Source organism: Monodelphis domestica, chromosome 5 (assembly GCF_027887165.1).
Source record: "Monodelphis domestica isolate mMonDom1 chromosome 5, mMonDom1.pri, whole genome shotgun sequence".
In the NCBI taxonomy this organism is placed as follows: Eukaryota; Metazoa; Chordata; class Mammalia; order Didelphimorphia; family Didelphidae; genus Monodelphis; species Monodelphis domestica.
The window spans coordinates 105,490,575-105,634,753 of record NC_077231.1 but is presented as its reverse complement, the minus strand read 5'-3'; the positions used below and the strand labels follow the sequence as shown (position 1 = coordinate 105,634,753).

Sequence of the window (144,179 nt, the reverse complement as noted above, 5' to 3'; positions counted from 1 at the left end):
GAGCCAGGCCTAGAGACGGGAGGTCCTGGGTTCAAATCTGACCTCAGACACTTCCTAGCTGTGTGACCCTGGGCAAGTCACTTGACCCCTATTACCAAGCCCTTACCACTCTTCTGCCTTAGAGCCAATACACAGTATTGACTCAAAGACTGAAGGTAAGGGTTTAAAAAAAAAGCACATGAAAAGATGTTCTAAATCTCTTATAATCAGAGAGATGCAAATCAAAACAACTCTGAGGTATCACCCCACACCTAGCAGATTGACTAACATGACAGCAATGGAAAGTAACAAATGCTGGAGGGGATGTGGCAAAGTAGGGACATTAATGCATTGCTGGTGGAGTTGTGAATTGATCCAACCACTCTGGAAGGCAATTTGGAACTATTCCCAAAGGGCGCTAAAAGATTGACTGCCCTTTGATCCAGCCATAGCACTGCTGGGTCTGAACCCCAAAGAGATAATAAGTAAAAAGACTTGTACAAGAATATTCATAGCTGCGCTCTTTGTGGTGGCCAAAAATTGGAAAATGAGGGGATGCCCTTCAATTGGGGAATGGCTGAACAAACTGTGGTATATGTTGGTGATGGAATACTATTGTGCAAAAAGGAATAATAAACTGGAGGAATTCCATGGGAACTGGAAAGACTTCCAGGAACTGATGCAGAGTGAAAGGAACAGAACCAGGAAAACATTGTACACAGAGACCGATACACTGTGGTACAACAGAATGTAATGGACTTCTCCATTAGTGGCAATGCAGTGATCCTGAAGGACCCAGAGGGATCTATGAGAAAAACCACTATCCACATTCAGAGGAAAAACTGTGAGAGCAGAAAAACCGAAGAAAAACAATTGCTTGATCACATGGATTGATGGGAATATGGCTGGGGATGAAGACTCTTAATGATTATCCTAGTGCAAACATCAACAACATGGAAATAGGTTCTGATCAAGGACACATGTAACACCCAGTAGAATTGTGCCTCGGTTATGGGAAGGGTGGGGGTAGGGAAGGGAGGGAAAGAATATGATTCTTGTAACCAAGGAATAATGTTCTAAATTGACTAAAAAAAATTAATTAATTAAAAAATTGTTTTCCATTTTATCCTGTAGGACTCTATTACTTGTTTAGTAATGAACTCTCATTCCATATATCCAAAATGTAATTTTTTCCCCTCCTCTTATTTGTTTATGATGTGGCCATTTATTTCTAAGTCATGTACCTACTAGGAGCTAATCTTGGTGGATGGTGTAAATTGTGGCTTTAAAAATAACTTCTGCCAAACTGCTGTCAAGTGTACTAGAAATTTTTGTCAAAAAGTGAATTATCCCCCCAGCAACTGAGTTTTTGTGAGTTTTTAAAAAATTTTTTTAGTAAATAGAATAAACCACTGGCTACATTTTGAAAAATATTGTCCTCATTAAAGTGTGTTTCTGAGGTGACAAATTGTATTATCTTAAATTGAAATATAGCTTTTCTATCAGTTTAAAGAAATACAACCATATAGGCCTAAAGTGATTGGTATATAGATCATGTGTTGTACTCAAGGTATATACCCAACAACCTTCTAAAATTTATTCTATATTATTTTCATGCAAGGGTTTCAAAGTCTACCATAGACATCCCATGATCTATAACTCTCCACTGGCTTTTGAATTAAAAAATCTTGCCTCTTTATTTAAAGATATCATTGTTTGTGATTGAAATAGAGCTAGATTGTTCTAACATATTGAATTTTTCTGCAGGGTTTTCAGGAATCTTCCTACCAAGAGTATAATAACGTGAACTGGAATTCTTTACTTGCAGTTGGATCAAAGTAGAATTTGATGGATTGAAATGTCCTGTTTCCTATGTGAAAGATTTAACTGCCTAATTTTGAAAGTTATCCTTTCAAATGAGAAAAATAGGAGTCAAATGGGAGAAAAATGTGTCATGGAGGTTTTTCAAGGGCTATATATCAGATTACTATTGTAATATTGTCTACTCTGGCCACCTCTGCCAAAAGGCCAGGTAGATTAGAATTCACCCTTCCCCCAGGATTCTCTAGTAAACAATGGAAGTAAAATATATAGTTTGCAGACCATTTATTTTACCACATGTAAGAGATTTCAGGTTGTTTATTTCTGCCTCTAAAATTGGTACTGTGCTTTATTTATTGACTTTTCAAAAATCAAGGCAAGAATTAAACAAGGGAAATTATAACTTTCATTCAAAATGAGCTATCCTATCAATTGTCAAGAATATCAATGAAAAAGGAGAAAATGTTGACAAGAGACCATGTATTCTATTCCAAGTATGTACCAGGTTACAGTTCCCATTCCTATGTTCCTTCAGATTAGATTTCATTTCTCTAGCAGAATTTTAAGGATTCTTCCTTTACCCTACAATCTGACATGAATGGAAAATTTGCTTTAACTATTGACTAAACACCCTGGAAGAATATAATTGAAATTAAATAAAACAATGGATAAAGCACTAGGCTGGAGTCCATAGGACCTGCGTTCAAATATGGTCTTAGACATTTTCTGTGTGACCAATCCTGAGCCAATCACTTAACCTTGATTGCCTAGCCCTTGCCCTTCTGTTTTGGAGTTGTTATTGGGACAGAAGGTAAGGGTTAAAATTTTTTGAATTTAAATGGCACATTTTGCTCCTATTTGATTAATATTTTTTTGACCCTCCAGTTAGAGAGGAGAGGTAACTAAGTGAGTTGAGAAGGTGTTGACTCTCAAACCCTGGGGACCACAATTCCCACAATTCCCTTCTCCCTTTTGTGTACTGTGTCATTTCCTTGATTTTGTATTTGGTTTTGGTTCTGCTAGGGCACACCACCTCTGGATCCATGTGGTGAAGAGAGGAGTGCTCTGAGGTTTTGGCTAGCCTTACTTCCTTATACTTTGAGTTAAATATTTAATAAATAGCATTAAATATAATAATTGGTATATTGGATATTAATTTTAATCTTTATATGAGAGTCAAAAATCTGAGGAAATCTGTATGGTCATAAGATTTCAGACAATTAGCTTATCTTTATACTTGAATGAAAGCAGTTTATCCTTGTTTAATCCTTTATTATTGTTCAATCATTTTTACTTTTTGTGTTTCTCTACACTCATGTATTTCAATTTCAAAGTTTCTCCACAGCTCTAAACTTTTCATCAGGAATTCTTGGAAGTCCTCTATTTTCTCAAAGATCCATTTTACCCTCTCTTAGCACTATATTCAGTTTTGCTGGGTGAATTATTCTTGGCCATAAGCCTATATACTTTACCTTCTGGAACATTATATTCAAATTCTTTGCTCCTTTATAGTGGTAGTTTTTTCCATGATTCTTACACACATGTATAAACTTTTCCTGTGGTTTCTTAATACCTGAATTCTTTCTGGAAGTTTGCAATATTTATTCTTTGATCTGAAAGCTCCAGGTTTTAGTTATAATGTTTTGGGAAGATTTCACTTTGGGATTTCTTTTAGGAGGTGAGCTGTATATTCTTTCTATTTCAACTCTGCAGTCTATTTCAAGAGATCTGAGTATAGTAGGACCCCCATATCTTCCAGGAATACATTCCAAGATCTACTGCAGGTGTCTGAAACATGGATATAAGTGAACATTTGCAGACCCTATGTAACATGATTTTCTTATATATGCATATAATAAAGCTTGATTAATAAATTAAACATACAATAAGATATTACCAACATTAAATATAGTAATCATAAAGTACATTATACATTATTAAAAAGTACAGATAGTAGTTTCACCTTATCTGCAAGGAATTTCAAGACCTCTAGTGGATGCCCAAAACAATGGACAGTTCTCACTTTAACATAAATTTTTTTAAACTCTTACTTTCTACTTTAGAATTGATACTGAGTATCATTTCCAAGGCAGAAGAGTCATGAAGGCTAGACAATTGCAATTAAATGACTTGTTTAAGATCACATAGGTAGGAAGTTTGAATTTTTTGAACCCAGGACTTTCTGTATCCAGGTTGGGCTCTCTATCTATTAAGCCACTTATAGTAATTTCACTTTAACTTTTAATGAACATAAATTATAATGTTTATTACTGGTCTCTCTCCTCCTGTTTCTGCCCCTTGGCTTGGCATTCTGTGGTCTTCCTTCCCTCTCCCTGACCAAAAAAAAAAAAAAAGCAAAAGAACCTTCCAAGTGAAAGAAGAAGAATTGAAATGCCACAGACTGCTAGAGAGGATGGACCTACTACACAGAGAGAGATCTTTGCCCCTCTTGTCTACCTGCCTATCCACCCAGTCACCCATGTGATCATCCATATGTCTATTTTCCTTCTGTCCACACTTCTGCCCAGCCTCCAGATGTTCTTGAACTGTGTGCTTGTCCCCTTCCTTCTTCCCTCTTTTCCTTGGAATGACCTTGAAAATGTAAATAAGGGAGAGGAGCTACTGTGGTTTTCTTTAAATATTTCTTGAAATATGATGCATATGCTCCTTTTTTGGTTATGATGTTTACACAGTGCAATGATTCTTAATTTTTTCTCATGGACGTGTTTTCCAGGTCAGTGTTTTTGGTATGAGAAACTTAACATTTTCTTCTATATTCTCAACATTTTTATTTTGTTTAAATATATTCTTTTGGCTCATGTAAATATTGATTTCTATTTAGTCCATTCTAATTTTCAGGGAGTTTGTTTCTTGCACTAGCTTTTGTATCTCGTGTCAAGCTGATGATTCCTTTTCCCTTTCTTCCACAGTTTTCATTTATTTTCCTATTTTTTCTCAGTGCTCTTATTTATAAAGATATTTTCAACTTTTAAACTCTTATTTCATCTCTTCTTGAAAGTCTCATTGAGTTTGGGCTCTAGAAGTGTTTTTCTATGAGGCATTGCTTGTAGATATTTTGACTTCATTTTCTTTTATGATTGTGACTTGACACCACATTATAACTCATTATATTGGGATTTTTTTTGTTTGTTTGACTATTCTTCTGACTTTGTTTTTGTTGTTCAGTCGTTTCTCTAGTGTCTGACGCTCTGAGACCCTGTTTGATGTTTTCTTGGCAAATAAACTGGAATGGTTTGCCCTTTCCTTCTCCAGCTCATTTTACAGCTAGGAAAACTGGGACAAATAGAGTGAAATATCTTACCCAGGGTCATACAGCTTATACATGTCACATTTGAACTCAGGATAATGAGTCTTCCTAATTCCAGGCTGGCATTCTGCCCATTGCACCATGTAGCAGCCCTTTACTTTCTGACTTTAGACTTGATGTTAGGGCTGGGATCTGACACACTCCTAGAGGGGAAGATCTGGGCTGGTCCTTTTGCAGTTTTCTTAGGGGATATTGAGTATTGGGGATCTGTAAAGACTCCCAAAATGACTTAGTCCAGGGCAATATCTGACTGCTACATCCCTAGTTTGAACTCTGGAAGGTTGGAGTTTGAGTTTGAATTTGGATTTGTTTAAGACTAGAGCATTTGGTATAGTTCTAGCTCAACCTTATCCCCAATATCTATTAAATTAATATAAAATAACTTGTTCAGTCATTCCCCCAACTGATGGGCTTCCATTTCTTTGCACTTTAAAAATATCTGCTATAAATATTTTGGGGTATATGGGTCCTTTTTTCTTAAATATTGTTTGGGATATAGTCCTACTAGTGGTATTACTGGGTCAACAGGTATGCACAATTTAATAGCTTTTTTTTTTAAACCCTTACCTTCTGTCTTAGAATCAATACTGTATATTGGTTCCAAGGCAGACAAGTGGTAAGGGCTAGGCAATGGGGGTTAAGTGACTTGCTCAGGGTCACACAGCTGGGAAGTGCCTGAGGTCAGATCTCAACCTACGACCTCCTGTCTCTAGGCCTGGTTCTCAATCCACTGAGCTACCTAGCTGCTCCCAAGAATACTTTCAAATTGTTTTCCAAAATGCTAGACTAGTTCACAACTCCTTTAAAGTAGTTGGTCTCCTACAGCCCTTCAATATTTGTCTTTTCTCTTTTTTTAGTGTCAATCTAACAGTCTTTAAATCCTTTGCTCTTGAGTCCCAGAAGCATATTTACTTACTAGGTTAAAGCTAATGTCTAGGGCTTTACCAATAGTAAAAGTAAAAAAGTATTCAAATGTACAATGTGAACCAAGTATAGAAGTCACATATGCAAAAGAAATGCTAAACATAGAATTTAAAAAAAAAAACACCTCAGAGTACATCATTTAGATATTAAACTTTTAGATATTTAAACTTATAAATACTGTTATAATTTGCTAGAAAACTTGCATGTCAACCTTATCAGAACATAAAGCAGTTTGCAAGATTGCTATTTTATATTTCATTACTCCTGTTTAAACAATTCCTAGGACATGCCTCTTGGTAAAATGGCCAGGTTTGGGCCAATTCAAGGTAAAAGTTAAAATTAAATCTCAATAATAATATTATATTTTAAGAGATTTATTAATGATCATTAGAAATCAAGGAATAAAGAAGATACAAAATAAAGATCACGTGCCCATGGCTGGTGAGCCATTTTTTTTAGTCAACCCCACTCACCACCATCAATGCTGATTCTACATCAAGGAGTGGGAGCCTCCAAAGGCCACACCCTTTATCCTCTTGTCTATAGGAAGTACATAATGACAGGAAGTCAGTGGGCTCTTGGGATATGTAGTTCTTTTTTAGGGTAACAGATTTTCAATCTTATACCACTTATAGGTGGCTATTCTCTCTAAGAGAACTTGAATAGTTGAGTAGTCATTCAGCTATGACCTGATGGGATTTAAGACCTCTCAAACTCAAAGGGCCACATCCAAGCTTTCTTTGCTATCAACGAAAGTCTAACTGCAGGGGTTTCCTATAAATAAATTCCCTAATAAAGTTTGGACTGCTCACATTGGCTTTGTATGCCTCATTCCTCAGAATTCCTATGTTACAAGCAGTGGTTTCCTAGTACATATCTACTGAGTCAGTTATGTATTCTAGCTTGAGTCCATAAGGAGACTCTATCATCTCAAAGGACAGGCCTTTTAGCCCTGAGTCATATTGGAAGGAAATAGACTTTACAGCTCCCATTTGTTTGACTGGAATCGGGAAAGAACAGTTGAGAGCATGCATCAAAGGAAGGCCTCTGTAAGTCAATTGAACCTCACTAACAGGGTTTTCTCCTCTATTCAACTTAAAGATTTAAGATGGTCCAAATTTGAAGGTCTGGTACAGTGGGTGACCAGTGGGTTTCATATTCATTGTATTGGAAGATTCCTAAGATAACAATTGCTAAATAAGAAAGAGCTCTGCACCCTAGTGCAAATATCAATAATATGGAAATAGGTCTTGATCAATGACACATGTAAAATCCAGGGAAATTGCACGTGGGCTACTGGAGGGATGGGGGTGGAGGGGTGGAGAGGACGGGAAGAACATGAATCATGTAACCAGGGGAAAATATTCTACATTAATTAATTAAATAAAATAAAAAAAAGAGCTCTGGTTAAATGCTTTATTTTTTATTGGGGATGCTGCAATCAGGGATGCATTATAAATCACTCACAAGAGAGGATGATAAATTTTCAGTATGATTATTTATAGCTTGGAAAATTGTCAAACTATAAACCAAGGTTTGACTTACTGTTCTATTGATTGTCTAAAATTAAGAAAGTGATGAAGAAAATGTCAATAGAGCAGAATAAACATGTTATGAAAACATTACTTATGATTTTAAAACTCTCCAATTTTTTCTTCTTTAATAATTGTTTTGTTTCCAAGTAGTTTTGTAACTTCCACTCTTGCTATTATTTAATTTTAATTTCATTCATGCGGTCTGAAATACAGCATTTATAACTACTGCCTTTTCTTATTATGTAGGACTTACATGTGATCAATTTTGAAAGTGTTTCATACATGAAAAGAATGTGTATACCTAGGTTCTCTGAATTGGTTCTAGTACTTTATATCTTCTTGTATTATTGCTCCTCTTATTAATTGCTACATTGTTCAAAGGATATAAATGAAAAATTGCCTTGTTATATATCTGTTTTCCCCCTTCATAATTATGATATTGACCCTTTCAATGTGTTCTAATTTTAATTCTCATTTACTATTTACTGACATTTTTGTTTTTCCCTTTATTATTGCTAAATATATATTGCTAAATTAAATATAAAAATAAAATTGCTAAAATATATTGCTAAATTAAATATAAAAATAAAATTGCTAAAATATAGCAATTGCATGCTATATTTTCTAGTGATTACTATTTACTGATATTCTTGTTTTTCCTTTTAACTTGCAATTGCATGATATATTTCAGAACAGCCTCTTCGTGTTAACCAAGCCATATCTATATGGGGAAAAAGGGAGAGGGTGCTGTTGCTGAGAAAACTAATGATATGTTTTCCCTTTGACCACTCTCTTCCCTATGCACTTTTCCTTTTTCTCTAGTCTCTGATGAGGTGGCCCTTCGCTTTTCCAAGGCCATCCCACATAAATGTCCTTTTTACTTCTCCAGCACATTGTTCTTAATAAATGCTTGTTAACTGATAGAGCCAATTCTTGAAAGCTATTGTGTTTCAAGGAAGAAGAAAGAAGTGGGGTGTGTGCTTAAGAAATTCTCCAACTTCACCCCTTCTGCAATGGAAACCTCTCAGTTCTCTCTTTCTATTAAAGAGGGAATGGTGAGAATTGGAAAAGGGTAAACATTCTGGGTTGAAATGGGAAGTGACAATTAAACTGAGGGCTTAGAGCGCAGTGACACCTTGGACTAGTTTGGAACGAGGCATAACTAGCAGCATCTAGAACTAGAGGCTCTGTAGATTTAAACAAACTACCTTTGTTTCCACAGCGCCAAAGGCAGGCGCACTAGCATAGGCCAACGGTGTTTCCAGAGCCGGTTTTATGGCACACTCATTTTTCTCTCCCACCTGGAGGGGTAGCCAATTCTGAGTCTACCCACCCACCAAACTGCTCTTTTCCTCGGGAATATCAGCAGACGTCGCGAACAGTTACCTGGTCCTCCTTTCAAATACTTCCCCCGAACCAGCTTCCGTCGTGTCACTCACTCCCTGCGTTCCGCTCCTTTTTTTCGGTAATCCGGTCTTCACAGGGAAAGGATCAATTTCTCTCTCTCAAAAGGTTCCCACGCACCTCCGCGTGCAGAGCTTCAGTTTCTGATCGGTCCACTTAAGACACGGACTTCCGGTACCGAAAATTGGAATTACCTTGGATGTGTTAGTTGTTTGGTTGAAGATGGAAGAGCTGGAAGGTTACTATTTCTCGGCAGCCCTAAGCTGCACTTTCCTGGTCTCTTGCTTCGTTTTCTCTCTTATAAGCCGGGCGCTGCGGGAGCCCTACATGGACGAAATTTTCCATTTGCCGCAGGCCCAGCGCTACTGCTGGGGCTCCTTCCAGGTGAGGATTCCCAACCCTTGCACAGGTATTAGTGGGCTAGGAGAAGCCTTCAAGGCATGGGGCATAGTCTTCATCTTTCTGCTGTTTTAAAGGAAATACATTTCAAAGGGGAAACATAAAGGAAGGAGGAGCAATAGCCTGTTCAGTCCTTCAGCAAAACCTCATTTTAAGGAACTTAGGTAAAAATGAAGTAGTAACTCTGGCATGAGGTTCTGAGATGACTAGTTACATTTGTATCTCTTAAAGATCTGACCCACTGGCTGAGTGTGTGCTGGCATTTAAGAGGCCATAATTAAGTCCCTTTTGCCTAGCCACTCACTTCTGTTATACATAAGCAATATAAACCAACCACCAAAGCACTGTAACAATTTGTCTCTCCTCCGAATCTTTCCTAAAAATCCTTTGAAAATGATATCTACTGGCTGGATACCAGTAGTTTTTTAAAAAACTATTCACCAAACATTTATAACTTCTCTCCAACATCTTTTTAAAGGAAAACAAACATTTTTTGACCCTTACCTTCTGTCTTTGATTCTAAGGCAGTAGAGCTAGTCAGTGGGGATAAAGTGATTTGTCCCAGGGTCACCCAGCTAGATCCGATATTAGATTTGAACCTAGGATTTCTCATCTCTATAAAGAAGATATCGTGAATCTTCTGGGGGAATCTGTGTAGTCTAAAAGCAAGACATAAATAGATTCATAGGTCTTTGAGTTGGAAGATAAAGTAGATTATTAAGTTCAACTTTTTATTTTGCATTTTAGGCAATAGTTCTGGGAATTTACAAAATCACAATTAGTTAGAGGGTCAGAATTAAAATCCAGTACTCCTGCCTAATCAGCCCTCTTTCTTACACTGACATGATAAAACAATGAAGAAAACCAAATGAAAATTGTTCCTATCTTATATAATTGATATTGTATTTTGTAGCATTATATTTATCACCACCCTTTTTTCATTTTTAAGTGGGATCCCATGATCACTACACTACCTGGTTTATACCTGATATCTGTTGGAATTCTAAAACCTGCCACTTGGATCTTTGGATGGTCTCAACATGTAGTCTGTTCCATAGGAATGCTCAGATTTGTTAATCTGCTCTTCAGTGCTGGCAACTTCTATTTACTCTATTTACTTTTTTGCAAGTTACAACAGAGGAACAAGGTAGGTTCTCTGATTAATTCATTAAAGTAAGTAAATACACAAGCACATTTTGATAAAGTAGTTTGCAATTACATGAAACATTTCTCTAGCATTTAGTATATAACATTTCTTTTAAAAAATAAAGCACGAGTATTCATTATATTATATTATGAAATTTATAGTTGTAGGGTTTAAGGACCCTTATTAATCAAAAGTAAATAAACCATAGTTGATTAGTAAAAGTAACAGATTTAGGTCTGTGTTTTCAAGAAAGTCCTGAAGAAGTTACCCAAAAACCTATATCACTTAAGATTTTATGCACTATTTTCAGCCAGATCTCCTGGCTAAATTCTGATACACTGTTATCTGACAAGTTAATGGCCAAAAATGATTGGCATGTTTGGCACCAGTATTAAAAGATAGAGAAATTTTTGTTTTTGTTAGAGAGGCTAATGACTGTAAAGATAATATTAGTACTTCAGTGCTACACAAATTAACTGGGACAAAGGAAAATATTTCAATTTATTAAGAAAATCATTATCACAAGCATTTTTAGCTTCTTACTGCACTGTGTTAATGGAGATTTTTTTTTTAGATGGCAAAAAACTCCTTGCCCTCAGCTTACATTCAGTTTAAGGAGACAACATGCAAACAAATATATTTGTGCAAGTTATATAAACTAAATTGAAGGTCATTTCAGAGGGGAAACACTAATGGTGATTAGGGATGGCCAAACTTCCCTCCATCTCAAGTTGAACCATAAGAAAAAAGGAATGTTCCTAACAAATAACTATAGTACAGCAAAACAAGTTTTCATATTGGTCACACCCCAAAATGTTTTTCTTACTGAATTTTAAGTCCATCACATCCCAATAGGATTGTTTACATTGGTCTGCTGTAATTCTGGTTTATTGAAAAAAAGTCTTTCAAAATTATTTTAATTCACTCTGTATAGATCTGTCTTGATTTCTATTAAGAGTGGTTATTTTGTTGGATGCATTTTTTCTGTATGTATCTCTGTAGGTAGACTCCCAAATATTCTGTATATCCTGTAGAAATTTTGAAAGGAAATTCTCTTTATATCTGTTGTTCCTGGGTACCATTGGTAATATACATGGTGGTTTATATCATACCATACAACATTGCTCCATCTATTTTTTATAGTTGACTCTAGTTTAATTTTCTAAATAAATCAACATATCTACCAAAAAAGTAATTTTGTTCCTTCCTTGCTTAAGCCTATTCCTTCAGTTTATCTTTTTTGACTTTTTTTTTTTTATCATAGCTAGGATTTTTAGCATTCTATAAATAGGTATAATTGCAATAGGTATCTTTGTTTACTGATGCTCTTATTGGAATGACCTCTAACTGTTCTCTATTTCATATACTCCTATATCCACTTATTCTTGTACTTTCTAGTGTTTTGAAGAGATGTATGTTTCATATTTTTATCAAAAGCCTTTTCAACATCTATTGTGATTTTTACTACTTATGTGATTAATGTGATTTATTATGTTTGTTATTTACCTCATATTTTATCAGTCCACTTTTCAAGGTATAAATTCAAGCCTGATTATAGGGTATAATCTTTTTAATATGTTGTACCCCATTTGCTAATATTTCATTTAATATTTTTGATTTACTGTTCATTAGAAATATTTGTACTTTTATTTCTTTGTTTTTCATCTTGTCTTTTGAGACATCTAGTGGCACAATAGATAGAGTATAGCATCTGGATTCAGGAAGACTTAAGTTTACAATTATCCCCAGACTCTTAATGGCTGTGTTCCTGGGAAAGTGACTTTAATCTCTTTTGCCTCAATTTTTTCATCTGATATGTGGATAGCAATAGTAATTACCACCTAGAGTTGTGAAGATCAAATGAGATAATATTTACAAAAAGTACTTAGCACAGTGCTTGGCTCCTCAATTGGTTGGTGATGTCTTTTGACTCACACATGAATTGGATTTAAGTGGGACAAAATTGCATAATTATCAACTTTACTCTTTCTTCCAGGGTAGCAAAACAAAAGTCAACATGATATCTCTTCATCTCTTCCTTTAAGCTGTCAACTTTCTTAATATACTTTGGGCAAAATAGATTCTTATAATTTCTTTGATTTCTTCTTCAGTTGCTGTAAGATGTTCTTTTTAATTTTTTTATACAAGCAATTTAATTTTATTCCCTCTTTAAAAAATTAGATTAACTTGCTGCATAGTTTATTGCATTTGTTTTTTAAAGCTAGTTTTATTTATCAATTTAATTATACTTTTCTTTCAATTTTGTTGATCAGCTCTTTGATTTTTCAGAATTCTTTTTTTTTTTTAAATAATATGCTTGCCCAGTTAATTGCATCGCTCTTTCTAGATTTTTCCTCTAAGGACTGCTTTACTGCATTCCACAAGTTTTAATAGGTTGTCTTAATGGTGCTATTTTCTTCAATGAAATTTTCTGTTGTTTTGTTTTTCTGTTTTCTTTGACCCACTAATTCTTTAGGATTAAATTATTAGGTTTCTAATTAGTTTTAATTCTTTCTTCTAATTCCTTCATTGAATATAATTTTATTACATTGTGATTAGAAAATCATAGCATTAGTGTTTCTGCTTTTCTTTATTTTTTTCATGATGTCTTTAAACCCTAGTTTACCCAATCAGTTTCTGTAAACATACCATGCTCAAGTAATTTGCTTATTGTAAGTGCTTAAGCATCTCCATACTTAGAGCCCAAGGAAATTTTTAAAAATTTCTCTGTGATTATCATGATGTATGTTATTAATGTTTCATATATAGTTGTTGAATGAGCCTCCTACTAGATACTGTAACTCAACTGCAGAAATATTCAATACAATTTACTTTTATAAATTATTATGGTACTTGGAATAGAATGACAGCATAAACTTCATTCCAAAAAACTGTAATAGCTACAAGAATTCAAAGGAATTTTTAAATAGTTGTGGTAATTTTAAATTCTGACCATACTAGCGTTTTAGAACGAGTCTAATATTTTCAGCATATAAAAGACCCATAATTTAAAATAATATTGTTGCCTTGAAACCTTTTTTTTTTTGTGGCTTCCAAGCAAATGATTATAGAGCTGAAGCTTGTTACATTTTGTTTACATTGAGTTCTAAAATCAATCAGACATAAGTTCTAAGGATACAAGTACAAATATGAGTAAGATATATAAATATTTACAAAATAAAGACAAGTTAATTTGGAGGTTGAGGTGAGAGCAATAATAGCTTGTGAGATCTGGAAAGATGGAATAAGGCATAAGTTCAAGAGGGAGTGCATTCCTTGTAAGGAGATAAAAGCCAATTCAAAGGCTTGAGAAGAAGGAGTGTTTGTATGAGGAACAGCAAGAAAACTAGTTTACCTGTGTTCTAGAGTTCATGAAAGGGAGTGATATAGAAGACTGGAAAAGTAATTTGTTGTCTAGGTTGGGAAGAGTTTTAAATACCAGATATACATTGTGATTTTTTGTGTGTTCAAAAACATCAGATTCCTTTTTTTTTTTTTAAAGAACCATATATAGGTCTTTTCATTACCCTAGAACTGCCACATTTGATTACTCTTTCAGAAATAAACATTTATTAAGTTCCTATTATGTAAAAACATTTTTACTAACTATATGTTTTTTATTCTTTAGGCTGTCTCAGGCATCCAGAGAATTTTGTCAGCTTTAACAATAGCAGTTTTCCCTACACTCTATTTTTTTAACTTCCTCTATTATACAGAAACAGGATCTATATTTTTTGTTCTTTTTGCCTATTTTATGTGCCTTTATGGTAATCATAAAACTTCAGCCCTTCTTGGATTTTGTGGCTTCATGTTTCGCCAGACAAATATTGTTTGGACTGTATTCTGTGCGGGAAATATTATCTCACAAAAGTTAACGGAGGCTTGGAGGACTGAACAACAAAAGAAGGAAGAGAAACTTCCATCCATCAAAGGACCACTTTCAGCGTGTAAGAAGATATTGTGTTTTCTTCTCGATTACGCCACATCCTTTAGGAACTTGAATACACTTATAGTTTTGACATGGCCCTATATCCTTTTAATACTTGTATTTATTGCTTTTGTAGTCTTAAATGGTGGAATAGTTGTTGGTGATAGGAGTAATCATGAGGCCTGTATGAATTTTCCTCAGCTATTTTACTTTTTTTCTTTTACTCTCTTTTTTTCTTTTCCTCACCTGCTGTCCCCAGGAAAAATTAAAACTTTTCTCCAGTCAGTAAGGAGACACTGGGGGCAATATGTTATACTTACAACTGTCTCCTTATTTTTAGTCTGGAAATTCACTTATGTTCATAAGTATTTGCTGGCAGACAACAGACATTATACATTCTATGTTTGGAAAAGAATCTTCCAGAGATATGAATTTGTAAAATACTTGCTAGTTCCATGTTATTTGTTTGCTGGTTGGAGCATTGCTGATTCATTGAAATCTAAATCCATTTTCTGGAACATAATGTTTTTCACATGCTTATTTACAGTCACAGTTCCTCAAAAACTTTTTGAGTTTCGTTACTTTATCTTGCCTTATATCATTTATAGACTTAATCTTCCTATGCCATCTGTGCCCAAGCTCCTTTGTGAACTGAGTTTTTATATACTTATTAATTTTATAACATTTTATATCTTTTTGAACAAGACATTTCAGTGGCCAAATAATGATAATATTCAAAGGTTCATGTGGTGACCAAATTAATATCTTGCTTCATATAACCAAATTTATATCTGGAACTTTTCCACAATATAGGCAGGACTTTGTTTAATAACAAGCCAGTTGGTATTCATGTGGTTAGAAGTGATTGTGAAATCTAATTTGTTCCACATGATGAAATATTGAACCTATCCAAGTGTTAAAAACCTTTTTTATTACATTAATGAAACAGATGTCCAAAAATTATGGAAAATAATGGAAAATGAGAAGTGTTTACATTTACTTTGGCATATCTTTAAAAAAAACTTTCTAAACATTAAAAAGACTTCTAATTAGATTGTAAATAGTTTCAAAGGCTTCAAATATTTCAGCATACAGTCAGTGTTTGTTCCATCAGAAAATTATATTGGTTTAGGGAAGGAAAGGCCTTTGTATTGTTATTTAGAATCAGATTATTACTTTGAGTGTAATATATATGGATGGTGCAGATCTTTCACATACTCTTATTTTGAAATTATAAATGTCTTGACTAAAGCAAAATTGCACTAATGATAATGCTTATTAAAAAGGGTAATGTAATCATAGAGATATATTTCCAAAGATGTTTCAGAATCGATCTCTTTATAATATTTTTAAGAGTACAAGAGTTTCTTTTTTTTTGGATCATTTAATTGCAACTCCTCTAAGTGAAGGAAGATGTAGACAAGATGACTTTTTGAGGTCCTTTCTGATCCTGTGATTGTATATTACAATGGGAACTTTAAAAAGCCCAGTATTAACTAGTAGTTAATTTAGTTTCTTATGGTTTTTTTTTAATTGGGTTTAACAACTTGCTGCTAAATTGGAATGTCAGTCTTCCCTTGAAAGTTCTTTGGTAAGTAATGTACAAATCTTCAGTGGCATTATTCTTTCAAACCATTTTCAAATTTTTCCAACTGATTTGTTGGATTTTGTTGTATGGAGAAATGACTGTACTTTTATATAACTTATATTATCTTGCTCTGAGAGATTCTTTTCATTTTGTCTTTCAGTTAACAAGTGGGATTGGAAAGTATTTTATATTTTTTACTACAGATTTATTATTTTTTTTAAATAAACAAACTCGGGTTATCATTAACTTGAATTATGGAGTTATTTTCATAGGATCTGTCTCATATTCCAAATACATATATACATTTTGAGGTTTTCTCTTGTATAGTGGGAGGTAGTGGTAGAAATCTCTCATTAAAAGATCTTAAAATTTTTTGTTTTTATTATAGTTTACCATGTGAAAATAATTCCTCAAAAGTTGAAACTTAAGAAATATAAAAACTGTGATGAAATTTCTTTTATCTTATTATAAATGGAAATAGGATTCACGAGCTATCATTTTGATCTGGCTTCAAAAGATTATAAAAGATATTCTTTTGTTACTCAATATCTGGATTTGGAAGGTATTCTGCATTTGTTACTGCAAACTTTTATAGGAATTATTCTTTTACACTGGAATTTAGTGGAAAAGACTGAAACAAATCATTTTTATTCTAGGAAAAAAATTGAAATTTCTGCTCTCAAGGGAGATGATAGGGTTTGCTCTAGGGCATTAAAATGGAACAGGTATTTATAATCAGGTGGATTGGGTCAAGGATAGGGTGAGACAGTGGAGGTGAAACTATTTCACATAAGGAGAGCAACAATCTGTGGTTTTTCCCCCATGTAAGTTAGGTTAGTTTCTCCTTTAAAATTATTGAGACCATTTTCTGGATTTGATTTATCCAGGGATCTAAGAGTTAATGGCACTTCCTGGTCACTTGAAAAACTGTCATGAGGGCTTTGTCTTGGCTTTAAGGTTTGGTTGGTTGTCTATCATGGATAACCTAGACAGGGGAGCTTAGCTCAGATGAAGAAGAATCATAACTAATATTTATATAATGCTTTCCATGTGTCAGTGCTGTACAATTGTCTCACTTGGTCCTCACAACAAAACCTCATAACAATAGGTGGGTGCTATTATTATCTCCATTTTATAGATGAGGAAACTGAGACAAACAGAGGTTGTGACTTGCTCGGGGTCACACAGTTAGTAAATGAGATCAGATTTGAACTCAGTTTCTTGATTACAGACCTGGCAGTCTTATCAGCTCTGCCGAATCAACTTGATTCATGTCCTTGATGCATATCCTTCCCCTGCTATAGTTAAGTTTGTAACTCCTTTTCTTAATTGTTGAATGCAAGTTTTACATTTCATTCCAGTATTGAACCAAAACTAATAGAACTGACCGGAGTGAGATCTAATTCAGAATACCAGCTCTAGCGATGCTAGGATGTTATATATATTATACTTCTAACCCAACCATAGAGATGTGGTTGGGCACTCCAAGTCAAGTAAAAGAACAATTCAGTGTCTTTGGGAAAGTGACCACAATCTTAAATTCTTTAGCTCCTTTTGTTTTATTCTTTACTTTAAGGGAAGGAATTGTTTCCTGATGTCTTGCCCAGAAGTTGAAGAGAATAGATCAAAACTCTTAAACAAGGGGAGAAGTGAGAAAACCTGTCTTGACACTGGTTCAGAGATTCTAGAATCAACACTATTCCCATCTCCCATATAACCCATAAAAGACTGATTTTACATTAGGATCTCCTTGTGAAGAACTTGCACACCTTTGCCTTCAATTATCTTGAATTGTGTTTTATCTAGATGTCTTAGAGATGTAGAGTGTTCTGGCAGAAATGAGGCCAGTCAGATCCTGTCAAAGAACTTCTCATTTTGGAAGAAAGTACTTCTAGATCTTTCATAAAGCAGGCGATAAGAGCAATTCACAGTTTGTTTCCCAATGAAAAACTGATGATGGGCAGGAGCAAAGCACGTAACATTAAGACCAGAGAACAGATGACACTTATAAAATGATTACTGATCTTTATCATGTGTCAAAGATACATGTAGTAAGGTAACTGCCTACTCTCTTGGATATTGCCTTTCCTAGTATCAAAGTGAAAACCAAGATTTTCCCTATACTAATATTCCTTCATTGTTTCCCACCCACTAGCCGGGACCTCCCTTTCCTTGTGACTAATAACAACAGAGTGGGAAATTATTTTTTTTACCCCTTTAGAAACCTCTTTTTGGGGGCTACCCCTTTCCATAAGACTAGAAAAAGTCTCCTTCAACTTCATCCACATTACAGGATTGCCACAGAGTCAAGTAGGGGATCCTTTCCCCTCCCACCTTCCCCCAGATAAATAGTCACCCAAGTTATCCTATTTACACAGAGAAAGTTTCAGCCTTCCCCTATGTCAGTAGAGGTCACCTCCTAAAAATACTATTCCTTTTTCATCCAAGCCCTTTCTGAGAAGGAGTTTTCCAACTCCTCTTGGGAAAAAGGAGATCCACCAAGTGAGGAAAAGTAGAGTATAAGGAGCCACCTGAGAGCAGTTTCCTTGAGGTCTGGGACATTTGGAAAAGAGAAAGGCAAGGCCAACTGGGACTGTGTTCAAAAGCTGCCCATCCTTCTTGGTACGTCTTCCTGGAGCTTGGATTTGAGAAACCACTGACCCAATGAACCCTTTTATTTCTTGGGGTGGCATTCATTGGTGAAAGATGGCTTTTTGGAGGAGAGGCACCTTACACTCGTAAGGGCATAATGACAAAGCTGAGCTGGGGGAAGCTTCTTGACCTGAGACTAAAGGAAGGGGAGGGAACCAATTTGCTAGTTTAAGACTAGCAGGATCACCAAGAGGAGATATGTATTTTGAGTGGTATGAAGTGCCTAATTGGGCAGTGGTAACTCCCTTGTCTTTAGAGAATCATTTGATCCTGTGGCCATCTCAGCATGGTGTTAGGACCCCCTACATCCAGATTGAAAACGGACTCACTCTTTAACCTCGGCCATCGTTACAGCATCATCCATCTGCCTGTTTCCTTCTAAAGGGAGCATCAGTAGGTGCCAGGGTGACCCACAAAAAATTTTTATGTGATGAGAGAAATCAGTCGCACCATTTCTGTTGCTTCCCACGCCAAAGGAGAGGCCCTTTGTGCAATCCTGTTCTCTCTGGGTCTCGGATCTCTCAGACCCTCGATACCACACAGGGATCAACGTAAAATCTTGTTCACTCGGCCCCGCAAGCCTCTCCCAGGCTGACTAGGAGGAATTGCTAGAACCCGCCTCACTCAGGATCTCGCTCATTACCAGATCCATGGCCACTAGAGTTCCTCTGAACCCCATAGACCATGTGGCATCCCTTAAGAACCAGCGGCTTGGAAGTCGGAGTGTATCTGGCGAATGGAACAGCCGTCCAGAGCATCCAGCCTTTGACAGAACGACAAGCTTCTGATGAAGGACGTTAACACTCGAGGCAGCCAGAGAAGTGGGATTTCAGATGTACTCTTTCTGTTTTATGAGGACTCTTGAGCCCTATTCAGCTTGTCAGAAGAAACATCTTGCATCTCCTACTGTAGTGAGCTGTAGAGCAAATGGCACGAGCCCGCATCCTATGTTCAGTCGTAATGACTTCAGAAAGTGAGAAGCTCCTGAAACGTGATGGTCATTTGTCACATCCACCTTTACTCAGCCTGACCGTGATGGGCAGAGATCTCTCGAAAACATGAATCACGAGGGCAAAGAGCTTGAAATTGCTGAAGAACATGGTTTAGGTCAACCAGGGCTAAGGACTACCATTTGATATAGTACTTGTGTAGAACTTGGTAAATTGGAGACATCCCCAAAGTCCAGAGTCCAAATAAGCTTTTGGGTTTCCTTTTTCAGGTGAGGTGAGTGAAGGAGAGTGATTTAGTCGGAGTAATCTGCTACATCAATAAAATCACGAATAGCCTCAACATCTGGCATAACCACTTCGTTCAGCTCCCTTTCATTCCCTGGAAGCTGCCAGATGCCAGCCACATTTCTTACCAGGAGCATGGCAAGAGGAGCTAGTGTCGCAAAATAGTCTGACTTCATCTCTGTCATATGGTCACTTTCACGCTTCACGGGACCTCGTATTATTTGGCGATGCTCGGACAACTCCCACAGTTTCCACTGGCTTCACTGACAGTCATTGGCATAGAGATCGATAAGCACCCTTGTGTCTAGGTACTGACCCCCCAAAGCTCATTCCTTCGGGGGTCTCTTCTCCAAAGCCTTGTGGAAGGTGTAGTATATTAGTGAACCCCTCAAAGCTTTGTGGCATCAGAGTAACTTGGCTGCCCATGTCCAGCAGCTCCTTATGTCCAGACTTGGTTGGGGCTGATAAGCCTTACTGCCCCAGTGCCACATATTGTGTCCAGTTTATGAGTATAGGCATAGACTGGCAATAGATTGCCCCTTTATAAATGTCAGGCTTTAAGAAGCGCACCCAAAGTGCCTTATAAGAAAGAGGTTCATCACCCACCACCGACCTAGCAAGATAATATGTAATGCCCCTTCCAAATATTACCAGAGCATCTATTTGCATGCCCTAATTGCACAAATGGCTTAATCTACTTTAATTTCCCCACACTAGTTGGTCATGGGACATTACTAGCTATTGTGAGGGAAGGGTCATATAAGGAGGGAAGGAGCATAGATCCAATTTTCTAATCACATGAAAGTGATTGGCCCTCTCTTTTGAAGAACCCAGCTGGAAAATTAATTGCAACAAACCTTTATGTAGCCAGGTATACAGAATTCCCCACTTTGTGGCCATTTCTAAATCATTTACACACTGACCATCATTCTCATCCCTCTCAAACTGAGTCATGGAACTGTTCCTGACACCCTGGACTCTTGATAGGCAAGTTTTCCCCTTCACTCACCAGGAACCATATCTTCATGTCACTATGTGGCCTTGTCCAAATCATGCCACACTATATACAAATGCTGTGTTTTATAACTTGACTTTATATGGTCTTCCCTCGTTAGAATGTAAACTCTCAGAGGACAGAGACTTTAGTTTGCTTGCATGTGTACCTCCAGAATTTAGTGCCCTAGGACATAGTAAGTGCTAAATAAATATTTTATTATTCATTTATTTTTATGTTTTTTATTTGTTTTAATCAGTAAAAATGTTTTCCCCTCCCCGACAACCCCCAGTCTATTAAGAAGAAAAGAAAAAAAATCCTTTACAAATACATATAATCAATCAAAACAAACTTCCACATTGTCCACGGCCAAATAAATTTGTCTCATTCTGCACTCTTAGTATTTCACCTCTCAGAAGATGGATAGCATGTGTTAGCATTAGTCCTCTGGAACTGTGGCTGGTCATCATGCTGATCAAAGTTCCCAATTCCTTCAAAATTGCTTTTACTATATTGTTATCATGTCCTAGTTCTGTTCACCTTCATTCTATTTCCATTCAAGTCTTCCCTGGTTTCTCTAAAATTCTCTCCATCAGTTCTTGTAGTATAACATACATATTACATATGATACATAATCACTTTTATATGCCATAACTTGTTCATCCATTCCCCAAATTATGGAAAACCCTTCAAATTCCCATCCTTTGTTACCTTAAAAAAAGCTGTAAATGTTTTTTGTATATCCTCAGGGTTTGCTTTGCTTAGGATTAATCCTTCCCCTAAGGTAGTCATTTTTTTCTTTCTCTTCACCCCTTCTCTCTTTGCCTCTTATTTCCCTGTTAAGTAAAATGTATTTCTGTACTAAATTACTTCAGCAATTGATATTTATCGAGTATATGTCTTTTTATTTCTGTGAAAAATGATTTTTCTTGGCACGTAGATTCTAGGATTCTCTAAGTATATCATCATATCATTTGCAGAGTTACAGTTTTGTTTCCCCATTGCCTACTCTAATTCCTTCAATTTCTTTTTCTTTTCTTATTGCTATAGCTAGTATTTCTAGTATAATAGTGTTAATAATAGGCATCTTTGTTTCACCCCTGATTTTATGGGGAAATTTCTAGCTTATCCCTATTAATAGATAATACTTGCTGATATAAATACAACTTATTTTAAGAAAAATTCCATTTATTCCTGTGCTCTCTGGTGTTTTTAATAGGATGTGTATTATATTTTGTCAAAAAGCTTTTTCTACATCTTTTGAGATACTCATATAATTTTTGTTGGTTTTGTTATTGACATGGATAGTTATACAGATAGTTTTCCTACTATTAAACCATCCCTTCTTTCCTAGCATAAATCCTATTTGGTCATAATTTTTTTATTTTTGTCATATATTACTATAATCTCCTTGCTAGTATTTTATAATATATGTATATATGTATGTACATGTGGAAATGATATTTTATTTTTTCCCCAATTACATGTAAAAACAATTTTAAGCATTTGGTTTTTTTGGAGTTTTGAGTTTTACTTTCTCTCACTTATTCCCATTCTCACTATGCTCTCCCTTCCCTGAAACAGCAAGCTATTTAATAAATATTTTACATATGCAATCATATAAATATTTTTCTATAATGGTCCTTTAGTGGAAGAGATCTCAACAACAACACAGAAGAAAGTGAAATACAGTATCTTTAGTTCTACATTCAGACTCCATCAGTTTCTTCTGTTGTGGCAGATAGTATTTTGTTTGCATCACGAGTCCATTGGTGTTTTCTTAGATCTTGTATTGATGATAATAAAATCATTCACATCAATTATTGTACAATATTGCTGTTACTGTGTACAGTGTTGTCCTGGTTCTGCTCACTTCTCTTTACATCAGTTCATATAAACCATTCAAGGCTTTTCTGAAATTGTTCTGTTCATTTCCTTTGGCCCAATAGTGTTTCATTGCAACCATATGTTTCAACTTGTTCAACCATCCCCCAATTGACATCTCCTCAGGTTCCAATTCTTTGCCACCACAAAAAGAGCTGCTGTAAATATTTTTCTACAAATAGCTTCTTTTCTTATTTCTTTAATCTCTGGGATACAGACCTAGTAGTGATATTGCTAGATCAAAGGATATATACAATTTTATAACATTTTATAACCCTGATATAAGATTTAATACAGTTTATGAAAAATACATTTTCACATATGTCCATTGATCTGACAGATACATTTTTTATTTTTGCTCTTTTCACTTATGGTCTCACCCTATATTTCTAAATCATGTATCCATTTTGACTTTATACTTATTTTCTGCCATGCCATTTTCCAGTTTTCTTATCAGTTTGTGTTGAATAGTGAGTTCTTCCAAAAACTTGGATCTTTGGATTTATCAAACACTAGGTTACTGTTGTCATTTATTCCTGTGGGTTGTATACCTAATCTCTTCCATTGATCTATATGCTATTTCTTAGCTAGTACCAGATTATTTTAATTATTACTGATTTATAATACAGTTTAAAATCTGGTCCTGCTAAATCTCATTCCTTTATATTTTCTTCATTAATTCCTTTGATCTTTTGTTCTTCCAAATGAATTTTATTATTTTTTCTAGCTCAGTGATTTTTTTGGGGGGTCATTTTTGGGATGGCATTGAGTAAGTGGGTTATTTTAGGTAGGATTATTATTTTACTCATTTTGGCTCTGCCTACCCATGAACACTTAATATTTCTCCAATTATTTGAATTTATTTTTGTAAAAAGTGTTTCACAATTATATTTCTGTAGTTCCTCAGTTTGTTCTGGTAAGTATACTCCCAGATATTTTATTCTGCCTGTGATTATTTTAAATGGGATATCTCTTTCTATCCCTTCTTGCAGGTCTCCGTTAGTGTTATATAAAAATGTCAATGATTTATGTGGGTTTATTTTATAGCCTGCCACTTTGCTGAAACTATTGATGGTTTCAATGAACTTTTTGGTTGAATCTCTAGAATTTTCCACATATATCATGTTGTCTATAAAAAGATAGTTTTATAATCTCTTCGCCCATTCTGATTCCTTCAATTTTTCCCCTAATTTAATACAATTTTTAATGTTTAATACAATTAAATAATTAAGTGATAATGGGCATCTTTGTTTCATTCCTGATCTTACTGGGAAGGTTTCTAGTTTATTCTTATTACAAATAACTCTTGCTAATGGTTTTAGGTAAATGCTTCTTATCATAAAAAAAAAAAAAACCACTTATACCTCTGCTTTCCAGGTTTTTTCTGTATCTATTCATATAATCACATGATTTTTGTTACTTTTGCTATTGATATAATTATGTTGATAGTTGTCCTTATATTTTCCCTATATTCCTTGTATAAATTCTCTTTGGTCACAATATAATCTTTGTGATATGTTGTTGTGGTCTCCTAGCTATTATTCTATTTCATATTTTTGCATTCATATTCATTAATGAAATTGTTCTATATTTTTCTTTCTCCATTTTTGTTCTTCCTGGTTTAAGTATCAGCACCATTTACTTTTCATAAAAGGAGTTTAGGGAGGACTCCTTTACCAATTGTTTCTATTAAATTTTAAAAATATATTTAATATAATTTATCCACAAGTGTCCCAGACCTTTTTCTTCCTCCCCGCATCACAGTAGGCCTCATCTGGGTGACAGACATGTTCATAAAAGTCATGTCTTTCACTCTCTAGAGGTCACGTTCACAATTTATTCTTCAAGAATTAATTCTTTAGCTGTGTATGATGCTTTCTTAGTTCTACTCATTTGGATGTTCTTTATCTCATGTAGAGAACAAGTTTTCCAAGTTTTATTAGAATTAATCTGCTCATCATTTCATATGCTGCAATGATATTCCATCACACGCATATACCACAATTTGTTTAGTCATTTTTCGATTGATGGGCATCCTCTCAATTTCCAGTTCTTTGCAACCACAAAGAGAGCTGCTATGAATATATTTGAACATTTAGGTTATTTTCCTTTTTTCTTGATCTCTGGGAAACAGATACAGAAGGCTTTACCTATTATTTAAAATTATTTAATATTTGACTTTGTTGTTCTTTAAATGATTCTTATTATTCACTTGTAAATTCATCTGGTCCTGATGATTTTTTTCTCAGAATATTCTTTTATGACCTATTCAATTTCTTTTTCTAAAATATATTTATTTAGATATTCTATTTTCTCCTCTGATGTTGTAGGCAGTTTATATCTTTGTTGGTATTCTCCTATTTCACTTAAATTGCTATATTTGTTGGCATGTAGTTGGGCAAAATAACTCCTGATAATTATTTTGATTTTATCTTCATTAATAATATATTTGCGTTTTTCATTTTTAATGCTAATGGTTTGGTTTTCTTCTTCCTTAAAAATCATATTAACCAATGATTTTTTCTATTTTGCTGATTTTTTCCATACAACTCCTAGTTTTATTTGTTCGATGATTTTTTAATATTCAATTTTATTGATTTCACCTTTGTTTTTAGGATTTTCAGTTTGGTATTTAGTTGGGGAATTTTAATTTGTTCTTTTTCTAGTTTTCTTAATTGCATTCCCAATTTGTTGATCAGTACTTTCTCTTATTTTATTTAAATAAGCAGTTAGAGATATAAATTTTCCTTTAGTTATTACTTTTGTTGTAAAAAAGAGATAAATTGAAACATGAAACAAGACCTACAATCTATTTATTATAAGAAATATTTAATAAACAAAGGCATACACAAAAATACAACTGAGGGGATGGAAAAAGTTTACTATACTTCAGGTTTTAAAAAGCAGAATTTATAATGCTGCTATCTGAAAAAGCAAAAACATGCAAAAAAATAAAAAAGAAGTTACATTATGCTGAGATGAACAATACAATAGGCAACAAACCAATATCAGCAATAAACTTATACGTTCTAAATGCCTTGGCATTCAAATTAATAAAGAAAATATTAACTAATCTATAATAAGTATTGATAGTAAAACAATAGTCACAATTGACCTCAATATCCTTTTTTCAGTCTTAGATAAGTCTAACAGAACAATGAACAAAAGGAAAAATGTAGAACTGATCTTTCATATGGTTTTATATAAGAATATGCATATTTATTATTTCCACATTGAACTCTTGCAAAAATTTACAATGTGCAAGGGCAAAGAGATTATGAAAATATATGTAAAAAGGCAGAAATAGTTAATACATTCTTTATATGCCATAATGCAATAAAATAATAATTATTTCAGTGACCACAAAAGATACAGACCTACATGGAGACTTCAAAATGAAGTCCTAAAAAATGAATAGGTCAAAGAACAAATCATTGAGACAATAATTATTTTTTTAAATTATAGATTAATGAAAAAATAATAGTAAAATGGCATGCCAAAATTACTGTGATTCACCTAACAGTCCATAGGGAAAATTATATTCTTACAAAGATATATAAACAAAATAGGAAAAATTAGAATTCATGAAATGAAGATGCCTTTAAAAAAATCAGAAAATGAACAAATAAATTTAAAATAAACACAGAAGATATTAAAAAGAAAGGAACCTCTTATCTGAGAAACCATCTATAAAATTTCCCCCCAACATTGTTTTCCTTCTAATCTTGTCTACATTAGTTTTATTTGTACAAAACTTTTCAATTTAATGTATTCAAAATTATCTAATTTACTTCTCTCAATGCCTTCTATCTCTTGTTTATTCATAAATTCTTCTAATCATAAATCTGATAGATAATATGTGCCCTGTGAAATAACCTGTTCTTCTAATTTGTTTATGATATCTCTATGTCTAGGTCATGTATACATTTGACCTTATCTTGGTAAATGGTATAAGATATTGGTATATATCTCATTTATGCCAGATTGCTTTCTAGTTTTCCCAACAATTTTTACCAAGAAGTGAATTCTTATTCCAAAAACTTAGATCTTTTCTTTTGCCAAACACAAGATTATTATAATCTTTTACAACTATTTGTTATATGTCTGTTCTGTTTCACAAATTAACTTTTCTATTTCTTAGCCAGTACCAGATAGTTTTGATAATTACTGCTTTATGATATAGTTCAAAATCTGGAGGAAAGGTGAGAAAAATGGAGACACTAATACATTGTTGGTGGAACTGTAAATTGATCCAACTATTTTGGAGAGCAATCTTGGATTTTACTCAAGGAGTTATTTTGGGGGAATTTTATCCAAAAAGTACATACTTTTTAACCTAACAGTACCACTATTAGGCTTATTTCTTAAGGTACTCAGGGGAAAAGGAAAATAACATATAGTTAACATATTTATAGGAACTTTTTTTTTTGTGGTGGCAAAACCCTGGAAATTGAAGGGATAATTAAACCTTCTCAATTAAACACCAAATTAGAAATCCTGAAATTGAAGGGATTCCCATTAATTGAGGAATGGCTAACCAAGTTGTGGTATAGGATTGTGATGCAATACAACTACGCCATGAAAAATGATGAACAGGTCCATTTTGGAAAAACATGGAAAGACCTACAAGAAATTATGAAGAGCTAAGTGTGCAGAACCAAGAGAACATTATATATAGGAAGAGAAATATTATTTGAAGAATGACTTGTGTATGACCACCTCCAGAGAAAGAACTGATAAATTGAAATAAGTAAGGCATAGTTTTATATAAAAAAGATCTTTATCAAATGGTGCCTTCTCTATTGGGGAGAGGGAAGGGAAGGTAGGAGTTAACTAGAACTTTTAATGCAAATTAAATTAATGAAACAAACACATTTTTTAAATAAGGGGGAAATATATAAATTATAAGCAAAAAATAACTATGGAAATGATAAAAGTAAAAAATGGTTCTTTGAAAAGACTAATAATATTGACAAATCATTAGCTTTTCTGATTAAAAAAAAAACAGAAAATCAATGAAATATCAGCTAAGCAAGAAGTTACAGCTGATCCAGATGAAACAGAATAATAATCAAAACAGTTATATGCTAACAAAACAGACAACACAAAAGACACAGAGAAATGCCATAATATCAGAAGATAAGATAGAGATCTTAGATTGCCCAATCTCAGTAAAGGAGAATTCTACAGAGTTGTTATTCAAATTTTTTTTTTTAAAAACCCTTACCTTTCATCTTGGAATCAATATTGTGTATTGGTTCCAAGGCAGAAGAATGGTAAGGCCTAGGCAATGGGGGTCAAGTGACTTGCCCAGGGTCACACAGCTGGGAAGTGTTTGATCCAGATTTGAACCCAGGACCTCCCATTTCTAGGTCTGGTCAATTATTGTGAATGGTTTTCCTGATATTTAACCATCCTTGCATTCCTGGTATAAATCCCACCTGATCATAGTGAATTACCCATGTGATGACTTGCTGGAATCTTTTTGCTAGTATCCTGTTTAAGATTTTTTTTAAACCCTTACCTTCCATCTTGTACTCAATACTGTGTATTGGCTCCAAGGCAGAAGAGTGGTAAGGGCTAGGCAATGGGGGTCAAGTGACTTGCCCAGGGTCACACAGCTAGGAAGTGTCTGAGGTCATATTTGAACCTAGGACTTTCTGTCTCTAGGCCTGACTGAATCCACTGAGCCACCCAGATGCCTCCCTATCAGAGTCTTAAAGACCATTTAATACCTAGAATTCAAAAATTATTCCTAAAAATTTAGGAAGAAACTTACACAATCATTTTATTTATGATACAGCTATATTCCTAATACATAAAGCAAGGAAAAATAAAAAGAGCAAGACAACTATAGGTCTGTATCAACTCAAAAATTTTCAAACAAAACCCTTTCAGATTATAATGATTTATTCAAGAAATCATTCATTATCAACTACTGGGATCAGGGCTGCAAGGACAGTTCAATATTAAGAAAACAATCAACATAATCATTTGAAAAACCAAAAATAACCAAATCCACATGATCATATCAATAGATATATAAAAAACCTTTGACAAAGTATAACCCTCTTCTATGCTAAAACAAAGAAAAACTAAAAAACCTATACTATAAGAATAGGCATAGAGGGGCATTTTTAAAATGTAAAAAAGCATGTCTAGAACTAAAAATCAAGAATCGTATGAGAGTGATACATTAGAATAAAGAAGAGAGTGAAGTAAAGATGCCTGCTCTCCCCCCAAATATTCGATATAGAACTAGAAATGCTAACCACAGTAATTAGACAAGAGAAAAAAAAATAGTCACAAAGACAGGTAAAAAGGAAATAAAACGATCTCCATTTGCTGATAATATAATGATTTTCTTGGGAAAATCTGGGGAACCAGGAATGATACTAAATGAGACAATAGCAAGGTTGCTGAAGAAATTAACGATTCTGTATAATTAATCATAAATCAAAAGAAGCAATCATAGAAAAGGAAATCCTATTCCAATTAACTACAAAATCCATAAAATATCTGGGAATCTTCCCATTGGGTCCCGGGTGTATAAACAACAACCACAACCAAAAAAAAATCGTTTGAGGATTAGAAAGAAAGGTCCAAGGGAACAATGCTTTCCTGGTTGCCCTTCCCACTTTACATTCACTGTCTTGCATGTACCATCTCAGGTCTATTTCATCTCCTGTCATTCCAACCTTCCTGTCCCCTAAATGATATATCCCTTGCAGATCCTCCTTGTTTGTTTCCTGCTTCCCCCAGCAACCACTAAAATCTAGAGAAGTGATGGTGATGACTATCTTGAAACTTGTTTCCATCTAATAAGGCAGAGCATGCTCAGTAGGCAGGTCAGGTTTAGCTCCCAAACGGCTGCCCTCATTCGACCCCTTCCGCGATATTTGGCTCTCCCCTACAGTTTTTTTTTTTTTGAGGAAGCAACATGTTTCCTTTCCTTCTATTTCCCCTCTCCTCCCCTTTTCAAGGCCCAAAGAGAAACTAAGTGGATACAAAGGTCCCACTCTCATTGCAGCCAATAAGTGGGTTGCGAGGGGAGGAGTTTATGGCTGTGGGTTGCTTTGTGAAGCTCAAGTTCTTAGGGAAACCGTCTCTGGTAGTTGTGGTGCGTTCTAACCTTCGCTGCATCTGTCACCACGGGAAATGCTGCAGACTATGGAAGTCGTCTGACTTGGGGAAAGATCAGGTCGGGTTTTCTGAGGATCATGGGCATTTAAAACAAATCAGGAGGCCTTTTGGGAAAGCCGGATTGGGGCGACTAAGAAAATGACCCATATGTTAAACGCAGCCGCAAATAGAGTGAAATGGACCAGATCTAGGACTGCTAAAAGGGCTGCCTGCCTGATGGCTGCGGCATATGCTCTGAAAACCCTCTACCCCATTATAGGCAAACGTTTAAAGCAGCCCGACTGCAAGAAAAATCAGGAGGAAATTTGCCCGACTGCAGAGAACGGGGAGAAACTGCATTGCACCGAGGGCTCTTGGAAGAAAGCTCCGGGAGTGAATGCGGATTTTTTCAAACAGCTTCTGCAGCTTCGGAAAATTCTCTTCCCCAAACTTGTGACCACCGAAACAGGTTGGCTATGCCTCCATTCCGTGGCTTTAATCTCGAGAACTTTTCTTTCTATCTACGTGGCTGGTCTAGATGGAAAAATCGTGAAGAGCATTGTGGAGAAAAAACCGGGCACTTTCATCATTAAATTAATCAAATGGCTCATGATCGCAATTCCTGCAACATTCGTGAACAGTGCAATAAGGTATCTGGAGTGCAAGCTTGCTTTGGCTTTCAGAACTCGACTAGTAGACCATGCCTATGAGACCTATTTCACCAATCAGACTTACTACAAGGTGATCAATATGGACGGGAGACTTGCCAACCCCGACCAGTCTCTTACTGAGGATATTATGATGTTCTCCCAATCTATCGCCCATCTGTATTCTAATCTGACCAAACCCATTTTGGATGTGATGCTGACTTCCTATACTCTCATCCAGACTGCTACATCCAGAGGAGCGAGCCCAATTGGGCCTACGTTGCTGGCAGGGCTTGTAGTGTATGCTACTGCCAAAGTATTGAAAACATGCTCTCCCAAATTTGGTAAATTGGTGGCTGAAGAAGCTCACAGGAAGGGATATTTGCGGTATGTGCACTCTCGAATTATAGCCAATGTGGAAGAAATTGCCTTTTATAGAGGACATAAGGTAAGGCAAAAATTAAGGTGATAGTTGTAATGTGAGATGGCTAGATGCAGGTACTGCAGAAAAAGATAGTCTGTTGTCTTACTTACTTAATGGTTTAGATTCCAATGACATCAAAAATGAAAAGATATGCTCTATTACTTTTTAAAATCTCTAATGAAATTGCAGGCTATATTTGCTAAAGCTTCATTTTTCTTAAATATTTAGAGTAAGAGTAATTTCATTCATTTTAGACAAAAAATGTGCTTAGTTTGACAAATACACTCAATATGTCCCACCATTTATTTTCTTAAAACTAAAGCCCATAGTCAAGTCAAAAAATGTACATGTGGGAAATGCAAATAATGCATTTTCATTGTAAAATGAAAACATACAGATTGCTATTTTGACTATTCTTCTAGGAGAAGTATTTAGAATACTATGAAAGAAAATATGTGCATAATTTTGAAATTATCTAAATATAAAAATAGAATTAGCAATTAGGAATTTTATATGTAACATTGCATCTGCAAAGCTAGACATCTTATGATTCTACCTAACATGACTTTAATCTATATTTATTAGTTGCCAGACCCAAAGATGGCACTGTATCAAATATAACCTTTAAGATAAAAAGTCATAGCACAATATCACACACAGGCTTCTAAGCAAAGTTCTAAGTTGATAGTTATTTATTATGACTATATAGCTTAATAGAATGGGGGGGGGGGAGTAAAAGGAGGTGTTTAGGCATGCAATGTAAATACCTGTCTTTTTTCCCTATAGGTAGAAATGAAACAACTGCAGAAAAGTTACAAGGCTTTAGCAGAGCAAATGAATCTCATTTTATCTAAACGTTTATGGTACATTATGATAGAGCAATTCTTGATGAAGTATGTCTGGAGCAGCAGTGGACTAATTATGGTAGCTGTACCTATTATCACTGCAACTGGCTTTGCAGATAGTGGTAATAACATTTTTACTTTATTTCAAATATTTGTTTTAAATGGAAATAATTTTAAGAGAGCTTTTACTACTTTTCCTGTTAGTAATAATGTGTGTTAGTAGTAATATTTCTAAAACGATTAAGGTTAGGACCTAAACTTGTGTTGGAAGATGTAGATTATTTCTTGCCTCTGCCATTTACTAGCTATTATTACCTTTGGCAAGTCACTTCTTTATAGTCACTTCTCTAAGTCTTCACTTCCTCATCTATAAAATGGGAATCTAACAGAATTTTTGACTAACTTAAATAAAATAACATATATATATATATATATATATAGCTATAATATGCATAAATAATCTATTTAAGCCTAAAGAGGGAATCTCCTATATACCGTACTCCACAAGTGGTCTTGTAATTTTTGACTGAAGATCTCTCATGAATCCACTACCTCCTGAAGCAACTTATTTATAATAGCCATAATTGCTAAGAGTTTTTTCTATCCATCAAGACTGAATTTATACTTTTTGCAACTTTCACCTTTTGGGGTTAATTTAACCCCTCTTCCATGTGACAAGACCTTCAAATAATTGAAAACAGTTATCATTTCCCTTCTGTTTTGTAAGACAAAATAGCCCCAATTTCTCCAGCCAATTAATGGAGCCTGTCCCTTTTAGATTTAAGAAAATTTTGTTCTTCCCATTATTAGAGATGAGTTCACTTGAGAATGAAAAAGCTGCAACTATGAGTTTTCTCCCAGAGCCTTTAACTTTTCTCCAGCCTTTAACTTACATAGACCTACTGAAGACCTATAGAGTTTTTTTTAAAACTGGGTAACTGGGAACCCCAGAAATGTTTGGTGAGTTTTGGTGAATAATTAATCATTGCTTAGTTATGACCTAAGCAGCAGAAATAAAGATTGGGAAAATGTTCTAAGATAGACACTGTAAGTTAGGATAAGGTCTCTTACTAAGGTGACCTGTTCTTTGAACAAGGAACAAGGAAGAGCTGCCAAAGATAAAGGCCAAATCTCTGCTGTCCCATCTCTTGCCTGGGAGATGGTAAGCCTCAGAGTGAAGAGAACCTTAGAGGGAGCAGAAATGGGAAGGCTTCTGCCACTGCAGTTACCATCTAAGGGAGGCAAGCCCAGGGACTCCACCTGTGCAGCAGAGACACTATGCCCTATGGGGAGTCTAGCTTAGCTGCAGAGCAAGCCATCTATTGCTAATGATAATGAACTTTGTGAATACTCTCCTGAGAAAGAAAAGCCCCTGAAGCTCCAGTTGTGAGTTGCCTTCTCCATATCAACTCCCTCTATGTGTGCTTCACTTTTGTGGTACTCTTAAGCTGGTGTCCATTCTTCTCAAGGTTACTATATGTATCTGTGGGAGATTTTGCCTCATGTTTAGGGGGAAAGTTTTGTAACAAGCGTTTTAGCCATCTTAGCAAATATTGTGATAAGAGCCAGTTGAGACTTCTCCCTGTAGCTTGCTAATAGAAGGCGCACCGGTGGTCCCACAGGGTAGATACTCTTGAACCCTAGGGAGCAATCATCTTCTTGAGATCCAATTTGGGAGTGAGTTCAAATTAGAGAAGCTGTCCAGAAAAGGGACAACACTGAACTAATCCTAGTTATCTGCCTTTGATACTCTCCAATACTCCTTAAAATGTGGTGCCTAGAATTGAAATACAGTGCTGCAGAGGTAGTGTTACTAGTATCGAGTCCATCCAATGAGACAGTCACCTTCCTATCCCTGAAAATGATGCAGCTTCATATGGCACTGGCTTTCTTGACTTATTGACTATTGACTCACATTGAGCTTGTTGTCCCCTAAATACCTACATCTTTTTCAGACAAATTGCTGTCTAGGCTTACTTCCTACATCTCATATTTGTGGAGATGATTCTTTAAAAAGAGTATAATAATATCTATTATTATAATTATATTTAGATGCCATAAGTATAATTATAATAAGAATAAAACATCACTCTTAAATTTAATCTTATGATTTAGTCTAATACTTGATTCTGTCAAGATCTTTTTGAATCCTATTTTTTAGTTTTAGTGCTTATTATTTGCAAGGCTCCATTCCTTGACAGGAATACAAAGATGGAAAACAACCTAGGCCCTCTATATTTCTTTCTTTTTTTTTTGAAGGGGACTTTGGGAGGAAGAATTAACAGGCACACAAATAAATATGAAAAATAGTAGAGGGAGAATGAATAATAGGTTGTTTAGGTCTAGGCCTTTTATAATGGGTAATTTGGACACAGAGAGATGGAATAAGGGTAAAAATATTTAAATACATTTAAAACCAATGAGATAAAGTATTTGATGTTTCAGATTGGACCTCCAAAAGACAATTATCTTAATTTTTTTCTAATTAGTGTCTGTTAGAGGAGGACCTAATGACAAGTCTACAGCATAGTTAGCAATAATAAATGTTTAGAAGCACTGGCCTTATTATAGAACCCAGGGGCATGCAACACAGAATGCAATTATTAATAGTGACAAATTAACCCCACTGAGATAAGTAAGAAGTAAACAAGATATGTGAAGAATTTATTCCTGTAGGCAACTTAAGGTTGCTGAAAATGTTTTGTTTTAGCTCTGGGAGATACCAATTGTTGATTCCAAATTCAGGGAATAGAAAAGACATTCAAAAAGAGTTTTATTATGTCAACTTGAGGATGCCAGAATGAGACATTGATTAAACAAAATAAAATTTTATCTTAAAATAATTACATATGAAAAAACCCCTTAATTATGACATTTCCTAGCAATCTGCCTGAGGCTTTTGACAAACAATGAGAAAGTAATATCACAGCACAAGTAAAATGTATTTCTTCAAGCCATTTTCTTAAGATATTGATCCTCAGAGTCTTCCGTTCTCCACAAGGTTATGACATACATGTGATCTGTTGTTCAAGAATAAAATCTGCTTTAGACTCAAGGTGATGAAACTTGTGTTCATTATTATTCAGATTACTTTTTCAATACTTGTACCATTCTTAGAGAATGCTAAGATGTTTAAATCAATCAAGATTTAAAAAAAATAAAGAAGACAATTTAAAGATGGATAGGTGAGGTAGGAAAAGGGAAAAGTAATAAAGAGGGGATTTTTTTTCTTACTTGTTTTCCTGGTTCATGATACAAAAAAATGTAGAAGTAGCATTTTAGATCTGGAATAGATTTTAGAATGCATCTAGTTTAATTCATTTTGCAAGTGAGGAAATGAGGTCTGGAGATGTTTAAGTAGCTTGTCTAAAATCACAGAACTATAGAGCCAATGAATGGAAGAGCCATGATTAGAACTAGTTCTTATGGACACACAATGATGGGCTTATTTTATTATCCAATGTTGCCTCTACATTAGATGTAGGCTTACAATGTTTAGAGCTTCTGGCATATCCTAGCACCTTACCAGGTTGCTTTTTCCTTAAAAGGTATTGAATCTGTCCTTGAGACTTAACTGATGCTGGGGGGACTAAACCTTAAAGCATTGACATGGCTTCTTGATGCCCTAGGCACAAAATACAGTGCTTGAGGAATCACTAATTCCTCCCAAAACAAGAGGCAAAAGTCAACACACAGATTTTAGTTGTTAGAAGCCCTTTTCTTCCATTTGGGAGGTTTTCAAGAAGTTTCCTTTATGAGTTATGAGTTATGAGTTCAAAATCTCCTAAAATCTTTGTAGCCCTAAAAGTACTCTTCCAACCAAAGTAGGTCAAGGAAAAGAGACGAGGTCAAGGTTAATAGTGAGACTTCTTTTCTCTAGGAGATTCCTTCTTTCTAGGAGAAGAGGTTGATGATAGTTGAACTCCATACTTGCACCAATTTCTAAAATGAATATTTCTCAATTCATTTGATAATTTATAATGATCCTTTGGGTATGGCCAAATTTACTCTGCCTATCCAAACACAATTCTTACTGAACATCATTCAAGTTTGAAGGATTATTCAAGCCTACTAAAAATCTATGATCTTAGTTAATGAATCAAGGCTAAAATAGGATGGATTAGTTTAATCCCATCTTGCAATATGTAATATGTTAATCTATAACATATGTAGTACAAAGAAAAATATAGATATAATCTATTAATAAAATTATGGAATCATATTCATATAATATATGTAAGAGTGGGATAAAAATCTTATATCTAATATTTTAACATATGCGATCAAATGTACGCATGTGTTTACATATCCTATATAGGTAAATATAAGTGTGTATTGTCTCCCTTAGGTAGACCTCAATCTTTTTAAAATCAAGCAGTAATTGCTTAATTTTGTCTTTGAATCCCTAGAATCTAGCCTAGCACAGTACTTGGAACATGTTGTTGAGTCATGTTTCATTTGTGTCCAATTCTTCATGGCTCCATTGAGGTTTTCTTGGCAAAGATACTGGAGTGATTTGCCATTTCTTTCTCCAGAATATTTTACTGATGAGGAAACTGAAGCAAACAGGGTTAAGTAACTTGCCCAGGGTCACACAGCTGAAAAGTGTCTGGGACCAGATTTGAACTAAGGAAGATGAGCCTTCCTGACTCCTGGCCCTACATTCAGTTCTCTAAGTCACCTAACTGCCCATTTGGCACAGTAAGCATTTAATAAATTCTTCTCTTTGAATAAATATGTATGATTAATTAAAAATTTAAAAACAAAATGATGTTTAAAATATATCATTCTGTACCTTGAGGAAAATTAAGATACTATATCATTTGATAATATTACTTTGTAACCCATTCTTTTCCTCATTTTGTCAATATTCCATCTTTTAACCTAGTTCAAAAGATATCTCTTTCAGTCCAAACAAAGATGTGGTTGAGAAATGAAATCATTTCTAGCTCCTCTGGGCATCCACTAGTTAAGTATTTAAAAGTGAGATCATGCTTCTGTTTGCCTCTGACTTTCCTGTCCTTGATTTTCCTTTTCAAAATTAAGGGTGACTTGGTTTCCAAGAGAGAGGCCAAAGGAAATGGGGTTGTATGTGTGGGAGTGGCATGGAACCTGATGGGAGATAGTTTTTGTTTTTTGAACCAAGATTTCTAGAGGCATTTGGGTCTCAAAACAACTACCATTAATTAAGTTTCAAGGTGGGGACCTCCCTTCCTCACTACTAATCTTATTACTTGAGGATTGCCCCTGCCTCCCAATTTAACCTACCTCATGCCTACCAATCAGGATCCTTTGCCAGAGGAGGTCTCAAATGTACTGTCTGGCCAGTCAGAAGGGAGATACACCTAAGTTTAAAATGCCCTGTCAGATGTAACTCCAGATCTTTGGTAATTCAAAGAGACCACTGACCCAATTTATTTATTATTGCTAGCCTAACCAATAAATTGATCATGCCTAGGTCCTTGGATTACTGCTGAGGTGCCAGTGTGACCTGTTTTACTAACAGTATATATCATATGTATAAAATAATATGATCATGGTATGAATTAAAATGAAAATGATCTTGCCTTGGAGAAAACTGTGCTTCAGCATATTTTTTACTCATTACAGCCTCCAGTCTAGCACCTCTATCCCAAGAGATGGGTCACCATCAATCCTAAATTCATAATTGGTTGCTGTTTTGATCATAGTTTTATGAATTCACAGCATAATATATAATCCATTGCATACCTGTACCACCATTTGTTTACCCATTTCACAGCTGATGAGTTCCCATTTTGTTTTTTTCCCCGCTATAAAAAAAAACTCCTGAAATAAATGTTTTTTCCATGTCTTTGATCTTGTTTGGTCAGAGTATGCAGTTCAGGGACTTTTGGCATATTGTTCAAAGTTGCTTTCCAGAATAGAGAACATTGCCCTTGCCCAACAATTGAGATTTTCAACTTTGTTAATTTGATGGGTGTGAGGTAGAATTTTAGAGGTATCTTGATTTTCATTTTTTTTAATTAATTATTGGGAACGTTTCCCCCTTCATTTTTGTTAATAGCTTGCATTTATTTCTTAATGTGAAAGTTGTCCTTTAATTTTCTCTGACCACTTTTTTTATTGAGAGGCTTTTTCATAGTTGTATCAGTTCTCTAACTATCTTATGTATCAGACCTTTATGAGAAAATTGCTACTATTTCCCAGTTATATGCTTACCTTCTAATTCTAATTGTATTGATTTTGCTTGTGAAAAATATTTTGATTTTATGTAATCAAAATTGTCCATTTTATCTTCTTCTATGGTTACCTTTTATCTGTGAAGACAACCAACTCTAAATTTTTGAGTTTATGATCTTTTCTTTAATTCACTTTAATATAATCATTTATATGTAGGTCAAGTATCTATTTGGATCTTATTGTGATATTAGTGTAATGGAAGGGATTTATTGATTTCCCTAAACACTTATAAGAAAAGATAATATTAATATAACATATTAATAGAATATTAATTAATAGAATATAATTAATAGAATAGAATATAAGCAATATTCCCTTCCCTCTACAATAGGCTGGTTTTTCCTTAAAAGGTATAGAGACCTTCTTGGTGACTTCATTGGCTTAGAGGAGTAAGGGCTCAGGCTGTTGATGTGTCTTCCTCATCACATGAGTACAGAGCAGCTATGAAGTGCTCCAAAGTGTGAAAATGGGTAACTCAAGCTTGCTTCAGCTTAATCGACTTCAGGTGCCCTCATAACTATTCTTGTGGAATACCCTTCTGTTATAACTAAGCAAATCTCTTTTAAAATTATTGAATGACCCCTTTGAATTTTTATTTTGTTCCATTATTCTACCAGGGGACTAGTCTAACTCAGATCCACTTTGTAACAGAGGAATAATTCTTTGATTGAATTAATCAATCAATCCTGAGTCTAAATAGTGATTATACACCTCCTTGAATCATTCAAGGCTATTTCACAGGAGTCTCTGTCCCATCCTGAGGAATTTGTATGAAAAGGAGGAGATATCTTAGAACCAGATTGAGGTTATGAGGGTCTGGAAGTGGAGGGAAAAGAAAAGAGCTAAGACAAGCAGTGACAGCCTAGAGAAAGGAGAAAGAAAAGGTAGCATTGAGCTAGAGTAGAGAAAGAAATCTTGCAGAGGCCCATAGGTATCTTAGAGCAGAAGACCCATGCTAGGTCTTCTTTTTCCAATTTGCTCTCCTAGCCACAAACACTAACATACACGCAGCTGTTTCATTACCCAAATGTTTCTAATATTCTGATTTCCTCCTTAATTACAATGAGATCAAGAGATAACTAGAAATAGATTTCAATGTAAATTTAAACAATGTCTATGTCTAAATGGGAGGAATATTCCTAACCTCAGTAGGGCCTGGGAATGATTGTTTTTACATTCATAACTTTTTAGGGGCTAGTATATCATCACAAGCTTAAAACAAGCTAGTTTTTATAACAAAGTATCCTATATTGTCTATGGTCTTGTTCTAGTTCTAATTTCTGACATGCAGTTTTACAGTTTTCTCAGCAGTTTTTGTTGTCTAATGAGATCTTACCCCAGTAGATGGTGCCTTTGGATTTATCAAACATTATTCTATTATATCTAATTGCTTCTGGGTTCAAAGGACTTTTTTTGGCCTTTTCTCTTATAGAAACCCTATGCCACAGACAAAGTAGACTACTTCACATTTTCATGTGAAGTCTCTTCCCCACAATACATTTACAAGCGAAAAGTTCTTTCCACTAGGAGTTATCTTCTTTCTCTTCCCTCCTGTTCTCCATACATAGATACCTTTCATTCGGAGCCCAGATAAATTGTCATTTTCCTTTTGAATTCTTCTCTGATCACACCCAAACGGAAGTGATCTTACTTCCCCGATTATTAACACTCTCATATAGTTCATATTCTTGTATGCTGCATAATTAAGTGCTATGGGGATTTTTCTATGACATACTTTTAAAAGAATAAATGATATTACAGGTCATGTGGATCGCAATTGTTTTCTTTCATAAAACATGTCCTCTTCTTATAAATAAAGGGTCTGGAGAGGTGATTTTAGATTCAACTAAACAATTCAATGAGCAATTATTAAGCATCTACTATATGCCAGACATTGTATTACGTGCTGGGGATACAAAGACAAAAATAAAATAGTCCCTTTCCTCAAAGAGCTTAGATTCAGCTAAAGGGAAACAATTATACCCAGAATAGTAAATGAGAAATATTTCTCAGTCATTTTTGAGTAGGAAGAGACAAATAACAGCTGGGGATGGGGTAGGGATAGGAATCGGGAAAATCCTCATGGAAAATCTTGAGCTGAGCTTTGTTTGCAAAGAGGGTAATATATTTTAATAACTGAATCTCAAGGGGAACATCCTAAGAGAGTATCTCTTGTTTTCTAGATAAGATTTTCCAATACCTCTACTTTGGGCCACAAATATTGGATATCATGGTTCTGTATTCAGGATCTTTTGCCTGAATAGAAAAAAATGTCCTATGATTCTGCTTGATTTCTGATATCCTTCTCCCAAAAAGGGGGACATTAAAAATAAACATTTTTCTTTCTAAAATATAGTTACAGTGAAATTTCTTCTAAATTTAATTAAAATAAAAACCCCAATTTAAACTATACAGTAATACTGGTCAGCAAGGACTTTTTATTTAATATTTTTATTTTTCTTAGAGGGAAAAGGACAAGCAATATCAAATAATAAATGTTATTAAGTTTCAAAAATAGATTAACTTCTTTTGAGAGACAACATGGAGCACTGGATAGTACGGCCCCATTGATGTCAGGAAGACCTGGTTCAAATCTTACCTCTGATGCATACTGGCTGTGTAACCTGGGAAAAGTTCCTTTACCAGTCTCTAAGGGTATAAATTACAGACAGGCGTATAATAAAGAAAATTCCTATATCAGATAAAATCACAGGTCCAGATCTCCTCTCTTCTTGTCCAATAAAAATAAAATTTAAAACTTTCCTTAATAATTATAAATTATTAATTAACATATAATTTTTAGCTAGAATTGAATTGATTAAAAATACATTTGTGGAAATGGGGATTAAAGGCTACTTGACAACTACAACAGTTCTTGGTTTTTTTTTAAGATTTAGAGGATGATCAGAAACAAGCTATGGTTAGTGAACGTACAGAAGCCTTTACCACGGCACGAAATTTATTGGCGTCTGGAGCAGATGCCATTGAAAGGATCATGTCTTCATACAAAGAGGTACTGTATACTACTTATTGCCTACACAACACTATTTGAAAATCAAATACAATGTAAATAGTGAATTGGTGAAAGTAATATTCACCTGGGAATCCTACATAGATTACAGGAAAAAATCCAATCACATTAGAATAGTTGACTAGAACCTTTTTGATGTTGATACTCATCATTTGCTGAATTGTTCAACATATACATTATATTCCTCTTTCCTTCTGCTTTTGGTATAATATATGGCATTTGTTTGCTAAATTAAAGAGAATTGTAATCATTTTGTTTTGATGAATTTTTTAGATTTTTATGATGTAGGTATCTTAAAATAATTGAGACGTGGAAATGTTAAGAATCAATTAAAGAAATTATTACATAAAAATTAAATATTATCTTTCTATGGCCTTTTACTCCAACCTGTGCTCCTGTTTTTGTACCTTAATACATCCATGGGCCTGTGATCTCATGGAGATTGGTATTCTGTCCTTTGGTACAGACATAAATCTTTTTTCTTTTATAGGTCCTCTGTGGTGATACTTTAGAGGCCTTCCTATCTTTTGCATATAGAGTAAACCAATATAATTTTTGGACTGCCCATCTGTTAACTCTTATTCATGCAATATGACTGATATATCTCCTTTTCCAATCATACTTTGTACCACTCCATTTCCTTTTCAGTTACTCACTGATCTAAGGTCACAGAATTTGTGGTATTTTAAAATTTTCATCCATGGAGAATCACCAGGAAAAGATCAATATTTAAAAGATGAGTCTTTGCTCTAGAGAGAATCTTGAGATCATTCAAAGCACAATAAAGTTTCTAAAATGCAATATATTCTTCTCTCTCTTTCCTATCCAGTTCTGGATTCATTTTATTTGTAGTTAGTACCTCCCAAATATATGTATTATTACCTCAAGTTCTTTCTACTGCATATAATAATTTGGACTATAGGCATTTAATCTTTCCTGTGTGACTTATTAGACCAATCTCAAATAATCATGGAAAACTTTTAGAGCTTCATATTCTGCCACCATTTATCAATTGGAGAGTGGATTTTATTCTTTTAAAATTTAAATCAGTTTCCTATATATCTTATTTGAAAAGTCTAATTGGACTTTTTCAGAGAAACTTGCTGCAAAAATTGTTTTCCGCCTATCTACTTACAACTTTAGCAAAACTAAAATTTTGTGTCATCAGAATTATTCATTTTATCTTCTGTGATCCTGTCTCAGATTTGACAGATTAATTTCCTCCTTTTTCCTTTGTTGAGGATGTTACTTTTCATGTCTAAATCATATACATCTTTAAAGCTTATCTTGGTAGATAGTGTGAGATGTTAGTTTATACCAAGTTTCTGCCAGACTACTTTCTTGTTTTCCCAGCAGTTTTTGTTAAATAGTTCATTCTTGCTTCAATTATTGTAATCTTTGAATTTATTAAACACTAGGCTACTATGTTTGTTTGCTTCTGTATGTTGTTAACCTATTCCATTCCACTGATCAATCCAATTGTTACCCAGGATCAAATTGTTCTGATGATTACTGCTTTGTGGTAGTTTGGGCTGTAGTGGTACTTGGCCCCCTTCCTTTACACTTTTTTCATTATTTCCCTTTAGAGTCTTAATCTATTTTTTCTCCAGATGAATTTTTTCCCCCTAGCTCTATAGAGCTATCTTTTGGTAATCAAGTTGTCATGGCATAATGAAAATAAACTAATTTAGATAGTATTGCCACTTTTATTCTATTGGCTCAACCTACCCATGACAATTAACATTTTCTTATTTGTTTAAATTTGTTATTATTTGTGCAAAGAGTATTTTATAGCATATACTTCCTGTGTGTGTCTTGACACATAGATCTTTAAGTATCTTGTACATTGTTTTGTATTTTTAAATGAAATATTTCTATTTCTTCTAGATTTTGTTGGTAATACACAGAAATATTGATGATTTATGTGGGTTTATTCTATATGCTATAAATCTACTAAAGGAAAGAAAGAAGGAAATGAGCAAATACTAAGTGTCTACTATGTGCCAGGTATTTTGCTAAGAACTTTGCAAATATTTTCTCATTTTATCCTTGCAGCATCTCTCTGAGATGGATGTAATTCCTTTCCTCATTTCCCTGTGAGGACACTGAGGCAAATAGAGGTTAACTAGCATGCTCAGGGTCACATAGGGAGTGAGTATATATGATGCCAGATTTGAACTCCAGTCTTTCTGACTCCACTATGTCAAGTAACCCATAGTAACCTCAGAAAAAAGTGCTAATTTTCTTTCCTCTTTACATGTTTATTCTAAAAATGTATTGTTTTATTGCTATAGCTAGCATTTCTAGTGCAATATTGAAAAATAACAGTGATAATGGACATGGTAATTTACACATGATCTTATTTGGAAAGACCTTTATTTCATCCACCTAATAGATGATTCTGACTCATTTTTAGAGAATAAACATATTCAGTAAATCTTTATGTTCTAAATCATTTTAGTATTTTTAGTAGAAATGGGTGTTTTATCTTGTCAAAAAAACTTTCTATATCTCTTGATGTAATTGCATGTTGTTTTTTAAAATAGCATTAATTATTGTTATTTTTGCCAATGTTGAAGTTTCTTTACATTCCTCGTCTGAATTCAGCCTTATAATGGTGAATATTCTTGGTGTTGTAGTTTCTTTACCAATATTTTATTTGCAATTTTTGCACTGAAATTCATTAGAGAAACTATAGTCTGGAATTTTAATTCTTGATTTTGACTATCTGTAGTTTAGGTATTAGAACTACATTTACATATATATATATACATATATATATTTTTTAAATTTATATTTATTTTTTTAAAACCCTTACCTTCCATCTTGGAATCAATACTGTGTATTGGTTCCATGGCAGAAGAGTGGTAAGGGCTAGGCAATGGGGGTCAAGTGACTTGCCCAGGGTCACACAATAGGAAGTGTCTGAAGCTAGATTTGAACCCAGGACCTCCCCTCTCTAGGCCTGGCTCTCAATCCACTGATCGACCAAGCTACCCCCACTACATTTATATTATAGAAGGAATTTAGTAGGTTCCTATATTGTTCTTTTTTCCCAAGTATCTGGAATTATGGATGTTCATTTTTTCAATATTTTGACTTTTAATATTTCATGTTGTCTCATGGAATCATTGATGTCTAGTTAGTCCATTTCAATTTTGAGTGAGTTTTTTTTGTCTTTAAAAAATCTTATATTTAATTCAAGCTAATTCCCGTTCTCATCTTTTTTTTTCCTAATTTATTTTCCAATTTGACCCCCTAGTCTTGTTTTACTTTTTATAGAAATATTTTAAACTAAAAACAATTCTTGCTTCATTTCTTCCAGGAATTCTCTTGAACTTGTGCCCCAGCTATTTTGCAATTTGAGGGCTTAATGGTATACGTTTGGGGGTCACTTTCTTCCTCTGAGTTTGTGTCTTGATTTTCCCTGTTATCATAATAGCTGTTTTATGGTGGGTTTCTTTTTTAATTTGATAATTTTTCCAGTCTGTTTCCTGATTTTGAACTGAGCTCTGTATACTTCTGGAGGAAAAGTTCTGAGTTTGTCTTGTTTCTGCTTTCTTGGGGTATTGAATATTGTTATACCAGACTCTCAGGGACAGATTAGGCTGGAGATCTACATGTTTTCAGTACTTCCAAAGCAAAAAGTCTGCAGAGTTTGATTTTTCCCCATTGCTCTGAGCTGCACCAGTGCCTGACCTGACAATAGACTATTGCTGAATGCAGTCACTGTAAACTGGTTGAAAAGCATCCTTGGTTCTGTGACAGGACTGCAAGCTCCTATTTCTTTTGTGATTCCTGCCCTGGTTTTTCCTTTGCAGGCTTCAGATTGGGGTAGAATTTGGCATGGAGATTCTCCTCTGCTCTTAAAGTCTGGGAGCTGCACTGCTGCCTTTTATCCCAATTCTCCTTATTCTGGAAGGCTGTCCCTGGGCACAGGGCTTCTCAGTAGTTTACCCCAGATCTGTGACCTGAAACTGGGTATTGGGTAATGACACTTCCAGATGGCACTTATTCAAGTAGCTCTGCCCTGTTATGAGACTGTGCTCTGGGGCATCTCTCTTGTGCTTGAATGTTCCTTGTGTCCATGTGCTCCTAACCAGACCTCTTCTCCAGTGACCATAGGTCACTCTGTCCATTTCCCTTTGCTCTCCTAAGCTGGAAAAAAATGACTCATTATGGCTTCTTCTTGGTCTTCCCCATCAGAATTCAGTCTGGTGCCTTTTTTAAATAGTTATTTGGAGTAATTGGGGAGAATGAGGGCTTGCTGTATTGCTTTCTTGCTACTACACTGTCTTGGCTCTGCCTCAGCTCAAAAATCTTTGAAATTACTCATTATTATAATATTGATGTTATGATATAAATTGATATGCATCTTACTTTGCTGTGTCATTCTTTTTTTTTTTTTAACCCATGCCTTCTATCTTGGAAGCTACACTAAGTATTGGTTCCAAGGAAAAAGAGTGGAAAAGGATAGGCAATTGGGGTTAAGTGACTTGCCCAAGATCACACAACTAGAAAGTGTCTCCGGTCTAATTTGAATCCAGGATCTTCTGTCTCTAGGCATGGCTCTCTACCAGTGAGTTTCTTAGCAGCCCTGGGTCATTATCTTTATTGAAATTATTGATAATTTCTATGAATTCTTCTCTGATACATCCATTATATAGGATTAATTTCTAAAAATAATTTAAAATTGTTTCTTCAGTAGTCCTTTATTGAATATAACTTTTATTGCATTGTGGTACATAAAAGTTGCAATTAACATTTCTGCTTTTCTGCATTTGCTTGTAAGATCTTTGTGCCCTAATACTCCTTTAGGTCTTGTGAAAATGCCTTATACAGCTACAAAATCTATATCTTTATAACTATCAATATCCATATCTATTTTTGTGCATAATCACTCCTTTCTATTCTCATTCAAAATTCTCTAGACCTCTATCATATCCAACTTTTCTAATATTCTATTCAGGACTTTCATTTTATTATCCTGTTGGTTTTTCCAGAAAAAAAAATGAATGCGAATGAATACCAAAAAAAGAAAAAAGAAACCTCAGAGAAGCAGCCAGCCCAGCATCTCTCTCCCCTAAGCCAGCCTCCCCCCCCCCCAGGCCCTCCCTTCAAGGGCAATCCCCAAAGACTAGTCTCTGACAAAAGACACCAAAGAGGAAGAGGGGAAACAATAGGGGGTAAGGTTTTGGTTAGATTTATATTATCTGAAAAAGAGAAGTTGAAGCCTTCAACGACTAGTTTGCTGTCTTTTTTCTCCCTTTAATTTAACTTTTCCTTTCAGAATTTAGATGCAATGCCACTTGGTACATATATGTTTAGTATTGATATTCATATTTTTTCTGGTGACTTTTAGCAAAATATTGTCTCTCTGTCTATCCCTTTTATTTAAGTTCATTTTTACTGTTTCCTTGTCTGAGATCATGTTTGCTATCACCGTTCTGTTTACTTTAGCTGATACATAATAGATTATCCTCCAGCTCCTTATTTTATCTGTGTGCATCTTTTTACCTAAAATTTGTTTCTTGTAAAGGACATAGCATTGGATTTTGCCTTTTAATCTATTCTACTGTCTTCTTCAAAACTTAGCACAGTGCCTAGAACAAAGCAGGTGAAACAAATGCTTGTTGATTGATGAATTTTATGGGTATGGTATGTTCATCCTATTCAATTTCACAGATTTTATAATTGTATATGTTCCTCCATACTATATTCTATTTTACCTTCTCTTTATTTCCTACTCCTTCTTTATTAATAAGAAGAGGATGGTGAGATCTGTGCCAGTCCTCATCCATAGCCTACACATTCTTTGCTTCCCTTCCTCTCTCCTTAGAAGGTAGATTTTATTCTGCTTATCCATTTCTTAATCTATTCTCCCTCTTATTTCCTCCTCTCTCTTCTACCTTTTACCTCTTGTGTCCCTATGAATTTCCCAATATATTTCTGTTTCTAACACTGTTTGTGTGAGTATATATATATATATATATATATATATATACACATATATATATTCTTTCCTTCTTAGTTTTAATGACAGTGAAGTTCAATGGTTACCTACTCCTTTTACCCATTACTCCTTATTTGTATAGATTTCTTGCACACCCTGTTCATATGAAATAATTTTCTTTCTTTTTCTTCTCCTCACTCCACTCCCAGTACATCCCTCTTCTCCCTTTCCTTTCTTCTTTGATAGTTATCAAAATATAACAGAACCAAGAACACCCCTTTTGTCTAATTAGACTCTTATTATGGCCCCTGATGATAGAATTTTGTGGAGACACATGTCATCTACTTGTATTAGAATGTAAATATAGTGAGGCCATAAGTATTATGTTCCAAGACCTACAGGGAATGGCTGAAACCACTCATATAAGCAAATACCTGCATTTGGGGAAGAAATCACATATTTGTAAATATATAGAAAAAAGTATGTTTCCCATCCAAGTATACATGTTTGGAGGAATAAAAATGTCATATATATGTATATCTATGTTTAGAGATATGATGAATAGATAGATTGATGGATAGATAGATGGTTAGATAGAAGAGACAAATAGATAGACAGACAGAGGAGATGGATGGATGGTGTGATATGGAAATCACTTTTAAAGACTGATATATATTAATTTAAGGTCGCCAAGGAATTCACTTAAGAAATTCCAAAATGAAACACTCAAGTCAGAATGGAGTTTTATGGTAGTTTAATTACAATGGGAGTAAGAAATTATTAGAGGGAGAGAAAGAGGGAGAGAAGGGAAGAGGGAGAGAAGGAAGAGGTTCACTCAACCTCCTGGCAGAGCCAGAGGGAGTTTTAGGCCTTGGAGGGCCAAGGCAAGGAAGGGAGTCAGTCCTTTCACTCACGTGACCAATTTGAAGGAAAGCTGTCTGCCTCCTCCCTGTTCAAGCTCCAGAATCCAACCGCATCTAGCCCTGTCCACAGGAAGTGAGCAAACTCCAGAGGCTGTTCTCTACCTCACTTCCTGTGCCTCACACCTGCCAGTGGTGGTTCAAGCTTGGCTTAGGGCAGCCCAGGGGGGCAGTCAGTTGTTTCTGATTTGTCATTAGCTAGCACATGCCTGTGTAGTAGTGTGGGTGTGCACATTCTTGGGTGCTAGACCAAGCAAGATGGAGGAAATTTAAAAATCACAATGATAGATAGATATTTTCCTATATATAAGAAAGTAATTACAGGAAACACTTTGATACCAAATCAAAATGACTCAATCATGAATTAGTCTAGTAAATAAATAAATAAATAAATGTGTGTGTGTGTGTGTGTGTGTGTGTGTGTGTGTGTGTTCTGTCTCTTCACTCTTGCCTCAGGGTTCTGGGGCCTCCCTCCAAAAAAATCCTTAAAAAATGAAAGCCAAAAAAGGTGAGAGTGAAAGCAGAAGAGCCTGAGGCCAGGGAGTACCACTAATCCAGTGAATGAAACCATGGGCAGGTCTCCAGCACTTTCTTGCCCTGCTCATGGTTGACTGCAGATAAATGAAACTGTATAAAGAAGAACCGGGGATAAGAGACCCTATTATATTTTGTCTTTTGTTTAATTTTCTTATGATTGCTCACTCACTTATGTTTACTTTTTTGTGTTTCTTTTGGTTTCTATGTTTGTATTTCACAAATTTAATTTATCTTTGGTATTTTTATCAGGTGTGCTTGAAATCCTATATATATCATTGAAGGTCCATTTTTCCTCTATAGGATTATGCTTAGTTTTGCTGGATATATTATTATTAACTATAATCCTCTATCCTTTGCCTTCTGGAATGTCATATTCCATGCTATCTGTTTCTTAGAAGGATAGTTGAGAAATCTTTTGTAATTATGACTGATTCCTTAGTTCCTGAATTTTTTTCTGCTTGCACTGTTGTTTCTTTTATTTGGAAATTTTGAATTTTGACAATATTATTCCTGGGAACTTTCATTTTAGGATTTCTTTTAGTTCATTACTGGTGTGTTCTTTCTATTTATATATTATTCTCTGGTTTTAAAATATCTGAGAAATTTTATTTTACAATTTCATGAAATAATACACCTTTGGGTTGTTGTTGTTGTTTTTTGCTTTTAAGTATTTCAGTAATTCTGAAATTACCTCTCCCAAATCCATTTTCCATGTCAGTTGTTTTTGCCATGGAATACTTTCCATTTTTTCTGTTTTTCAGTTTTTTACTTTATTTTTATTAATTATTATTGTTTCATGGTTTCACTATTTCCTATTTTATACAATATAAATTATTAATAAATCCATAAGGTTTTATACCTCTTCTGTCAAGCTGTTAATTCCTTTCTTATTTTTCTTCCAAAGTTGCCTTTTGTTTTTCAGGACTGTTTTCCTTTAGGATTGTAATTTCATTTACAAAAGTAAATAATTTTAACTTTTAAAAACTTTGCTTCATCTCTTCCAGGAATTCTATTTGAACTTGTACCAACCTGTGTTTTTCTTTGAGAACTTGCTTGTAAATATTTTAGAGTCATTCTCTTCTGGGTTTGTGTCTTGAGGATCCCTGACACCATACTAGCTTTTTTTTTTATCCTGTGATTCTTTTTTCCCCTTCATTCTTGTAGGCTGCTTCCAGATTACTTTATATTAAGGACAAGTTCTGTACATATATAAAGGGAATGTCTGAGCTGACCATACATCCTGGGGTCCTGCCACTGTTTTCCTGGTGTATTAAGTGTTATGTTATTCTAAGATCTTAGAGAAAGCTTAGGCTGAGACCAAGAAAGCTTTTAGTGCTCTCAAAGAGTTCAATCCAAGGAAAAGTTCAATTGTTGCCTTCCCAGTCAGAGTTCTACAAATACTTAACCTTTGATCAACACATCTTTAGGCTTGCCTCAGTTGGCACTGCAACTGGCTATTGCTGGGCTCAGTCACTTTGAACTAGCTGGAAATCCCTGCTAGTTCAGAATTACAAAACTGAAAGTTTCCCCTTCAGTCTGAAACTATTTCACTTTTTATTTCTGTGGACATTAGACTGGGCTAGGGGTTAGAACCAAGACCATATTGCTGATACTTGCTTTTGAATTTGCTCCTCGATCATTTATACAGCCTAGGGATCGTGACCACTTCTTAACACTGGGATGGAACTCCCTAGCATATCTTCCCAGTCTACTTTGGATCTGTGGCAGAGAACTAGGTAGTAGCATTCTTGAACTAGGCACAAGGTCTGTGCTGGAGCTGAGACCTCTTTGTACCCAGCTGCATGGCCTTGGACCTGTTTCAATGACTGTGATGGAATGCTTCATGTCATCATCCCTGTCCAGACTCTCTTCAATTCCTGCAGACTTCTCTATCTACCACTGCAGGTCAATTTGGGCTAGAAAAATGACTCAGGATTTTTTTTAGGTTTCCCAATTAGTACTCATTTGTTTGCATTTTCTACATCTGTGTGGAAGAGCTTGTGGAGGAGATCTTTTTCCTCCTACTCAATCATCATGGCTCTGCCTTCTGTCTTTCCACTATTGGTTTCATCTACCAGCTATCATATAGAACTGAACTTTCCATGTAAAGAATTTGGTGTTGTACCTGATATCAAGGTAGTAGCTACTCTGGGAGCATTTCCCCAAACTGTACCACCACCCAAAGTTTGGCATCCCCAGAGGGGTGATTAACTACTTCTGATTTAGGGTTTGCTATTGAGTCTGGCATTCTAGTACTGTTGATCTTGATTCTCAAACTCAATTAATCCTTATAAAGAGAGTTTACTCTGAAAATAAGGCAAAAATAATTGTTATAAAACATCTTCCTAAAATTGGGGTGCAGTCTTCCAGCATATAATCAAAGTATAAACAATGTATAAATATAGACTTAAACTATGATAGTTGCAAGGTCTATGCATAAATAATATGTGTCTAACCCCAGAAATCCTTAAAGAGTCCTAATGAAATTCCACAGAGGTGTATGCCTCTGCTAGGTTCCGATAATCAGTGCATTTCTGGAGTACAATGCTAGCTTTTCTTTCTGCCACAAGAGATCATACTTCTTGAAGGTGCTGCTGACTTTGGGTTCAATAAATTTAATTGAGTAAACACTAAGAGCCTATTATGTGTCTGAAACTGTGCTAAACTCTGCAAACAAGAACAAGGGATACAATCCTTGACTTCCAGGAGCTTACAGGCTAATGGTGGAGACCAGATACAAAGGGAAGGTGAAAGATAGGAGTGGGGTGTGGTTTTGAAAGGTATGATATTCTCTGCAGTTTAAACTAAACAGCTACTCGTTGAAAATGGAGAGTTACCTGGAAAGTTCTGGGCCCACTATAAAAGAAGATTTTGGGTGGAATTGACTGTCCCACCCTCTGGCTCTCCAGTTGGAGAGGAGAGACATCTGAGGGATCTGAGATGGTTTTGAATAAAAAAAAACTTAGTCAGTCTCCATGGTGATGAGATGTTAGGCGATCAGCTTATCCTGGGGGAAGCATGATATTCCCATGAGACTAAACCAAGCAGAGCTGCTGATGAAAAATGGAGAATGACATTTCTTGTGTATAATGCTAGCTTTCCTTTCTGCCATGAGTGGTCAAGCTCCATGAAGCTGATGCATACTTTGGCGACTGTATAGATTTGTTTATAGTCATTTCCACTACCATCAATCATTGTTCTGGTGGCCAGTGCAACTTATACCATTCAGCTCTGGTGTCCAGTGGGACCTCTGATAGATAGATGTCTGGATCTTCAAAACTCACAAAGTTTTCTAAATTCACTCATCTTGTAATACTTACTTGCCTAAGATCAAAACAAAATGAACAGAGAAAGAAGCATCCAGGTGCTCCCAGCAGCCATCATCAGGTAGGAAACAGGACTGCCCCCCTTCCTGGTTTTCTGGCAATCCTGTCTTATCAAAGGCACAGAAGAAAAGAACAGATGAACTGATGGCCTTTTTTTATATACTCATTAAAGTTCTGGCTCAGCAAGTCTGAGTCAATAGTTTTGGCTTCCACATCCATTTAGAGAACTTTTTGTTTTCATATAGTATTAGCCACTTAGTCATGCATGACCAGAGACCAGTTCCTCCCAAGCTTCCATTTTATCTCTCAGACTGAAACCTGTCAGGGAATATTAAATATTAAAGACTGATATCCATAAGCAAGTCTTGCCCTCTTACACTGATTTTACAACACAAGAAAATTTTAGTAAGAATGCTTGTGAAGCAAAGTTAATTTACCAAGATAGTATATCTAGTCAGTCAACCAGAAGTAGTAGCTAAGGGTTTAGAGTCATCAATTCAGGTTACAAATGATTCACTAGAAAGGCAGAAGTAAAAGGTTGCTCAGGGAGACTGGTTGGTGTTGGTGAACTTAGATATAATATTAAGGCAAAAATGGAATTTTTAGTTTGTGTACCCAAGATAAAGTCCAAAACGTCAAGCACTGGAACTATATATTAGGTTAACACAGTAAATTTCTCTGGAACCTGGGGTCTTTAAAGCAAAAAGAGTTCGGGATAATAATACTTTATTGTTTTAAATATATTCAGTTAAATTTATTTTTAAATTTTGTCATTTTTGTTTGTACATTTATTAGTTTAATTATAATAAGAATTGTGGAAATGGGTTCAGATCAAGGACACATGTGATACCCAGAAGAATCACGTGCTGGCAATGGGAGGGGTGGCAGGAGGGGGGAGGGAAAAAAATCTTTGTTTCCAATGAATAATGTTTGAAAATGACCTAATAAAATAAAATAATAAAAAAATTTCTTTAAAAAGAAAAAAAAGAATTGTTGTATTAATGAATATTTTATCATCATTAAATAATAGACTAAGAATTTGACAAAATGGAAAAATTATTTAGTAATTTTATTTATTAATTTAGTAAATTTATTTGGTAATTAAGAGTGTAATATTAACAAATGTTTTATTTCTTAGATCACTGAATTAGCAGGCTATACTGCTCGAGTGTACAATATGTTTTGGGTCTTTGATGAAGTAAACAAAGGTATTTATAAAAGGACTACTTTTCAAGACACTGAAAATCCTACGAGGATTGGAGATAAAATAGAATTACCTCTCAGTGATACCTTGGAAATCAAAGGTAATAAATTAAATTTTAAAAATTTCCCTATATTAAAATATTTCATTATTTAATGATCAAAAATGCTTTTTATAAGATGCCAGTGCCTTTAACCAGGCATAGTAAATGCTCCTTTGCAAATCAAAAGCTGTTGAAATACATTACCCTTAAATTAAAATATTTGACCTGTGACAAATTTACTAGAGACATCTTTGTGAATTATGCATGTGACAGAAAGAGTTGTTTAAAATTTAAATTCATATTTCCTGGTGCTTTAGCATGAATGTCATGATATTTTAACTTAAAGATACCTGTTATATTGTTGCATAAGTAACATGTAATGAACTATTTCATACTTTTATCCAAAGTCAATTTTTTCAAAATCCACTAGTTTGAGTATATGCTTTCACATAATAATCCTTATTTCAATTGTTTAGTTTTCTTATTATTGTATTTTTTGTATTTTGTATTTTTATTTATTGTATTTTTTTATTGCATGATTAAAAAAGCTCTTAATATTACTTTTTATTTAGTATCATCGTATAGAAGAAAAACCACAGAAGAAAATATTTTGTGGGTAAAATAATAAAACAAATATACTAAAGTCTACTTTAAAAACAAACAATCCTATTAAGTTTAAAATAAAATTTAAAAATTATAAACTGTTTGAGAATAATTAGTATAATTACATTTGCCAAAATGTCCAAAACCACACTTGATTTGCCTCCAAAAACTGACCTTGACATTTGTTTTTGTAACTTTAGGAACTATTTTGAAATTAACTTATTTTTATAAATATACTTTACATTTGTAGTCATATATCAAACTGATTGATCAAAGTGATGCTTTTCAAATTTTTAATTTTTCTTAACTTTTAGGAAAAGTTATTGATGTTGACCATGGAATTATTTGTGAAAATGTTCCAATTATAACACCAGCTGGTGAAGTGGTTGTTTCTAAGTTAAACTTCAAAGTAAGTTAATTTATTTATTATTTATACTATTTATTCAAGAATTTTCTAATTGTTGCAATCACATTAGTACAAACTATCTCAGAATTCATATTAATTGTGTTAATTATCTGAAGGAATATATATGAAAAAGATGGGAAATGAAGAAAGAGAATCTCAGTTGCAAATAGGAGCAGATAATGCAATTTCTTCTTCTAAAAACAGTAAAAAAGAAATATTTAATTTCCAATTCTATATTTATAGTTTGAAAGTCAAATCAGAGACAGGAGCAATAATTTTCCTTAAAAATGAATATCTGAAAATAAAATGTCATTTATTGTATTGTTCTTATGTGAATTACTCTAAAACATAAGCCTATATTGTAATGTTGTCATGGCTAAAATATACTAGTAATTTACAAGCCATTTACAAGTTTTATCCTAACATAGCTATGATTACTGCTTTATGTAACAGTGACTATTATTAGAAAGACTATGCAGAAGATAATAAATCTGGATTTGATCTTTAGTTCTTACTCTTGTATAAATTGTGTTGAAAGAATATTAATCTAAATTCTTAGCCCTTCACTATTAAAGCAGATAAAAGTATTTGATAGATTGCTCTGAAATATTATAAAAGTAAAATATATGAAATTCTGTTTTAATAACAAGTATTAATTACTTTAATGAATGTTGATGAATTAAATTCAAATGAAAAAATGACTAAAACTAATGAAGATTTAGCAGTTCATGCTCTGCACTTTGTAATCTTAATGTTTCTGGGGGCATTACCAGGCTAAGTGACTTCCCCAGGGTTACAGAGCCAGGACATATTAGAAGTAGGTCTTTAACCAAGTTCTTCTTAACTCTGAGGGCTGATCTCTATCCACTCCACAGTAGCTTCTGGTAAACAGTATGTTTTAATCCTTTATCATTATTTAAAGCCCTTATAACCTTTCTGTCCTTCATAACACTATTTCTTGTCAGGATGAGTAAACCAGGATAAATTCATAATGTTTCTATTTATTAAAATTAACAAGGTTCCTGAATTCCTCCTCATATTTCTATCTATCTATCTATCTATCTATCTATCTATCTATCTATCTATCTATCATCTATCTATCTATCTATCTATCTATCTATCTATCTATCTATCATAATTATCTGTTTTTTCTAAATAACCCAGAATGACACAAATTTAAATTCTGAGTTTTCTCAGTAAAAAATTCCCCCTCATTCTTAGTTTCTTCTGAAATTACCTCAAAATTATCCAGCATATAAATTTATCCTGCAAATGTCTTGTTTGTAGAAAGTTATTTACATTTTGTCATTAGACTATGAGCTCTTCAAGAGCAGAGAATTTTTTTTCAGAGATTTCTTTGCATTCCCAAACCTTTGCTCAGAGTCTTGTACAGAGAGTAGATACTTAATAAATACTAGTTTACCAACTCTGTTCAGCGTAGTGTAGCTCACAGTGAGGGCTTTCAGCAAGGAGAGCTACTATTTCAGGAATTGTAACAATTTGACTTCATTCTTTCTAATAATAATAGATAGTATTGATGTAACATTTAGGATTTCCCTATCTATATTATGTAAAACTCTCTCTATCTTAGGAGGCAGAAGAGCAGTAAGGGTTAGACAATTGGGGTTAAGTGACTTGCCCAGGTTCACAAAACTTGAAATGTCTGAGGCTAGTTTGAACCCAGGTCTGCCTGACTCCATGCCTGGTGCTCCATTTACTGTTGTTAAAGGGATTTTCTTAATCTCTCCCACTGTCTCTTTAAAAGACAAGAACAGAAGGATTTCTAAGTATAAACTGACAGGTGTCTGTGAGAGAGAGCCGAAGATTCTATTACCTAGGAGACAAGAGAGATATATAAGGAAAGAATCAGTTGACAGTTGGTCTCTGGACCTTGAAGGAGCAGGTTTTCTGTCTCTTGGGTTCTGACAGTTTTGACTACTGACAGTTGGGATTGAGAAAACAGATTTAAGGAGTTCACAGGTGATGAACATTTATTAGTATAGGTAGGGAATTAGTGAATAAATTTATAGGTAGAGTAGGTTAGATTAGGTCTGGCCTGGCCTGGCAGAAGAACCTGTCCTTGAAGACAATTAGAGTCAGGTTTTTTAAGAAATTTTAGTTAGTATTAGGAATTTAGGTATAATCATAAATTATTAGAGTAATAATCTCTCTTTCCTCCTTTCTGTACCTCTTGAATTAAACTGTTTTATCAAATTGCTCCCCTCACTTTTGTCAAACTCCCACCAATTAACCCTTATAGTGTGCAATGTGTTTGTGTGTATATATATGATATATACATAAATATATATAAATATATATGATATATACATTCACATATAAACAGATATGACATCTCATTTGAACCTTAGAACAATGTTGTTCTGTTGTTATTACCCCTATTTTACAGATCGAAGGCTGAGAGAAATTGTATTTTGAAGCAAATAGCACATAAATGTGTGAGGCAAGATTTTTACTCAAATCTTTCTGACTCCAGGTCCAGTGTTTTACCCATTATACTTTCTAGCTGCCTCTAGGTATTCCTGGAATGAGTACACAAAGGAAAATTAAAGGTTACATCCTTTCCCTTACATTCATTTAACTCTGGGCTATGAAAACAAGATCCAGTTAGGCCAAATTAAAAAAAAAATCTGTAATAGGAATTTACTAAGAGAAATTAAAATACTGGAGAAATGTAAACATGACTTCAGTTTCCTTAGAAAGAAATTCAACTTCCATTGATGAAATAGAAGGAACTGTGGATTTGGGGCCAGAGGACCTGGGTTTGAATGCTGCTACCTATTATATTAGGAGTACCAGAAAATGAGTCTGGAGAGGGACTTGTTTTGGAGCACTGGCTTTGAAACTTTTTGGTGGACTTAGGAAAGTCACTTAATCTCTTTCAGTCTCAATTTTCTTATTTGCAAAATCAGGATGATAATATGATTTAACTCTTTATAAACCATATTAAAGTATTATTTTATTATATATATATATTTCATGATTTTGGGCAAATTAATTAACAGTTCTTAGTCTAATTTTATTCACTTATAAAATGAAGGGATTGAACCAAATGATCTTCAAAATGGATTCTGTATATTAAATCTCTGATGAACTGTTTGTTATTATATTTCCAATTACTTAGTATTGTGTTATATAACTTATAAGTTAATATACTTAAAATTAAGTGTATTTATGGGTTTATTTTTTTTACATTCCTTTCATATACACCATTCATTTTTACATGGTGAATTGTTAGAAGCCATTAGATCATAGTAGAAATACAGAGTTTCAATAGTGCTCTCATCTCATTCATTCATTCTTCAGAGGATGTGATTCTTTCAGGAAGCACTCCATTGTGCCATTGGAAACTAATTTTTTGTTTGAGGCTGCAAAGACATATCCTATCTTCAATACTATTTTTTTTAACGCTTACTTTCCAATCAATGTTGTATATTGGGCCCAAGGCAGAAAAATAGTAAGGACTAGGCAATGGGAATTAAATGGCTTGCCCAGGGTCACACAACTAGGAAATATCTGAGACCAGATTTGAACCCAGGAGCTCCTGGGTTCTAATCCACCAAGTATCCCTAGCTGCCTCCCTTCAGTACTATACTTGAAGCAATTAGATGTCACAGGGCATAGCTCTGAAGTCAGATAGATCTAAGTGCAAATTTGGCCTTGGATATTTACTAGTGGTGTAACCTCAGACAGTTCATTTAATTTCTCTCTGCTTCAGTTTCCCCATCCATGAAATTTAAAGTTAAAATGAAATACTATTTTGAAGTGCTTTGCAAGCATTAAAGTATGATATAAATGCTATTATTATTTTATCATAATCAACATAGTACTAGAATGTAAAACTTGTTTTTTCTGCTTCAAAGGAGAGACTTTTCATTCTCTTAAAGAACTATAATCAATTGATAAAAATTAATTGCTTAAATTTTAATTTGAAAACAAGAAGCTACAAGGAATTATCTAACAGATATGATTTGAACAGTATGGGATTTATTTTAACCAGTTGGTACCATGCTACAGTGGATTAAAAAGTCAGTCTATGAATCAGGAAATCTGTGTTAAAGTCCTGCCTCCAACACATGCTAACTTTTTCACTCTGAGCAACTTAATTTCTAAGTATCTCAAGACCCTGATTGTTGATCTACATTTCCAGGTAAAATTCCCTCACCAAGATAGATATCAGTGAAACCACAAATCCAGTGAAAAAAATGGTAGTAACATTCTTAATAATTTTTAAAACACGTTTTTCAAGTAATTATTTTTGTCCATAGATATAATCCATCTCAAATATGAAAGGAGTGTCCTTATTAAGTACTTCCTCTGAATTTTGATGATCCAGAATCATAGTTCATTATTATTTTCCTTGGCTTTAAAAAAAAGTTCTTTGTCCTACAGAGCTTCGAGGAAGATGTAATTTATTATATTAGCCATGATAAACATTTTCCTTTGTTTCATGGAAGATGTTTTGATTGTTTGATTGATTATGGCTTTCTGGTATTATTATGTAGATACAGATAAAATATCTAGTGGAATATCTTGCACAGAATTAGAAGGGACCTTAGAAGCCAACTAGTCCTACTCATACCTGAGCAGGAATGTTCTCTCCAACATATCTGACAAGTGATTGTTAAGCCTTTGCTTGTAGGAGAACTCACTGCCTGCTAAGGCAGCCCCCATCCACTTTGTTTATTTAACTATAATTGTTTTAAGGGGTTTTCCTTCTATCAAACCCAAATTTTTGTCTTTGCAACTCCTAGACTAGTTGGTTTAAAATATTTTTGAATGAATGCCATGTTTTGATATAACATTAAATGTTTTGAAAGAAATATTTGGAAGTCTCCTAATACATTCATAGGCTTAAAAATTGCAGTTTATCATTTTCAATTATTTTAGGTACAAGAAGGAATGCATCTTCTGATAACTGGTCCCAATGGTTGTGGGAAAAGTTCTCTCTTCAGGATTTTAAGTGGGCTATGGCCTGTATATGAAGGAGTCCTCTATAAACCCCCACCTCAGAATATGTTCTATATTCCACAAAGGTATGTACTTCTGTTTAGCCCACAAAGATTTTGAAAATTTCCTGTTAAAGTCAATTAGGAGCAAAATTCTCCCCCCACCCCGATTTCCTGTACTTTAAAAAAATGTCCTGGACTTTTTTAGCCAAGCAGTTTTAAACATTCTTGGGCAAATGGGGAAAAAACAGATATAATTTTTAAAACTGAATGTTTTTATTAAAATTGTATCTGATTCAGTCATATGACTTTGTATTCTTATGTATCTCTAGATTATAGAGAATTATTTAAGAACACAAATTCTTGATTCTGTAACAGGACCATTTATTCCAAAGGAAAATTACATTACCTGAAAAAATTGAGTCTATTTTCCTAAATTTGATTTGAAAGTAGTTTCATATATCTGAATAAAATTACTGGCTATTTAAAATATGAATTGCTTTTAGTCACACTAAAATCTTTTTTAAAAATTTCAATTATATGTAGGAACAATTTATGACAATATTTTCTGTCGTTTTGTGATCAAGATTCCTCCCTCTATACCACCCAGAGATGGTAAATAGTTTGATATAAGTTATGCCAGTATTTTCATGCAATATGTATTTCCATATTCCTTAAACATTGAAAGAGGACACATATCACATATACAATAAAACACTCTTGAAGGAAATAAAGTGAAAGATGGCATGCTTTGATCTGTACTTTGACTCAACAGTTCCTTCTTTGGCCATGGAGAGCATTTTTTATCCTGAGTCAGTTGGGGTTATCTGAGAACGTTGTTTTACTGATAATAGTTTAGTTCTTCACAGTTGATATTCTTACAATATTTTCATTACTATATACATTGTTCTTCTGGTTCAGGTCACTTCAGTTCATATAAGTCTTTCCAGGTTTTCTTGCACTCATCCTGTTCATTATCTCTTATAGAACAATAATATTCTATTACAACTATATACCACAACTTGTTCAACCATTCCCCACTTGCTGGATACCCCTTTAGTTTCCAATTTTTCTTGCCATGACAAAAAGAGCATATTTTTGTACAAGTAGGTCCTTTCCCCTTATCTCCTATCTCTTTGGGATACACATCTAGTAGTTCCGAATCAGAGAGTAGGCATAGTTTTATGGCCCTTTGAGTGTAGTTCCATATTGCTCTCTGGAATAGTTGTATCCATTTACAGTCCCACTTTCAGTGTCCCAGTTTGCCCATATCACTTCCATCATTTTATCATTTTCCTTTATAATCATACTAGCCAATCAGATAAGTGTGAGGTGATATGTCAGAGTTGTTTTAATTGCATTTCTCTAATCAAGAGTGATTTGGAGCATGTATTTCATATGATTATAGACAGTTTTAATTTCCTCATCTGAGAATATCCTGTTCATATCCTTTAACCATATATCTCTTAGGGAATGCATTACAAATTTAACTCAGTTTTCTATATATTTGAAAAATGAGGCCTTCGTCAGATATACTTGGTATAAAAGTTTTTCCTTAATTTGTTGTTTCCTTTCTAATCTTGGTGCATTGGTTCCATTTGTAAAATCCTTATTTATTTAATGTAATCAAAATTCTCCACTTAAAAATGTTCTCTATGTCCTGTTTGGTCATAAATTCTCCCCTTAACCATAAGTCTGACAGATAAACTTTTCCATGTTCCCTTAATTTATGGTATCATCCTTTATTTCTACATCAAATATCCATTTTGACTGTATCTTGGTGTTAGATGTTGGTCAATGTCTAATTTCTGCCATATTATTTTCTAGTTTTCCTGAAAGTTTTTTTCAAGTTCTTCCCCTAATAGCCTGGATCTTTGAGTTTTTTGAATACTAGCTAACTATGGTTACCTAATCTATTCCACTGACCCACTAGCCAGTTTTTTAGCTAGTACCAGAATGTTTTAGTGATTACCACTTTATAGAATAGTTTGTGATCTGGTATGGCTAGAACTCCTATCATATTTTTAAAATCAGTTCTCTTGATATTCTTGACCTTTTGTTCTTTTAGATTAATTTTGCTGTTTTTTCTAGTGCTAGGAAACAATTTTTGGTAGTTTGGCACTAAATAGGTAAATTATTTTAGTTAGGATTGTGATTTTTATTATAATGGTTCATCCTATCCATGAACAATTTATATTTTTCCAATTATTTAAATCTGATTTTATTTGTGGGAAAAGTGTTTTGTAATTGTGTTCATGATTCTTGCATTTGTCTTGGCAAGTGGACTCTCAGGTTTTTTATATTGTCTAGAGTTATTTTGAATTTTAAATGGAATTTCTCTTTTCATTTCTTGCTGCTGGAATTTGCTGGTAATATATAGAAATGCTGATGATTTATGTGGGTTTATTTTATTTCTTCCTTCACCACTGATCTTATTGGGAAGGTTTCTAGTTTGTCCCCATTAAAAATAATGCTCACTGATAGGTTTAGATAGATTCTATTAATCATTTTAGAGAAAGCTCCATTTATTCCTGTGTTTTATAAGGGATGAGTGTTATATTTTGTCAAAGACTTTCTGCATCTACATTTGGTTGTGAGGTTTTTATGCTATATTATATGGTCAATTTTTGTAAAGGTGCCACATACTGCTGAGAAAAAGATATATTTCTTTCTATTCCCATTCAATTTTCTCCAGAATTCCATCATATCTATTTACCTCCTTAATTTCTTTCTTTCTTTCTTTTTGTTGGATTTATCTACTTCTGAGAGGGGACAGTAGAGGTAGGAAAGTTTTACTATTTCTTCCTGTAGCTCATCTAACTTTTTCTTTAGGAATTTGCAAGCTATGCTATTTGGTGTATATATGTTTAGTATTGATATTGTTTCATTAAGGTGCATTTTATCAAGATATAATTACCTTCCTTATCTCTTTTGAATAGATGAATTTTTACTTTTGCCTTGTCTGAGATGATGATTGTTGCCCCTGCTTTTTTTTTGTTTACTTTAGTTGAAATATTAGATATGTTCCAGCCCCTTAACAAAAACCTTAACTTCTGACTTAGAATTGATACTAAATATAGGTTCAAAGGCAGAAGTGTGGTAAGCACTAGACAATTCAGATTAAGTGACTTGCCCAGGGTCATACAACTAAGAAGTGCTTGAGACCAGATTTGAACCCTGGATCTCCTGTTTCCAGGACTAGATTTTTAACCACCCAGCCACTTAACTGCCCTCAGCTTCTTACTTTTATTCAGTGTGTGTCTCCCTGTTTCAAATGTGTTTCCTGTGGACAGCATATTGTGGGATTGGGGTTTTTAATCCATGCTTCTATCCTTTTCTGTTTTATGAGTGATTTAATCTTATTTACATTCACAGTTATGATTACTAAGTTTCCCTCCATCTTATTTTCCCTCATTTGCCCTCTTCTCTCTTTTGCCCTTTCCCCATTGACAAATGATTAGTGTTCAAACATGACCTCCCTGAATTTGCCCTCCTTTTTGTCCACTATCTCCTGCCCCTCTAGCTCACTGAGTGTAGGCATTATTCCCACTTTGAGCTAATTTCACTGAAAATAAGGTTCAGATATTGCCTGCCATATCCCCATCTTTTCTCCACTGTTTTTGACTCTTAGATATCTTTTCTTGTGAGATAATTTATCCTCTTCTATCTTTCCTTTTCTCTTCTCCCCATGTGTTCCTCTTTCTTGTTTCTTTTTTTTTGGGGGGGGGTGAATTCAACTCATCCTATTCTGCTTCCTTCTTTCTTTTTATGTATATCCCATATTGTCTTAGTAGTAATAAAGTTCTGAAGTATCTTAACTATTTTAGTTGTCTTAAATACTTTAAGTACCTTAAGTATATTGAGTATCATAGATATTTTAAGTATCTTAATTATCACCTTCCCAGATATGAAGGTATTCAATTCAATATTATTGAAATGCTTAGGTTTTTAATTTTCTGCTTATTGTTTTATTTTTCTCTTGAGTGTTGTACTAGGGGATTATTTTAAGTGGGAAATGATAATTCAAGTTCAGATCTGCCAATCTCCTCCCTCCTCCCTCCTTCCTCCCTTCACCCTCCCTATTCTACCTCCCTCTTCTGTTCCTCCCCCCTCCCCCTTAGTTGATTCTTCTGTTAGTGGCACTGAAGTCAGCTCAAAGTGAGTATCTTGGTATACCAAACAAAATGCTCTCTCTCTTTTCTAAGTTTAAGTAAGGGGGCTTATTTGGGAGATGGGGAAAGGTAGGTTTCCCTAATACTAAAACAATTCCTAAGTTGGAGGATAGTGGAATAGAGTTCAGATTTGGGAAATTGGTCAGCAGTTTGAAGATTCAGTCACTGTAATATAGTAGAGAGAAACCAGAGAGCAGGACTTTTGTCCTTCCTCCTTTCTGTCTCAAGGGCAAAAGACCAAGTTTCTCAGTTTGCCTCTTCCTTTTCAGCTGTCCTTCCTGGTCCCCATTCTATTTAGATTGTCCATCTTGATTGACAGGTTCTTTGGTCTTAGCTTCTCCAGCTCTGCTGCAGACTTTTACCATTTTCTCTCCTCCACAACATGACAGTGTCACATTTGCTTATCAAGTTTTCTTTACAGCTCTGGGTTGTTTTTTTTTTTTGGTCAGGGATACCTGGAAATCCTCTTTATCATTCATTTTTGGTAGTATCCTTAGATCCTTTGTGTTTTGGAGTATTGTATTCCATATCTTCCAGTCCTTTAATATATAAATTGCTAGGGCTTCTATAATCCTGACTGTGATTCCATGATATCTGAAATTTTTCCATATGGCTACTTGCAGTGGGCTAATATTTTCCAGCCCCTCCTAAACCTCCTCATGGGGGTGGGCAGGAATCAAATGCCTAATCATAAGATTCTGGTATCCTTGCTGATCTTGATTGAAAATTGAGTTGTTTCATTAAGTTTTGACTTCTATTGTTCATAATAATGAAAGAAATCAAAGGCACAAACATGCTGCCCCTGGATATATTTGTCTGGAGCAAGTTCTGTTTACTGGAAAGAGTGAAACTCACATTCTCAATCTTAATTATCTTAATTTTAGAAGATACTCTGGGACAAGGAATGCAAGGACATTCTTAGTACTGTGAGGGATGGGAGAAGGGTTTGGACATAAAAAGCAATGTTATAAATTAATATTAAAAATCAAGTGATACAGCATTAAGAATAATTTTTATCACATGGTTACCTCATCTATAAAATGAGCTAGAGAAGGAAATGGCAAAGCACTCCACTGCCAAGAAAACCCCAAATAAGGTCATGAAGAGTTAGACATGATGAAAATTACTCAACAACAACAATTATTTTTATTTTCCTGATAATTAATCACCCCTGAATTCATGGAATCAATCTAACCTAATTGTGGTATATAATCTTTTGTTGTAATAATAGTATCATAACTTTTTGCTTATAATAACATGTTTTATATTTGTATTCATTAATTAGTATATACTGTAGATTTAATTTCTCAATCTCCATTTCCTCTGTGAAATAGGAGTATTAGAAGTTCCAACCTCACAAGATGGTTGTGTAGATGAAATGTGGACACAATACCATGTACTTAATTTATTCACATGGTTTTGTGAAGATAAAATGAAAAATATTTAGCAAGCAAGTTGAAAGTCATTATGCTTCTTATGGGGAAGAATACTGAAATAATTTTCATAGTTGAAATGAATAAAGATACTGTAAAGAAAAGAATCCAGAGGTTATTCCTTACTTATCCTCACCACCTGGTAACTGTGGGAAGCAAAAGAAAGATTGCAATTGTTAGGGGAAAGGGTCATGGGTTTGCTTTCATATATATATACAAATACCAGATACCTCTCACTTCTTTAAAAGAAGTAATGGAAATTAGGAGTGATATTATGTCATGTGACTCATTTAATTTTGCCCTTTTTCCACTGCTCTGCTTTTTTTTTTTAATAAACCCTTACCTTCCATCTTGGAATCAATACTATGTACTGGTTCCAAGGCAGAAGAGTGCTAAGGGCTAGGTAATGGGGGATAGGTGAGTTGCCCAGGGTCACACAGCTGAGAAATGTCTGAGGCCAGTTTTGAACCCAGGACCTTTCATCTCTAGGCTTGGCTCTCCACCGAGCTACCCAGCTTTTATTTATTTATTTTTTACACTTAACCTGCTGTCTTCATATCAGTTCTAAGAAAGACAAGCACCAAGGGCTAGGCAACTGGAGTTAAGTGGCTTGCCCAGGGTCACACAGCTAGACGTGTCTTAAGTCAAATTTGAACCTAATTCCTCTAGACACTGGGTCTGGCACTCTATCCTCTATAGTACCTACTGCTGTACTCTCCAGGATACTCCTAAGGAGTTTGAAGAAGAGTTCCTCTCCAATCTCTCATTAAAGTTGTGGTAGATGTCAGAAGTGACATGACACGTAGAGAGGAGATGAAATAGAAAATGCTAAGCATTTGGGATAGGAGAAAGCCATGCCATAGACATATATTTATGAACACAGCAGAGAAAGTAACTTTTAAAATGGTGTCATTTCCTTTTCTCTCTCTGTAACATACTTTGTGAAAGTTATTTAAGATGGCAAAAAATTAAATTTTAGAAAATATTTTTTAAATAACCCCCAAATATGCCAAGTTAATAATACTTTGGTTTTTATGTGTTTCTAAAGTCATGAGATCATGAAAGAATGCAGCATAAAATTTGCAGTCTTTTTAAAAAGTATGGCTTTAACCATAACTAATATGAAATATTTATGATCTTTCCAGTAAATGAAAACATGAAATCCAGCATATTCCCTCAGTAAGAGCTGTGGTTTTTCAACAAATCAAACCTATAGGGATTTTTATCTTGGTTTAAAACAATTGCTTTATGCCAAATTAAAAGATGACCCATAAGCTTGCATAAATGGCAGTTTAGTGGAAAAGTAAATGTTATTTCATGTGAAGATTAAATGAACTCTCTCCTGCCCAATTTTAGATTTAATCACCAAAAGGGTATATACCCCATTCATACTTGAGTGGGGGACATCTGTGACCCATGTGTGTATGTTAAGATTAAAAATTAGTTTCTAGTAATAAAAAGTATTATATTTTTAGAGCTTTATTAAAGATTAAGAAGGAAAGAAAATACAAAATAAGAAAGCACATGTCTAGGCACAGAGAGCCCATTCACAACCACTCACTCTACATCCTGCCTGGTAGAGCCGTGTGTGCCCCACCGAGGAAGCCAAGAGAAGAAGGTGGAGTCAGTTTAAAAACAATTTCTGTTATCGGCCGAGGTGGGAATTCAGGTGAGTGTACAAAGCATTCTGGGAAGTAGCAAGGACTTGTGGGGATTGAACTCTGGGGTTCAAATCTCCATTTTTACATTTGATAGTGGGTGAAGAATCAGAATAGACTGATTGACCCCTGGGCAGTCCTAACAAAACTTTAGCTGTAATTGGTACAAGTCAAAGTGGAGGAAATCACAGGAAGTGATGAAAAGAAATGGTCTTTAAAAATGCCAAGAACTTCCTGTGAGGTCTTAAGGTCTTTTTGTCTTTAACTTGACCTTAGAGGACCTCCACCTTGAGACTTTGGACTGATCTTGAACTTAGAATTACCACGTGTGGTGAGTGAAAAAGGCTGACTCCTTTCCTGGATTTTCTGAAAGGACTAACCTCAGGAGAGACCTACCCTCTTGAGAGAGGCTCCCTGCATCCCCAGGTCCTGTCTCAAGGCTGAGACCCCTCTGGCTAAGGACTAACCAGCCCTGCCTGGGTTGAGCCTGGGCTGGAGCAAAATATTTAGTGTGGAGCCTAGATAACTTACCCTATCCTCTCTCTGATTTTCTTACTTTCTTTTTTTTTTAAACATTATTTTATTTGGTCATTTTCATACATTGTTCATTGGAAAGAGATCATTTTCTTTTCCTCCCCCCAACCCCCCCCCCTACCCCTTCCCTAGCCAATGCGCGATTCCTCTGGGTATCACATGTGTCCTTGCTCTGAACCCATTTCCTTGTTGTTGGTATTTGCATTAGGGCGCTCATTTAGCATCTCTCCTCGATCATGTTCCCTCAACCTCTGTAGTAAAGCAGTTGCCTCAGTGTTTTTACTCCCTCAGTTTGTCCTCTGCTTGAGAATAGTTTAGTTTTTTGTTTTTTTTTCTCATAGGTTGCTGCAGGTTGTTCAGGGATATTGTAAAGGCATTACTGGAGAAGTCCATTACGTTCTCTCTCTCTCTCTCTTTTTTTTTAAACCCTTACCTTCTGTCTTGGAGTCAATACTGTGTATTGGCTCCAAGGCAGAAGAGTGGTAAGGGCTAGGCAATGGGGGTCAAGTGACTTGCCCAGGGTCACACAGCTAGGAAGTGTCTGAGGCCAGATTTGAACCTAGGACCTCCCAACTCTAGGCCTAGCTCTCAATCCACTGAGCTACGCAGCTGCCCTCCCCGCCCCCCATTACGTTCTCTTGTACCACAATGTGTCAGTCTCTGTATACAATGTTCTCCTGGTTCTGCTCCTCTCACTCTGCATCACTTCCTGGAGGTTGTTCCAGTCTCCATGGAATTCCTCCACTTTATTATTCCTTTTAGCACAATAGTATTCCATCACCAACATATACCACAATTTGGTCAGCCATTCTCCAATTGAAGGGCATCCCCTCATTTTCCAATTTTTGGCTACCACAAAGAGGGCAGCTATGAATATTCTTGCACAAGTCTTTTTCCTTATTATCTCTTTGGGGTACAAACCCAGCAGTGCTATGGCTGGATCAAAGGGCAGACAGTCTTTTATCGCCCTTTGGGCATAGTTCCAGATTGCCCTCCAGAATGGTTGGATTAATTTACAACTCCACCAGCAATGCATTAATGTCTCTACTTTGCCACATCCCTCCAGCATTCATTACTTTCCATAGCTGTCATGTTAGCCAATCTGCTAGGTGTGAGGTGATACCTCAGAATTCTTTTGATTTGCATCTCTCTGATTATAAGAGATCTAGAACACTTTTTCATGTGCTTATTAATAGTCTTGATTTCTTTAACTGAAAATTGCCTATTCATGTCCCTTGCCCATTTTTCAATTGGAGAATGGGTTGATTTTTTGTACAACTAGTTTAGCTCTTTATAAATTTGAGTAATTAGACTTTTGTCAGAGTTTTGTGTTATGAAGATTGTTTCCCAATTTGTTGCTTTCCTTCTAATTTTAGTTACATTGGTTTTGTTTGTACAAAAACTTTTTAATTTGATGTAGTCAAAATTATTTATTTTGTATTTTGTGACTCTTTCTAAGTCTTGCTTGGTTTTAAAATCTTTCCCTTCCCAAAGGTCTGACATGTATACTATTCTGTGTTCACCTAATTTACTTATAGTTTCCTTCATTATATTCAAGTCATTTGTCCATTCTGAGTTTATCTTGGTGTAGGGTGTGAGGTGTTGATCCAAACCTAATCTCTCCCACACTGTCTTCCAATTTTCGCAGCAGTTTTTATCAAATACTGGATTTTTGTCCCAAAAGCTGGGGTCTTTGGGTTTGTCAAAGACTGTCTTACTGAGGTCATTTACCCCAATTCTTTTCCACTGATCCTTTCTGTCTCTTAGCCAGTACCAAATTGTTTTGATGACTGCTGCTTTGTAATATAGTTTGAGATCTGGGACTGCAAGGCCACCTTCCTTTGTATTTTTTTTTCATTATTTCCCTGGATATCCTTGATCCTTTATTCTTCCAAATGAACTTTGTTATGGTTTTCTCTAATTCAGTAAAATACTTTTTTGGTAGTTCAATGCGTATGGCACTAAATAGATAGATAAGTTTGGGTAGGATGGTCATTTTTATTATGTTAGCTCGTCCCACCCATGAGCAATCAATGTTTTTCCAATTGTTTACATCTAGTTTTAATTGTGTGGAGAGTGTTTTGTAGTTGTGTTCATATAGTTCCTGTGTTTGTCTCGGCAGATAGATTCCTAAGTATTTTATATTGTCTCGGGTGACTTTAAATGGAATTTCTCTTTCTAATTCTTGCTGCTGAACTGGGTTGGAGATATATAGAAATGCTGATGACTTATGAGGGTTTATTTTGTATCCTGCAACTTTGCTAAAGTTGTTGATTATTTCGATTAGCTTTTTGGTTGATTCCCTGGGATTCTTTAAGTAAATCATCATATCATCCGCAAAGAGTGACAGCTTGGTCTCCTCATTGCCAATTTTAATACCTTCAATTTCTTTTTCTTCTCTAATTGCTACTGCTAGTATTGCTAGTACAATATTAAATAATAAAGGTGATAATGGGCATCCTTGTTTGACTCCTGATCTTATTGGGAAGGCTTTGAGTTTTTCCCCATTGCAGATGATGTTTGCTGATGGTTTTAGGTATATACTGTTTATTATTTTTAGGAAAGGCCCTTCTATTCCTATACTTTCTAGTGTTTTCAATAGGTATGGGTGTTGTATTTTGTCAAAGGCTTTTTCTGCATCTATTGATATAATCATGTGATTTTTGTCAGTTTGCTTGTTTATATGGTCAATTATGTGGATGGTTTTCCTAATATTGAACCATCTTTGCATTCCTGGAATGAATCCTACCAGATCGTAGTGGATAACCCTTGTGATGACTTGTTAGAGTCTTTTTGCTACTATCCTATTTAAGATTTTTGCATCTATATTCATTAGGGAGATTGGTCTATAGTTTTCTTTCTCTGTTTTTAACCTGCCTGGCTTTGGGATCAGTACCATGTTTGTGTCATAAAAAGAATTTGGTAGAACCCCTTCTTGGCTTATTCTGTCAAATCGTTTGTATAGTATTGGGGTTAGCTATTCTTTGAATGTTTGATAGAATTCATTTGTGAATCCGTCTGGACCTGGGGATTTTTTCTTAGGGAGTTCTTTGATGGCTTGTTCAATTTCTTTTTCTGATATGTGGTTGTTTAGGTAATTTATTTCTTCTTCTTTTAGTCTAGGCAATTTATATTTTTGTAAGTATTCATACATATCACTTAGATTGCCATAATTTTTGCCATATAATTGGGCATAGTAGTTTTTAATGATTGCCTTGATTTCCTCTTCATTAGAGGTGAGGTCTCCCTTTTCATCTTGGATACTGTCAATTTGGTTTTTTTCTTTCCTTTTTTTAATTAGACTGACTAGTACTTTGTCAATTTTATTTGTTTTTTCAAAGTACCAGCTTCTAGTCTTATTTATTAAATCAATAGTGCTTTGACTTTCAATTTTATTAATTTCTCCTTTGATTTTTAGGATCTCTAATTTAGTCTTCATCTGAGGATTTGTAATTTGTTCACTTTCTAGTTTTTTAATTTGCATGCCCAATTCATTGACCTCTGCCCTTCTTAATTTGTTTATATATGAACTCAAGGATATAAATTTCCCCCTGAGTACTGCTTTGGCTGCATCCCATAGGTTTTGAAAGGATGTCTCACCATTGTCATTTTCTTCAATGAAGTTATTGTTTCTACGATTTGTTCTTTAACTAGCTGGTTTTGGAGAATCATGTTGTTTAATTTCCAATTAATTTTTGATTTATCTATCCATGTACCCTTACTAATTATTATTTTTATTGCACTGTGGTCTGAGAAGGTTGCATTTATTATTTCTGCCCTTTTCACTTGTTTGCAATGATTTTGTGCCCTAGTACATGGTCAGTTTTTGTGAATGTACCATGTACTGCTGAGAAGAAGGTGTATTCCTTTTTGTACCTATTTATTTTTCTCCATATGTCTACTAACTCTAAATTTTCTAAGATTTCATTTGCTTCTCTCACCTCTTTCTTATTTATTTTTTTATTTGATTTATCTAGTTCAGATAGAGGAAGGTTCAGATCTCCCACTAGTATAGTTTTTCTATCTATTTCATCCTTGAGCTCCTCTAGTTTCTCCTTTAAAAATTTGGATGCTCTGCCATTTGGTGCATACATATTGAGTACAGATATTCCCTAGTTGTCTATACTGCCTTTTATCAGGATGTAATTACTTTCCCTATCTCTTTTAACTAGATCTATTTTTACTTTGGCTTTGTCAGATATCATGATTGTGACTCCTGCCTTCTTTTTATCATTTGATGCCCAATAGGTTTGGCTCCATCCTCTTACTTTCACCCTATGTGTATCTACCTTCCTCATGTGTGTTTCTTGCAGACAGCATATGGTAGGGTTTTGGATTCTAATCCACTCCGCTATTTGCTTGCGTTTTATGGGTGAGTTCATTCCATTCACATTCAGAGTTGTGACTACTAGCTGTGTATTTCCCAGCATTTTGATTTCTACTCCTGGTCCTGCCTTTTCTTCTTTCACTCTTTCCTTCTATACCAATGTTTGTTTATAGTCATCCCACCCCCCACCCCCGTTCCCTCCCTTATTTTACTTCCCTTTCTACCCCCTCCCTTCTTATTCCCTCCCTTATTTTCCCCTGTAGTCTTTTTAAAATTTCCCCCCCACCCTCTCCCTCCTTTGTACTGATTCCCTCCCTACCAGTCCGTTTTTTACTCTTCTACTCCCCTATAGGGCGCAGATCTATTCTTTTCCCCAATGGATTGGGTTGTTCTTCCCTCTTTAGGTCAGTTTCAAAGTATGTAGGAGTTGAGTATTTCCTGTCTCCAACCTCTTTACCCTTCCAGTGTATTGATGTTCTCCCCCCTCCTGCCATGAGATTCTTTGTGAGATATAAATTTACCACCATTTGTTTCTTTTCCCATTTCTTTTATTTGTAACTTCTACTTTTTTAGTTTTAGTCATGTATATATATACATACACATATATATGTATTTATGTATGCATATATCTATATACCTATTTATGTCTTGTCCTTTCATCCTATACAGTTTGTCACTGTTCCCTCTGAGTGTAATTCTTCTAGCTGCTCAGGTGATAGCAACAGTTTTTAAGAGTTACCAATGTCCTCTTTTCTTATAGGGATACATATCATTTTAACTTATTGTGTCTCTTATAAAATTTTTGTTGTTGTTTTGTTTGTTTTTTTCCCCTCTTTTTTAATTACCTTTTGATGATTCTCTTGAGTTCTGTGGTTGGACATCAAATTTTCTGTTCAGGTCTGGTCTTTTATTTATGAATGCTTGGAACTCTTCTGTTGTGATGAATGACCATACTTTCCCCTGTAAGAATATAGTCAGTTTTGATGGGTATTTTATTCTTGGTTGTAGACCTAGTTCCCTTGCTTTCCGGAATATCATATTCCCTGCCTTTTGGTCCTTCAGTGTGGATGCAGCCAGATCCTGTGTTAACCTCACCGTGTTTCCATGGTATCTGAATGGCTTCTTCTTAGCAGCTTGTAATATCTTTTCTTTCATCTGATTGCTTTTGAATTTGGCTATAACATTTCTTGGTGTTGTCAGTTGGGGATTAAATACAAGGGGTGATCTGTGGATTATTTCAATCTCCACTTTCCCCTCTTGTTCTAGGATCTCAGGACAGTTTTCCTGGATAATTTCCTCTAGTATTATGTCCAGGCTTTTTCTTTTGTCGTGGTCTTCTGGTAGTCCAATTATTCTTAAATTGTCTCTTATTGAATGATTTTCTAAATCGTCTGTTTTGTGAAGGAGATTCTTCACATTTTCCTCAATTTTTTCATTCTTTTTGTTTTGTTTTATAGTGTCCTGCTGCCTTGTGAGGTCACATGATTCTAGTTGTTGTATTCTGGTTCTTAAAGATTGGATTTCATCTCTGGCTTTTTGGTCGTCTTTTTCCTTCTGGTCTGATTTTCTTTGAAGATCGTCTTTCATCCTCTTTACCTCATCTTTCATCTCCTTTGCCTCATCTTTCATTTCCTTTGCCTCATTTTCCAGCTGGTTGATTTTGGCTTTCAAGGCACTATTTTCTTGTTTTAGTTCAAGTGCCTCTGTTTCCAGATGATTTATCTTAATTTTTAAGTTCTTTTCCCAATTGTCTTCAGCCTCTCTTATTTGTGTTTTGAGTTCTACCACAGCCTGTATCCAATTCGCTGGGATTTCTGGTTTGTCGTTTGCTTATCTCTCCCCCTCTGTTCCATTTGCTGAGTAGTAGCTGTCTATTGTAGTTTCTTTCTTCTTTTTCTGTTGTTTGCTCAAATTCACCCCTTCTTTACTCCCCGTATTTGTCTGTGTGCTTGTTCCTCTCATTTTCTTTGTTTTTTTGGGGACTTCTATCAGTCTCCCCTCTTGGAGGTTTAACAGAAGATCTCTTGGTGTAGTCTCTGGGGGAGGTTTGTTGGGGTTTTGAGCTTCCCTGTCCTCTGTATGCTTTTGATTGACTTAAAGTCCAGCAGTCAATGAGAATGGGTGGGGAGCCTGGGCTTCCCTGTGTTCTGGAGACTTTTGATGGGATTAGATTCAGCTGGTTCTTTCAGAAGCCTTTGCTCTCTAAGGGGGTAGGGGTTGTGGCCTCCCTGGGCTCTGAGGGTTCTTGATGGGATTAGGTTCAGCTGGTTCTTTCAGAAGGCTCTGCTTTCTAAGGGGGGAGGGGTCGTGGCCTCCCTGGGCTCTGAGGGCTCCTGATGGGATTAGGTTCAGCTTGTTTGTACTGAATGAGCCCTAAAGCAAAAAACCTCCTCCTTCACAATCTATGTTGAATGCCCGGAGACTGGCCCAGGTTACTTTCAAGGTAAGCTCTTCAGAGCAACCCCTTTGCTGGCCCTAAGATTTCTCTTCTTTCAGTAGCTCTGAGGGCTCCTGATGGGATTGGGTTCAGCTGGTGCCCTAAAGCTGGGACCTCCCTTGAGACTCAGTTGGAAGGACCCAGCCAGGGGTCTGCAGGCTTCCCCCCTCTCTCTATGTTTCCCTGCCATCTGTGTTGGGTGGCCCGGAGACTGGCTCAGGTTGCTTTCCAAGTGAGTCCTTCAAAATAGCCAGCCCTGGGGCCCTTTTGCCGACCCTGAAGTTCCTGCTGCTCCCATGGGCTCAGCACTCTGGGTTGGGGGGGATGGGTCCTGGCACCTTCCTTCTGCCTGCCCCTTAGATCCGAGTGATCTAGGGTTTTGGCTTTTGGGGGGCTGTACCTTTTGATCCAGTTCCGGGAGGAGGGTTCCCCGGGTCCATCCTGTTGTTCAGCTTGAATTTTGGTGTCCTAGGAGCTCTCAGTTTGTGATCGGTAAAGAAGGGTTTCTGAGGTCTGAACTTTCGCAGCTTCCAAGCCGCCATCTTCTGATTTTCTTACTTTCACTCTTTCAATATTTTATAAATAAATTGTTAAAATAAATCTCTTTGGAATTAATTAAATTCCTGGTGACTCTACTCTTGAATAATCCAGTCCAAACTTTTACAAAACCCCTCAGATTTCTACCCCTTACATCAATAAAGAAGACTATTTCTAGGGTTTTTTTTTTAACAATATTTTATTTGATCATTTCCAAGCATTATTCATTAGAGACAAAGATCATTTTCTTTTCCTCCATCCCCACCCCGCCTCTCCCATAGCCGATTCGTGATTCCACTAGGTATCACATGTGTTCTTGATTAGAACCCATTTCCATGTTGTTGGTATTTGCATTAGAGTGTTCATTTAGACATGTCCCCTCAACTCCTGTAGTCAAGCAGTTGCTTTTCCTCAGTGTTTTTACTCCCACAGTTTATCCTCTGCTTGTGGATAGTATTTTTTAGATCCCTGCAGATTGTTCGGGGTCATTGCATTGCCACTAATGGAGAAGTCCATTACATTCGATTGTACCACAGTGTATTAGTCTCTGTGTACAATGTTGTCCTGGTTCTGCTCCTCTTGCTCTGCATCACTTCCTGGAGGTTGTTCCAGTCTCCATGGAATTCCTCTACTTTATTATTCCTTTTAGCACAATAGTATTCCATCACCAACATATACCACAATTTGGTCAGCCATTCCCCAATTGATGGGCATCCTCTCATTTTCTAATTTTTGGCCACCACAAAGAGCGCAGCTATGAATATTCTTGTACAAGTCTTTTTCCTTATTATCTCTTTGGGGTACAAACCCAGCAGTGCTATGGCTGGATCAAAGGGCAGACAGTCTTTTATCGCCCTTTGGGCATAGTTCCAATATTTCTAGTTAAAAATTTTTTTTCATTAATTACTTTTAAAACTATCCAAAATATATTGAACTTGGATTTTGTATGTATTCTGCAATCTTTGAAAAATTTTTAAATAAATACATTTTTCTTACCCAAAACTCAGCATTTGGGGTAAATATATTATTCATGTAAAAATATTACCTTTTTTAGTGGACTGCCTCCTCAGTGTGTATCATCAGCAGTGTGATTTAGCATCTCTGAAAACTAAAATCTATGTCAATATTTATAGAGGCATTGCTTCTAGGAATAAGAAAGTGATCATTTCTCTAAATGCTACATTCACAAGACATCATCTAGAGTACCATATTTGGTTCTGTGCACTAAAACTGTTGTTTGTTTCTGTTTAAGAAAGATATTAATAGGTCACAGAGGATCCAGAAGAGGGCACTCAGGTTGGGAAAGAGTCTCAAGTTTAGGTCATAGGAGTTGGGAGTGTCTAAAAAAGAGAAGATTTGAATAGTGTAAGAAGAGGGACAGCAGATGTAATAACTATGTTCAGGCATGAAAGAAGGAATGAATAAATTTGGGGAGAGTACATAGTAGCAGAGTGAAGATGCAGGAATTTTGCTAGATGCTCCTAATTTCCTTTTTCACATGGTAGTGCCTAGAAATGAACACAATACTCCGAAGGAGGTCTGATAAGGGCATGGGACAGAGGAACTATCATATCCTTATTCTTGGAAGTTTATATATATGAGATGGGCTCAAGTACTTTTTCCCAGAAATTAGGACACACAGAAACAGTGATCAATGTGACTTTTAATCCATCAAGAGACTAAATTTGGGGAGGTATCAGAATTATAGGGGAGTGAGTGAGTGAGCAGTGGCAGTGACACTGACATGCTGAAGCTGACCATGACCAGATGAGCGAGACTAAACTGGTGATGGAAGGAAGTCTGTTTGTAAAGGCAGAAGACCTAGGTGGAAAGCTTGCCTCTGATCGTTAGTTAATATCTGTATAATTTTTAGGCATATCATTTAACCTTTCTGGGCCCCAATTTCCTCTTTTGGAGAAAATGACCTCTGAGGTCTTTTCTAGCTTTAAATGTATGATTCTAAAATCCAATAGAAAAACTGGGTATCTTTAGTCTGGAAAAAAGAAGAGTTGGAAGGAGGAATGGCTCATAAGCTACCTTTAAAGGATCATACCATAGAAATATTCCTCTTTTTTTGTCTAGACCTAGAGGGAAGAACTAGAAGCAGTGAGTGAAAGTTTCAGAGAGGTAGTCTGTCCAAAAACTGGCTGTCATCCAGATCACATGGAGCATAGCAAGAACATCCTTGTTACATGCTTTGTCAAAATCCATGTATGTACATTCTTTTGATATCCAGCAACTCTGTCCAAAAAGGAAATGAATTGAATCTTTATTTGGGTGACTGCTCTTTTTTATTTTAGGTTTAAAACTTTTCTTTTTTATTAATTATTTTGTTTGTTGATTACATTAAAATTCCTAAATATCTCCCTCCCTCTCTCCCCACCCTGCAATAAAGAAGGCATAATTTGACATAAAAAAGTATATGTATAATATGCAAGAATTATGTCTTTCATGTTTCTATTATCAGTTTGAAACTGTGCTTTTCTTTTTATTTATTTTTTTTTTCATTTTTTCCATGGCTATGTGATTCTTGTTGTCTCCCTCCTTTCTTCCCTCCCTGCTCCCAGAGTTGACAAGCAATTTTGTTGAGTTATACATATATTATCACTCAAATCCCATTTCCATTTTATTCATTTTTGTAATAATCTTTCAAAACCAAAACACCAAATCATATACCCATATAAACAAGTACTAAACCATAGGTTTTCTCCTGGATTTCTACTCCTACAGTTGTCATGACTTTCTTGATAAACAATACCACCTTCCTCATCAAGACTTCCTTGATCTTCCTGCTGCTGCTGCTCTTCCTCTTCAAAAATTTGCCATGTATTTATTTTATATATATTTACATGTTGTCTCCCTACCCAGAATATGTGGGTTTAGCACTTGTTGAGAGCAAGGGCCAAAAAGGAGACAACCTCCTTCCTGTCTCTATGGATTCTATTTCCTGTCACTGTGGGCTGGTTAATCCCTAAACATCTCTATGGTAAGAGGACCTCCAGGTCCCTCATTAAATTAAAAAAAGAATAAAGAATTCCTTTTTACACTACTTACAAAGCAAAACATAACTTTGCTCTTGTGTCTAAACTTAATACAACATTGAAGATTTACTTTCTAATGTTAATCTTAAATTTTGTGAAATTTAACTCAATATAAATCATTATTTTTCCCTTTATTGTGTTCTCTTGTCAAATTAAAGCTGGTCAATATTTAGACCAAGTAAGACTATTTTCTTTTTAACACATTTAGATAACCAAGTATTTAAGCAGGAATTGCACAGTTTGATTTGGTAATTTCCATTTTTATGCAATAGAACTATATTTTTTCTAGATATTTTCAGTTCCATTCCAATTTTAATTTAAAATTTGAATACTTAGTTGTAGCAAATATATACACTACAGAAAGACACAGAATAAGTATTGACAATTTAAAGCCATATAAGCTTTCTTTCTGTCCTTTTTAAAGTGTCATTTTCCTTTGTTTCATATAAGATATAAATCTCTGAGAAGAATTAATGCCATTTAGATCATTCCAGAATTCCAGACTATATGGACATTCATGATATATCCCACAACAGTACACTTTCTTACTTTACCTAATATTGAAAGATTAGAAAATGATAGAGAATTTTTAAAAGCCTAAACCTTCAGTTCCAAAAGTCCTTAGTATGAGCCTCTATTGGTAGAAATCAATGCCCCTTGCCTACATCAGGGGTGGGGTGGAGTTGGGGACAACTGGAGACAGAAGAGCTTCAGTTTTCTTCAGATTTCTTTGAGTCTTCTAGCTCTTTAGTCTTCCAGTTTTCTTCAGATTACTTCTAGTACTTATGGCTTCCAGCTTTGAGAGAGAAGATGGAAAATGCCCATCTCACTTCAGGTTACTGGAGGAAAAGATTCTGGGAAGATGCTAACATGAGTGGAGTTAGAAGCACCTATCATGTCCCAGTACCTAGCTTGCTACAATAAAGACTTCAAGGAACTATGTGGTTGAGAACTCCCAGTGGGAGAATTCCTTCACTTTGTATCATCTGGTATATATATAACGGAAATCATAGAATATTCTATGATTTCTGTTCTGATCCCAATCTGGATAAATGAATTTCTTAGATAAGGGCAATGTATGTTCATTATGGAACTAGTATTTGTTGGGAAGGAAGTAGAGTTAAGAATTTTTTTGAATACCATGAAATCTCTTTATATTTCCAGCCATGTCTGACCAACCAATCTATTACTGTTTTAATCTTTGGAAAAATTATTAAATGAGTATGATATTAAGTCATTACTAATTCAAAATATTATAATATTTTATCTATGTTTTTATCACCATATTTGGTCCATAATAGATATGCTTTTAGGTTTTTAATAGAGAAATTAGAAATAACAATTTCTTTTAGCTTTGTAATTCTAAATGGAGAATGGGGTTATTTCCTTTATCCCCTATACTTGATATATCATGAATTTCCTTTATTGCTGTATGTAAGCAAATAATTTTTGGACATTGTAAGTGATCTACCTGAAATATTTTGATGATCTGAATAGGCTTATTTGTCTAGAAGCAAAGTTTAGTAAAAGATATTTTAAATGTAGATCAGTTATTTATCTCTTTGGTAGAATTAAAGAAATTGGTACTATTCTGAAAAGTTAAGTTCAAAGCCTTTGAACTGGACAGTTTCATAAACAATAGAATTATTTACATATTAATGGTAGTTTAAAATTTTTCTTTTTTCTTAAATTGATCCAATATCAACCTATGTTTTCTTTTTGAATATTGATAAGTAAATTTTAAAAATAATTTTGGTGATGACTTTAGCATCATAATATAATTTTGGTACAGTTTATAAAAATGTACTTTGTCCTATTTATCAAGGTCAAAACCATTCCTCAGCTTCGTTCACTACTTCTATTCTTTTTGATCTCCTCACTCTTCCTTTCCTCTTTATTTCCACTCTCAGAGGGAGACGTGGTCCTTTTCTTGTTAAAAGTATCCACTGCTCCTATTCTCCCAATTCTGTCTCTTCAGAAAAACAAATTAATTGTGTGAAATACAGGAAAGGATAATGTACAAAAAGGAAGAGGAAATAAAATAGCTGAAATTATTTTTACTCAATTATATACCAACAGTATATAAAATATATTAATTAGATGAAATACATGAAATAGATGAATACTTAAAAAGACTTAAAATGTCTAAATGAACAGAACAAGAAATCAATTAAATAAACCAGTATCAGAAAAAGAAACTGAACCAGCAATAAATGAACTTCCAGTGAAAAAACCTCCAGTACCAAATGGATTTACAAGTGAATTCCACCAAACATTCAAACTACTAATTGCAGTATTATGTAAACTATTTGAATAAATTGGGAAGAGATCCTTATTTTTTCTAGATGCAAATATCTATATGAATATCTATCTAAACCAGGAAAAGACAAAATAGAATAACAAAACCATAGGCCAATACCCATAATGAATGTTGATACAATAATATACCCATAATGAATGTTGATACAATAATATTAAGTATTAATAAATGAACTAAAACAAGTTTTAAAAGATTATATATTATTAGCAGGTTGTATTTATACTACAGACTAAGGATTAGTTCAAAATGAGGAAAACTATAAATATTATAGACCACATTAATAGCAGAACTAATTAAAACCACATGATTATAAAAATAGAAATTAACTTTTGTTGAAACCCAATACCAGCTTCTATTAAAAAAAAGCAGCACTAGAAAAATAGTAATAAATGGACTTTTTCTCAATATAGTAATTAGTATTTATCTAAAACCAAGAGAAAGCATTATTTTTAAGGAAGAAATGTTTGAGGCTATTTCAATTAAATCAAGGATTAAACAAGAATACCCTCTCATCTCCTGTATTATTGTTTTCCATCATTTATCCCCTGCATCATGGATCTTTGGACTTTTTATTTTTGTTAGCCTATAAATATTTTCAAGTCTCTTTTGTCCTAAAAAAGATATGCCTTCAATGACTTTGATGCTCTTCCTCAAGACACCTCATCAGTCTCCCTTCAATGCCAGACTTCTATAAGTAGTTTATATCCATTACCTTCACTTCATCTCTACCCCCTCAGTTCTTTGCAATCTGACCTCTATCTCTTCTTTAGAAATAGCCCTTTCCAAGTTCACTAATGACATTATCTCTAAATATAATGATATTTTTCTGTTCTCATCCCCCTTAAACTCTTAGCAACCTTTTGTGCTCTTGATCCTTTTCTTGGTATCATTTCTTCTCTTGATGTCTATGAACACACTCTAATAGTTCTCTGCATTCTGCTCTATTCTTTCCTTCTAGATCTTCTTTGTTGTCTCTGGTTTCTTCTTTACATTTTTATTCTTCTCTTTCTTCTTCAGTGATCCCATCTATCCCAGTTACTTCAGTTATTATTTTCATGCAGAAAATTTCTGCATCTATGTTATCAAAAATCCCACCCCAGAATTCTTTCCCTATAACTACCTATAGGCAGTTGCCATCTGAATGTCCTTAAACTCATTGTGTTCAAAACTGAGCTTCTTATCTTCTGCTCATTCCCACTCTTTCCTCCTAATTTTTCTCTTTTCTAGTAATGGCACCATCATCCAATCTCATAACTTTGAAGTTATTTTTGACAGTTCTATCTTAGTCACTCCCACCATATATCCATTCAGCTGCTAAATTATGTCTATTTTACCACCCAAATATCTCTATTATTTTTACTCTCACTGCAGACACCCTAATTTAGTCTTTTATTTCCTCTCACCTGAACTATTACCATAGCCTCCTTACCCTACAATCTATATTCTCATTCCCCAATCCCTCCTTTGCATTACTGTTCAAATAATCCTATAAACAACCTACTCCAAACACATTATTCATGCAGAGACATGGCTCAAATAAGTGCTTGCCTACTATCTGCTAAATAAAGTATATAATCCTGATCATGATTCTCACAACTTTGTACAATTTGGCTTCAATATACCCTTCTCAACACTATTTTCCTTCACGTATTCTAAATTATAGTCAAACTAATCTATACCCTGGCTTCCTTCATATCCATGCCTTTTTCATGCCCTTTCCTATGACTAGAATACATTCTTCCAATCTCTATTTGTATCTTTGCAAATTAATCAATCAACAAGCATTAAATGCTGGACATTAGACTAGGTGCTATGGATACAAATATCAAAAAAGAATGAATCCCTAATATAAAGAAATTAAATCCTATTAGGGAGACATATACATATGTGCAGAATAAATACTACATAAATACAAGGAAGTTACTACATAGATACAAAATAATATAGTACATAAATGCAGGGGAGTTAGAAAAGGGGGTATTGGTATTAGGAAAGACTTCATGTAGAAGGTGGTACTTGAAAGGCATCTTGAATAAAGGGATTTTATGAAGGAAAGATAAGGCACAGATGCCTTCCAGTGATTGGGGAGGGCTAGGGCAAGTAAATGGTGCCTCCTTAGTGTGTCTTGAGCCAGGATCAAAGAGAGGATAAGTTTAACCTTGATTGAGAGTGATTAGACTGAATATAGATAGAATGGGACTAGGTTGTGAAGGTGTTAAAAGCCAAACTGACTATTTTGTGTTAGAAGCAAGAAGGAGGCTCTGGAGTTTATTGTGCAAGAAATTGCATGGCCTCATCTATGTTTAAGAACAATCTTTTTTTTTTAATAATATTTTATTTGATCATTTCCAAGCATTATTCATTAAAGACAAAGATCATTTTCTTTTCCTCCCCCCCACCCCCCATAGCCGACGCATGATTCCACTGGGTGTCACATGTGTTCTTGATTCGAACCCATTTCCATGTTGTTAATATTTGCATTAGAGTTTTGTTTAGAGTCTCTCCTCTGTCATGTCCCCTCAACCGCTGTAGTCAGGCAGTTGCTTTTCCTCAGTGTTTCCACTCCCATAGTTTATCCTTTGCTTATGAATAGTGTTTTTTCTCCTAGATCCCTGCAGATTGAAGAACAATCTTTTTGGTAGATGTACAAAGGTTGGATTAATGTGACATTAGACCACTGGAACAGGACTGGAACCATTCCCAGATCACCTCAGATCAGACCCTCAACATGGGAGACACCAGAGCCCCATGTCTGGAAGAAGGCATTCTCTATTCCTATACTTCCAAGGGAGGCAGCAGCTTCTTTCCAAAGGATATGTAGCTAGAACAGTCTGCATCCTTACAACTACTCCATTCCTTTTTTCTTTCCTAAAGGCCTGGTGGAGTTGGGGTGTAAAGGTTCTGTGAGGAAGACTTGATGAAGATAACAGCAATGGAGCCATCTCCATCAGGAGAGAGAGTAGTGTCAGTGAAAACTCAGAGGAGAGTGAATATCTGGGAGGAGATATTTTGTGGCAGAGAAGTCAGGAAGGATATGGATTGAAAAATGAAACAAACAAATATCCAGTTTTAACAGTTTGGAGATAACTGGTAACATTGGAGAACACAATTTGACATGAGTAATGATGTTAGAAGCCAGGTCACAAAAGGTAAAGGCTAAAGAGATTATAGTATATGATTGTAATGGAATATTATTGTGTAGTAAGAAATGACATATACGATGAATTCAGAGAAACATGAAAAATATGCATAAACAGATGCTGAGGGAAGCAAATGGCATCAAGAAAACAGTATTTTTTTTCTTTTTGTAAGCCAGTTTTATTAAAAAATGCTTCCTTGGGATATGTTTATAACAACTCCCAGAACATTTTCATATTAGGCTTTCAAACGGTCATATTAATATACAGATTCAATATAAAGTTTATCACAGTTTTACAGTATTCAAAATGACAGACTTGCTTTAAAAAAAAAGACTATTACACCCCAAACATAAGAAAACAATTAAATAAATGATTTTGGCATTTCTCATAATTTTTGTAGTATAAAACAGAAGATTAAATCTGTTAAACCAAACACTATGTAATGGAGGGGGAGAACTGAATGGAGTCCCTCACCACTGAATTCAGGACCAGAGTGTGGTAGAGATGAAATGGAGCTGAAAGGTGGAGAGAGAGGATAGATAGTTTCTCCCCTCTCCTTCCTCAACCCACATTAGCTGTCTTCAGAGCTATTGACTACTTTTCTTCAGGGGCAAGGCTGAAGTAGAACCAGGACTAAACAGCTTCTTCTTTGTTGGGAAGGAAATATAGTTCTCCTCCCCAAAGCTTCTGGTCCCTCTCCCTGAATATTATGAGCAGGCACTAGATCTATAGAACAACTCTTTATTTTGAGGAACACACAAAGGGTATGGTTAGTGAGATTGAGGGATGAGATACTGGGAAAGTGGGAAATAGGAAGTCCCTAAAACCTAACAATGGAGCCCCTTCTCCCCAAATCCTGCAGGGTCTGACTTTGCCTGCCTGACCTTCTGGGGTCAGTTGTGAGAGCTGGCCTGACTCCTAACTGTCCTAGTTATGATTTGAAGTTTAAGAACGACTTTGGAGGGTTGGAGAGGAAATCTTCTTGAGGTGGATAGCTTCCTATCAAAAGTCCTATCTGCTCCTGTTGTCTTCCACTGAATTCAGGGGGGTCTAGATTCACAGAAGGCTGACTAGGGCTCAGAGGTGCTTTAAGAGCAACCTTTCTGAAGGGCTTTCCAAAGAGAAGTGAAGCCAACTGCTTGGATCTTCTCAGCTCTTCTCTGTTCTTTCTCTGGAATTCTGTTACTCTTGCCCTTTCCCTGCTTATCTTGTTCCTCTGGCAGATTGAGTCTAAGTTTCCTCTCTTACAACTATAATAGTGTAAATGAAAAAAAAAACAACAACCCTAAAAGGTAGCTGAGAAGCAATGAAAATCCCAGAGAAAAGTCTCCCCATTCCTTTAAGGCCCAGTTTATGTGCCTCATCCTTCTTGAAATATTACCCCACCTAACCGAAAATGATCTCTCTCTTCTCAGATTCCCCTTTGCACATGGCCTGTACTTTTCCTTTTCCCTTATCACATTCTGCCTTGTGTCAAAGAAAACATATAAATAATGTACTCTTTGTTGTAAGTGCCACTCTTCCAGGATCCATTTTTATTCATTCATCATTAATCTAAATTCAAACATTAATATGTTTGAAATGTTTCCGCATGCCCTTAGATGTCTCACTCTCATCAAGACTTTTTGAATGAACATTTATAGGATTCTTTTTTAAGTAAATTTTACATGATAAAATATAGTTGCACAAGTCAGGATAAAGTAAAGGTTAACATTTTGTGTCATCTATCAAAACATTATTTAATTTTGGAGAATTATTTTCCTAAAATATTTCATCTCCCTATGGGGTTCCACTTCCCACCTAGTCACAGGAGACCTGGAATAATGGAAGAGATCCCTTCCCTCTGATTAATACAGCAATTGCTTCAGGAAATTGGGAAAGGCATCACAGTTCTTAGATGAGCCAGTCAGAGACATTTGCTTTGCCTTTGTTGCCATCATCCAAAGTAAGGAGTCTTTTTTGGGCTGATCAGAGAGTGAGGAATAACATACAGAACTGATTATTAGAAAAACACTGATTTGGATTTCTCTTTCATTAGTCCTGTCAACTAGAAAAAACGCAGAACTATTAAATAGTCAAAAATCACTCTTTAATCAAGGGAAAAGGGGTTGGCGCTACTAATACGACAACAGAGCTGCTTTCCAAGACTGCACAGAGTCAAGACGCCCTGGTCACCAGCCCCGGGGAGTGCCACCGACTCAGGATGGACTCCAGGGAACAAAAGAACTTGGGGAACCTATATACCCTTTGGAAATCCAGGGGCAGGGAAAGATGATTGACATCACTATGGCTACAAGGAAAATGGGAGTGTTCAAACTACACTGACAAGATACAATCAAGCTAGAAGCTAAGGTGCAAGAGAAGGGGCTGCTTACCATGGATACTAAAGGACGGTTCATGCCTAGGTCTGATCTTCCTGAGAGAGGTTTTAATACAATAGAGGAGCTACCTAAAACAAAGAAAGTCCTTAGCATATGCTTATCTCACCCAACCAGAATGATCATTTCCCTTCAGGGTAGATTCCTTGGGAACAGGGAACAAGGACAAGCTTTTGAGGTCTCCAATCTACAAGCTAAATCTAAAATTGGGCTTCATCAAATCTCACTAGGTAACAAGTTTGGGATTCCTAAATTCCATGTTGACAGTCCAAAAGCTTCAAACTCTTGCATTTAAAATGCTTTCTCAATATTTCTACAAGGGCAATGGGGAATATTTCAGAGAGTGTGCAGGGGCACTTAAACTCTCCATTTCTTGTGCTAAGCACAATTATAAAAGTAATCCTTCATTAAATTATAGGATCTCATTTTTGTATTTACTAGTCAGTCACTAGGCACATTACTCTAGTTCAAAGGCTTTTATTCTGGCATCTGCAGACCCAAAGTTTTCCAGGGATTGATTTCAGGGGGCAGGAAGAAAATTACCTTTTTATTTGCCACGTTGTTAGAGGGATCCATGACACAAAACAGGTTACAAATTCCTACTCTTATTTGACCAAAATAGTAAGTTCTTTGCTTTTGACTTTAATATATTAGATGCAGCAAAACAATGAAGTAAAGATTATAGCTCTCCTAGAGAACAGTAAGACACATGACATAAAAGTTAAAAGCATAGTCTCGAATTGAGGTGCAAAAAACCATGCTTTATTTGACAGCCCTTTAATCTTCTGCATTGTAGTTAGGAGGCCAGGCAAATTAATAAAGTTGAATGAGATCCAGGTGGTTCAGGTGTCCAAAAGATAATCTAATCTTAGTCATAGCTATTATAAAATAGGTATGCTGAATATACATGTTTATCTAAGTATATCTATATTCTATCTATATACCTATATCTTGATTCTTCAAAAAAAACCCTCTTACTTAGATATTTTTCCTATTTTTAAATTTAATCCAAAAAATATTACCATGTTTTTATATCCTGATTTCAAATTTTTGTGTGCACTTAAACTAGGTGTCTGTAAAGTTCAAAAGTTGACCATTTCTTTTCCATATCCAATGTCTGTTTTTATTCTAGAAGTACTCATAACTAGATTAACTATGTCATAGGATTGATGTCTCTCATATTATAATAATTTCCTACATCCATCTTTCCCAGGATGCCCAGATTCCCCATGTAAGTTGAAAGGTACATTATAGTGGCTGCACTTATACCATAATATCATTCTATGACCATAAGTCCAAAGGGATTCTTAATTCTTTGAACTTTCAAATCAATATTGATAAGTGAAATATGGCATATATTTTTTAACCTCAGAGTATACTCTGTCCCATTGCAGTACCTCAGCCTAATAGCCTTATTCATTATAGAGGAGAGAATTCTCATATCAATGCCTAGTTTAGAAACGATATACAGCTTTACCCAAACTTATGAGGGGCTTTTTAAATTAGGTTCGTGTCATATGAACAATATCTAGCCTAACATACTTTTTAGCTTAAAATTGCAATTACAGCTTTATCCAAAAGTTATTCAATTTAATAAATATTTATTAAGTGCCTACAGTATGCCAGGCCCTGAGCTAATTTAATCTTGCTCAACTCTTAAAAAGTAAAGATATTTAGGTGCTTAGTTAGGTTTCTAAATTATGACAATCAAATAACTGCTCTCTATGGTCAATGAGAAAACTGAGATGACTTTTAAAGAAAGGGTCATTTAAAAATCCCTAGTCTGGCATATATAACCACATCTATCTTCTTCTTTCTCAAATTTAATAACAGCAGGGACAGCTAGGTAGTATAGTTGATAGAATACTGGACCTGGAGTCAGAAAGATCTCAGTTCAAATCTGACCTGGCTAGCTGTGTGATCCTGGATGTCACTTCACCCCTATTTGCCTTAGTTCCTCATCTATAAAAGGGGGACCCACTGGAGAATTTAAGGGCAAATCACTGCAGTGTCTATGCCAAGAAATGTTACATGGAGTTGGATACAACTAAATGATTGAGCAACAACAACAAGAGTGGCAGTATGGTTCCATCTCACTCAGATCCCCTGCACCAAGCTGTATCAGTTGTCTTACAAATGTCCCTAGTGATATCAACACGAGGAAGAGTATGATCCCCAATAATAATAATTTGAAAGTCAGTTTTTGCAGGTCTTTTGTGTACAAGTATGCACACTTGTCCAACCCTAATCTTTGTGACCACCAAAGTGAGAAATAACTGGTACATAACTTAACAGAAAGATAACTGGATATCCTGAAGTAGAGGTAGTAATTTCAGCTTCTTGGAGTCACAGGTGAGAGATCTGGGTGGCAGATAGACCCCAAAAGAGGAAAAAAGCCCTGGAAAGGGCTCAGCAAATCTTTGCATCTGAGATTCTTATCTTCTCTGAACCTTGGTCACCAATTGGTGTTCGATCCATTGGTGAGTTAGGTGGGAAGAAGGAGCAGATGAGAACAATGTATTCCAAAACCATGAAGGCAGAGGAAGTGAGCACTGGGGAGTGCTTAGAGCTTGGTTAGATGTTGAAGAAGCCAAGGTCATCCACTGCATCCAAGGCCATCACCAGTTGTCTTGACTTTTTGTTTTACCACTAGACTTTGAAGACTCTGGAAGAGAGAGTGAGGCCAATGACTGTGCAGCTCTGCTTCACTTATATCCAATTTATGCTTGAGTCAAAAGACATCACCAATGATGTCATTCTGGTTCTCTTTGATTACAAAAGACAACTATATTTATTTTTTATCATTCTTTTCTTTTTAAAATTTGAGTTCCAAATTCTCTTCTCTCTTACCCCTTTAGTCACCCCCTGAAAAGTCAAGCAACAAGATATCAATTCTACATATGAAGAATTGTAAACATTTCTATATGTCATCTTTTTAAAATTAATTAATTAATTAAATTTAATTGTTCTTCCCTCTTTGAGTCAATTTCAATGCATGTAAGAGTTGAATATTTCCTATCTCCAACCTCTTTATCCTTCTGGTGTATTGATGTTCTCCCTCCTCCCACCTTGAACTTCTTTGTGACATATAAATTTACCCTGCTTTGTTTCCTTTCCCATTTCTATTAATATTAACCTCTTTTTTTTAGTTCGAGTTGTATATATACATATATATACACACATATATACATGTATTTATGCATACATATATCTATATACATATTTATGTCTTGGCATTTCGTCCTACATAGTTTGTCACTGTTCCCTCTAAGTGTAATTCTTCTAGCTGTCCAGGTGATAACAATTTTTAAGAGTTACCAATGACCTCTTTTCTTATAGGGATACAGATCATTTTAACTTATTGGGTTTCTTAAAAAAAAGGTTTTGTTTTATTTTGTTTTGTTTTTCTTTTTTCCCTCTATTTTAGTTACCTTTTTATGATTCTCTTGAGTTCTGTGCTTGGGCATCAAATTTTCTGTTAAGGTCTGGTCTTTTCTTTACAAATGCTTGAAATTCTTCTATTTTGTTAAATGACCATACTTTCCCCTGTAATAATATAGTCAGTTTTGCTGGGTAGTTGATTCTTGTTTGTAGACCTAGTTCCCTTGCTTTCCAGAATATCATATTCCATGCCTTTTGGTCCTTCAGTGTAGATACAGCCAGATCCTGTGTTATCCTCACTGTGGTTCCATGGTATCTGAATGACTTCTTAGCCGCTTGTAATGTTTTTTTTCTTGGTCTGATAGTTCTTGAATTTGACTATAACATTCCTGGGTGTTGTCAGTTGGGGATTATGTACAGAAGGTGATCTGTGGATTCTTTCAATCTCCACTTTTCACTCTTCTTCTAGAATATCAGGGCAGTTTTCTTGGATAATTTCTTGTAGTATGATATCCAGGATTTTTCTTTTGTCATGGTCTTCTGGTAGACCAACCATTCTTAAGTTGTCTCTCCTTGAATGATTTTCTAAATCTTCTGTTTTATGAATGAGGTGCTTCATATTTTCCTCAATTTTTTCATTCTTTTGATTTTGTTTTATAGTGTCCTGCTGCCTTGTGAGGTCACTTTATTCTAGTTGTTGTATTCTGGTTCTTAAAGACTGGATTTCATCCCTGGCTTTTTGGTCACCCCTCTCCTTCTGGTCTGATTTTCTTTGGAGGTCATCTTTCATCCTCTTTGCCTCATCTTTCATCTGCTTTGCCTCATTTTCAAGCTGGTTGATTTTGGCTTTCAAGACACTATTTTCTTGTTTTAGTTCAAGTGCCTCTGTTTCCAGATGACTTATCTTAGTTTTTAAGTTCTTTTTCCAGTTGTCTTCAGCCTCTCTTAATTGTGTTTTGAATTGTATTTTGAATTCTTCCAGAGCCTGTATCCAATTTGCTGGACTTTCTGCTTTTGTCTTTATTCATTTATTCATTTATTTATTTTTGCTTGAAGTTCCTTCATCCTTCTCTGTTCCATTTGCTCTTTGTTCATTGCCTATTGTAAACCTTAAAATTCCTTAGACTTATAAATGTTGGAAATTTCACCATTGGGAAATTTCATACTTGGAAAATTTCTTACTGATAGTCTATTGGAATGTGAACCCCATTGGCATGGGAGGTTCCTCCTCCTCCCTTCTTAAGATTACTTTAGGACAGAAATCTTTTGCTGAACAATGGAAAGACTTTGACCTATGCTTAAGCATAGAACAGGAATTTCTTTGAGTCATGATTGATTTTAGAATTGATACAATGGAGATACTTGGAATCAATCTCCACCCTACTCAGTCCTAACAGGATTGAGGAAGGGCTGCAGCATAGATCAAAATTTAATTATTCCAATCTCTACCCTACTCAGGTTAACAGGATTTAGGAAGGGCTGTAGCAAAGGATCAAAGATTTAATTATTTGAAAATATGACCTTCAACAGACATGTGCAAAGCCAGAGACCTCTGGGCGGTCCTGGGTTAAGCTAGAGCCTCCATTGGCACAGGGAAATTGATGGACAGTGATTGGTAGATGTGAGAACTGAGGGGAGGGAACTTGGATGGTTTCCTTAAAGATAGAGGGGTCTGAAGACTCAGGGTGGGAGTTGAGGAGTTTGTCGGAGTGGTTGGAGTGTGCTCTGAGAAGCTTGCTCTGAAGGAAGCTGAAGGTGGGGGCCTTTGAAACTGTTTCTCCATTTTGGTCACGTGAGTAATAGGGACTGATCTCTTTTCTTTGCCCCAGCTATCTAAGGGCTTGGGCCTTTTGGCCCAGCCTAAACAGAAGGGGTATTTAAGCCCTATTCCCTTCTCTCCCCTTTCTCTCTCCCTCTCTCTCTCTAATTCCTTTCTTCCTCCTGTTTGTAATTAAACTCCATAAAAGGTTGACGGCTGACTTGAGTTTTCATTTAGGAATTACATAACTGAATTCCTTGGCGACCTTAAATTAATATATATCAGTCTTTAAAGTGATTTCCTTGTCACACTATATAGAAGCTGTCAATTGTAATTTTTTTCTTTTTCTGTTGTTTGCTCATATTTACCCCTTCTTTACTCCCTACAGTTGCCTGAGCTCTTGCTCCTCTCATTTTTTTTTGTGGTTTTGGGCTTTTCTTTCTGCCTTCACCCTTGAATTTTTGTCAGCAAATCTCTCAGTGCAGTCTGTGGGGGTGTTTGAGCTTGAGCTTCCCTGCCCTGAAGGCTTTGATGGGATTAAGTCCAGCAGTCTATAGGGGAGAGGTTTTGGAGCTTGAGCTTCCCTCCCCTGTAGGCTTTAATGGGATTAAGTCCAGCTGGATGTGCTCTGAGGTCAAAACCTCCAGAAAGGGGGGGGGGGAATATAGAGTGTCTCCACTACTACAACTACTGCCTGCTCTGTGCTCTGGGTTTCTTCTCTATCTGCTTCCCCACTGCCTGTTTTGGGCACTCTTAGTCTGGCACAGCTTTGCCCACAAGGTACTCCCTCCAGACCAGCGCCTTTGCTCTCCCAGAGGTTCCAGCTGCCACTGAAGGCTTAGTGCTCTAGGTGGGGGAGGGGTCCTGGGACCTTCCTTCTTCCTTCCTCTTAGACCTGGGTGTTCTCAAATTCTGGCTTTGGGGGGGGTTACCTTTTAAGTTGAGTCTAGCAGGAGGGTTCCTTGCCTCTGTCTTGTTAAGTTTGATTTTCAGTCCCCTAGAAGCATTTAGTTTGTAATTAGTAAGGAAGGGTTTTCAGAGGTCTGAATGTTTGCTGCCTCTACACTGCCATCTTGACTCTGCCTCCCATATTAGTCATCTTTAAAAAAAGCAATGAAAATAAAGTGAGAAAATCATACTTCAGTTTGTGCTCAGAGTTCAACAATTCTTTCAGGAGATGGATAGTATTTTTTTCATTGTAAGTTCTTTGAAATTTTCTTGGATCATTGTATTGATCAAAGTAGCCAAGTTGTTTACAATTGAACATGATTATAAAATTGCTGTTATTGTGCACAATGATCTTTCAGTTCTTCTCACTTCATTTTACAGCATCCCTTCTTTCAATTTCTTATAGCACAATAGTACTCCATCATAATCATTTGCCAAAATTTATTCAGCCATTCCCCAACTGTTGAGCATCCCCTCAGTTTCTAGCTCTTTGCCATTACAGAAAGACCAGATAGCAATATTTTTGTAAATATAGGTCCTTCTCCTTCAATCTCTTTGTGATATAAACCTAGAAATGGTATTTGCTTGATTAAAGGTTTTATAGTTTTATAGTTTTTTTGGGAAAAGTTCCAAAATGTTCTCCACAATGGTTGGATCAGATACTACTCCACCACCAATTCATCAATGTACCTATTTTTCTTTTATTCCCTCCAACATTTGTCATTTCTGGTTTGTGTGAGATGGTACCTCAGAATTGTTCAAATTTTCTTTTCTCTAAGCAAAAGTTATTTAGAGAATTTTTAAATGACTCTAAATACTTTTGTTTTTTTTTAAAAATTGCCTGTTTATATCCTTTTACCATTTATCAATTGGATAATGTCTCCTATTTTTAGAATTTGACTCAGTTCTATACCCATTATATATTTAAGAAATGAGATCTTTATCATAGAAATCTGTAGTAAAAATTCTGTCATTATTTCATTGTCTATGGTCTCTATTAGTATAATGTAGTTTCCCTGATTATCTCTTTGAATTAGCTCTATTTTTTTCCTTTTGCTTTGTCTGAAATCATGATTTCTACCCCTACCTTTTTTCACACCAGTCAAATCCTATTAGATTCTACTCTAGCCCTTTATTTTGTCTTGATGTGTGCCTTTCTTATTCAAGTGTGTCTCCTGTAAACAACATATTGTTGGATTCTTGTTTCTATTCCATTCTGTTATTTACTTCTGTTTTATGGGTGAGCTCATCCCATTCCTATTCACAATTATGATTTCTAACTGGGTATTTCCCTCTATGTCATTTTTGTCAGTTTCCTCTTTTTCTCTCTTTTTATCCTGTTACTCCTGAAAAGTCTATTTTGCTTTGAGTCACTGCCTCCCTTAATGTTTTCTCTCTTTTAACACTCTCCTCTTTACTCCCCCTCTCTTGTTTTCATATTGGCTAAGTTAGATGTTTGTACACAACTCTATGTGTTTGTTGAACCTGTTCTAATAAGAGTGAGGTTCAAGCACTATCTACCACCACATTACTAATTTTGCCTTCCATTGTAAAAGCTTTTCCTTATGCCTATTTTATGTGAAAAAAATTCTCCCATTCTACTTCTCTTCCCCTTTCTCCCACTACATCACTTTTTCTCTCTCCTTTTTTGAGGAAGATCATTAATATGTTCACATAATTGACTTATATTCATACCCTTTGCCTATGTAAATGCCTTCTAACACTGCCCTAAGAATGGTAAAGTTCTTAGGAGTTATATGTATCATCTTTTAATATAGGAATCTAAACAGTTTATTTAGTCCTTTTTTCTTGCTCTGTCATGTTTGCCTTTGTATACTTCTCTTGAGTCTTCTATTTGGATGTCATATTTTCTGTTATCTCTGGTCTTTTCATCAAGAATGCTAGAAAGTCCTCTTATTTCAATAAATTTCCATTTTTTCCTCTGAAGAGTTACACTCAGTTTTGCCAGATGTATTATTTTTGGTTGTAATCCTTTACCTTCCAGCATATCTTATCTTGATATATGTTGTGAGATAATGGTCTATATGTAGTTTCTGGTAAACTTTTTTCTAGAAATTTTTGTCAAATAGTGAATTTTTGTTCCAAAAGCTAGGATCTTGGTATTTATGAAATACTAGATTGCTATGGTCATTTACTATTATATATTGTATACCTAATCTATTCTATTTATCCACTACTCTATTTCTTAATCAGTACACATTTTTCTTTTTTACTATTACCACTTTGTAATATAGTTTGAAATCTGGTACTAGTAGTCCTCTTTACTTCACATTTTTTAAATTGATTCCCTTGATATTCTTGACCTTTTATTTTTCCAGATTAATTTAGTTACTATTTTTTTCTAGCTTTATAAAATTGTTTTTGGTAGTTTGATTGGTTTGGCATTAAATAAGCAAATTCTTTTAGGTAGAATTATAATTTGTATTATGTTTTCTCAGGATGAGTTGTTAACATTTCTCCATATGTTTAAATCTCCCTTTATTTCTGTGCAGTGCTTTGTAATTGTGTTCAACAGTTCTTTACTTTGTCTTGGCTCTGAAGTATTTTATATTGTCTATAGCAACAGCTCAGAATTGAGGCTTATATTCAGTGCTCTGAAAGTAATTTGATTCAAAGAAAAGCCAGATTTTTCTGTTTTTTGATCTTTTTGAGTTCCTAGCCTGCATTTCAGTCTGAGACTTATTCTATCACTTTGGATTGTCATCCTCCTGGGAAGCATTAGTGGTTCAGAGTGATAGAACTATTGGCTCTTGTTTGTTCTGGAATGTTTCTCCTAGTTATTACTCTTCAGTTTTCAAACTAGTTAAAAGTTGGGACTGAGGCTCTGTTTCCCTTGACCTTTGAATGTGTTCCTTGCTCAGGTATGTAGCTCATGACGTGAAGCTACTCTCTATCCTGTCATATCACTTGTAGTTTTCCTTCTCAGTCCACCTGGATTTATGACTCAGATCTGGAGAGTGGACAAAAAAACTGTCATTTGGCACTTTTTTCACACTCTGGTGCACCAGTATGGGCATAAATCTTCCTCTTGCCCCAGTACCTTGGCACTAGACTTCTCTGTGTCACCAAGTTCTTGGTCATAACCCTGATTCTAGAATCCACAGATCTCTCCTACTTTCTCCCTTTGCCATTCTGGGCTAGAAAATGACTCATTGTGACTTTTCCTCAGAGTCCCCCAAGAGAATTTGGTCTAGTGCTTTTCTGCATCTGTTTAGAGAAGGATTTTTTTAGCAGGGTGGGGCAAAACTTTATGTATTGCTTCCTATTGTTCCACCATCATGGCTTTGCCGCCTGTATAAATTGCATTTGAATTTTGTTTTCCTCTCAAGAGCATCTTTATATTTTTCTCATAGTCATTCATATCTACACTTAGGCTAGAGAGGTGCATCTATTCACCAAACAAGCCACCACCTAAAAAAAGTCAAATTTAACATTTTATGTCATTTGGAAGTTCTTGGACAGAAAGTCACAGGTTCTTGGAATTCCTAAAGGATCTGAAAACAATTGAGCTCCTGGTTACTTACCAGGCTGCTAGTCTGAGGCTTAATCAGCTATGCAATGTTAAGGGATATGAAAAGAAAACATCCCTGTCACTGAATCACTGAATTGACTGAATCTTCCTTGATTTCAGAGCACACATGATCACTTTCAGAATCACAATTAGTTTGTATAGTCAGGATTGATTTATTCCCTTTAAAAGTAGATGAAATATAGTTGTTAAACAAAGGGACTAGGTTGTCAGTTTAAAGTTTACATATACAACATACAAAATAGTTACGAATCCAGACACAAACAGAAGCATTCACAACGTATATCAAGAGGGTATTTGGTAGACATAGTAGTCTTCTAAAATAGTCAGATTACATGAACTTAAATGAGTTAGTAAGACTGGAAAGGGTTGATCATATGGAAAACTTGCTTATAATAATTTAAAAGTTCCCTCACCTTTATTTAATAGGTTTTGGAATGCTTTCTGAAAGGAACTGTCTTAGCCCATAATGGCTTCTATTATTCATTGTAATTTGAGTCCAAAGTTCCATTTTAATATTGGAAAAAATCTGTCATCATTGTACTCTGCATTGTAGGCATAATTGTGCTACAAAATTATATGTATTAATTGATTATTGTTCTGAATGCAAGAACTGATCTGGGGAGTTATTAATATATATCTCTGGAATCTTACCAACTCTTTTTTTTAAAGATATAGATTTCTCTCCTCAAGGAACAGGAGAAAAGTTCATAAGGTTGGTCACCCTGAGAAAGGAGAATTATATCTATTTGATGTCTGAATATTATTAGGCTAGGGAGATGATTGATTCAGAACAAAAAAGCCAGTAGCTTCTCTGGACTATGCCTTAAAGGGTATCCTGTAAATATATTCATATACTTAGCCCCTTCTCATCAATTATAGGTTGCACAAAAGAATATCACAAATAGTGAATAGAAATACAAGCAAATAATAAAAGGCAAACAAAGCAGAAAGAAGAGAAATTATATGGATTAAAATATACTAGAAAATATTCAGAATGAATGAGCTCTTTCTGTCTCTGGTTGAAAGATAATGTTATACTGAGAAAGATGGCATTATCTCAACCATGGAGAAATTACCAGAAATTTCAAGGAAGGAAAACATGCAGTCAGAGACATGTTGAGGAGGTAATTTAACCAACATATCTACAAGAGAGTCTTTTCTTCCCTGGAATACAATACAAAGAGAATCTGGATCCACTTGTCAGTTTCTCTCAAAGAATGAAGACTTTCTCCTCTAAAGACTTTATGTCAGCTTCATCCCTCAGAAAGTCATGAAATGTTGCATTAGGACTTTCACCACCAATTAGGATAGTATTATGTAAAAATATTCCAGAATTGACTAGAACCTAGGTTATATTTGTAATATTTAAAAGGATTGTCAAAGACAGAAGAGGTATAAAGGATAAGGAAGGGTTTTGTAACAGGGAATGGAGGAGTTGAAAGGAGAGAGGGAATATAGCTGCTGGTGAAGTAAAAGGAGAGAGATGCCCCCTGCCGAGGGGCTATCTTTGAAAAATGGGGTTCCCAGAAATGGGCCACCTATGATGGCCTGAGGGATGTCTTCTCTATTGACTGATGTTGAAGATACCCCAGAGCAGGTAAGCACAGATCCCTGAGGGACAAGCCTCCCCCTGGACCAAGGTCATCCGGCAGGGGACCGATAAGGACCATCTATGGTTGAATGGCTGTCCTTGGGTTCAGCTCCCTCTATGTCCCCTGAAATGATAGTCCTCTGATCTGATGGTGGGTCATTTATTTATTTATTCATTTATTCATTCATTTATCTAGCTATCTATTCATTCATTCATTTATTTATTTGTTTGTTTGTTTATTTGTTTGTTTTTAAGCCCTTACCTTCCATTTCGGAGTCAATACTGTGTATTGGCTCCAAGGCAGAAGAGTGGTAAGGGCTAGGCAATGGGGGTCAAGTGTCACAGGGTCACACAGCTGGGAAGTGTCTGAGGTCATATTTGAACCTAGGACCTCCTGTCTCTAGACCTGGCTCTCAATCCACTGAGCCATCCAGCTGCCCCCTGACTGTGGGTTATTTAAATAAAGATGAATTTTAATAACAGGTTTGGATTGGGGAGGTATCAGAGAAGAGGGAATCAGGATTTCCCTAGATTGGGTTTGAGTCTCTCTCAGCTTTTGGGCTGAGGCCAGGCCTCACAGACTGGTGGAGGGTTTTTTCATACCTGCCTAAGCTAATCTATGCTAGTTTTCTTAAGTTTAAAGTCTTTAAAAGTAGACAGCAAGAGGAAGAAAAGGTTCTGACCTTAAGAGCTGGTTGGGACCATCTCTTCAGGCTGATACCTCTAAAGACCAGCCTTACAATTCAAACCGCTCCCCTTAAATCCTTTTGTTCGATGACACAGTCACAGGAATCCAGGTAGAGCCCATGTTTGGGAAAGATCCAGGAATAGAGATACTTCTATCCCAAGACAGGGAGAGAGGCTCCTTTCAGTCCAAAGGCCAGGAAAGAGAGTCCTTAGACCAACTGTCACTCTCCATCCCCTCCCCCCATCAACTGTCATTCTTGTAAATATCTTGTCTCTCACATTCCAACTGCTGTTTGTTCTACCTGAGTGGTAGAAAGTCCAAAACTTGCTTCAGTTTTCCTTTCCACACATTGTTGTTTTGTGTAAGATCTACATAGAAACTTAACTACTATTTGTTGAGTGCCAATAATTACTATATACCATAATATAACTTTTGGCTGCCAAGATAATAAAATCATAATGAAGCAAGGTAAAATTTCATATAGCAATATATTTAGTTACTCCATAATAGATATTTAACTATATATTCTTTTTATAAATCAAGTACATTTCTAGTCAGGGAATTTTTCACAGTGAGCACTTTTAAAATTCTCATTTATTACATGATAGCATTTTAGAGAGTAGTTTTGGAGATGGGGTTACATAATTAAACACAAACTGCAAATCAAACAAGTCAAAAATAATTTCAGGTAAGAAATACTCTGTGTTTGTAGTTTTGTAAATTGCATATTCCATTCAAATTATTTTTTCTTACCTGGAACCCAGTCTCTCAGAATTTTTACTTATCACAAAGGTGAGATTTTACTTAAAACCTAAAGGAAGCCAGGGAGGTTAGTAGCCAAAGAGAGGATGAGGGCTATTATAGGCATGGGGGAGGAATGCTGAATTTGGAGTCTGAGAACCTGGGTTCAAATATTGGCTCTGCTATTTATTACCTAAGGTATTTTGCCAAGTCACTTTGCATCTCAATCCCCCTCATTGATAAAATGAGTGGTTTGGACTAGATGACCTCAAAAGTCCCTTTTATAGCTCTAAATCTATGGTCAAATAATACTGGTGTCATTGCTACATTAATATCATATATATCATAAGTACGATATCAAGAGCTATTTCCCTGTTGAGAAAGTCCAACTCCACATGATAGTTGGAACTAATAGGGAAAGGAGGAAGGACTGGAACCAAGATGGTGGAGTAGAAGGAATAAATAAATAAGCTCTTCTCTACAATATCTTTCACATAGAGGTAGAAAACACTCCAAAATGAGTACCAATTGAGAAACCCAAGGGAAAAAATGCTAATGAGTCATTTTTCTAGCCCCATCTTCATACAGAGATAAAGAGATCTATAGGCATTGGGAACAGAACTTGGACAGAAATGATCACATAAAGCGTTCCATCACAGTGACTAAAATGGGTCCAAGACTGAAGTTACATAAGAAGAGATACCAGACCCAGACCTTGCGCCTGATTTAGGAATGTATGTCACTATGTAGTATACCCTGTCACAGATCCAGGGCAGACTGAGAAGATCTGTTTCAAGAGTAGTATTCCAGTGTTGAAGAATGATCATGAGCCTTGGATTGTACACTGAGCAAGACACAAATTCAGAAGCAAGCAGCACTGGTTTAGTCTCATTTCCAACCTCTAGCCTAGTCTGAAGTTCGCAGATCAATAGAGAAGGACTTTCAGACCAAAGGAAGCCTGTGGCTCTCTAATTTGGAACTAGCAAAGCTTTCCAGATGACTGGGAGGGAATTTCCCACAGTGTTGTTCTTGGGTTTTGATAAATTGTTTTATTTTCCTTTCTCTGATTCTTTCTGTCAAATCACAAAATTATGAAATATTGTAACAAACCCAGTTGCTTGATGAATCTGATAAACTGTATAATCAAGCAAAAGGAAACAGTAATTGTGAAATTTGTTTTATACTAAAAATGTCAAAGTATAATATATTTTAATGGAGCCATGTCCTAATTATTGATGTAAACATATTATCCTTTGAATTTGATTACCTTTGATTTTAAAAAATCATGTTCATATAATGGTTCTAGAAACATATTATTTAAAGTCAGTCATGAAGTTTAAAAAAAATTTAAAGATATTTTATTTTGCCAATATATAATAAGTTTATTTTGCCAGTGTAAAAACAATTTTCCCCATAAGTTTTCTGAAAAACATACGCAATTCAATCTGAGTTATACAGGTATTATCATGCAAAACATATTTTGTGTTGTTCATTGTTATAAGAGAATACTCATATAAAATAAAAACCCAACAAATCTAAAATGAAAGATAGTATGCTTTGATCTGCATTCCAACTTCAACAGATCTTTCCTTGGAGGTGGGTAGCATTCTTTGTCATAAGTCCTTCAGAATTGTCCTAGATTGCTGAGATTAGGTAAGTTTTTCATAGTTGGTCATCTCCATAATATTGCTGTTACTGTGTATAATGATTTGGTTCTACCTATGTCACTCTGCATCCATTCATGTAAAGTTTTCCAGCTCTTTCTGAGATCTTCCCCATATAACCAATATGTTTCTAAGTCTTGTTATTTCTGCCTTTAAAATCTTTCTCATATACATCCACTTTTCCCCATCCATTGGTACAGGCTCTCATCACTTCATGCCTGCACTATTGCAGTTGACCTCATATTGCTTCCCACTTAGCTATCCTTCACTTGGCTCTCAGGGATCTCCCTCAAGCACAGGTCATCCCTACTCGGTTAACTCAAGTAGCTCCTTATTACCTTCAGGATCAAATGTAAAATCTTCTATTTGTCATTTAAAACCTTTCAAAATTTGGCCTTCCATTCTAGTCTTCTTATATTTATACTCCATGAACTGTATGATCCAGTGCTGATCCTCGAACATAACCTTACATCTTCTGACTTCTTACCATAAAGTTCTCCAGGCCTGGAATGTTCTCAACTCTAACATGAAATTTAAAACCAACTAAGTTAATACACTGAATAATTTTGTAATTTGATACTTAGATTGCTAACTTTTTTTTTTAACAGGCCCTACATGTCTCTTGGAACTCTTCGAGATCAAGTTATTTACCCTGACTCAGTAGAAGATATGCATGAAAAAGGATATAAAGACCAAGACTTGGAATTCATTCTCCACAATGTCCATCTCTATCACATTGTTCAGAGAGAAGGAGGTAATTTTTTTCTCCTTGGTACATTACATTATTGTCATTCTTATAATATTCTTGTAATATAAGAATTTCAGATACCATTGTCTCTATTTTTAAAAAAGAAAATTATACCCTTGGTTGATTGATTGATTAGGAAAGTAAGCTGTATCAAGTATTTGGCAGGGTTTCTTCTTTGCTTTTGTTCCTTTGCTTTAGAGGAAGAAGTGACCTTTCTAATTACCAGAGTCAGAATCAGAGATTTAGAGATGGGATGGACTTCAGAAGCTGTACTCTTGATCTCTTCTCCTGTCTCTTTCAGCATATACTTCCCCCTTCAAATCATGATCCCATCTTTTTCTTTAGTCATCAGTCTCTCTGAATCTACTATCCTTTACTCTTATTGCCTGTAAACACTCCAGATATGCCATATTCTTAAAAATATTAACACCCTGGGGGCAGCTGGGTAGCTCAGTAGATTGAGAGCCAGCCCTAGAGACGGGAGGTCCTAGGTTCAAATCTGACCTCAGACACTTCCCAGCTGTGTGACCTTGGGCAAGTCACTTGACCCCCATTGCCTAGCCCTTACCACTCTTCTGCCTTGGAGCCAATACTCAGTATTGACTCCAAGATGGAAAGTAAGGGTTTAAAAAAATATAAACACCCCCTCAAACTTTGATATATCTCACCTCCCTTTAACAGTCAAAATTATAGAATAAAATTGTCTATATTCATTGTCTCCATTTCCACCATCACTCATTCCTCAATCACTTGCACTCTGGCTTCTGACTTCATTGCTCAACTGTAATTGCTTTTTCCAATGTCACCAGAGAACTCTTTTTTGCTGAATCCTAAAGTCTTTTCTCAGTCATCCTTGTAGAACTCTCTATAGCATTTGGCACTTTAAGCCATCCCTTCCTCTTAGATGCTCTCTCTTCTCTGGGCTTTCACTGCCCTCTTCTGACTTTCCCTTTACTTGCTATTCCTTCTCAGTCTCCTTTGCTGAATCACTGTACAGGACCCACTCTTAAGTGTGGGTGCACATGAATTGGGGGTGCTCTTAGACCCTCTTTTCCTTCCTCTACATTGGCTTTTGTTAATCTCATGAGTCAAGTTAAAAACTTTATGAAAATAATTCTTTGATATGTATATTACATATTAGTATATTTATATATGGGGGCAGCTCTTGATACAGTAGATACAGCATACTGAATTGAAAAGACCTGAGTTCAAGTTTATCCTCAGACATTTACTAGGCATGTGATTCTGAGCAAGCTGTTGTAAGGATAAAGTGAGATAGTATTTGTAAAATGTTTTGAGAGCCTTCAGGAGCTATGTAAGTATTATCATTATTGTCATCATTGCTATTAATTATTATTATAATACCTTTTCTGTCCCAAGTTCTATCTCCTGCTGCCTACTAGTTACTGGATATTTTGAATTGGGTATTCCAAAAGTTAAAATTCTTAGGAGTCATTTTCCCATGTAAGCATGTATTGAATGTCTTTTGATTTCTCTTTCTTGTTTACCTTTTAAAGCTTCTCTTGAGTTTTTATTTGAGAATCTACTTTTCCATTCAGCTCTGTTCAAAAGACCCCTATTTCATTGAATACCCTTTTTTCTCCAGTTTTGCTGGGTAAGTGATTTGTGGTCAAATTCCTAGTTCCTTTGCCCTCTGGAATTTCATATTCCATAATGTCTGATTCATTAGTGTAAAAGCTGCTAAATCTTGTATTATCCTGACTGTAGCTGTATGGTATTTGAATTGTTTCTTTTGGGCTTCTCAAAATATTTTCTCCTTGACCTGGGAGTTCTGGAATTTGTCTTAAATATTCTTGGGAATTATCCTTTTTGGTATCTCTTTCAAGAGGTGATTGGTGGATTCTTTTAATTTCTGTCTTACCTTCTGGTTCTAGAACATTATGGCAGTTTTCCTTGATAAATTTCTTGAAAGATGATGTCTAAGCTTTTTTTTTATTGTGACTTTCAGTTGTCCAGTAATTCTTAGATTACCTCTCTTGGATTTATTTTACAGGTCAGTTCTTTTTCCAATAAGATATTTCACATTTTCTTCTATTTTTAAATTCTTTTTACTTTGATTGTTTCTTCTTGTCTTATGGAGTCATTAGCTTTCACTTCCTCAATTCTAACTTTTAAGAAATGATTTTCTTGAACGAGCTTTTGTAACTCCTTTTCCATTTGGCCAATTCTACTTTTTAAAGAGTTATTTTCCTCAGTGAATTTTATACTCCCCCACCCCCACCCCAATATGGCCAATTCTGCCTTTTAAAAAGTTCTTTACTTCAGTGCATTTTGTATATCTCTTTTGGCCAATTTGGCCAATTCTTTTTTTTTTTTTTAAACCCTTACCTTCCGTCTTGGAGTCAATACTGTGTATTGGCTCCAAGGCAGAAGAGTGGTAAGGGCTAGGCAATGGGAGTTAAGTGACTTGCCCGGGACCACACAGCTAGGATGTGTTTGAGGCCAAATTTGAACCCAGGACTTTCCATCTCTAGGCCTGGCTCTCAATCCACTGAGCTACCCAGCTGCCCTCTGGCCAATTCTTTTGAAGAAGTTCTTCTCTTTGGATTTTTATACTTCTTTTACTAATTGGCATAGTTTTAAAAAATATTATTTTCTTTAGTATTTTTTGTACCTCTTTTAACATGATGACTTTTTCATGATTTTTCTGTATCACACTCATTTCTTTTCCCAATTTTTCTTCTACTTCTCTTATTTGATTTTTAAAATCCTTTTCGAGCTCCTACATTAATTCTTTTTGTGCTTGAGAGCAATTCATATTTCTCTTGGAGGCTTTAAATGGAGCAGTATTGCCTTTTTTTTCTTTTGAGTTTGTCTTTTGTTCTTTGTCACCAAAATACTTTTTATGTTGAGTTTCTTTTTTTGTTTGATTATTTTCTTGTTTTTTCTTTTCTTTTAATTTAAAAAACTGTTAATGTTGGACTCTCTTCCTATGGTATAGGGAACACTGTTTCAAGCTTCAGATTATTTGTGCAACTGCTTTCAGAGCTAGTTTGGGGATCTATATGCTTTCAGTTCTTTCAAGGTGGTATAATGTAAGGAGAATTATGTTTAGTACTTCTGCCAGTCTGTGCTCTGATCCATGAGTAATTACAAGCCTTCTTTTCTGCCTTAGAACTGTGACTAGGGTCCCCTTTTCTCCTGTGGCCACAAGTGCTGGTATGTGTTAGTGCTTCTTCTTATCCTAAGACTCCAACCTAGGACTAGGGCTTGGATCTGGCTAGGGGAAATGTGCATGGGTCTTGCACCCAGAACTAGAAAAGGAACCCCTGGAATCCCCTTCTAGTTTTTTTCCAATTTAATTAAAATTTTTTTCCATGGTTACATGATTCTTGTTGTCTTCCTCCTCTCTTCCTTCCCCTTTCCCAGAGTTAACAAGCAATTCCAGTGGGCTATACATATATTATCACTCAAATCCTATTTCTATATTCTGTAATCTCCTTCTGAGTAGTTTTTTAACTTCTCTTATCATCTGTGGCTGAGAGCTCCAGAAGTTTTTGCTCCTGATTTAGCTGCTCCAACATCTGCTGCTGCTGTGGAGCCTGCCTTCATATGCTGCTTTGTGTTCCACTTCACCACCAGGGCACTAAATCTTTCGTACAAGCCTTCTAACTCAATTTGGGCTGAAAAATTATTTCTCTTTGTCTATCTGTAGATTATGTCACTTCAGAATTCATTTTGAGGCATCATGTCATAGTTTTTCTAGAGGACAAATTTCATAGAGATCAGGTGGGTTTGTATACCTCCTTTGCTATCTTGACTCCATCACCCATAGAAACAATTTTTGACAATTGTTATCCAACATTTTATGATTCAGATTCTCTCTTTCCCTCCACCTCCTTCTCCAAGGCAGTAAATAGTTTGATAACTCTTCCCCCACCAATTAATAGGGCAAGGAATATGATACCTATTTTAAATATATAAATTCATGCAAAATACATTTCTGCCTTAGTTGGGATAAGGGGAAGTAGAGAGAAATAAAAACAAAGGAAAATATGCTTCAAACCATATTCTGAGTCCATCAAACCTCACTCTGAGGATAGATAGCATTTTTCATCAAGAACTTTTTGTAGCTGTGATGTATCAGAGTAATTAAGACTCCCACAGATGATTATTGCTAAAATAATTGTTACTGTGTAAAATTGCCTCTAGGTTCTGCTCACTTAACTCTGTATCAGTTCACATAAGTCTTCCCAGGTTTTTTCTGAAACACTCCATCATTTTTACAACATAGTAACAGTGATTCAAATATCATAATTTGTTCAGCCATTTCCCAACTGATTGGCATATCCCTTCAGTTTCCAATTCTTTGGCACCACAAAAAGAGCTGCTATAAGTGTTTTTTGTGTATATAGGTCCTTTCTTTTTTCTTTGATCTTTTGAGATATAGATTTAATAGTGCTATAGCTGGATCAAAAGTTTAACCAGGATGATTGGACTGGTTTACAGCTGTACCAACAGTACATTAGTGTACCTATTTCCTACAACCCCTTCAGCATTTTTTTTGTTCCTTTTCTGTCATTTTAGCCAATATGATAGGTATGAGGCAATAATATATAGTTGTTTTCATTTGAATTTCTCTAATTACTTGTGATTTAAAGAAATTTTTTCCATATGATTATTGATAGCTTTGATTTCTTCTCAAAACTTCCTGTTCTTATCCTTTGACCATTTATCATTTGGAGAACGGCTCTTATTTTATGAATTTGGCTCAGTTCTTTATATATTTGAGAACTAAGACATTAAGAGAAACTTGCTCTAAGTGCCTACCACCCTATACTTTCCTACTTTTCTTCTAATTCTAACTGCATTGGTATTGTTTGTGTAAAATCTTTGTAATATTATACAATTAAAATTATCCATTTCATATCCCATGAATTTCTCATTCTCTCTTGTTTGCTCATTAACTCTTTACCTATCCATAGTTCACAGTAATTTTTTCCATGCTCCCCAGTTTGCTTATGATATCACCTTGTAAGTCTAAATTATATACCCATTTTGACCTTATCTTAGTATACACTGTAAGATGTTGATTCATGTCTATTTTTTGCCAGACTATTTTCTAGTGTTGTCAGCAGTTTTTGTCAAATAGTGAGTTCTTGTCACAAGAATCTTTGAGTTTGTCATAGATTAGGTTACAATGCTCATTTAAGTTTGTATATTTATACCTAATATATTCCCTTGATCAATCTCTGTTTCTTGTCCAGGATCAAAATCATTTTGTGATTACTACTTTGTAATATAGTTTGCGATTTGGTGTTGGTTGACCCCTGCCTTCATATCTTTTTTTCATTGAAATTTTTGACTTTTTCTTCTTCCAGATGAATTTTTTTCTATCATTATAAAGTAATTCTTTGGTAGTTTGATTGGTTTTACATTAAATAGGTAGGCACTTTAGGTAATATTATCATTTTAACTTGTGTTGGTTCAATCTACTATGAGTTATTACTATTTCTCCAATTATTTATATTTGTTGTGAAGAGTGTTTTATAATTGTGTTCATATAGCTGTGTCTTGTACGTTTATTGTGAGTGTCTTGGCAGGTAGCTTCCCAAAAGTTTTCTAATGTCTGAAGTTATTTTAAGTGGAATATCTCTTTCTGTGTCTTCATGATAGATTTTGTTGGTAATATATAGAAATGCTGATGATTTACATGGGTTTATTTTATATCTTGCAACTTTGCCAAAGTTGTTCATTGTTCTGACTATTTTTTATTGACTCTTTAGAGTCCCTAACTATACCATTATATCTCCTGCCCAGAATTATAGTTTTGCTTCCTCATTGCCTATTCTTATTCCTTTACTTATTTTTGTCTTATTACTATAGCTAGCATTTTTAGGACTATTTTGAATAATAATGGTGATAATGGATATCCTTGCTTCAACCCTAATCTTATTGAAATGACTTCTAATTTATACTCATTATAGATGCTTGCTTTTGGTTTCATTATTTATTTATAATTCCTTATCTTCTACCTTAGAATCAATACTACATATTGGTTCCAAGGGAGAAGAGTGGTAAGGGCTAGACAATGGGCTTAAGTGCCTTGCCCAAGGTCACACAGCTAGGAAATGTCTGAGGTCATATTTGAACCTAGGACCTCCCATCTCTGGGTCTGGCTCTCAGTCCACTGAGCTACCCAGCAACCCCCTTGTTTTTGGTTTTAAATAGATACTATTTGTCTTAAAAAAAAAAAAAAGCTCTATCTATTCTTATACTTTCTAATGTCTTTCATTGGAATGGGGTCTGATTTTATAAAAATCTTTTTCTTTATCTATTGATATAGTCACATGATTTTTGTTAGTTTTGTTATTCATATGTTCAATAATGCTTATAGTTTTCTTAATATTCAACCAGCTCTGGTATAAATCCTACCTGGTTATTGTGTATTATCTTTATGATATATTAGTATGATTTCATTGCAAGTATTTTATTTGTTTATTGAATCAATATCATTAGGGAAATTGGTATATAAAGTTTTTTTCTCTGTTATTGCTTACTATCTGGCTTAGATATCAAGACCACATTGTGTCATAGAAGGAATTTGGTAGAACTCCTTTTTGCCTATTTCTTTCAAGTAATTTATATGGTGGTGAAATTAGTTTTCCTTTAAATTCTTTAAATATTTGGTAGAATTTACTTGTAATCCATCTGGAGCTGGGAGTTTTTTCTTAGGGAACTCATTTATTGCTTATTCTAAAGTAGAGTATTTTAGTACCTTTCCCAAGGTTACATGGTACATAGTGGCAGAGTCATAACTGTCATAGTTCTTTCTAGAAGCATTTTTTAATAATATTCTATCTTTTGGTAGTAATAAAGATGTTCTTAGCTTGCTACATACATGATAAAATCTCAAAATAAAAGATATTTGTCTTCTTTTAAATCTAATTTATTCTTGTTTGCTTATCGCACTTTAAGAGTTTAATGTATAAGTGAGTCTATTTCTTCACAATATATCACTAGGAGGAAGTTGCAATAAATTCATTTTAGATCCTTGTTTAAGGTTTTATGCAATAAAGAGTGGAACTAAATGAAGTTAATATTCTATCAGTTGAAAAAAACCTAAAAAATGTTAGTGTACAGGGTTGAGAAATTGCAAAAAATTCAGAAAGTTCATACATATCTAAAAATAAAAAGAAACCATTAAATTAGTGGCAGAATTATGGTTTCACAACCCACACATTCATACTATCTAAATTATACCCTATTAAGTTTCAGTAAACTAAAGGACATTTCTATAAGTACCAAGTTCAAGTTTCCTTTAATCCCACTAGTGCCCCAGCCCAAGTGCTTATTCCCAAAGAGAAAAATAAGAGTAATTTCTCAAGCCTGAAATATTTCTCTACTTTTTAATTTTCATGAAAAGTTTATTATTAGAGTTATTTACATAAATCGGCTAATTTTCCTTAGATTCATGAGAGTTGAATCCTTTATATTAAAAAAATTCTTTGAAAAATATGTTATGAGGACAGGTAGGTGACTCAGTGGATTGAACGCCAACCCCAGAAATGGAAGCCTTGGGTTCAATTCTGGCCTCAAATACTTCCTAGTTGTGTGAGCCTTGGCACGTCACTTAACCCCCATTGCCTAGCCCTTACTATAAGCTCTTCTGATCTGGTACCAATACATAATATTAATTCCAATATGGTAGATAAAGTTTTAAAAAATAGTTTAGCAAAAAGGTTTTCAATTTTTTAGTCTTTTCAAGGAGCCATCTTTTAGTTTTATTCATAATTTCTAAATTATTTCTTTCTAATTTATTTCTGCTCTAATTTTTAATATTTCCTTTTGTGCTTCTTTTGGGTTTGCTTATTTTTCAGCTTTCTAATTTTTTAAATGTATATACAGTTCATTAATCCTTTTTTCTATTTTGTTAATATATATTTTTAGGGATATGATTTTCCCCTGAAGACTGCTTTAGCTACATCCCAGAAATTTTGGTATGTTGTTTCATCAATATCAGTTTATTTCACACATTACATTGATTCTATGATTTGTTCTTTGATTTAATCATTATTTCCCATTTAATTGTTAAGTTTCCATTTGAATCTATGTCTTGTTTATAGTCCCTGAACTGATGATCATTTTTATTACTGTATGATTTCCACCTTATTACAATAGTTTGCAATATCACCATGCATCAATACATGGTCAAATTTTGCAAGTTCTGTGGATATGTATATTCTTTATATATATACAAAGAATATGTATATTCTTTAGCAGTACTACTAAGAAGATGCCATAAGGCTTTTGAATCTAGTTCCTCTAGCAATTTGTATCTTTTCTATTTTGCTTATATTTATGTTAGCCTTTCCAAAAATTGAGAGAACTCTGAAATTTTATGTCAGTATTTTATTATTGTCTATATTTTCTTGTAGTTCAGCAAACTTATTCATGCTGGTTCTCTTTCCATGACTCACTATCTCTCCCATCCTAACCCACCCTCCCTGCCCCCAGATTTGGAGTTTTGCTGATTAGTTTTTATTCTTTCTTATACTTATCTAGTTATTTAATCATTCCTCTCTCCCCCCCCCATTTATATAGTCAAATAAGATTCTCCATTTATTAAGCTTAATCTTTAATTTTTTACATATTTTTCCTCCAAAAGATTTCTTTCCCTTGTTCTTTTCATTTTGATCTTCCTATTCTAGCTAATCTAGCCAAGAATTGTGTGGCATTATTCTTTGGTTCATGGTCCTTATTTAATCTTGCTTTAGTCTCTGCATTCTTCAGGGAATTAAAGCTCCTAGAGTACCTTCTAAGCAGTTTCTATGTTATCATCTTGTAGATCTTAGCCCTTTACCCATTTTTCCTATATTGTGCCTTGCTCTTAGAAATACCAATTCCTCCGCAAAGGGGATATTGCCTCATGCTATCTTCCTATGTTTGTTTTCCATGATTATGCAGATTATTATTGACCTTTCCCCCCCTCCTCCACTTCTTTCATTTTTCTCCCATTTCCCTCTCCAGACATATTATGTCTAATTCTTATTGGTGTCTATTATTCTTCAAGGAGTCTCTTTTTCTTAACCCTAACCTTCTGTCTCAGAATCACTACTAAGTCTCCATTCCAAGACAGAAGAACAGGAAGGGCTGGGTAACAGCGGTGACTTCTCCAGGGTCACATAGCTAGGAAGTACCTAAGGTCAGATTTTAACCCAGTACTTTCTATCTCCATGTCAGGCTTTCTATCCATTGAAGTCACCTAGATGAACCTCCTTCAAGGATTTTGATTCCTCTTTTCCTAATGCAGAATGAACAGTCACAGGAAAGCCCAAATCCTTGAAGACCATACTCATTATAAGATTCCCACATCCATTTCTAATATCTCTCTTCTCTCATAGAAGCATTCATAGTGGTACCCCTACCCCCACTAAAACAAGATTGACACTCCCCCACTTTTTTCAATCCTTCATTTTGCCTCCTTATTTATTTTTCTATAGGACCTCTTTTTTCCTCAGGGATTACAGGATTTATTATCTCCTCATTGTTAACCTTTGAATTGGTTGGGGCTCATCACATATTTCCCTCTAACTTATTTTTTCCTTTTGTGTTCCCTCCATTCAGTAATTTAGACCAGCAATAAACCTCGATTCACCTCTAGGCAGAGTATTGTAAGGCTTAATCCATGACATTTTGGTACTATTTCGCTATCCTCATTTCTGCTTCCTCCCTTGTTACCTTATACACTGTATTTGGTTGTTTTCATTTACCTCTTTTTGTTGATTGGTGTGTTTAAGAAACAATTTCTTTAAGTCTGATTTCCTTTTAGAAATGCTTCAAATGAGCCTTTTTTTTAACAACCATATTTTCATTTATCATTAGGTTCAGATTTGCCAGGTAGGTCACTTTGGGCTCTTTATATCTTGGATTGTGGAAGCTGAAATTGCTTTACCTCTTGTGCACTCTCTTTGGAGAGTTTTGAGAGGCCATGAAATTTGGAAAAAATGTCTAATCCTCTCTCTGGGAAACAAGACCCAGAAATCTTGCTCAATATTTTAAACATGGAATACTTCCTTGAAAAATTGAGTGATTAATTGTTTGGAAAGTATTATAGTGCCATAGGTGTTAAAGGGCATAAATATCTCCATAAATTAGGTATACCCCACATTTTTAATTTGAAAATTAACAGAAACACAAACATTTGTAAGGTTACAACACAATATTTATTAAAGTTAAGCCAAGAAAGACTTCTGGAAGTTTTCTGAGAATAACCAAAACCCTTTCAAAAATTACTGCTCTGTTGAAAGTAAGAAATATTATTATTATTATTAACTTTTATTTACTATCTTGGAATCAATACAATATATTGGTTCCAAGGCAGAAGAATGGTAAACATTAGGCAATGGGGATTAAGTGACTTGTCCAGGGTCACACAGCTAGGAGATGTCTGAGACCAGGTTTGAACTTAGGACCTTTCATCTCTAGCCTGACTCTGAATTCACTGAGCAACCTACCTGCCCCTTATTATTACTTAATGTTATTATTTTACAGGCCATCCTCTGAGGAGGAGGAGGAGATATTTTAAAGAGTAGACGTTCTCAAAAGCAAGGAAGTCTTGACCAAATAAAAATTGAAAGCAATGCCTGATTCTAGAAAAGAGTATTCTTGTTTATAAGGCTAAGGCCAAATTTCATATGTCAGTAAAGTATTATTATATGTCTATTTTTGAGATCTTCTCAGAACTGGAACTATGCTTGATAAAAGGGCAAAATAGTAAACATTGGAGAGGATGCAGAACATTTGGGACACTAATACACTAATACACTGTTGGTGGAACTGTGAACTGATCCATCTATTTTGGAGAATAATTTGGAATTATGCCCAGAATGTTATAGAACTCTGTATATACCCTTAGACCTAGAAATACCACTGGTCTGTTTTCCAGTGATTAGGAAAAAAGAAAAGAACCTATATGTTCTAAAGTATTTATTACAGCTCTCTTTGTAGTGCCTATAAATTGAGGGGATGTCCATCAATTGAGGAATGGCTGAATAAGTTGTGGTATATGATTGTGATGGAATACTACTATGCCATAAGAAATGATGAACAGGTTATTTTTTTAAATTAAACCCTTACCTTCCATCTTGGAATCATTACTGTGTATTGGTTCCAAGACAGAAGAGTGGTAAGGGCTAGGCAATGGGGGTCAAGTGACTTGCCCAGGGTCACACAGCTGGGAAGTGTCTGAGGCCAGATTTGACCCTAGGATCTCCTGTCCCTAGGCCTGGCTCTCAATCCACTGAGCCACCTAGCTGCCCCTGAATAGGTTATTTAAAAAATATGGGAAGACTTGAAATTGAAAAAAGCAAAATGATTAGAACCAAGAGAACATTATATACTTCTACAAAAACCATTTTTTTGAAAAACACCCTGTGACTGTCTACCTCCAGAGAAAGGACTGCTAAATAGAAACATTAAAGACATAGATTATATGTATATATATAATATATTCATATATTTTTTTGTCAAATGAGGCCTTCTTTGGAGTAGGGAGGGAAGGGAGGATGATACCTGGGAATTTTTATGTGGCTAACAAACATAAATTAGAAAAAATAATAACTGGAACTCTGTACCACAAGAAAACAGTCCTGGCACCTTTAGATTAGTCTGTCAACAGAAACTTTCCAGCATTGGCAGGTACTATAGTCAAAAAAATGTAGATTATTGGTAGCCTTTTTAAAATAAAGATATTTATTTTTACCAATTACATATAATAACAACAGAAGTTTTCCATAGTTATATATTCCCAAATTTCCTCCCTCCTTCCCTGATGGTAGTCTTAAACAAACAAGTCTTAATTTGAGTTTTATATATGGCTTAAAGGTCACATAACCTAGAATCACACAACACGCCTATATCTGCAAAGCCTAGAGAAACAATATGGTGACCAAAGAGACTCCATCTGACCCCTGGCCACCATCTTTGTCTTGACATTTTCCAGTGCTTTGCACTAGCCACATGTTAACTGCCTCTCAGACTGTTTTCATTCCTCTGCTCTCTCAGTGCTTTTTAATAGTCCCAGTCCTACACCTCCAATATCTCTTTTGCACTGCTTTCTGCACTGGTTCATAGGCTTTCTCCTAGACTAGAACCTATGTTCTGCCTCAGCTAGCCCACCTTACACTGCCACCTCCTGCATCCAGCCTGGACTCCCCCACGCTGTAAGGATAATTTTAGGGTTGTGACCTAATCTAAATTATTTTTGGTTGCCAGGGAATATCCCAAATAAAATACCCAAGTCAGTTTTTTAATTTATGATGGTTTAATTAATATAGAGGGAATGAATTAAGGAGAAGGGAGAGGGAAAAGGTGTAAGATTTCTCCCGCCTGGCCTGTGCCAGGGGGAGTTCAAAGTCATCCGCCACAAGGACCCTGAAGATTAGTGGCTTTTTAAGAGGATAGTGTTTGGAAGGTAAAGGAGGAAAGAATCAGTCTAAACTCCAATAGAGCTCAGTAAAGAAGCCTCACCTGAACTAGGCTACTCCAGTATGGTATCAAGGAAAACTCACCTACCTCCATTTGCTTCTTTCTACAGTGAGCTTCCTAGGATAAAACATCAGCACCTGCCAGGAGGTTAGACTTTGAAAAATAATCTCAAATAGTTTATATATATCCCTTAATGTACTTCTCTCCAACTACTGATACTTCCTAGATTTATTTTTCAATGTTTAGCATACTCCCACTCTCTCATACTCTACCTTTACTAGCAATTCTGAGCCTCTTGCTGCTGATGTAAAAAGCTGTTTCTCAGTTCCCTATCCCCAACAATTTAACATCTTTATTCCATTCTTAAACCTTAATCCCACCTCAGACCCTCAAACCTTCCCTCACACACACACTGCCCCTAGTGTTCTACTTCAACATCTGCTCTGCTCTGCTCATTCCTCCCACCATGTTGTTAGAATTCTTGCTCCTCAACTAATAAGCCACCTTTCATCTTAAACTTTTTCCTTTTTCATTTCTTCCATTTTCTGGCACTCACTGAACTCCCTCCTGATGACACCACGTTCCTGGTCATTCTTTCCAATATTGGTTGTAGTTTTACTCCCATTTCCCAACTGGCACTTCTTGGCAGGGGATTTTGAATATTTCTTGCTCCCCAATGACCCTTCCAGTCTCTCCTTTCACCACTATCACTCAGCAATCTCTCTTTCTTTGAGGATCCTGCTATCCTCATTTATCACCAAATCTAGATCCTTGTGGTTCTTATCTGTTGACCTCCCAAGCCATTCTCCTTTCTTCTTGGATGAATCCAGGGTCTACCTCATCATCTTTTTTCCTACCCTAACTTATGCCTTCTCCACTAAGGATTTCACTTCATATACTTCATTTTTTTTTTTAAAGAGCCCATTCACTAAGAGCTTTCCTTTCCCTTTCCCTTCATTTCATATCATTCATATATCTTTGTACACTATCTCCTCCTACACTGTGGTCATAGATGAAGAAGTAAACCTTCTCTTTGCCAAGGCTGGTGCTCCTTTATGTAGCCTCGATCTCACCATCTCTTATCTTCAACAGAGCATTGTGCTCACTTATCATCCTACCTCTCTCTTGTCTTTAGTCTCTCTCCATATCAATTTTCCTTGGCCTAGAAACACTTCATGTCCACCCTATCTTTAAAAATTTATTTCATCCTACCATCTCCACTTGCTATCATCCAAAATTTCTCCTTATCTAAATTGTGAGAAAGCCATCCATCCTGGGTACCGCCATGTCTTCTCCCCATGTCTTCCACACCCTTTTTCTTTCTGACTTTAGACTACATTACTCAATTAAAACTACTCTCTGCAGTTACTAGGAGTCTTTTCCTTGGCACGTCTTGTGATTTTTTTCTAAGTACTTATATTTCTTGACTTTTTTTTAGAACCATCAGAGTGTTGGGCCTATAGTCAAGAAAAGCAGATTTCAGATTTGGCCTCATAAACTTACCAGCTTTGTGACCCTTATTGCATATCTTTGTTGTGTTGTTATTCAGTCATTTTAGTCAAAGCCTATTCTTTGTGACCCCTCCTTTGGGGTTTTCTTGGCAAAGATCCTGGAGTAGCTTTGCTTCTCCAGCTGTTTTGACAGATAAAGAAATTGAGGCAGAATTAAGTGACTTTGCCCAGGGTCGCATAGCCAGTAACATCATAGGCCAGATTTGAACTCAGAAGGATGAGTCTTCCAGACTCTAGGTCTGACACTCTATACACTGCACCTCTTTGCTACAAATTAAACTTCCTTTTGTTAATTATTCAATTACTTGTGAATGCCTCATTTCCCCCAATATCGAAACTGAATTTGGAGAGCTCTGGCCCAAGAGCCACTTCCAGCATTTGGCTTAGTTGTCAGGATAAGATGAAGGATGTTAATCTTTTTTTCCTGATGATGAAACATCTTCCTCTCGAGCTCTAGTCATGCATCACCAACTGTCTTTTGAAAATCTTAAATTGGAGGCCTTGTAAGAGTCTCAAATTATATATGTTTCAAATAGAATTCATTTTCTTCCCCAAAACTTTCCTATTATTATTGAGAGGGTGAAATAATTAAACTTTGGTATTAGTTGATATTGGTTATTTTAATTTCCTTTTATGATTTTAGTTAAGATTTAGTCCTAGCTGTTAGCATGGTCTATTCACTAAATGAAGCCACCCTATTTTCTTAGAAATTAAATTACTTCAAGCATTAACACCCACTTAATCATTTAGTTAAAGAATAACATTGAAGGGCAGCTGGGTGGCTCAGTGGATTGAGAGCTAGGCCTGGAAATGGAAGGTCCTGGGCTCAAATTTGGCCTCAAATCCTTCCTAGCTGTGTGACCCTGGGCAAGTCACTTACACCCCATTGCCTAGCCTTTACTCCTCTTCTGCCATGGAACCAATACACAGTATTGATTATAAGACAGAAAGTAAGGGTTAAAAAAAAGAATAACTTTCAAGGGAAGAATAATCTTCATTAAATTAGAATATATTTTATCATTATCTAAAGAGTAGATTAAGTAAGAAATCCATGGCCTTTTATCTCCCTTTCTGATAAGCTAGTAGCAGTCCTTGCAGCCCCCAATCCACAAGGTTCTTGGCATCATCCTTACTACATCAAGGCTGACAACAGCAGGACACCAACTAGTCGTTACAACATACTAGAAAGTGTTCATCACAACTTTGTAAATCTTCAACACCTCTGCAATGCCTTCCCTCTCTGTAAATTCTCAGCAAATGTAAACTATAAATCCTCCCTCACCTGGGAGGTTCTTCTTTTTCACCCTAAAAGAAAGCTCTGTCCACCATTGCTTCATCTTGGAGCCACCCGGGGGCTCTGTGGCTATTGATTTAATCTAAAATCTGGACCTATCTGAGATCATTTATTTTAGGAATATCATCTTTCCTTTATAGATAGACATTTTAAAAAATATATTTAATTAATTAATTTAGACTATTTTTCCATGGTTACAAGATTCATATTCTTTCCCTCCCTTCCTCCCACCCCCTCCTGTAGCCAACAAGCAACTCCACTGGGTTTTACATGTGTCAGATAAAGACATTTTTTGACTAGGAACACAATTCTTCTGATCATCCTTGCTTCCAGCCATCCTTTTGGACTCCTCCCATGTACATTCCATGGTCAAATCTTGTTTTTACCTTTATAAAATTTCTCACACATATTCACACAGGGCACCCCCCCACCCCCCATGACCTCTTGCTCGGATCTTGATAATAGCCTTCTAATGATCTCCCTGCTTCTTGTTTATCCATCCTCCAATCCATCCTCCATCCGGCTGCCAAATTATTTTCCTAAACCAGAAGAGGCCACTCCTTTGTTTAACAAAATCTCATTCTCCACGACCTCTGCTATCCAATATCCAATGCTCTCTTTGATGTTCAGAGCCACCCATTGACCCTTCCCACCTTCCTGGCCTTCTTACTCTTCCCCTTCATCCCTGCAGTCCACCGTTTGCCTGGTGGACAAGTCACTAACTCCCATTGCCTAGCTCTAGATACTTAGTATTGATTCTAAGATAAAAAAGGAAGGGTGTAAAAGAAAGAAAGTAAATTTCCCTCCATATGTTCTGCATCCTCACCAGTGTGCTTTGTCATTTCTCAGCTTGAGGAATGATTATTTCTCTGAGCAACGTCAACCCCAGAAGAAACCATCAGGGTTTTGGAGCCTGAGATGCAGCATCTGGGATAGATGTGTGGGAAGATTCTCTCCAGAATTCTTCCTCAAAAGTCTAATGTCAAGGGGGAAGCTGGGTGGCTCAGTGGATGGAGAGCCAGGCCTACATATGGGAGATCCTGGGTTCAAAGCTGGCCTAAGACCCTTCCTAGCTATGTGACCCAGGGCACTTCACTTAACCCCCACTGCCTAGCCCTTACCACTCTTCTGCCTTGGAACCAATACACAATATTGATTCTAAAGTGGAAGGTAAGGGTTAAAAAAAGTCTAATGTCACCAAAATTGGTAAATTCTGGGAAAGAGGTTGGTTGACTTTTAATAATCATTTTGAGTGTCTACCATCTATAAGTCAATATCCATTGTATTGGTATTCCATTCTTTTCTTTCATATAATCAGGAAAATAAAATATTTTTTAAAAAATTAAAACAAAAAAAATTCAGGATCCAGGACAACTCCAAGAGACTCATGACATAACATGCTATCCACCTCCATAGAAGGAACTGACAGAGTTTGAATGCAGATTGAAGCATAGCATTCTTCACTTTATTTTCTCCCTGAATTTTCCTCTGGTGTAATCAATGTTTCTGCTTTCACATGATGAACAAAAAATATGTAACATATGCTAACACCTGTACAAACTATATCATATTACCTGCTCTCTTTAGGAGGGAAGAGGAGTAGAAAGAAAGAATCTGGATTGCAAAATGTCACAAAATAATTATTTAGAATGTATCAACATGTAATGTGGAAAAAATTAAAAAGAAGGAAATATGTGATTAAGAGAGAGAGAGAGAGAGAGAGAGAGAGAGAGAGAGAGAGAGAAAGAGAAAGAGAGAGAGAGAGAGAGAGAGAGAGAGAAGAGAGAGAGAGAGAGAGAGAGAGAGAGAGAGAGAGAGAGAGAGAGAGAGAGTCCTAGAAATGATGGGAGAAGTTAAGAGAAGAGACAATATTCTCAGTCTCATTCAGACCCAAAGAGAGACTTTCAGGTCATATCACCCAGGCAGCTCCAAAGGTTTAAAAAAAAAACCCTAGGATTATCACGAGGAATCCTCTACTTCCAAGAGTTCTGTCTCTTCAGTTGTTCTGTGAGTTATAGGCATTGGGAGGGTCCAGAGGGAGTGGGATGTATCAGAGCAGAAGGTTGTTGACCTCCAGAAAGTGGATAGGGAGAGTATTCCTTACCAACAAGGTGCTCAAGCCTGTTCTTCATTTTTTTTAATTGAATTAAATAAATCCCATCCTATAACTGAAAAAAACAATAATTTGTTTCTGCTTAAACAGATCTCCTGGAATCTCTTTCTATATTGATGCTTCCTCCTCTGGTGTTCTCTTGGCATTTTCTTGGTTCCCTTTTCATTTCTGGGCTTTGGATTACTCCCAGGTCCAGTGTTAATACTGCCACCACTATTGTGCTCCTGGCCAGCCCTGATCCAGAGACTTTGCTATCTGTTTTCCTAAGATGCCCTGGGTTGGAAAAATGTCTCAATGGGATGTTTTCTTGTTCTCCCCAACCAGAATTCAATCTGGTGTTATTTTTTGAGGTTGTTGTGGAAGAAGAGTGTTGGGAGAGTGAGGCAAAAATCCTCATTCTTGCTCCTTCATCTTGATTCTACCTCATTTGGGGGCCTTTTGAAGAACTAACTTCACCATAGATAGTTTTTGAAAAAAAAAACTATATTAAGTGGAAATTTGAAACCATGAAATTGCTTTAAATGACTTTTGAGACCTTATAGATAAGTCTCAAAGAAGAATGAACCTTCATTTTTCATTACCAAAATTCTGTGCATATACCCTATATAGAAATATCTTGTATTTAGTATGATAACAAGTAAGCCCCGCAAATACCCCAGGAAAGGAAGCCATTGTTAGTGAGAAATGAAATAAAAATTTTAAAAATAAAATGTGATTTTTCATATGTTATTTTGCCAGGGTGGGATGCTGTCATGGATTGGAAAGATGTACTCTCAGGAGGAGAGAAGCAGAGAATGGGCATGGCTCGGATGTTCTATCATAAGTAAGCACCATATATCATTTTACTCATGCATTATTGGGGGGAACCTTTCAGTGTAGCATCCCAAGCATATTCATCTATGAAATATAAATGACTGTATGATTACTGTGTCTCCAAGCATAAGGTTATACCAATGAGGCTTGTGAATGTAACCTTGAACTGGCCATGTGGCCCTTGGCTAAGACAAACTCATTAACATGCTCGGACTCAATTCCCTGGGAAAGCGCGGTTTGCAATCTACATGCCCAAAGGTGTTCCCTCTACCTTGCCACCCAATCTTGATTGTCTATACTTTGTGATGTGGCTCCTACGTGCTTGGGAGTACCGCCCAAGCAGGACAGGATTAAATTCAGAGGCAAACCCATGAACTTCCTCTTGGCTTTCTCTCCCTTCCATGGAGCTCCACTGGGCTCCTTGATGACTATGTCTCTCTCTCCTCTTGACCTTCTCCTTCCCTGAGGCTGTAACCATCTCGGCCAGCATTCCCTACCTTAATCTCCTCATCCACCTTGTGTTCCTTTGTACTCATACTCTCCTATCAAAGGGAGTATCATAGGGATTGCCTGCCCTATCCAACCACTGACTTGTCCGTGTCTTTCATTTCCACCCTGGTTCTCGGTTCCTACCTCTCCTCGGGTCCCATCACAAAGGTGAGCCCCTTCCCTTGTGGGACCCTGCTGGTCAGGGAAGTCCATTAAGGAAAAACCCCACATTCAGAAAGGAAGTTTAATAGAATGTGCATTCCTTAGTCAATGAACAACAATTATTTAAGTACCTACTATTATGAAGCACTGTGCTAGTCACTGAAGCTACATCTGGTCACTGAGACTATATATACAGAAGTAAGATAGTCTCTACGCTCAAGAAAATATCATTTTCCTGGGAGTTGGGGGGACTACATATTCACTAAACTAATGAAAAAAAAAAGCAAAATATGTACAAAATAAGCACAAAGTGTTTTTTGGTTAGGTTAACAACTAGGAGAAGAGGTCAGGAAAATGCTTCCTTAATGAGATAACCCATAAGTTGAACCTTGAAGATAGAACTGAGAGAAATTGGCAAAGGATTAGATACGAAGAATGAGTGAGAGGGAAAAGTCAAGGATAACTATGAGATTTGAACCTGAGTGACTGGAAGACTTGCTGTTCCAGAAACAAGAAGAAACAGAACAATAAAAACAGAAATAGTAAGTTAGCAAGATGAATGTGTTTGAGGGTAAAGATAATGGGTCCTGATTGGGCACCGTGAATTTAAGTTGTCAGTGGGACACATTCAGGTGCAACTGTCCAGCCAACTGTTGGAGCTCAGGAGAGGGATATAGTGTTCTAGCCAGGTATATAGATGGTTTCTGTCTTCTGCAAAGAGTTCATTGAATCCTGTGGAACTTTACTGATGGACTTCCCATTGATAATCTTTGTCATTTGCCCTCCTATGAATGAAATAAGAAGCATAGTTCTTGCAGTAGAAAACTCTCAAGATCACTCAAATATTGCTCTTGCTTCTTGATTGTTTTCAGTTCCATGAGGTACCTGATTTTGTTATCTTCCTGCCAGTTTTTTAAAAACTCAAATTAATTCCACTATTTTTTAGAAAACTAGTATGAAGCAATCTGAATGGATAGAATTGTATAATTGATGATAATATATAGTGTTGCATTCTTGTCTAACAAAATGAGTAATGTTTCAGTCACCTTTAGGGCAACTATAAAATCACAACACAAAACAGCACTTAGTTGACTAATTTACTTGATACTATTAATTCATAAGATATTTCACTTTTAGTTTGTTGAGTATATTTTGTTCCATATTGTCTTTTATGTCAGGAATTCCTAACAATTATTTTTTTTATTTTATTCCTGGCCTTTTTATGGGGTTCATATAGAAAATGACCCTGGGACAAACCACTATCTTGAAATTAGCTCATTGATATTTAATATTCTAAGAACCATTGCATAGGCAGAGAAGAATCTTCATTGTGGGGTGAAATCATACTCATTCTCTGTGATGCAGTTGAAAGTATCTTTAATGCGACTCAGATAACAGGTAGAACAATGGAATGAAATGCACTTCGTTCTATTACTATGAGACTTGGATCTTCTCTGCTAAGTGCCTATAGTTGGAAAGTTCTTCACTCTGTGTAGTTTGGAGATTCTGAATACTTGATACTACATATCATTTTTAAATTTGCCACTTCATTTCAAACGTAAAAATGTTATTTGATTTCATGTCTGTGGAGATGTAGGGTTAGAAAAGCAGAAGTGTACTCTGCCTAGGTGGCAAGTACACATGTGAGGCTTAACCAAGCCCCAAGGGTAAGGGACTGGCATCTAGATAGAGCCATTTCTGTCTCTAGAAGTCACTTGGGGACAGGCAATAATTGAATTCCTCAGCATGTAAGGAGAATGAGATGGTTTTTTTGGTTCAGTCCTCAGAGAAAGTACTATCAAATGATAAGAAATCAGAAATGGACAATTGGGGAAGATCAAAAAGAGACTAGAATTACCAAAGATACCAGGATGAAGAAAATTCAGGTAACATAATTAGCATAAATAGAAATCAACAGGGAACTTCTTAATTATATAAGGAATCTCTAAATTAATCTAAAAAATCTCTGATAAATATTGAGAAAAAGGAAAAATGAATCAATACCTGATGAAGCAAAAGATTCTGTGGATTCCCAAGAGAACATGAAATGACAGCACTATGCTTTCAATGATTTGAGAGAAATAAGGATGAAAATAACTGATTTCCTAGCCTGAAATAATTGGGAATTTAGAAAAACTTGAATTCATGATGACAAGTCTCAGTAAAGAAAAATCGAAAACAAGTGATTGGAAATGCAAAAATATAGAAGTAAAGAACAATCTGAAGAAGAGAAGTAAAAAGCAATAACGTTAAAAGATCCCCAGATCTGAGTCAGAGTAGTCTTGAAGACAGGATACATAAAGATAATATAAGGATCATGGGAATCCCTATAAAAATAAGAAATTAAAAAGTCTAAACAGCATATAACTAATACAAGAATTTTAATAACATTTCATATTATTAGTATAATATTACAAACATGATTAATTAAAAAAATAACAGCAAAAGTGCAGAGAAATTCTGAATACATAAAATAGCAAATCAAAAGAATACATAAGTTATTTCCTAGAGGGGAAAAAAAACCCCTATACTCCAAACTCTAAGTATCAACCAGCATTTGAATCAAGTGATTAAGTACTTATTATATGCCAGGCACTTTTCTAAGTACTAAACACATGGTAGTTAAGTATAATAATTCAGATGACAAGCAGCAACTCTGTAAGAGAAGGGAGGAAAGACCTTAATATATAAAGAAATGGAAATTAAAATTTTATTTTTCAATTATTCTGCATCCACCAGAAACTGTAAAATGAAAGGGAATAATGTGCTCTGAAGAACAGAGGAACTCAAGATGCAAACCACAGAAGCATACATATTAAAGCACAGACTAATAATCAATTAAAAATATGAACTTCATGCCCACTCTGGGAGGAAGGACGAAAGAAGGGTGGGAGACAGTTGGATTATATAACTTTGGACAACTTATGTGGAATTTTTATTACATGCAATTTGTAATAAATGACATTTAAAAAATAAAATAAAATAAAAAGATGAACCAATAAGAGAGGAAATTGATGCATCTTTACTCAAAAATAATAACAAAAGGTCAGTCATGGATAGATTATTTATTTTTAAAACACTCCAGAAAGAAGACATACAAGAAAGATAAATAAGTGCTATAACCAAGTACAGGTCAAGGGATGAAACAATTACCTCAGAAACAAAAGGGGAAAATAACTTATTAATAAAAAGACACTTGTGGGTTTGTTTTTTTAAGCACAACAGAAAAATCATGCAGAAGTTTCTTTCTAAAAGTACATAAGGAGATAAGAGTAAAAGCAGAACTTAACTAGGAGTGATGGTAGAGAAATAGGTCTGTAAATACAAAGATTAAATCTGACAATACCCATCCTAAATAAGAAAGAATATTTTGTTTTTGTTTTTGTTTTGTGGAAGTAAACTGTAGAATAGGAAAGCTTATAAAAAGGTATGGAAGAAGAATGAGAGCAAGGAAAGCATGGCATATCTTGCTCAAATCAGTGTCAAGAATTGAATGAAAAAAAATTCCAGTAATCTCTCCCAGAAAGAAAAGGGTGTATGGGAGAATGAGTGAGGCAGCAAAAAGAAGGAATTGAAACTGGTGGAAGGAAAGGGGGAAATTTCAATTAACTGATGTGAGAGACTTTAGAACACTAGGGATGTATCCTTTAATGGGAGATGGGAAATTCACAAGAGATAGAATCTATAGGAATTTGGGGGTGGTCAGAGAGGCTTCTTAGGAAAATATTGTGCCTCAATGAAAAGCATTCCACCTCAAGAGGAAAAGAAGAGCTCTTGAGGTAAACCAGGATATAGAATAATGTGAAAGTATGGACACAGAGAGGGAAAATTTTTATGGCAAAGGAAAAATGGTCATGGGAAAGGCAGTGAACCATACAAGGAAATTTCTCATCATGGGACAGTACTTCTCTCTATCTCATGCAAGAATTGATACTTCTCAGTCATTCACAAAAGAAAAATGGAGTAGAGAGCAGGATCTACAAGACTCATAAACTTTAGAAGAGGGAAATTAAAACAGGCAATTTAAAAGCTTTAATTCCATGAGGAATACCAGGTCTAAAGAAGGAAATTATAAGACTGTGAATCAAAAAAAATAAGTCTAGAATAGACAAAGAAAAATGGATAATAAAGAGAAAGAAATCATTTACAGAAGGAGAATATTTTTTAAAAGTTAAAAAACAAGTTCAGAGAGAGAAGAGGAAGACAAATTCTATTTAATCACTTGAAAGAAGGACAAAGGGAGAAAATAGATAAGCAAATAAAAATAAAAATAAAAGTGAATTAATAAATGAATAAATAATAACTCCAAATCTAGGGAATGAAGTAGAAATAAAAAGGAAGAATGGATTTGAAAATTAAGGAAAGAGATCTTTTGAGAATAGGCTTGCCTTAAAGTAGATTAATCCAGAATAACTGAAGAGACAAAGTATTTTCTTCACACAAGAAGAGAAACAAACTAAAAAAAAAAACAACTTAATTGAACAACAAATATTGGAGGCAAATGGAGGAAAATATAAATCTAACCTTTACAAATTAAATGTGAATATATTAAATAATCCAATAAAATGCACAGGAATGACAATTGAATAAAAAAAAACTCCACAATCTTTTGCTTATAGGAAAAACACATAAAAAGCAAAGGCATAGTGTAAAAATGAAGGATTTACTATGCATTAGATGACCCCCCCAAAACAAGAGTTGCAATCATGCTATCAGACAAAGCAAAAGCAAAAATTAAGATATAAATAAGAAAGCTATAGTATGTTTAAAGGGAACATAGACAGAAAAGCATTATCAATTTTAAACCTAAATGCTTTGAGCTATTTGGTAGCTAAATTGGTTTAAAAAATTAATTGAATTTAACATGAAAATAGAAGTCTTTAATAGTTCCCTTTTAGACCTGGCTGAATCCAGCAGATAAATAAAAAAGGAAACTAGAATTGATACTATACCTAAAAGACTTGTGACATCTTTTAAATATAATTACTAAAGATTATAAATATCTCTCTCTATATATATAAATATAAATATTTCTCAGCACAACATGGAACTTTTTATAGAACTGATCATGTATTAGGGCACAGAAATGTTGCAATATATATATAAAAAGTCAGATATGGTAAACACATCCTTCTGTAGATCATAACATAATAAAAATAGTTCTAATTTTTGGGAGGATCAATAAAGACACAGATACAAAAGAAGACAACAATGAAATTCTAAATATTAAATGGGCCAAAAATAATTCAGAGAAACAATAATTATATGATGCAAAATGATAAAATAATGAGACAACACACTAAAATTTTAGTAATGCAGATTATATATTTCTTGAGAATAAAATTACCTTCCTAAATATATATATTTAAAAATAGAAAGAAGAGAATTAATAAAGTTAACATGCAATATTTAAAATTAAAAACTAATAAATTCAAAATAAGCACAAATGAGGAGATATTGAAAATTAGAAAAATAAAGTAGAAACAAAAAGAGTATAAAATTATAAAATTAAAGTTGCTCTCTGAAAATACTTTTAATTCAATAAATATTTAGCCAATGTGATTAAAAAGGAAGACAAAAAAAATCAAGTCAATAAAATAGCAAATAAACAAGGTGAAGTCATAAGAAAACCAGTAGAAATAAAAAGAATAATCAGAACCTGTCACTAATGCAACCTATTTTATACTAATAAAACTGAGAATTCAAAAGAAATAGAAGAATACCGCCCCCCCCCCTCTCTCTCTCTCTCTCTATATATATATATATACACATACATATATATATGTACTTTCTCTGATTTCTATTTTGCTATAATTTGGATGAAATAGGTTTCTCTGTTATTAATTATGTGAGTTCATTGTGGAACTGATATTTAATGGGCAAGGGGGCAAGTCTTGCCTATGAAGCTCAGAGTCCTCCTTCATCTCAATGGAAAAGCAATCAGAAGTTGGATTGAACTGAAAAACCTTATTCCTCAAATTAACATTATATAAGGAAGAAGATAAATATAATCCTAGCTCTGTACTGCCTCATCCTAAGGAGATAAAAATTGTTCTCTACTCCAATCTCCCGTTTCTCCTCCTGACAGGAGGATCATATATCTCTTACAGCTATGGGTAGAAACGTATTCTTAATCAAATAAGAGTATAAGGCAATTACAAAAGACAAAATAGATAATTTTGATTACTGGAAAATGAAAAGCTTCTGCATAGACAATATCAATCTATTTAGGATAAGAATGTCAAAAAAATCTTTGTATAAAATTTTTCTGGTAAGGGTTTGGTATTCAAGATATATAAATTATTAATAAATATATGTTAGACTAATAATCCTTAGTAGGTAAGTGATCAAAAGTTATGAGCAAATGGTTCTCAAAAGAATTGCAAAGTATTCACAACCATATGAAACAATGCTCCAAATCACTAATAATAAGATAAATGCAAATCAAAACAACCCTGAGATTGTACTTCACACCCTGAAAATTTCTGAAGATGATAAAAGATCTAAATAGTCATTGCTAGAGGTAGAGGGAGTGTTGAGGTGGAATAACAGGTATACTGAAACATTATGGTTAGTGGAACTGTGAAGTGGCATAACTACTTAGGAAAAAACTCTCTCTGCCAAGGCAGATTGTCAGGTTTGCTATGTCTTTTGGTTTAGAGAGTTTCTCTGGACACTGGAAAATTATATTTTTTGCTTCATGTCATACAGTCAACATATGTCAGAAGCAGAAATTGAACTCTGCATAATTCTGAATTGCAGTTGCACTGTTTAACTTCTCTTGAGTCCAAAGCAGGTATATAGATAGTCGAAAAGATGATGAACTGGAAGATACATATATGTTATATATGTATCTTGAAGTACTGAACACTTTTAGAAAGGATGGAGAGTGAAGTAGGGGAAATTAATAACCAACCGACTCTGGAAAGGGTGATCAATATAGATAGAGTTAACCTCACAAAAGGAAAGATTAATGTGTGATGGGTCTGGGAAAGGTGGTGGGAAGTGAGAAGTATGCCTACTCTTCTTTCTAGTTCAGTGCTTCATAGCCCAAGAGGGAATGTGCATACACTCCTAGAAAGGGATAATACAGGGTGAAATCTTTTCTGGAGAGCCAAGTACCCATGGCTCTCAATATCATGAGATTTAAGGAACATTGGAAGGAATGGTCTACTTTCTAAAGTCTACTTACTAAGGGTAAGTTTCTTAATAATATAAGGAATGTTCCAGAGGGCACAGTGGAAAATGGGCTTAGAAAAGTTGCATTGGGATATAGGAAAGGAATCCATAAGGTGGGTGTGAGAGAAGTTAGATATATGTGCCCAAATTCAGTAAGTCACACAAGTTGGGATTCAAACCCATGTCCTCTGACTCCAAATCCAGTGTACTCTTTCGTTAAAATCAACAACTGTTACTTGCTTTATTTTCTTTCTCAAATCACTGCCACAATTAGTATGCAACATGTAGCTAAAATTCAGAAAACAAAAGAAGGATAAGGGCCTGGATTTTCTCTGTGTTTTAGTTGTGATTTGTGGGTTTTGGCTTTTTGTTTTTCTCTTTGAAAACCTTAGTCCACAAAATACTACTTTTATGTTCCTATCTTCTAGTAGGTTTTGATTTTTGATAAAGACCATAGAATTGATAAACAAAATTCAAAACCAGTTCTTTGAAAAGGCCAACAAAAATAAGAAATATTTGTCCAAATTGGAAGGAAAATTAAATTAAAAAATAAAAATTAATGAAACAAAAGTTTAAAAATGGAGAAGAAATAAAGCTTAGCAGAACCTACTATACAGTTATATGCAAGCAAAACAGAATTTTAAAGAAATAGAGGCTATATGCAAAAATATATATACCAAAATTATCAAAATAACATAGAGACATATTAATTTATCTAATTTCAGAAAAGAAAACTGAACTGGCTTTAAAGGAACTACTCAGAGGAAAGCAATATCCTGATCCAGAAGGAATTGTAGGAAAGTACTTTCAAACTGAAAAAATACTCAATACCTACCTATATTAAACAAATTCTTTTAAAAAATTAAGAAAGAAAAACTCTACAAACTACCTTTATTAGAAGAAAAATGAAAATTTAAAATTTAAACCTATTGAATGTAAAAATTATGTAATCAAAATAAAAATTATTAACATGTTATTTTTTTTTTAAAGACCTAAATATGCACTGCTGGATGAATGCACTAGTGCAGTCAGCATTGATGTTGAAGGGAAGATCTTTCAGGCTGCAAAAGGTGCTGGAATATCCTTGTTGTCAATTACACACAGACCTTCTCTTTGGTAAGTTCTTACAAAGGTTCCAAATTTTATGCCTTTAATTATTCATTTTATTTTCAGATTGTTGATTAATCAAACACCCAAAGAATTGTGTTGCTACAATGTTGAGCACTAGAGGTCAGGTATTATGTATAATCATTCCTGTTACTTAATTTTCAAATTTCTGTTAAGATGCACACTGATGACCAGGATGAGATTCAAAGTTCTTTTCACACACAATTTTAAAAAGGTTTTTGAGATTCCTAGGTGGTGTTCTTGAAATCACTACATGTATGTGTTCTGAAAAGAAATTAAACATGATGCTTTTTTTGAGATGATGCATATTAGATATGGGAAAATATGATATAGCCTTTTAAGAAAGGATAATTGGCTAATTGGATAATTCTCTAATCTTTACAAAGAAAAAAAGTCATCATCTTCCAAATTTCTAGGTCAATATTCAAAAGAAATATGTTGCTCCTCCCCGCCCCAATGTAACTGGAAAAAAAGAAAAAAAATAAACTTTCCCCCCCAAAAGTTAACTATAATATAATTTTCTAACCAGAATACAAAGGATTTTATTAGTTTTTTTATAACTGAATATTCTCATTATTCTTTTGTTTGTTTCTATTAATTTATCATGAAATAGGATTGAATAATAACAAACTTAAAATGTACTCCATGGATAAAGTCTTCAAAAAAATTTTGTTATTAATATATAATGATATATGTATAATATAATAAATATAAATATATAATTATATAATTAATGTCATGATTTCTTTGCTTGCCCATTCCGGTTCATAATTCAAAAGTTTTTTTCTTTATACAATTCTAGTAACTAAGGTTGTTTTAATTGCCTGATGTTCCCTTTTTTTCCAGGAATGTTACACCTCTTATCATCTTTTGGCTTCAATGTACTATGATAACTGATTGAATTTAATTCCCCCAAAACTCTTTGCCAGAACAATTTAAAGTTATATCACATTGATAGGAGCTACTTGAGTTTATTCCTGAAGACCTCCTATCTCTGTGCCTTGTGGAAAAAATATTTTTAATTTTATAAAGTATTGGGTATACAGAATGCTTCAATTCAAGTTAAGCCTCTTAAATTTTTCTTATTTGAGATCTTTTCTCTTCCCATGCTTCATTCCTAAATCCACATCTTTCAGAGCAGGGATTTCTGTGGATTTTGTGCTGGTAAAAACAACCATTTGGAGATTGATATAAAGAGGTTCTGACAAATTTCCTAATAACAAATCCTTCCCCAAACTCATTTGATACCAACTTAGGTCCAGTACAGAACAAGCAAATGTTTAGGTTCAACTTCTCTGTGGTAGATCAAAAAATATTTAGCTTATATTCCTGCCTTTAATCCATCCCTTGGTCAATATATCTTCATACATCACTCTATGACTTAAAATCCTTCACTACATTTAATGTGGTGGTACATTCCTATAATCCTTGATGTTGGGGTCACTGAGCTTTGCAGATATTGTGAGCCTGGGAGGCCAGAGCTACAGTAAAATTGTAGCTAGTCAGAGTCAATCTTAAGTCTGGAACCAATATGGTGAGCTCCCAAAACTGGGGAGCCAGCGTATTGCTTATGAGGGGGCAAAATGAACTGGTTTGGAAAAGGAGGGAGTCAAACTTTCTGTGCCAGTTAGCAATGGGATTAAGCCTGCGTCTGGCCTCTGCACATGAAATTGTGTGAAATTGGGACCTAGGTTCAAAAATAAGTAAACAAATCTTCACTATTTGAAACTCTTTGGTGGTTCTAGATTGCCTGCTATCCTTCCAGAGCTGCTCCTTTTTGTTCACACAGTATCTATACTCTCGTTAGTACTTGCAATGCAAGTAGCCCAAAATAGAATGTGCCTTGGTACCCTGTTGTGAACCTATTCTGAGATACAGCTGAGAATCCTGCATCCTGTTATGCAGGGACTCTTAACCAGAAAACTTGATAAAAAAGGTTTATTGCACCTAATCAGCTTCAAATTCCAGCAACAAGGACCGTGACCAGTTAACTTTTGTGCTGTCCCTTACCCTGTTTCTTAGTCCTTGAAATCTGTATAAAGCTGTGTATCATTCATTTGGAGTTTCCTTGCCTCTTTGGGTGAGACTCCAAAGTAGCAAACTCAGTAAAACCTTCTTGGTCCCAAGTATGTTCCTCCATCAGTATGTTTTGTTCCCATTCCCAATATCGACACTCCTCAATAATATTAAATCTCAGATCTTGGCATCATGGACATCAACAATCTGGCTTTAGCCTACTTTTACAAATCATGTCTAATACTACTCCTTTTTTTACATACTCTATATTTTTTTGGCAGACTAAACTGATCTCTCCCCCCAGTCATGCTTTGCCTTTGTTCAGCCCATATGTGGAGTGAATTCATCTCCCATCTTCACCCCATCTCCATCTGTTTAAATACCTCCCTTAGGCAGCTCTAGGTGGGGTAGTGAATAGAGATGAGCCTTGAGTCAGGAAGTCCATAGCTAAAATCTAACCTCAGATATCCCCTAGCTGTATGACTCTGGACAATTCACTTAACTGCTGTCTGCCTCAGTTTCCTCAACTGCAAAATGAGGATAATAACAGCACCTGCCTCCAAGGGCTATTGTCAGGCTCCAATGAGAGATTTGAAAATTTTGCTTAGCACAGTGTCTGGAAGCTAGTAAACAAACACTCTATAAAAGTTTATCACATGCCATCTCCCTTTCTTCAAGATCCAACCCAATTACCAGTCCTTCTAGAAAAGTATCCCTTAACCTTCTTCCATAAAGCTGCCTTCAGGAGAAAGTGATCTCTTTCTGTTCATATGTCTCAAAGCATCTTCCATAGACATCAATCAACCATCATTTATTAGGAGTTGGTTTTAGAACAACAAAAAAAAATAAAATAAATAAACCATTGTTTAATTTAATCAAAAAGAAAGAAAGAAAACCAAATTATCAGTATTAAAAATGAAAAGGACAGAATTACAATCCATGACAAGGAATTGGTTTTATGGGAAAAAATAAATCAATCATTGATTCATTTGATAAAAAAAAGAAAGAAGAAAATAAGCATTTATTAAGCACCAACAGTAATACCAGACACTGAGGATATAAAGGCGAAAATAAAGTTATCTCTGCCCTCAAAGCTAACATTCTTCTAGTAGGCCGGAGGGTATATGGTATGGTCACAGCTAAGAAAATGTAGAATATATTCAAGATAAGGACAAAGTAATGGGAGGAGGCGAGGAACTAACAACTAGGAGAATCAGGAAGGGCATCTTGAAGTAGATAGCACTGAGCCTAGAATGGAGCTAGGGGTTCAAAAAGATGGAGGTTAGGTGAGAAAGCATTACTGTTAGGGAGAACAAACAACCTGTGACAAGACAAAAGAGAAAGATAGAATATCATCTCCAAGGTAGGTCATCCTCTTTAATTGGAGATGAGGGTGCTTTAGGAGGAAAAGTCATGCTTCATTAACCTGGAAAGGAAATCCAGAGACAGATTGTGAGTGGTTTTAAAAGGCAAATAATTTAGTTTATGTTTTACCCTAGAGGCAACACAGATCTGGTGGATCTTCTTGAACAGGGGATTAATTAATTCAGAATCTAAGACTATCATTTTGGCAGCTGTGTAAAGGATGGATTGGAGAAGAAAAGGGATGAAGGCAAGGAAAATTATTGTGATAGTTGAAGCAAGCAGAAAAGGTCCTGAAATGAGGGTGAATGGAGAGTATGAAAGATGCTGAAGAAACAAAATTAAGAATTAATAACTGTTTACATATTAAATATGAGAGATGGCAAGGAATCCAGGATCATTGCAAGGTTGTAAATCATAGTGGATAGAAGAATAATGAAATTAATCAACAAAAATAGGGAAGTTTGGAAGAGAAGTGGATTTGCTTGGAAAAGATAACTTATTTTAGACTATATTGGATTTGAGATATCTACAGTTCATCTAAATGGAAATGTCCCACAAGCATTTGGAAATGTGGGATTGGAGTTCAAGATAGGTAAGACTTTTGCATAGAGATGATAAATTCATTTTTAGGAACTAATAAGATCACCAAGAGAGTGGAGAGAGAGAGAGGATAGGAGAGGTTCTAGGACAGAGTTCTGGGCTATAACCACATAATGAAGTGGTATAGAGGTGATGGTCTAGCAAAGAAAACAGAAAAATCCATCAGAGAAGGAGGAGGGAAACAAGACAGTGAAGGATGAAAGCTAGAGAGAAGTGAATTTCTAGAAGGAAGGAATAGTCAACTATATCAAATGGTGAAAAGAAGTCAAGAAAGATAAGGACTGAGAAAAGACTCCTGGATTGAGAAATAAAGAAATTTATCTTTTGTATGATTATTTTTATATACATTTCCTTCATTCCTCTCCTTCTTTTCCCCCTTCCATTACAGGATAATAGTATTTGGATTTGTAAGAGACCATAAAGATCTTCTTCTCCAAACCTTTTTTTTTTTTTAATTTTAAGGTATAAGACCCAGAGAGATTAAGTGACATGTCTTGGATCATACAGGTAGTAAATGGCAGAATGAGAAATTGAACTCCTATGTCCTAACTACATTGAGGATTCTTAGGAACTCCTCGAAAGGAAGCTCTTTTTCTTATATATTCACACATATATATTCATATCTTTAAATGTTCAGTATCCAGCACAGAGCCTTGTATACAATGGTAGTTTAATAAATGTCATTGAATGAATGACCAAATAAATGAATAAAATCTTAATCCAATTATGCCTTTAATCTGGAACTCTGGAGGTCCTGAACCCAAGTGAATAATGACCAAGCCAATAATGATCAATTTTTGTTCTTCCTGCCTAATATTGAACTATATTTTTAGAGCTGCTCCCAAATCAAATTAATGTTAAATGTAAAAGGAGTGCCCTTGTCTCTGACAATCACTTGAATTCTTTCATTGAGTAGTATGCTATGAAATCATTCTTTATCCTTTTATTCTGGAATTTGAGGAATATGTTGCCTTTGAGCCATGTTAATACCAACAATTTAAAATAAACTGCGTTAATTTTGAGAACAAACCCCTAAATTAAAATAGTTTTAGAAAGAAATTCATTAGGTCATTTGATAGAGGAGGAAAGCCAAAAGAAGATTCCCCTCCTCAGACTCCGAAAAGCTTAGGTCATACAAGGTTTCAGAGAAGAGTACCAGCACAGAACAAATTATATTGCATTTTTCATTTAATATGAATTGATTGCATGGTAAAAATCAATGCTAATCTCTGTGAAGGCCAAAGCTGAAGAAGTTTATTAAATTATTAGATCCCTGGATAAAATCAAAGCTTTTCAATGACCACTTTCCTGTGCCTTTTTTAAATTTGTGATGGAAGTATATTGGAGGTCAACTGCAATGAACCTTAGTCACAGCAGTATTCTCTTTCTGTGTTCTGCTGACAAAGTTTAATCCCTGAAATATTTTATGCTTAATGCAGGGCACACTTTTGAAATTCAGTTCAAGAGACACCTACGGACATTTCTCTTCCTGTTTTGAAATCAGTTTATGTATAGGAACATAACCTAAATAAGAAATTAAAGGCAAGAGCTTGGTCAGGATTGAAGAAAGTCATTTTAAAATGTATTCTTATAGCTACACTGTTCTAATAATGCCCCTCAGCAGAGGATATTAATGTTCACCTACGTAAACGCAAGAAAAATTCAGCTTAATAAAATGCTGAAAAAGGAGCGCATCCACCTTCATTTCCATTTCATCTCATTTTCTTTTTTTCTCATTTCTTTAGTTTTCTTTCTCCCTTTTTTCAGGACATTTTGGCTTCTGTTAAAAATCAACTACATATATTATCCACTACAGGCAAAGGAGTGTGCCCTTTTACATTAACAGTAATAAGTCACATATATAGACTTTTGGACTTCTCAGCACACAACTAGGAAACACTTATAACGCATGCATTTGTTAATTTGCGTGGTTGCTAAGTGGCACAGCGAGAAGACCTGAATTCAAATTTAGCCTCAGACCATAACCCTGTGACCTTGGGCAAATTACTCTGCCTCGGTTTTCTCATCTGTAAACTGGAAATAATACTAGCACCTATATTTCAGGGTTATGAAGATAGAATGAAATATTTGAAAAGCACTTTGCAAAACAGATAAAGCATTATATAAATACTAGCTGTTATTATGAACTTAAACACAAAGGGGGGAAATTATGAGGTCCCTTAAAAAAAAGCCATCAATTAGGGAAAAGCTTCTAAATAGCAAAAAGTAGCTTAATAAGTACATGTGTTATCAGGCCTTCACTCAAAAAGCATTTACTATTATTTCAGATACAAACAAAAGATTAGAAATAGTATATCAAATATGGTCAAGGGCGACTCAAAGTATGAACAATAGTCATAACCTAACCATAGTCATAACCATAACCTAATGGTCAAGGAGGGGAAACAGAAAAAATGTAAAAGTCAGAGATAAAAAGTAATCAAATCTGGAAAGGAAGGAAGAAAAGGAGATAATTTGGATCATATAATTTCAGAAAACTTATCTGGAAATTTATTACCTGTAATTGGCACTAAATAAATAAGTAAATAATTTTTAAAAACCTAATAAAATCAACCTAGTGCAAGTTATACTGTCCAAGCTTAAATTATTTTCATTTGTAACATAGGGAAAATAATAATAATGATAAAGAATTAACTTGAATATATAACTAAATAGCTAAATAATTTGAATTAATTCATAGAATATTTTAAAGATCAAATGAGAAAATTATGCCAAAGTTCTTATGAGGCATTTTATAAAGAACAGCATTGTATTCATCAATATTTTTCTTGATAACCCTCAAAACTTGAACTATAGGATAAAATTAAATATGATGGACTGCATGGTATAGTTCATAGAAAGTCAGTATCATAGTCAGGCAGACTTTGGTCCAGGTGTTATCTCTGATACACTAAGTGAACAATTCTCTATGCAATAATTTATAAGTTTACAGCTGAATTGCAAGTCTAGAATATTTTCATACCATTTTTTTCTACACGTATGAAATCACAATACATAGGGGAAAAGGTTGAAAAAATATATTTCAAGAGGCCACAAAGTATGTAGTGTGTTTTATAAAAATGTTATAAAAACACTTAATTTTTAAAAGTTTTGACAATTAAAGTGTTTTTGGAACCTTTCATTCCCTTAGAATAATGACTAAACTCAATACCTTGCATACTTATTTTATTCCTCTCTGTATAACCTCTCAATCTTTGATTTCTCTGAGTTGTACCTTCTGTTTTGTATAAACCTAAATTTGTTTCAGAGAGCAATAGAACATGATCAAATGCATTATTAGCATGACTTGTTTTACATTCAGTAATGAAACAAAGAGGACCAAAACAAGCACTTTATTTATTTTTTTAATAAATTCTTGCCTTCCGTCTTGGAATCAACACTGTGTGTTGGTTCCAAGGCAGAAGATTGGTAGGGGCTAGGCAATGGGGGTTAAGTGACTTGTCCAGGGTCACACAGCTGGGAAGTGTCTGAGGTCAGATTTGAACCCAGGACCTCTCATCTCTAGGCCTGACTCTCAATCCACTGAGCTACCAGCTGCCCCTGAAACAAGTACTTTAAAGAAATAATAAAGATTTCAAATTACTACAGTGATTAACTTCTTCCTGGTTCCTTTTTTTCTACATAATAGACATCTTTCTAAAAGATCTGCCCAAGAATATAATTGTGTAATCATTTGCTAATGATATTAATTTAATCTGATCATGCAGGAAATACCACACTCATTTATTACAGTTTGACGGAGAAGGAGGTTGGCGCTTTGAACAATTGGATACAGCTATTCGTTTATCATTGAGTGAAGAAAAACAAAAACTGGAATCCCAACTAGCTGGTATTCCCAAGATGCAACAGAGACTCAACGAACTATGTGAAATTTTGGGAGAAGATTCAGTGCTGAAAACAATCAGAAAAGAAAAAGAAACATCTTAATTTGTTCTGGTGTGTTCTGAAATTTTTTGTGGTTGCTGTTGAAGACTTTAATGAGCTCTGAGACACTATTACAATGCATTCATTGTGTTAACCTAAGAACAGTGGGAGAAATCAGCCAAAAATGATTTATGAGATTTGAGCATGGAGGAAGACTATGTTTTGACCTTTGAGAAGAAAATAAACAACTTCATTGTGAGAAGAGTAACCACTCTGATTTATTCTAATCTCTAATGAAAGTCCAATTCATCAGCAAAAGGAGACTTTATCAATCTGGGTGAATATAGACAAGATACCAGACTTTTGTGTCTACTTAATGTGCCTATTGTACTAAATGAATTTTCTCACAGACTTAAACAGCACATGATTAAGTTTGAATTGTGTGTACAAATGCATAAGACAAAAAGTTTATATAGGATTCCAGGCCATTTATACTTTGTTCTAAGTTTTATATTGTTTATTATTCCTACTGGCTGCTGAAATTTCAATAGAAAGAAAGCAATTTATTAATGAATGATTAAAAACTCTGACTTAAATCATAAACATGAAAGGAATGATAAATATCTTCAGTTGTTTATGTATAATTTTAGGCTTTAAACAATTAGATGCAGGCATGTAACATACATCCATTTTTGTGGAATTTCACATCTCTTAGGAGCTCTTAATTTCAAATAGTGAATGGCCAAAACAAAAAAAGGACAATTCAAAAAAAATGTTTGCTTTAATCTGTTATTTGCTTTGCAGCTGCATGTAATCATAGTCCAGAAATGCAAAACTTGTAGGTCTCTCTAATAGAAAAGTCCCCAAATTATTTTTTCATTATAACAAAAAATGGAAATTCCAATAATAATGGTATGGAGACAAACAGAAAACCATCTCTCCCCAAACATAACTGGTTTTGAAATGAAAGAAAATTGGTCAAAGAAAGAATTTGGATTTTATAACTTTAGTGTTAATACCATTGTTAATGGTATTAACCAATATTAATACCATATAACATTGATGGAAAATGGAAGTGCCATTAGAATTTATTCAATGAAAACAAGGAAAAACCGTTCTCATCCTCACCTCTTGACTTCCTTCAAATCTCATAAAATCTCATTTATCAAGAAGCCTTTCCAAATTCCCTGTGATTGCTAAGCTTTCCCTTTATTGATTATCTCCGATTTGCTCTTTATACCTCTTGTTTATACACTGTTGATTGCATGTTGTCTTCCACATTAGAGTATGAGCTCTTTGAGAGCATGAATGATTATGTGCTTTTATTTGCATTCCTGACACTTAGCACAGTGATTGGCACATAGTAGGCACTTACATGCTTGTTGACTATTACATAAAAGCAATAACGGCCTTCTTGAACCTTAGCAAATAAGAGTAATTATGCAATGAACGTTTTTGTGTTTTTTTTTTTTTGCAGTGATCCAGGTACTATACAAAACAACACCTAGGTGACATATAGGTTAAAATAGTGTTGACATGTAGCACTTCAAGTTTTACAAAGCACATGGCATATATGTCTTCTCTAGACAGTGATATAAGTAACAGTTTCAACTATTTTTACCTCCTGAGATGGCAGTATTTGAGGTTTCTGATGTTCGTGACACAATGTTAACAGAGCAGAAAAGAATTAGAACAATTTATATTTGTAGCTTCCTCAGGTTCTAGTGATACACATAGGCATTACCACCATCTTTGCCTTCTTCGTTGTTAAATTCCAAGTCAAGATTCCTGAAAGAAAAAGGGAATTATTAGAAAAAGAAAATAATAAAAAGGCTTCACTTGGACTAGGATATCTCATGATTCTGTCTTCAGTTTCTTTTAATTCTTAAAAGTTTAATAATTTCTAAGCCCTTTGTGTGACAAAGCATACAAAAATTGCATACGTGAGTTAGCATATATTTAGTGTTTAGCATCAGGATAAAGACTATGGCCTAGGGAACTCCTGACTAAGGAAGTTTCCTGCACCAATCCAGTACCTTCTCTGGCAACTTACAGTTTTTGACAGTTGCTTAGAACATTTGCTCAGTGTCACATAGCCAAAAAATTTTAGATGTGGGAAGTGAAACCAGATTTTCTTGCCTCTAAGGGCAGCATTCTATTCACTATGTTATGCTGCCTCTCATTTCATGTATATGCTACCCTTATGGAAAAAGCAAAGCTCTGAATTATTTGCCACATGTAAGATTGGATTAGATTTGAATAATGGCATTTTTGTGGTGCATTTACAAATCATTGTTGCCAATTGAAGATCACCCATTAAATCATTAGGTTCTTTGAGAAACATCCTTTGTTTCCTGTTTTCAAAGTTGTTTCCTAATAGCAGGAATCTTATTAAAATTTAATTTTATAACATCATTCAAGCTGTTTCCATAAAGATTCACTGTGATAGATCATATTTCTGCGTTCCTATTATGATATTCAATGGAAAAAAGGAGAAAAAGACAGAAACCAAGCAGCCATCTTTGGATAGACCAAAGAAGATATTTGGAGAAGGGGGAAAACATGTAAACATTTTTAATAAAACTACTCCTTGCACATTGCCTAAATGTTAATTTTTTTGTCTCTCCAGTAAAGAAAACTTCCATAATGAAATATAGATTTAGTTTTTAAAGATCATTTTTTAAAACTTACAGATTGAAAAGTAAACTATATTCTACCAAAATTCTACAAATTCCCACAATGTTTAGAGTTATGCCAGGCATGATTTTAAAACAATGTGTCTTCTGTAAAGAATAACACATGAAATAATTCTGAATTAATGTAAATTATGCCTTGAAAGTTAAGTAAGGTCACACTTAATTGGTCACACTTTTTATCAAAATTATTTCTAGTGTCAAATTAAGTCCCTGCAAATTAAGGCACAACTGAAGATAAAATTTTTATTGGAATCTTTAGTTCCATGTAAAATGTTATAATTAAGAATAAGATTAGCATTAAATAGGGAATAAAAAATGAAAACTGGTTGTAATAATTTCCTGATCCATTACCCCAGGAAAATCAGGCATTCATTTCTTGAATTATAAACTGATATTGTCTTAGTGAAAATTAATGCGATAAATTTCACTTAATGATATCAAAAATTATGTAGTTAAATTAGAACTCTGTGTGAATGCCTAACATAGTGATTTAACATCACAACTTTCTTTTTATGCTTAATAGCTTGGGCATAAGAAAACAAAAGCATAAACAAAACATACATAATTACAGGTAAGCTTTTAGTCATAGGAGGAAAATAGTAAATTCTATAGCTAATTGAATTAAATGACTGGGTAGAGCTATATTGACACAGAATTTTGTTTACATATTCTACAATACATGACCATTGACACACAAAGCAGTTGACATAGTAGGCACTAAATAAATGACCCCATATATTTCCTTTGATGAACTTACATCTTTCTTACTTTGTTATTCTTGTGGGGTTTTCAAAACTTCTAAATTTTACTGGTTTAATTTGATTAGATGTTGTTTTAAACTAGATATACTGAATTTTAAAGGATCAGAAGTACAGGTATTTTATTTACAAAATAATTACTTTCTAGCAAAACTATATGGAAAGTAAATTTATGTAAAGTGAGTTGTACTTCTCCTTTTGGTTCTCCAATATTATAAATTATAGATATGTTCCCATAGAAAATTTCTTCAAATTATAGATTTGAAAACTTTTTAGTGAAAAGATGGCTAGCAGGTGAATGTCCACCATTCTATGAAAATTAGGATTTCTAGTCCTAATAAACAATGGATTTTTCTTTGCAAGATTATCTCTGTTTTAAGATCATCTACCATTAGCAACTCTTCAAATATGAGCATTTCTTTCCTGAGGTTGGGAATCCTGTGCTCATATAACTCCCATAATTTTGTTCCTATCTTTCTTTGATTAGAATTGTTACAGCATGAAATAGGTGGCAATCATACCATATTATTCTACTTCAGTAATTTCTACCTCTAAAGGGAAGAGAATCAGCATTTATGTAGTGCCTACTATGCGCCATGTAACATGCTTAGCACTTTTAGAAATATTATCTCATTTAATCTTCACAACAACTTTTCAAGGTATCTTATTATCTCCATTTTACAGTTGAGGAAACTGAGGCACTAAAGGTCATTTAGATTTATGCAGGGTTGCACAGTTCATATTTGAATTCAGGTCTTCCTCACTACACACTCAGTGCTTTATTTACTACACCCAAAGTTGCCTCTAAATGATATTCCTGGAGTATTCATTAAGTTTAAAGCTTCTAACCATGAAAAATTAATCATTCTTTTTCAATTCGGTAACTTCAAATTTTCTTTTTTTTTTCTGGTTTGATTCTACTTTTTAAAAAAATTTTTAAACATTGTTTCTTGGTTACAAAAATCATTTTATTTCCCTCTCTGCCCTCCCCTACCCCTCCCATAGCTGATGCGCAATTTGACTGGGTATTGCCTGTGTTCTTGATCAGAACCTCTTTCCATGTTGGTATTTGCAATAGAATGTTCATTTGGAGTCTATTTCCCCATTCATATCTCCTTCGACCCATGTCATTAAGCTATAGTTTTTCTTTAGTGTTTTTACTCCCACAGTTTTTCCTCTGGATGTGAATAGTGTTTTTTCTCCTCTAGGTTGTTCAGGGTCATTGTATTACCACCAATGGAGGAGTCCCTTACCTTCGATTGTACCACAATGTATCAGTCTCTGTGTACAATGTTATCCTGGTTCTGCTCCTCTCACTCTGCATCACTTCCTGGAGGTTGTTCCAGTCTCTATGGAATTCCTCCACTTTATTATTCCTTTTAGCACAAAAGCATTCCATCACCAACATATACCACAATTTGTTCAGCCATTCCCCAATTGAAGGGCATCCCCTCATTTTCCAAATTTTTGCCACCACAAAGAGCACAGCTATGAATATTCTTGTACAAGTCTTTTTCCTTATTATCTCTTTGGGGTACAATCCCAGCAGTGCTATGGCTGGATCAAAGGGTAGACAGTCTTTTATTGCCCTTTGGGCATCGTTCCAAATTGCCCTCCAGAATGGTTGGATCAATTCACAACTCTACCAGCAGTGCATTAATGTTCCAACTTTGCCACATCCCCTCCAGCATTCATTACTTTCCTTTGCTGTCATGTTGGCCAATCTGCTAGGTATGAAGTGATACCTTAGATTGTTTTTATTTGCATTTCTTTGATTATAAGAGATTTAGAACACTTTTTCATGTGCTTATTAATAGTTGTGATTTATTTAACTGAAAATTGCCTATTCATGTCCCTTACCCATTTATCAATTGGAGAATGGCTTGATTTTTTTTATAATTGGTTTAGCTCTTTATAAATTTGAATAATTAGACCTTTGTCAGAGTTTTGTGTTATGAAGATTGTTTCCCAGTTTGTTATTTCCCTTCTGATTTTAGTTACATTGGTTTTGTTTGTACAAAAACTTTTTAATTTGATGTAGTCAAAATTATTTATTTTACATTTTCTGACTCTTTCTAAGTCTTGTTTAGTTTTAAAATCTTTCCTTTCCCAAAGATCTGACATGCATACTATTCTGTGTTCACCTAATTTTCTTATAGTTTCCTTCTTTATGTTCAAGTCATTCATCCATTCTGAGTTTATCTTGGTGTAGGGTGTGAGGTGTTGATCCAAGTCTAATCTCTCCCACACTGTCTTCCAATTTTCCCAGCAGTTTTTATCAAGTAATGGATTTTTGTCCCAAAAGCTGGGATCTTTGGGCTGATCATAGACTGTCTGGTTGAGGTCACTTACCCCAAGTCTATTCCACTGATCCTCCTTTCTGTCTCTTAGCCAGTACCAAATTGTTTTGATGACCACTCAAATGTTCTTAAATGAAGGAAATCTCTATTGTGAAAACTTTAAGGAGATCCAACACCCTTGTTCTAAGAGTGCCAAGGTGGTACAGTAAATATAGCACTGGGCTTGGAATCAAGAAGACTCCTCTTCCTGAGTTCAAATTTGACCTCAGACACTTACTAGCTTTTCCCCCTGGGCAAGTCACTTAACCCTGTTTGCCTTAGTTCCTACTCTGTCAAATGAGCGAGAGAAGGAAATGGCAAATCACTCCAGTATGTCTTTGTCAAGAAAACTCCAAATTGGGTCCTGGAGAGTCAGACAAGCCTGAAAAAATGTCTGAGCAGCAATAACATGTTTTAAAAAACAAAAAAGTATAACTCTCCAGTATATAAAATTATATGTATTTAACATGTTTAAAAATTATTCAACCCACAATTAGCTCATTCTTCCTTCTCCAGTCTCTTGTAAATAGTAAGATAGAAGAGATTTTTACTAGTACTTCCTTATTGAATTTTCATATTATTTAATAAATAGACTATGTAGTAGTAAGTAGCATTTCCATTTTAAACATTAAATATTATACTTCCTTTGCTACATAATTTAGTAATATTATTTGATTGATATCATGTGAACTTCAATTTTATGCATCTAGATTGACTGGGAGTAGTCATGACCTAAATACAGAAAAATTTGGTTAATGCAAGTTGCTAAATTAGACCTCTATAGGAAAAAGGCTTAAGAATGGTATACATACGGTTCCAGGGTGATAAACACTGCCCAATGGATCAAGTCAAAAATGTCTCTTTCAGCAGGCTAGCTTGCTTAGCAAAACCTAGCCAAAGTAGCAGAGATCCATATAAATGAGGACTGAATAAACTGCTTTAAATAGCAGAGCCAAATTGACTTTTTACACAAGGTATCTCCCATTTCTATGCCTTTGAAATGGGTGTCCCCCATGCCTGTAATGCACCCCCTCTTTATCTCTACCTCTTGGAATCCCAATGTTTCTTCAAAGCTTATTCATTCAAGCACCATTTTCCCACTTGATTCCCTTCATCCCCCAGTTGTTATGCTATATCTATTTTGTAAGCAAGCACAAGTGAATGCACGTATATATGTAAGATATGTATGTATGTATCTATGTATATCTCACCTTATTCGATAGTAAACTCTTAGGGAGCAAGAACTGTTCATTTTTATCTTTGTGTTCCCAACAACCCAGCACATAGCAAGCAATAAATAAATATTTGAAAATAGCTTAAATCCCCGGTAGTCATTTTTATTACAAGTAATAGCAATGACTTTTTATAGTAATGAATGAATGGAAACAAAATGGATACTTACTGAGAAATTGTGCTATATGAATATGTGGCATGAGGACCCTACTCCTATTTTATTGCAGTGTTTGAAGAGATTGTCATTACTTCCACGTCCTGTGGGTGGACTGGATAGTGCTCTTAAAGAAAACATGAGAAAATGTGTTCTCATGGACAAGACTGCTGGCCCTGGGCTGGATGATGTAAACCCCCTGACCAAGTTGTGATACTTTTTCTGGTATATATTAATCATTTTGAACAGAATTGCCCATGTTTTTTCCTAGAAAAAAAAAAGCTTATTTTGGTTTGAATCTGTTCAATTAAGATAAAAGTTTTTGATGTTTTTCTCTTTCTCCATCAAACATAAAACTGTTCTTGTAATTTGTATGTTAATTTAAAGGTAATCCTTTGATGATACACTGATATTTTGGGGGTTTTATTTTAAATATTTTTTATAATCAGCTCCATTTCTGATTTTATGCCATTCTACTTCCACCTGAGTGCAATCCTTTAAAACTTGTGTCTTGGATATTAAACCATAATATTTCCAAAAAGAATGTTAAAATGCCGGCCATTGGTCATAAAGCAATAAGTGAATTCAATTCACCTATAGATATATTTGTTTAAACTGATGAAACAAATGAGTGTGTATTTCAATATAGCATGCTCAGATGACAATGAAATGCTTAAAGTGAATTATGATAGCTGATTTTAAGCTAAATTGAGTTTCTAACTGCCATAATTTACAAACTGGAAATATAAAAATAGCCCAAATCTTATTAGTGTTGTGGATTTTTTCAAAATATAAGAACATATCTTAAAAATAGATTCAATAAAGTCACATTTTTATTGAACATATGATGTTAATTTTCTTATTTTTAAATATTCCTTCAGTGGTTTGTCATGTCAGTTTCTTATCAATTTTTATTTTTCTTCAAAATATTTCTAAGAATTTAAAACAAGATGGCTGTTTCACTTAGTTTTTTTCGCTTTTCACTTATACTTTTATAGTTTTTTTCACATTAACTATATCTAATCAACCTGTAACTTTTGCAATAGTGTCAGTGTCTGCAGAAACATGAAAAAGTACTTTATTTCTTAATCTTAGCAACACAATCCAAAAATAATGTTGAAAATTATGATATCACAAATGACAATAGAAATAAATGTAATTTGTGTCCTAGGTTGTCATAGTTTTAACTGCTAATTATATATATTTAATCAAAATGGATAGGCAATTTTCCAATTTAAAATTAGTGTTATTGGGAAAAAACCAAAGATTATTTCTTTAAAATTGTAATCAAGACATTAAGTATGAAAACTAAGCACCATGAATTTTGGTTAAAGATACTCTTGTCTGTGGGGCTTCATATAACTCCATATAAACTTCATACAAATTCCAATTGAATCAGGAGGAATAAAAATATAGTTTGAGTATCTCAGAAGAAAAGCAATACAAATGAAAACTAATTTAGTACACTTTTCTTTATTATCTTCTCCTTGAGAATAGAAACTATCTTTTTCCTCTTTTATACCTCTAAGCATGGTGTCTGGCACATAGTAAGCACTTTATAAATGTTCTCCTGACTAAAAATGAGGACTAGCCCCAGAGTTAAGAACCTGAGTTTTGGTTCTGCCACTGTATGTAAGCTATGTGACCTTAAGCATGTTGTAGCCTCTCAGGTCCTTGGTTATCTCATCTTCTCCTTTGAAATGGATTGACTTGTATACTGAGCACTTGGCAGAGTACCTAAAACATGTATTAGGGGGTTCCTCTTTTTGGGGTTGTTTAAGGTAACTGAAAGTGCTGGGCAAACACACTGAGAAATAAGGTAATAGGAAAGAGAATTCTTTCCTCTCCTTCCCCCACCCAATTCTGCTATCTTTTCAGT

General features: G+C 35.0%; 2 protein-coding genes across 5 annotated transcripts; both read left to right on the top strand.

Annotated features, from left to right (window-relative positions):
- The first annotated feature begins 9,017 nt into the window (after positions 1-9,017).
- ALG10 (ALG10 alpha-1,2-glucosyltransferase) lies at positions 9,018-16,299 on the top strand. Of its 2 annotated transcripts, none has more exons than XM_001375098.5 (3): positions 9,018-9,375; positions 10,340-10,537; positions 14,166-16,299. In XM_001375098.5, exons 1-3 carry the CDS (start codon positions 9,214-9,216, stop codon positions 15,216-15,218), a joined length of 1,413 nt encoding a protein of 470 aa, XP_001375135.2. In that variant the 5' UTR covers positions 9,018-9,213; the 3' UTR covers positions 15,219-16,299. The 2 variants fall into 2 exon arrangements, with proteins under 2 accessions (XP_001375135.2, XP_016281500.2); XM_016426014.2 differs by having other exon boundaries at positions 9,267-9,400.
- A 13,366-nt stretch (positions 16,300-29,665) lies between these two features.
- On the top strand, positions 29,666-143,141 carry ABCD2 (ATP binding cassette subfamily D member 2). 3 transcript variants are annotated; one of them, XM_001367263.5, is made up of 10 exons: positions 29,666-31,035; positions 31,798-31,978; positions 40,970-41,091; positions 52,984-53,149; positions 54,007-54,101; positions 59,007-59,152; positions 99,976-100,121; positions 118,222-118,306; positions 127,117-127,242; positions 134,964-143,141. In XM_001367263.5, exons 1-10 carry the CDS (start codon positions 30,100-30,102, stop codon positions 135,181-135,183), a joined length of 2,223 nt encoding a protein of 740 aa, XP_001367300.2. In that variant the 5' UTR covers positions 29,666-30,099; the 3' UTR covers positions 135,184-143,141. The 3 variants fall into 3 exon arrangements, 2 of the variants coding, with proteins under 2 accessions (XP_001367300.2, XP_056654988.1); XR_008912159.1 differs by lacking the exons at positions 127,117-127,242; positions 134,964-143,141 and adding exons at positions 108,027-108,076; positions 126,852-126,904 and having other exon boundaries at positions 29,670-31,035; XM_056799010.1 differs by lacking the exons at positions 127,117-127,242; positions 134,964-143,141 and adding an exon at positions 126,852-127,089 and having other exon boundaries at positions 29,670-31,035.
- The last annotated feature ends 1,038 nt before the right edge of the window (positions 143,142-144,179 follow it).

Bases quoted from the DNA above. Each gene is read 5' to 3' on its own strand.
- ALG10 (XM_001375098.5), top strand. From the start codon at position 9,214: ATGGAAGAGCTGGAAGGTTACTATTTCTCGGCAGCCCTAAGCTGCACT. The intron at 9,376-10,339 runs GTGAGGATTCCC...TTCATTTTTAAG, and splicing joins ACTGCTGGGGCTCCTTCCAG to TGGGATCCCATGATCACTAC. The intron at 10,538-14,165 runs GTAGGTTCTCTG...TTTATTCTTTAG, and splicing joins AGTTACAACAGAGGAACAAG to GCTGTCTCAGGCATCCAGAG.
- ABCD2 (XM_001367263.5), top strand. From the start codon at position 30,100: ATGACCCATATGTTAAACGCAGCCGCAAATAGAGTGAAATGGACCAGA. The intron at 59,153-99,975 runs GTATGTACTTCT...TTTTTTTAACAG, and splicing joins ATGTTCTATATTCCACAAAG to GCCCTACATGTCTCTTGGAA. The intron at 100,122-118,221 runs GTAATTTTTTTC...TTATTTTGCCAG, and splicing joins CATTGTTCAGAGAGAAGGAG to GGTGGGATGCTGTCATGGAT.